The 144179-nt window shown below is 36.6% G+C and overlaps 6 protein-coding genes across 8 annotated transcripts; 3 read left to right on the top strand and 3 right to left on the bottom strand.

Annotated features, from left to right (window-relative positions):
• Positions 1-17728: 17728 nt before the first annotated feature.
• On the top strand, positions 17729-29657 carry CLEC7A (C-type lectin domain containing 7A). 2 transcript variants are annotated; one of them, XM_082635646.1, is made up of 6 exons: positions 17729-17855; positions 19566-19664; positions 20653-20790; positions 21849-22000; positions 23374-23492; positions 28555-29657. In XM_082635646.1, exons 1-6 carry the CDS (start codon positions 17753-17755, stop codon positions 28685-28687), a joined length of 744 nt encoding a protein of 247 aa, XP_082491772.1. In that variant the 5' UTR covers positions 17729-17752; the 3' UTR covers positions 28688-29657. The 2 variants fall into 2 exon arrangements, with proteins under 2 accessions (XP_082491772.1, XP_082491773.1); XM_082635647.1 differs by lacking the exon at positions 20653-20790.
• A 2982-nt stretch (positions 29658-32639) lies between these two features.
• On the top strand, positions 32640-53987 carry CLEC1A (C-type lectin domain family 1 member A). The gene is made up of 6 exons (XM_082637090.1): positions 32640-32840; positions 43489-43587; positions 45721-45897; positions 48607-48758; positions 51622-51740; positions 52647-53987. Exons 1-6 carry the CDS (start codon positions 32726-32728, stop codon positions 52804-52806), a joined length of 822 nt encoding a protein of 273 aa, XP_082493216.1. The 5' UTR covers positions 32640-32725; the 3' UTR covers positions 52807-53987.
• LOC309812843 (selenoprotein K) lies at positions 44395-44837 on the bottom strand. Its single transcript, XM_082637091.1, has one exon. The coding sequence runs from the start codon at positions 44813-44815 to the stop codon at positions 44540-44542; it is 276 nt and encodes a 91-aa protein (XP_082493217.1). The 5' UTR covers positions 44816-44837; the 3' UTR covers positions 44395-44539.
• A 1271-nt stretch (positions 53988-55258) lies between the features above and the next one.
• Positions 55259-67897, bottom strand: CLEC9A (C-type lectin domain containing 9A). 2 transcript variants are annotated; one of them, XR_014295407.1, is made up of 7 exons: positions 67712-67817; positions 66089-66169; positions 61273-61419; positions 59513-59664; positions 58253-58374; positions 57295-57589; positions 55259-57120 (listed from the first exon to the last, which is right to left on the bottom strand). XR_014295407.1 is itself a non-coding variant. In XM_082637089.1 (6 exons), exons 1-6 carry the CDS (start codon positions 67800-67802, stop codon positions 57457-57459), a joined length of 726 nt encoding a protein of 241 aa, XP_082493215.1. In that variant the 5' UTR covers positions 67803-67897; the 3' UTR covers positions 57439-57456. The 2 variants fall into 2 exon arrangements, 1 of the variants encoding a protein (XP_082493215.1); XM_082637089.1 differs by lacking the exon at positions 55259-57120 and having other exon boundaries at positions 57439-57589; positions 67712-67897.
• Positions 67898-69988: 2091 nt separating this feature from the next.
• On the bottom strand, positions 69989-78705 carry CLEC1B (C-type lectin domain family 1 member B). The gene is made up of 6 exons (XM_082636103.1): positions 78564-78705; positions 77846-77944; positions 76544-76657; positions 76230-76381; positions 73880-73986; positions 69989-72015 (listed from the first exon to the last, which is right to left on the bottom strand). The coding sequence occupies exons 1-6, from the start codon at positions 78625-78627 to the stop codon at positions 71871-71873; spliced, it is 681 nt and encodes a 226-aa protein (XP_082492229.1). The 5' UTR covers positions 78628-78705; the 3' UTR covers positions 69989-71870.
• Positions 78706-129231: 50526 nt separating this feature from the next.
• On the top strand, positions 129232-137335 carry CD69 (CD69 molecule). Its single transcript, XM_082635619.1, has 5 exons — positions 129232-129371; positions 133101-133223; positions 134295-134494; positions 134855-134958; positions 135996-137335. Exons 1-5 carry the CDS (start codon positions 129308-129310, stop codon positions 136102-136104), a joined length of 600 nt encoding a protein of 199 aa, XP_082491745.1. The 5' UTR covers positions 129232-129307; the 3' UTR covers positions 136105-137335.
• The last annotated feature ends 6844 nt before the right edge of the window (positions 137336-144179 follow it).

The raw sequence follows: 144179 nt of genomic DNA on the forward strand, positions 1-144179 counted from the left end.
TCTTGGCGTATTTCTCCTTGGATTTATTCTGTATGGGACTCTCTGTGCCTCCTGGACTTGATGAACTATTTCCTTTCCCATATTAGGGAAGTTTTCAACTATAATCTCTTCAAATATTTTCTCAGTCCCTTTCTTTTTCTCTTCTTCTTCTGGAACCCCTATAATTTGAATGTTGGTGCGTTTAATGTTGTCCCAGAGGTCTCTGAGACTGTCCTCTGTTCTTTTCATTCTTTTTTCTTTATTTTGCTCTGCATCAGTTATTTCCACTATTTTATCTTCCACCTCACTTATCCGTTCTTCTGCCTCAGTTATTCTGCTATTGATCCCATCTAGAGTATTTTTCATTTCATTTATTGTGTTTTTAATCGATGCTTGATTCATCTTTAGTTCTTCTAGGTCCTTGTTAACTGTTTCTTGCATTTTGTCTATTCTATTTCCAAGATTTTGGACCTTGGAAATAGAATCTTGGATCAGCTTTACTATCATTATTCTGAATTCTTTTTCAGGTAGACTGCCTATTACCTCTTCATTTGTTAGGTCTGGTAGGTTTTTATCTTGCTCCTTCAACTGCTGTGTGTTTTTCTGCCTTCTCATTTTGCTTATGTTACTGTGTTTGGGGTCTCCTTTTTGCAGGCTGCAGATTCGTAGTTCCCGTTGTTTTTGGTGTCTGTCCCCCATGGCTAAGGTTGTTTCAGTAGGTTGTGTAGGCTTCCTGGTGGGGGGGACTAATGCCTGTGTTCTGGTGGTTGAGGCTCGATCTTGTCTTTCTGGTGGGCAGGTCCATGTCTGGTGGTGTGTTTTGGGGTGCCTGTGGCCTTATTATGTTTTTAGGTAGTCTCTCTGTTAATGGGTGGGGTTGTGTTCCTGCCTTGCTAGTTGCTTGGCATAGGGTGACCAGCACTGTAGCTTGCTGGTCGTTGACTGAAGCTGGGTGCTGGTGTTGAGATGGAGATCTCTGGGAGATTTTCGCTGCTTGATATTATGTGGAGCTGGGAGGTCTCTTGTGGACTCGTGTCCTGAAGTTGGCTCTCCCACTTCAGAGGCACAGCACTGACTCCTGGCTGCAGCACCAAGAGCCTTTCATCCACCCGGCTCAGAATAACAGGGAGAAAAAGTAGAAAGAAAGAATTAGTAGAAGAAAGAGAGAGAGAGGGAAAGAAAGGAAGAAGGGAAGAAAGGAAGGAAGGAAGGAAGGAAGAAAGAAAGGAGGGAGGGAGGGAGGGAGGATGGAAAGAAAGAAAGAAAGGAGGGAGGGAGGGAGGAATGAAAGCAAAAGGAAGAGTGAATGGAAGAAGGGAGGGAGGGAGGAAGGAAAGAAAGAAAGAAAGACAGGAGGGAGGGAGGGAGGAAGGAAAGAGAAAGTGGAAAGAAGAAGGGTGGGATGGAAGGAGGGAGGAAAGAAAAAGAAAGAAGGAAAGGAGGGGCGGAGGGAGGGAGGGAGGAAGGGAAGGTAGGAAAAAAGAAAGAGCAGGTAAAGTAAAATAGAATAAAGTATGAAATATAGTAGCGTTATTAAAATTAAAAAGTAATTATTGAAAAAAAAAACGGACAGATAGAACCCTGGGACATATGGTGGAAGCAAAGCTATACAGAGAGAATCTTACACAGAAGATTACACATACACATTCACAAAAAGAGAGCAGGGGGAAAAATAAAAAATCTTGCTCTCCAAGTCCACCTCCTCAATTTGGGGTAATTCGTTGTAAAAAGAGGAAAAGGGCGAGAAGTCTGAAATCTTGCTCTCTAAGTCCACCTCCTTAATTTGGGATAATTCGTTGTAAAAAGAGGAAAAGGGGGGAAAGTCTTAAATCTTGTCCTCAAAGTCCACTTCCTCAATTTGGGATGATTCGCTGTCCATTCATGCACTCCACAGACGCAGGGCACATCAAATGGGCCGTGGAGCTTTAATCCGCTGCCTCCGAGGCTGCACAGAGAGATTTCCCTGTCTCTTCTCTGCTCTCACAGCTCCCGGGTCTCAGCCTTGGACGTGGCCCCGCCTCTGCGCGTAGGTCGCTGGAGGGCGTCCGTTCTTCGCTCAGACAGGACGGGTTTAAAGGAGCCGCTGATTCGGGGGCTCTGGCTCACTCAGGCAGAGGGGAGGGAGGGGCGCGCAGTGTGCGGCGGGCCTGCGGCGGCAGAGGCCGGCGTGACGTTGCAGCAGCCCGAGGCGCTCCGTGCGCTTTCCTGGGAAAGCCGTCCCTGGGTCCCGGGACCCCGGCAGTGGCGGGGTGCACAGGCCCCCCGGAAGGCGGGGTGGACAGTGACCCGCGCTCGCACACAGACCCCGCGGCGGCGGCGGCAGCAGCAGCCCCAGCGTCCCACGCCCGTCTCCGGGGTCCGCGCCTGTCTCCGGCGCTTCCCCAAGCAGCCCTCTTAATGCCCTCTCCTCGCGCACCAGGAGACAAAAGGGAAAAAAGTCTCTTGCCTCTTCGGCAGCTCCAGACCCTTTCCCCGGACTCCCTCCGGGCTAGCCGTGGTGCACTAACCCCTCAGGCTCTCTTCCTGCCGCCAGCCCCAGTCCTCTCCCTGCGCTCCGACTGAAAGCCGATACCCGAGCCTCAGCTCCCAGCCCCGCCCACCCCGGCCGCCAAGCAGACAAGCCTCTCGGGCTGGTGTGTGCCTGAGGGCACTGATCCTCTGTGCCGGAATCTCTCCGCTTTGCCCTCCACACCCCTGTTGCTGTGCTCTCCTCCGCTACTCCGAAGCTTTCCCCCTCCGCCACCTGCAGTCTCCGCCCGCGAAGGGGCTTGTAGTGTGTGGAAACCTTTCCTCCTTCACGGCTCCCTCCCACTGGTGCAGGTCCCGTCCCTATCCTATTGTCTCTGTTTATTCTTTTTTTCTTTTGCCCTACCCAGGTATGTGGGGAGTTTCTTGCCTTTTGGGGGGTCTGAGGTCTTCTGTCAGCGTTCAGTAGGTATTCTGTAGGAGTTGTTCCACGTGTAGATGAATTTCTGATGTATCTGTGGGGAGGAAGGTGATCTCCGCGTCTTACTCTTCCGCCATCTTCCTCCGGGATCGAATATGGGGTTTTGTATCCAGTAAAGTTGCTATAGCCCATGAAATAAGACAAAGAATTAAAAGATATTAAGATTGAAAATGAAGAAATAAGACTCTCATCACTTGCAGATGGTATCATTAAGTGCTTGAAAAATCCCCCCAGATCTACAAATTATTAGAATTAATAAGTAAAAATAGCAACTTTACTGGAAACCAAACCCCTTTGTTTATTTTTGATGGTTCTTTCTCCAAACCCTCTGGTTACTCCCTCACACTCATGCTCTGAGCTGTAGGAGAGTCTCTGCAGGTCTCTGGGGTTCTCTCTGTGTGCAGCTCTCCTCTCTCGTACTCTCGCCTGAACTCTTGCTGCCTTTGTCTCAATTCAGGGGTTTTCCAGTAATCTCCTCAGTTCCCCTTCCCTGTGTGTGGCCTGCCAACTCCACAAGCATGGTAAACTGGGGCAATCCCGGCACTCACCTTGTTTGTTTCCATCTCTCATAGATCGTTGTCCTGCTTTGTTGCTTGATATCCAGTGTTTTGAAAACTGCTGATTCATGCATTTTGTCTGTTTTTGTTTGTTTGTATCTGTCAGGTTGGAAGGTACATCCAGCTGTTGACTGAAAAAAAAATTGCACAACGTGAGTGTTGTGAGTTAAGTTTTATTTGGGGCCAAATGAGGACTATAGCCCAGGGGACGACATTTCAGATAGCTCTGAGAAAGTGCCCCAAAAAAGTAGGGGGGAAGGTCAGTGTTATATATAATTTTAGTGAAGGGAGGACGTCAAGCACACATTGCGGCAGAGGGTGGCTGCTTGTCACGAGGAGCAGAAGTCACCATTGATGATTTTAGTGCTTTTCTAGGTACGAGGAGATGCAAGAATTGGGCTCATAAAATTTTCTCCTGAAAATATCTAACTATCTAAAAACCTGTTCTGCCCATTTTTCCCAGAGCACAGAGGGCCTCATTCCTGATCTCCACCCTGAACTCCTTTCAGGGGTGTTGAAGGTCGGCAGCTGCAGCGGCTCATGATTTAAACCTTGTAGAGGTAGATGGCAAGAGCCAGTTTGTAGGTGGCACGGTCCTTATTATTCCATTTGGCTTTGTGCAAACGTCTAAGAGAAGGATTTTGTAATTAGGGACTTTAGTTTCTCTTTCTGTTGGAACTACTGATATCTCTGAACAAAAACATGTTAGGCTGAAAAAAAAAATCTAGTCCAGATTGGAAGATGAATTTCTTGCCTCTGGGTCTGGTATAGAAATTTCAAAGTTGATAACAGAGCTATCTTCTTCTTTTTTTTTTTTTTTTGCAGTACACGGGCCTCTCACTGTTGTGGCCTCTCCCGTTGCGGAGCACAGGCTCCGGACGCACAGGCTCAGCGGCCATGGCTCACGGGCCCAGCCGCTCCGCGGCATGTGGGATCTTCCCAGACCGGGGCACAAACCCGTGTCCCCTGCATCAGCAGGCGGACTCTCAACCACTGCGCCACCAGGGAAGCCCCAGAGCTATCTTCTTTAGCCAAGCTGACAGTGCCAATCAGTCATTGTTCAGTCACTTTTACTATTTCTGTCTCCAATTCTTCCGGACGTTGGCAACTTGTCTTCCTAAACCTTAGGTTTGGAGGAAACTGCCTTAATCTGAGCTATCTTGGGGATATACCTCTCAGTTTATAGACTGCTTCTTGATCCCAAAGACATAAATATTCTTATTCTTGCTTGTTACTATTTAAACGAGGGCTACAACTACAGCCTTGGCCTGCGGTCTATTTATGTACGTCCTGAAAGCTAAGACTGGTTTCTACCTTTTAAAAGCGTTATTAAAACAAATATGCAGAAGAGACTGTAAGTGACCCACAGAGTCTGAAATATTTATTCTCTCATCCCTTGCTGAAAGAGTTTGCTGACCCCTGATGTAAATAACTTACTGTTTAGGCCATGTTTATTTCTCATTAAGGGAATGAACTCTGAATTTGGACTGAGTTCAAATCCCAGTTTTTTACATCTCTGTTATCTAAGGAAAGTTACTCAACATCTTTATTAGCTTGATTACCTTAACTGAAAGATAGGAATAACACCTAGTAGCTCATAGATCTTCATTTTATTTCTAGTAGGTCATAGATATATGAGGATTTAATGGGATAATGTTTATATAATAATTCATGTAGTGCCTAGGATTTGGTTAGAGTTCAAGAAATGTTAACTATTCTATTAGTTCATTTTTTCCTTGTATTTATAGTGTCCTACAAGTGTTTCTATTTTTGGTAGTAGGTTCTTAATCTCATACAGCAAATTGACCAAATAACCCCTTAACTTAGGTTTAATGGTGTTTATAAACATTGTTTAGGATTCTTTTTTGTTGTTGTTGTTGTTGAAATAATGTCCTGTGGAATACCTCCTGACTTGCCTCTTGTTTCGTGAACCATAATGAGTATTGTTCAGCATTTCTTCAGTTTCTTCTTTGTGGAGATTTTCTGAGTTTATTAGGGCTTGCAGGGCATTTGGGTCAATGAGAATAGATGGTATTCTATTATAGAATAGATGGTATATAAGTGAATATTATTTAAAATACTGAATTATCTTGGAGTATTTCACAGAGTTAGGCTCTTCTGGTTTGGAAAGATGAGCAGAATAGGTATGTTTTCCTGCATCTATTGTTCAAGTTTTTAAATCTTAGCAAGTAAAATGAGCAAATTTAAAATATCTGATCTTTATACCTTAACGTCTCCAAATGTACCTTCTTTGCACCTATATTTACTTCCAAAATCCCCTCCATGATCAGTCATCCTCATCCCGGTGATGTGCAAGGTATTAACCCATGAAGGATGCCATGAACCAGAAAGTTAATGAACTACTCGTTTCCTGGGAGCAAATTTTAAAAATGAGAGAGAAGTACATGGTCCTGAGCATTTGCACAGTTGCGAAAACACAGAATTTTAAGTAGGAGTATTAGGTATTTGACTTGTACCTGAACCATAAGGAAATCTCAGTGGCTTTGAAAATTATTAAATTGGCCGTTTGTAGAACCCATTAAACTTAGTGGCCCACATTATACTCCAGTGAAGAGCCACACGCCTCAACTCTTTCCTGGTTCTTTACCCCGTGAAGAGCACAGCTGACAGATGATTTATAATTCTACTCTTAGAGAATATACATAATTTAAGCTTAGTAAAGCATCCTATAAGACAGATAGCAGGAACCTGAATATATTCATAAACATATATGTGTTTGCTAAGCTCTTTCCTGGGATAGGCTTTTATAGCACTAAGTCTTTTACTTATTTACAACGGACACCAAACATTAAAAAAAAAATTAAATAGACGACTTTTTCTCAATATTATACCCATCTTATTAAACATGTGGGTTATATATTGGAAATGAAGTAGGATGCCTAATATATAATTTTAAAACACCTGCTTATATACCTCAGTAACCTAAATATCAAAATAACAGTATCAGGATATTTTGCTTTCTCCAAGTTATTCTAATTTGCTGTGACAGAGATGTGGATTCGAAATTTTTCTCACTTTTTTGGGGTTACACATTCACTTATTTAACAACTCTCACTCAGATGCTTTCTTTCTTTAGTCCTAACAGAGTAGGCAGGAATTAACCTACAGAGAGCCTATCCTTAGGTACCTTACAGTCTCGTGCGTAGGAAGAAAACAAACAAATTAAAAATAGCTACATATGTACAATTTTATTCATTCATTTAATATGTGAAGCGCTACTCTAGATGCTGGGAATTTGTAGTGAGCAAGACAAGTTTCCTGCTCTCCGGGAACTTATGACACATTGGCAGACATTGAAAATTAAAAGTACAATAAACATATGTGGTTATTATTGAAGGAATCCAACGGCTGCTCACAATAGAATAACTCCCAACAACTACAGTTTCTTAGGAATACGGTAATACAGATGCCTTTAAGCAGAATGAAAGTCACGTTTTTATTATGAGTCAGGTCCACCCTGCAGAAATGCTTCAGTTTTACTCACAAGTGAACAAAACAGAATAACGTCCTCTAATTTGCCTTGAAATTCATAATATAAAGCAGCAGATGGCGCCATCACCTCATTCACGTCTGCTTGATTTTGCTAGATCTTTTTAATGAATTCGTATTGACTCAGCTCAGATCACACCCCACAGGGATTCTGTTTTCTTTTTTTAGTTACCCTGTATCTTTCTTATTCACCATCCAAGGATACTAGCTGGGCTTAAAGACCCATTATCGTTTTGCTGGTGAGGAAACAAGCAGAGAAAATGAAACAATACACCTAAAGTCACCCAGTTAATCCAGTGACAGAATCAGGAGGGATGTGGTTCATTCGTTAGCTAGAATGTGGACTTTGAATTTAGAAGTTCTGCCAATAACTTGGAGATTTTTTCCCCCTCTGCAATTCAATTGCCTTATCTCAGGTTGTTTCCACTTTTAAAAATAAATGAATAGAATATACCAGGTGAATAGCTTCCAAATATTTTATGGGTTCAATAAAATTATGTACTAAATTCCCAGATATAAAACAAGTAAAATCAGTGATGCTCTGGTTGTATTGATACTGGGACAGTCTAGACTCTTTCCTGTTTGGCTTGTACTGCATCACATTTTGCTATATTTTTCTTCCTATTAAAGATGACACAACGGGCTTTCCTGGTGGCGCAGTGGTTGAGAGTCCGCCTGCCGATGCAGGGAGCACGGGTTCTTGCCCCGGTCCGGGAAGATCCCACATGCCGTGGAGTGGCTGGGCCCGTGAGCCATGGCCGCTGAGCCTGCGCGTCCGGAGCCTGTGCTCCGCAACGGGAGAGGCCACAACAGTGAGAGGCCCGCGTACCGCAAAAAAAAATTAAAAAAAAAAGATGATACAGAGTTTAAAGGTACAGGAAAAAAAGAAAATATAGTCAACGTATTTGACCAAAACATGACTGGCCAATACAGTAACAAAAGCAAATGCAATAGAGAAAGAAGAGCCACAGTGGGTGGAAAAAACAGGGACAATGCCACAGGTAAACTAAAACAAACAAACATACATACGAGAAACACCTCCCACTTGAAAATAACACCCACCATTCTTTGTTTTCCCCTGCTCTCCACAGTCAATTTAAAGACAACTTGGTTGTGATTTGGGACTAGAAATTGGAATTACCAACAGTTTAGTTCTTAGTTCATAAGAAGTATAATTGTTAGTGTTCTTGCCTATTTCCCCCAATAGGCAGGACCATTAAGACACTGGTCTAGACATTGGACATAGAATACCTATAGAGACAGAATGCTTGTCCTTTTGGAGTTTATAAGCTGAACCAGACAATAGCATTAGGTAATTTTAGGCTATAATATAGGTAGGCACTTATATATATTTTGTACGTGTATTATTATTTTTAAAGTATTTTTGCTTACTTCTCATAATCTTTTATATGTATATTTACTGATAACCTACAATCAATCAGAAACTAGTCTAGGTTCTTGGGATATATATGTGAATGAGCAAGGAATGAATAAGCAAGGTTCCTAACTCATGGGGCTTACAAACATGGAGACCTGGCGAGTCTAACTACAAACAGATGAGATGTATTCCAATAGTGTGAAGTACTTCAAAGAAAAAAAGAAAAGCTGTCTAATGTGATTCAGTGCGATGGAGAGGTGCTGTGGTCATATTCTGCGTCAGACTGAATGATCAGGGAAGACCTACCAGAAAGAGTGATATTTGAACTAAGAACTAATTATCAAGAAAAAGCCCACCATGCAAAGTTCTCAAGGCAAAGCGTATTAGCCAAAGTATAAGCGCAAATTCCTGAGACAGGAACAACTTGATGTGTTTGTGTGATCAAAAAGAATATTATATGATATAACTTATATGTGGAATCTAAAAAATAGTACAAATTAACTTATTTACAAAACAGAAATAGACTCACAGACATAGAAAATAAACTTATGGTTACCGAAGGGGAAGGGGTTGGGAGGGACAAATTGGTAGTATGAGATTAACAGATGCACACTACCATATATAAAATAGATAAACAATAATAAACAGCAAGGATTTACTATATAGCAAGGAACTACATTCAATATCTTGTAATAAACTATAATGGAAAAGAATTTAAAAAACGAATATAGACACACACACACACATGTATATACATATATGTATGTATCCAAATCATTTTGCTGTATAAAACTTAGAGGAAAACATAGGCAGAACACACTTTGACATAAATCGCAGCAATATCTTTTTCTATCCATCTCCCAGAGTAATGGAAATAAAAACAAAAGTAAACAAATGGGACCTGATTAAACTTAAAAGCTTTTGCACTGCAAAGGAAACCACAAACAAAACGAAAAGACAACCCACAGAAAATATTCGCAAATGATGCGACCAACAGGGGATTAATTTCCAAAATTATTACAAACAGCACATGCAGCTCAATACCCAAAAAACAAACAACCCAATCAAAAACAGGGGCAGAAGACGTAAATATTTCTCAAAAAAAGACATATGGATGGCCAAGAGGCACATGAAAAATGCTCAACATCACTAATTATTAGAGAAATGCAAATCAAAACTACAATGAGATATCACCTCACACCAGTCAGAATGGCCATCATAAAAAGATCTACAAACAATAAATGCTGCAGAGGGTGTGGAGAAAAGGGAACCCTCTTGCACTGTTGGTGGGAATGTAAATTGGTACAGACACTATAGAGAACTGGATGGAGGTTCCTTAAAAAAAACTAAAAATAGAGCTATTATATGATCCAGAAATCCCACTCCTGGGCATTTATTCAGAGAAAATCATGTTTCGAAAGGATACATGTACCCCAGTGTTCATTGCAGCACACTTTGCAATAGCCAAGACATGGAAACAACCTAAATGTCCATCAACAGATGAATGGATAAAGAAGATGTGGTATATATATATATAAGACAAATATCATATGACATCGCTTATATGTGGAATCTTAAAAAAATGGTGTAAATGAACTTATTTACAAAACAGAAACAGAGAATGAACTTATGGTTACTAGCAGGGAAGAGTAGTGGGGAGGGATAGATTGGGAGTTTGGGATTGACGTGTACACGCTGCAATATTTAAAATAGATAGCCAATAAGGACCTACTATAAAAAATTAATTAATTAAAAAAATTAAAGACAAGCCACTATTGAGAACACAAAAAAATGAATATAGACGTGTAAATATACACATATGTATATGTATATATATATCCATGTCATTTTGCTGTACACTTGAAACTAACACAATATTGTAAATCAACTATACTTAAATTAAAAAAAAATAAAAGAAGGCCAGTGTTTCAAGACCATGAACAGTGAAGGAGAGATGGCTAGGAAATTAAGTCAGAAAGATAGTCAGGCATAACTGCTTCCTTGGTGGTGCAGTGGTTAAGAATCCACCTGCCAATGCAGGGGACATGGGTTCGAGCCCTGGTATGGGAAGTTTCCACGTGCTGCGGAGCAGCTAAGCCCTTGAGCCACAACTACTTGTAGCCTGCATGCCTAGAGCCTGTGCTCTGCAAGAAGAGAAACCACCGCAATGAGAAGCCCGTGCACTGCAACGAAGAGTTCCCCCCATTCACCGCAACTAGAGAAAGCCCGCATGCAGCAACGAAGACCGCAGCCAAAAATAAAATAAATAAATTTATATATATATATAAGAAAAAGAAAGATAGGCATCAGATTATTTAGATCCTTATAGGACAGAGAAGATAAAACCAATGAGTGTTCAGCTGGCAATAAGGGGGTGGTGAATTGTCTGTAGAGAATTAAAATAATAATTTTTACTAGAAGTCAGTTTGCTTTTTATAATCACCATGTACCAGCAATACTAACGTCAGTGATAAAGTATTCCCTGAAAATATCTTTTGCTGCCCAAAGTTTTAAACTATTATGGTGGTGACTGTCGAATTTTAAAAGTCTCTGTTTATCTATTTAAAAGTCTCTGTTTATCTATTTATCTACACAGTCGATTCTTGTTATTCATGGTAGTCACGTTCTATAGAGCCACAGAGAACACTGAACAACCTCTGCTTCTAGGGGAAATGCAAGGTTACTTTCCTCTAAGAGTCTTGTCCCAACATTTTAATCAACAGATTGATATATAACCTTGCTTTATATATGTTTCTCTTTAGAGACACATTTGTTAATATATACTGTTGATTCACGAACAATGATGTCATGGCCAGCAGCACTATAACGCGTGACTGAATAAAGCTTCTCTAACACACATATTTTCTTTATAAGGCACATCACAGCCTTCTTGAGGGTAGGAACACTAGACAGCACTTCAACTCTATGCTTGAGGGTATTTAAAACAGGGAAATAACCAACAAAAAGTGAAAAAATGAGAACAATATAGCACTAAATAGACCATGAAAATGACACTCATTTATGGTAGGAGAGCTGGAACAAGAAGGCAGACTATTGCCTTGTTCAGACTCATCTGGGATCAAGCATGTTGGGCAAGTCAAATTTTTTACTACTCTGCGCATGCCTGTGAATGATCATGAGTATTGATTTAAGGATGACAAATAGATCTTAACAAGTAGGTACATTTGCAATTCTGGAATCCATGAATAATGAAGATAAACTATATCTATATTAATACAAATAAATATACACTTATATTTCACGTAGCAGGTTTGTATCACTTTTCCTTTAGTAAACATTGTATTCTGCATGGAAGTAAATTCACAGAACTTCCAGTTATACTGACATATGTAGTTTGAGAACGTGTTGGAAAGGTTTGGAATTGCTCAAGTCCACTCAGAGCACCACTTGGTTTGCATTATTTGTAGCTACCATTTTGGAACATTTCTGGGTTTAAAGGGTAGATTTGAAATAAACATTCATAGGATTGCACAGTGATTATAAAGTCAAAGAAATAGAACTTGAGTTACTTCAATTGTCATTCTATGTGACCATTTGTAATTATTATTTGTACTTGTACAATTTTGCAACCTGCAGAGACATTTTGAAAGTTTCTAAAATTGATCCTGAAGAAACAAAGAGCAATCTTGCAATTTCTGGAATAATTGTGAAATAGGATTTTTCTAAATCTTTGGCACACATATCCTATGTGTAAACCTTTTTCCCATTTGTGCATCTGTTCCTTCATTGAAAGAAACTTTTCAAAATTAAAATAAGCAAAGAATGGTCTTAAATCAATTATGAGCAAATAAATTGATGTGTCTGGGAAGGCAGTCTACTCAACCCGATCACTTGAAAAAGAGTAATTTTGACAATATCATTGACAAATTTGGAGAAGGACAGAGTCCAAAACAGAAATTGTAATATTGTTATTTATTGCTGTGACATGCCTCTATGTAGGTATAAATTTTTTCTTCCTTTCCAAAAAAAAAGGTGTTGCTATAATTGAAAGATTTTATCCATATAATTAAAAGTAGCTTGCACAATATTTATTTTTATTTTAATATACATATTTATATGCACATTTTAATTTTTACTGGCATGATTTTATACACAAAGTTCAATTAAAAATATTCACTGCCTACATTTGTTTTCCGCCATTATTATCATTCATTCCATTTCATGATTATTACTAAAAATTATTTTCTTGTATAGAGGAGAGGGAAGAAAAAGTAATAACAATAAATGAACTGTTCAAAAAACTGTGGGTACACCACTGATCAAGGAACTCAAGGATTAGTGAGGAAGACAGTTATAAGTATCTAACAATAAGGAAATGATACATGGATAGCATTTCTTCCTTGGGGAGACAGGGAAGTTTCAAATACAAGTGCCATATGAGAGTGATGTTTATATACACTATACACACTTCCCCCCAGTCAAATGGAAGGAAAGGGGCTCAAGGCAGAGAGATAGCAGAGGTTACATGTGGAATGTGAACAGTGTAACTGGAACCATGAAACCATAAACAGATTCAGAAAAGAGAAGGTGGATTGGGAAAAGATGGTGAAGGGCACATTTTCACCAAGAAAGATTTATTGATTATAAAGTGAGCTTTTCACTTAATTAAAAATTTTAGGGACTCTAGGAAAGGATTCTATGTCATTTGTAGTAAGCATAATTTAACCCTGGAAAGAGTGTTGTGAATAAAGCTAAGTGATTTTTGTGGTCTGCCCAAGGCTGGGCATACTGAAATAATTTAAATAATATATTTTGGTCTTTATCCTCCAGATAAAATGCGAAATCAGTTAGGATGGGGATTGGTTCTCATGCTTCTTTGTATCCAGGCTTCTGAGAATATAGTAAATGTTCACTCCATGTTTAATTGCTTAGTAGATGGATGGAGGAACAAAGGGAAGAGAACCAAGTTAGCATTCAAACTAGAGGTGAAATTTGAAGACTTTTTTTTGAAATTTGTGAACATAAATGGGGAAGTTATTTGAAATGTTGCAATCTCCTGAAGACTTACATTTTCTTCTTCTACAATGGTTCTTAAGTGAATGCTTAGTTTGTTTTTAATAATCTTGTTTTCTATTTAATTCATTTATTTCTATATATTCATATATTTATTTCTCTTTATTCATTTATTTATATAAAATTTCCAAAAAGTCACATTGGACTTATGCCTCAGGATCTCCTGTGTTTCCTTTCCTGGTGTAACATTCATTCTGGTAAGCTTACCAAAATAGATACTTATTTGGGAAGGATATTATTTTTGAGATTTAATTGTGGGAGCAAACACTACTGTTAACAACAGTTTAACATATGTAGAAATGAGGGTATGACCAGACTAATTCAGCTGTACTGAATGCAGTTCTTTAAGTTGCTTTATTGGTGCAATATTCAACCTAACTCTTCATTCAATTTATTGTATTTTTAGTTTATAAAATGTGTTTTCACTTCTAAGACCTTTTCTCAGATTTCTCATTTTTCTTTGAAGAAAAAACTTGCTGTATAAATGCAATTTTTCATTAAATCTCACTGAGAATGTAAATTAGTTGTTATTTGCTGAGTTTTGTTTGTTGTTTGGTTGGTTAGATTGGTTTGTTTTTCACCTGCTTCTTACATTGCTGTTTAACCAAGGGTATTTTTCTCAGAATATGCAAACTGTCTTTCCCCACCCACTCCTGCCGTCTTTTTTTTTTTTTTTTTTTTTTAATTTGCTGCACCTCGAGGCTTGCTTGCAGGATCTTAGTTCTCCAGCCAGGGATCGAACCCAGCTCCTGCAGTGAAAGTGTTAAGTCCTAACCACCGGACCGCCAAGGAATTCCCCCTCCTGCCTTGTAAAATGCTGACGGATTATTTTTCCTAGTTTGTCCATGATTTGTGTAATCCCTGCTTAATTGTTTTAGTCCTGGACAAAAGAGAAGGCTAAAGTTTACATTCACTGAAAATTTTCTTTGACAACTTAAAGAGTCAGTTGTTTCTGTAGGATTGTGATTAAATAGAGGATGGCAGTCAAAGAAAATAAAAGTTATTACATAAAGATTCTCCCATTGTGCGTGGGGGGTCTGAATCAATAGTAAAACGCTTTTTATTACCTCCTAGAAGGTGCTCCCCTCATTCCTGTTCTCTAGTTCTACTTAGTTGACTGACGTTTCTTCCTTAAGCCAATTTATTCACTCTGAGAAAAAAATCCCTTTCTTTCCAGCTCTCCTCTGCTTTCCCAAGGGCTGCATTATCGAACTGGATGTCTGATGGAGGTCGAGATTAGATCCACATCACTACTTTGCGCCTGTGAAAAGTTAGTAAAACTTTCGTGGCAGGCTAGGTAAGAGGGTGAATTTTATTTTTTTCCACTGACCTCTCTTCCATTGTGATATGTATTAATGAGAACTGTAGAAATCTTGGAACAGAACAACTCCATCCAAACCTTTGCACTAAGACATTGGACAAACTCTAACATGGCTTCTAGTAGTTTAAGGCTGTGTCCTGGAATGATCCCAGATCCCTTTAAAATGCCTGCCTGAGAAAGTTCATTGCTGCCAGGGGAATTTACTCTTTGTTCGTGAGAGAGTGGCATGGACATATATACACCACCAAATGTAAAACCGATAGCTAGTGGGAAGCAGCTGCATCGTATGGGGAGATCAGCTCAGTGCTTTGGGACCACCTAGAGGGGTGGGATAGGGAGGGTGGGAGGGAGATGCAAGAGGGAGGGGATATGGGGATATATGTGTATAGCTGATTCACTTTGTTATACAGCAGAAACTAACACACCACTGTAAAGCAATTATACTCCAGTAAAGATGTTAAAAAAAACCCCACACATACACAAAAAAATAAAATAAAATAAAATAAACAAATAAAATCCTCTCTCTGCCCTTTGAGGTGTAAAGCTACCACCTAAAACTTTCCTCAGGGTCCTGAGAGCCATCTCTGAAAGCAAACACTCAGGGAATTAGTTAGGGAGATAACCTGCCCTCTTCCAGTCCCCATGGGAGGGTAGGGCCCTAGCTTCGGTGGGGCACAACCTTGCTGCAATATGCAACACTCTCTCCTGTCCAAAGGATGAAGAAGCTTGTTTTTCTTCCGGAGAGGCACCAATGAACAAATCCGCATGGTCTAGTCACATGGATTAACCCTCTTAATACCACTCAGTTCCTTTCCCTCAGCACAGCCCAGCCTTTAAAAAGTCGCTAGTCTTTTGTTTTGGGGAAGTTGAGTTCAGTTTATGCTGGGCCCTCTTCTCTGTTATAATCGTATTACTGAAGGAAATCTGTCCTCACCACTTTTTTTTTTTAACATCTTTATTGGAGTATAGTTGCTTTACAATGCTGTGTTAGTTGCTGCTGTATAACAAAGTGAATCAGCATATGTATACATATATCCCCATATCCTCTCCACCTTGCGTCTCCCTCCCACCCTCCCTATCCCACCCCTCTAGGTGGTCACAAACCACCGAGCGGATCTCCCTGTGCTATGCAGCTGCTTCCCACTAGCCATCTATTTTACATTTGGTAGTATATATAAGTCCGTGCCACTCTCTCACTTCGTTCCAGCTTACCCTTCCCCCTCCCCATGTCCTCAAGTCCATTCTCTATGTCTGCATCTTTATTCCTATCCTGCCCCTAAGTTCTTCAGAACCTTTTTTTTTTTTAGATTCTATATATATGTGTTAGCATATGGTATTTGTTTTTCTCTTTCTGACTTACTTCACTCTGTAGGACAGACTCTAGGTCCATCCACCTCACTACAAATAACTCAATTTCATTTCTTTTTATGGCTGAGTAATATTCCATTCTATATGTGCCACATCTTCTTTATCCATTCATCTGTCGATGGACACTTACATTGCTTCCATGACCTGGCTATTGTAAATAGAGCTGCAGTGAACATTGTGGTACATGACTCTCTTTGAATTATGGTTTTCTCAGGATATATGCCCAGTAATGGCATTGCTGGGTGACGTGGTAGTTCTCTTTTCAGTTTTTTAAGGAACCTCCATATTGTTCTCCATAGAGACTGTATCAAGTTACATTTAATGAGTGTCTGGTTTTATCTTTGACAACAGTCAGTTATCTCTTCCATTCTGCTTGCTTTGAAGTCTTGTGAACAGATGGATACCTCTCAGGTTTCTAGCAATGATAAATGTTTTTCCATATCTTATTAACTTGGAGATTACTGTGGAAATTGGCAAAGAGGAAACATTAAGCATTTAACATAGTATTTCAGTTCCAGAATTCTCCATAAGCTGTTACTTGCAATATACGTGTACAGAATGGTGAAGGGGTCAGGGTAGCATTACAGAAAAGATCATGAGTTTTGCAGTAAGAGTGGACTTTGGTTTGATTCCTTGCTTCATTATTTTTATTAGTTTCTTAAAACTGAGCAAGGGGGTAAAATTTCTATGTCTCAGTTTTGTCATTTGAAAATAGGACTACACAACAAGTTCCTACAGTCTAGCACAGGAAACCATATTCAATACCTTGTAATAAACCATAAGGAAAAGAATATGAAAAATATATATCTGAATCGGTTTGCTGTACACCAGAAACTAACACAACATTGTAAATCAACTATACTTAAAAAAGAAAATAGGACTAATAGTGCCTATCTCATAGACTTGTTGGGAAACTGAGATTGTATGAGAAAACATGTGCAATAGATAGTACTTAGCTCATAATCGTTGTTGAATAAATAATTTTCTACTTTGTATTATAAATCTCTGACAAGCCCCAAAGAGATTTGTTTCCTCTCTCTGTTGTTACAACAATGTACCTCCTTATGGTATCCTTCATGAACCTATCTGTGGGTTTCCTCCTTTACTCAATGAGCTTCTTCACAGGTATCATTTATCCTTTGATCCCCACCTCCTGTCAATTGAAAAGATGGGCATTTGATACATGTTTACTGAAAGAGCAGTACATGAATAAATGAATGAATTAACAGTTGTAACAAAGTATTGGTGAACTCAAGGGACCAAAATTGTTTTAAGTTTACATAGGCCAAGTCAATTAATGATGTCCAGTTCGGTTGTGAGAATAATGAAAGCGGCATAAGCCATTAATAGCTTCATTTTTCTTATGTTTGATCTGAAACAAAGATCTATCTATTGTGCTACTTTATAATTTTCTTAAGAATCATCAGTCTCAGAAACAGGATCTAAAGGTACCAATGGGAAATTACCACAGCATATTTTTCATTTCCTGCTTTTGGGTATCTGGTTGGACTGCTTGTGCTCAACTTGTTAAAGCCTAGTAAATGCCTCCCCCCACGTGACTTGACTCATAGGTCGTCTTTTGCCCACAGGCAGTTGTCTTTGGAGAAGAGAAGAAAGAGCTCTTGTATGCTGAGGCAACTCAGGAACTCAATAGAACAATGGAATACCATTCTTCCATAGAAAATTTGGATGAAGATGGATATACTCAATTAGACTTCAGCTCTTGCAATATCATCAGGAAATCTGTGGTCGCAGAGAAAGGTATATTTTTTTCTTTCTGACTTCAACATTTACATTCTCATCAACTAAAACTGGAAGTGGAAAAAATTGGAGAGACACGATTTATCGGGCTTTTATTAATACATTGTAAAAGGTTTTCAGAATTCACTGAAGATAATTTGAAGGTGCACTAAGACTTTTGGTAACCATTCAGTGACTAGTCGTTAGTACAGCTGACCCTTAAACAACACGGGTTTGAACGGCACAGGTCCACTTATACACGGATGTTTTTCAAAAGTAAATACTACAGTACTACATGATCTGCTGTTGGTTGAATCCATGGATTCCAAACTGTGGATATGGAAGAACTGAGATACAGAGGGCCAACGCTAAGTTATATGGGGATTTTTGACTTTGGGGAGGGGCGGTGCCCCTAATCCCTGTGTCATTCAAGGGTCAACTGTGTTTAAGTTAATTATTATGATTATAGAAAATACAATTTCTCTGTTCTATAGGGACAGACACTTCAAAAATAAGGAGTTGGTAATAAGTGTGATGAAATGCAAAGCTGGAAGAATTTCAATAGGAGCAACTTGTTTATTTGACAGAAAAGAGTAAATTGCAGAATGGAGGTCAAGGAAACAAAGAAGTGTAAATGAACAACATCAGGATATTGGAGATAAGAATGAAAAGATGGAAAAAACAACGTGTGGTTTTATGGAAAAGGCCAAAGGGAAGTCAGAAGTCATAGGGTTTAGAATCCTGAGTCTGTTTTTTTTTGTGTGTGTGTGTGGTAATGAGATTGATTTGGAATTTTTTTTTTTAAACAAAAGGGAGTTCTTTGTATACCAGTGAAGAAATATATATGTATTAGACAAAAAGATCCCATTATCAGGACATGAGTCTTAGACATAAGGTAAAAGAGGTGAAATCTGGAGAAGGGCATTAAAAGATTTCTCTCTTCACTGAATGAGCAATTTATTCTCCTCTATGATCCCCCTATTTGACAATTCTCTGAAATGCTCTTATTTCTTATTCTCAGTTTTTAAGTGGTGATATTAATATAAAGCGAGTTTCCTGTTATCAAGAGATTACTCACAGGTTTTGATGGCAGAATTTACTCTCTTCTGCTTTCTGTTCCTTTCCATTGCACAATTATTTTCCTCTTGTCACTTATGCAATTCCTTTCTTGGGCAACCTGATGAGCAAGAGTGGAAAAACTAGATGATGCAAGAGGTAGGGAGGCATGTGTGTGTTTATAGATGTGTGTGGACAAATTGTGTTACCTATAATGTGTTAGTAGTCCCTAAACTAGGTACTTTTACATATGTTAACTTAATGCCCACAATAATCCTTTGATGTATAATTAACCTAATTTTTCACAAAGAGAAATGGAAAAACAGAGGAAGTAATTTGCCCAAGGACGTGCAAGAAATAAGTGAAAGGAGAAGGTTACCCTTAGTAACCAGAATTATTTCTGCTACATTAAGCTATCTCTTCTAAGAATAGGTAGGATTTCTTGAATCCTGGTAGTGTCAAGAACTATAGACATCAATGTGGAGCTGAAATTAGGAGTGCATAGATATCAAGTTTCAGAACCTGAAGAGGTATGCTAAAGGTGGAGAAAAATTCAGACTAATCCTAGATGAGTCCTTACCTGGATATCAGATTTTGATGAATTGTAGAATTGAAGTGCTCTGTGATCCATCATCCAATTTTTTTATTCAATTTCTGCTCCCTATGCCGCCTCAGGATTTTGTGCTGCATCTCCTCGTTGGCGTCCCATTGCTGTGACTTTTGGAATTTTATGCTTGGTAATGCTGGTGATAACTGTGGTCCTGTGTACCATGGGTGAGTATTGGTGGGAGAGATTAACAGCAGACATTTAATAAGCATTTATACTGTTCCAGGCACTCTTTTAAGAGCGTAACATAATCTAATTGAATCTGTATATTGACCTTATTGAATCGGCGCTATTAGTTCTCATTTTATTCCTACGGTCATAAACTAGTTATTGGTAGGACCATGATTAGAAATTTGGGTGATCTGTCTTAAAAACTCATACTCTTAACTGCATGCTCTCCTTGAATAGCTGGTTTCAAAGCTATGGAATTCCTAGGATAAATTAATGAAAGCAAACCAGCGGAGGTCAAAAGGAAGTACAATTGGTGCTTATCTTCCTAATGACATAAATTCTCTAAAGAGGCTGTAAGCTATTTTTTATGTCTCATGATTTAGGGAAATTGTTTTATACCCGATCTTTAATCTAAACTCCTTTGGATAATATCAGGAAATACCTGAGGCACTTATCAAATACTAACTAGTTATTTTGTGACAGATGAATAAATTTATGTAGATTTTATTGCTCATGCATTCAAAATTGAATAAAGTATTATTGTACCTTCAAAGAGGCTATATGAAAGATTTCTTAAATAGGCAAGTGTTTATTGAATACATTCTGTGTTATAGGCACCAGGCAGGTTCTCAAGGAACTCTCATTTTTAAATAATAGAAGAAAGATAGAAGATTTATTACTCTTTCAAATCTATTATGGTACCAATTGACTGTATTCCATTTGCTTCATTTTTCTCTTTTGTATTAAACCTTCTTCATGGAAGTTATTTCTTTTTTCTGTATATTTAATCTATCATCTGTTCTATCTGTCTATCTATCTATCCATCATCTAACTTTACCTCTCCATCAACAATGTATTATCTATCACTAATCAGGTATGTATCCCTTTATATTTCAACAAAAATATGGTTTGGGGGATTTTAATTCTCAAACATAGCAAAATGACTTTTTCTTCTGTAATTACTATTGTTGTTGGTATATGAAGCTATCTGGAGACCCAGTTCAGGCAACAACGTGTTGAAGAATAACAGCTTTCAATCAAGAAGTAAAGAGAACCACAGTCAACCCACACAATCATCTTTAGCAGAGAATGTGGCTCCTACCAAGGCTCTCATGACCACAGGCAAGGCAGAATTAAAAGATTAATAAAGTCCTTGATTCAGAAGGGTTAATTATTGGTGCTAAGGTTTGGAGCAAGGGGTGAAGAAAGTACTTTTATGTGTGGTGATTGTGCATCCAAGGAAAGCCCACAGCAGTATTGTCTCAGTAAAATATGTCCCCTGTCATATATAAAGTGATATCATAAATACCTTATGAACTTAGTTGAATCTCCAACTTAGTTGGATTTTTTAAAAATCAGTAACTAATTTATCACAGGCTATGTATTTAGGCTTATAGGAGATTGTATAATTTGATGTGAAGGAACAAAAAGTGTTCTCATCCCTTAAGGAATTGACATTTTAAAATGATATAGTTAAAATAGGAAATAGGACATCAGAAAAGAAAAACGGATAGAAAAAGGAAAGAAGGGAAAGTGTTGCTAAGAATTAAACATTTACAAAAGAAATAAACCTAATAGATATGTTTCTGAAAACTCTGGTTAAATTTGTTTTTCTTTAATCATGCAAGTTCACTTATTTAATTACAATTTTACATACATGAAACTTCAATTTCTAATTGCATCATTATTGACTATGACAATATTTTGACTTCAATTTTCCATCTCTGGACACATACCTCCTCACTATTTGTATCACATTACTCCATAATGTGAATGATTGCTCTTATACTTTTCTTATTTGGAAAATTGCATTCTGAAATGGATCTCACACTTGTAAAATAAGTTAACATGAAATTACTGTATATCTCAGTGATTGATTTTGAATTGATTTATTAGTTATCATGGAGAAAAGGAGTTCTGGTCTGACTTTGAAGGAATGGAAGACAAGTCAAGAAGGAAAGGCGTGTTCACTGTCTAAAACACTGTTTATAGCCACTCAATTCATTTTTTAATTGTAAATGAATAAGGGGTTTTAATGTAGCCTCTTCCGAATTGAAAATGAAATCTATTAATGGTAATTCATTGATTATTTATTAAGTGTCCTTAGGATGAATGGTACTTGCACTGAAAGAGGGAATTGGTATAGTATGAATCTCACTGTATTTATCTTTTATTTCCAGGAGTTCTTTCTAGCTCTTGTCCCCCTAACTGGATCACACATCAGAATAGCTGTTATCTATTTAGCACATCATTAGATTCCTGGGATACAAGTAAAAGACGGTGCTTGCAACTGGGCTCGAATCTCCTGAAGATAGACAGCTTAAAAGAGTTGGTAAGTGTAGATTTCAGTTATAATTATCTGTGGTCTATATTGAACAGAAAAATAGAGGTAGGTTCCAGGTAATGATGATTTTCCCTAAAAGAAAGTCATTTTACATATTCTCCATAATTATAATAATAGCATACATTAAGTGAGTAAAGTGCATAATATATGCTTCTCTTTTTAATTAATTAATTAAAATATGAACACATTTTACTTTAAAATAAATCCTTTAAGCACAACTCCAAGTTGACTATAATAGTCAGGGCACTACTCATTTTTGTGGGCTTGGATTTCAGGTTGTAAATGTGGTGGAGTGAAATAGAAAAATCTTCCCCTTGTTATCATAATTATCAAGAAAAACAGCAGCTATGATAATATACATTTATAAATCATTTACTCCTTGCAAGATACTAGGAAAGGCAAAGAGGTTTAAAAAGTAGGCTTGTTTTAGCAATGCTCAAATAATTTGTAAGAAAAGAGAAACAACTCAGGCATTAAAAGTAAAATATCTCGTAAAGGCCACAAATGCCATAGAAATTCAGAGAGAGATCCCCACTGACATAAAAATTTCGCAGAAAATGTGCAACTTACGATGCATCTTGAATGAAGGATAGAACTCAGAGGAGCTATGAGAAGGGGTTAATAGTCAGGAAACATTCTATACTACAAATCTAAACAATCTATAACTTCTATACTTACTTTTACTACTCTCAATTTTTTTGTTTCTATTCTGTCTTACCCAACAGTTATAGTTCACATAAAAATTAATGGAAGTAGATGTATGATTAAAAAAAGAGCATAGGACTGGAAGTCTGTCTGACTTTTAGACCTTCCTGTAATTGCCGCTATGTTGTGCTATATTTTGTCAACAATTCACATATGATCTTTAACCCCCAGATTACTTATGCATAACTCATGCAGTGGGACTAAACTACTTTAAAATTGTCATCTAACTCTGAGAAGCATTTCTTGACAAAGGTCATGTAAATTTGTATTTTCTATTAAAATTGTGGAGAAGATAGTGGCCTGTCATCCATGAACATTGCCTAGGATATTTTGTCACCCTTGGATTTTGTCAGGTAGGTTGAATGCAGGCAGTGCAATGTTGACATTAAGGATGTATTCTTTATTGGATAATTGAACAATAACGACTCTGAAGAAATGAGATATGACTTTTGAGACACTCAGTGGCATTCAAGAATTGGCAATTCTGTCTAGGTTGATGCCAGTATATGTGTGCCTCCTCCACCAAGGTGACTCAATCTCTGTTTCTCACAATCTCCAAGAGTCTGTTTCTGTATCTTCTCTTTATCTCTATCATGTCTGTCTATCACACACTCTCTCTCTCCTTGACTTGTATTTGTATTTATGTTTCCTTACAGGAATTTATATCTAGGCAAGTGTCTTCCCAACCTGACCATGCATTTTGGATAGGGCTTTCTCGCCGTCAGACTGAAGAACCATGGCTCTGGGATGATGGTTCAATGTTGTTGTCTAACTTGTAAGTATCTGGAGAGACAAAGCTTCATACTCTTCCTCAGAGAGGTGAGGGCATGTCAGGCAGTTAAGAATCTGATCTGTTGGCCATAATAAGAAAGAGAGAGAAAAAGACACATAGTGATGGGGAGAGAGAAAGAGTGAGCCAGGAAAAAAAAAAGAAAACAAGAGGGTAGAGGAGGACTTAAGAGTCACAAAGAGCTGAATGGCCATCTCAAGCTGTCAACATAAGTGCTCCCTCAGCTTTCTTACTAGGAGGGCATGTGTTTGAAGCTGCCCAGGAAGGAACAATCACTGTGACTCAGTGTAAAACTGTGCTTAAGAGCAGTGCTTTGAAGTCAGTTCTCAGCTTGAGTCAATGATTGGCCCACTCATTGTGTGAAACTGGATGAGCTCCTTAATGTAACTGCACCCCTCTTTCTGCGTCTGTAAATGAGAATAAAAATAGTACGTACCTCTTAGGATTTTGAGATAAAAGTAAAATCACTTAGCACAGCATCTTGCACATAGTAAATGTGTGATACATGCTATTATTATTAATTTTAAAAGCAACCACATTTCACTTTTTTTTTTTTTTTTTTTTTTTTTTTGCGGTACACGGGCCTCTCACTGTTGTGGCCTCTCTTGTTGCGGAGCATAGGCTCCGGACGCGCAGGCTCAGCGGCCATGGCTCATGGGCCTAGCCGCTCCGCGGCATGTGGGATCTTCCCGGACCGGGGCACGAACCCGTGTCCCCTGCATCAGCAGGCAGACTCTCAACCACTGCGCCACCAGGGAAGCCCACATTTCACATTTTATAAAGCTCTTTTAGACATATGAACATTTGCATGATTATAAATTTTTCCTCATTGTATGTGTATGCACTACTATACACACAATGAAGAATTTACATATGGAGACTTATTATGAGGAATAAGCTCACACATGATTATAAAGACTGAGAAATCCGACAATCTGCTGTCTGCAAGCTGGATACCCAGGAAATCTTGTAGTGTATGAGCTTCAGTCCAAGTATGAAGGGCTTAAAACCAGGGGAGCCAATGGTGTAAAACCCAGTGCCAGAGCAGGAGAGGGTGAGATGAGATGAGATGTCACCACTCACACAGTGAGGCAGGAAAAAAGGAACAAATTTCTGCTTCTGCTTTTTTGTTCTATTTAGGCCCTCAATGGACTGGATGATGCCCACCCACATTGGGGAGTGAAGTCTAGTTTACTGACTCTAGTTCACTGATTCAAATGACACACTCGAAAATAATGTTTGATCTGGCTGTGGCTAGTAAAGTTGACACATGAAATTAACCCTCACAAAGTGTTGAAGTCTTCCTCACTGCAGCTGTCATTCATTTTCTCTTTAATATCTGCAGAATATGAAATTATATTCCCCTTTTCGATTTCTATTATTGGTGTGTGTATGTGTATTTGCATGTGTGTGTGTGTGTGTGTGTGTGTGTGTTTTCTTCTTTCTTTTTTTTTTTTTAATCAATCTCATTGGGTGTCGTTTTCAAAGAAAGAACTTGTGGCTGTGTTGATTCTTTCTCCCTCTGTGTCTTTTTTTCTCTCTTTTTTCCCCATTAATTTTGGTTTTCACCTTTATTATTTCCTTCCATTCAATTTCTTTGTGTTGAATTTGCTACTTTTTCTCTAACTTCTTGTGTGGACTCATGAATTTCATCCTTTTTTTCCCTCAAGTATGTACATTTAAGGCTATAATTTTAGTGTATTTTCATTTTCATTCAGTTCAAAATACTTTCTAATTTTCATTGTGAGTTGTTCTTTGGCCAATGAGTTACTTAGAAATGTATTTCTTAATTTAGAAATATCTGTGTGCTTATAAGTATCCTTCTGTTTTAGGTTTTAGCTTAGTTCCATTGTGGCCAGAGAACATACTCAGTGTGATTGCAGTTCTCTGGTTTTTGGGTTTTGTTTATTTCTTTGGCCACACCATGCAGCGCAGCTTGCAGGATCTTAGTTCCCTGACCAGGCATTGAACACAGGCCCTCAGCAGTGAAAATCCTGAGTCCTAACCACTGGACAGCCAGGGATTTCGCAGTTCTCTGGATTTTATTTGCTACGTCTTCCCATACTGAGAGAATTATAATAAAATCTTCCACTGTAATTCTACTCACAACTCTGTAAACATTTTTGTTGATGTGTTGAAGCCAAATTATTAGGCACATATAGTTTAGAATTGTTATATCTTGCAGGCTCAGGCTCATTCAATGTACTTTTTCTTTTCTTTCTTTCCTCTTTTTTGAAATTTTTTTTATTGTTCCACCTTTTCTTATGTTAATTTAGAATTTACTTTTTAACTAATTTTAGCAGTTACTCTAGAGATTTCAACATACAGTCTTCACTCATCAAAATCTAATATTAATTGGCCTTTTCATGTTTTTCCTGGGCAATATAAAATATTAGAGTATTTCTTTACTCTGTGTACTCCCTCCCCAATTTACATACCATTATTTTTGTGTATTTTAACTCTGGCCCATATTTTCCCACATTTTAGTATCTCTAAAATTGGCATATGTCTCACAACTGCTGGTCTTTTATAATCATTATCATCCTGCACTAAGTTGAGCTCTGTCGAAGCTTAACATTTGTTTCTGCCAGTCAAAGAGGAACACCACAAACCTGAGACTACTTAAACTAAACACTCCACTAGGGGTTTTGTATATATATATGTGTGTGTGTGTGTGTGTGTGTGTGTATACTGTTATCATAGGTTCAGACAGAAAAATTGTATGAGTAGCAGCTTGTGGCTCAACATCATAGGGGGTATAATTTTTTCCTCCTACCTTCCACCTGGTGGCAAGATTGAGAAATGCACTTTTCATTGTTACTCTTTTTGTTTGGCAGCTTTATTTTTCATTTACTCCTGCACAAAAATAGTCCTTTGTTTTCCAGCTTCTGCAGGGTTTTCTGTTAAATTCCCATCCTGAATGCATTTATTTCACAGAATTAAATAAATGGTACACCAGTGGTTGATGGCATCTTGGATTCAATAAAAGTATAACCCAGAAAACAATATAGATTTATGCAGTCAGTTTATTAGATTTTCCCACATATTTATGGTTTTCATTGCTTCTTAATCCTCTCTGCCTCTCCTACCTTCCATTTTGAATCATTTTCTTAAATATGAAGAATACTCTTTAGTATTTCCTTTAGAGTTGAAATTTTAAGGTCAGATTTTCTGTGCTTGTCTAAAACTGTATTTCAACTTTTAAAAAAAATATTTTGAGTATAAAATTAGAAATTTATAGTATTTTTTCTTTCAGGCATTCAGAGATATTACTATAATGTATTCTATTTTTATTGTTGTTTTTGAAAAGTCAGCTATTTGAAAGTAATATATGTTTTAAATCTGATGTCTTTTTTCAGCTTTGAAAAGTTTTCAGCCACATGCTTCAGATGTTGCTCCCTTCCTGACTTTATTCCCTTCTTCTGGAATTCCAGTTAAATGTATTACCAACCCATTCACAATATCCTATATATCTCATTTGCTTTTTCCTATATTTTTATCCTTTTTTTTTCTGTAACCTATGTATTTATTTCTCACCTATCTTGCAGTGCTTATTTTTCCTCATCTGTAGCTAAACTGCCATTGAAAGCCTCAGTTAAGCTTTTAATTTTGTTTGATGAATTTTTCAGTTTTACAATTTCTCTAATCTACCCAGTTGTTATTTATAATTCCTAGCTTTCTTCTAACATTCTCAGTATTGTGTTTTAACTCCTAGAATACACTGTATAGTTGTTTTAACATTTGTGCTTGATAATACCAGTGTCATATACTCATTTGTATCTGTTTCTATTATCTTTTTCTTCTAATTTTTATTCATATCGATATGTCTGATTTTTTTTGATAATGCACTTAACATTATCTCTTAAATGTTTGTAGAGTTAATTTGAAGTTTACAGAGAAGCTTTTCATTTGTTTCTGGCAAGCACCATCGGATATGAATAGTACAAACTGAGTATTATCACATTTTGATTTTAATACCACTTAACTACTTCACTTCCACTAGCCAAAGCACAATGAATTTATTAACAAAGAATCTTGACAGAATATGTCTCCTACTTTTCTATAGCCCTTTGTCTTGTGGTTTCTTTTCTGTTTTAAAAAATGAATAGTGGACTCTAAAGTCATAAGAGTAGGTCCAAATTAACATTTCAATATGTAACTACTCATTGGTGACAGTAATTTAATCTGGCTCTGTACATACTCCAAAATCTCTTAGAGGTCAAGAAAATTTTTTGGAGAAGATCACTGGTCAGAATTCTCCCTGAGCCTGGATCAAATTTGTTTCATGTCCTTAGTCTAGTTATTTCAATAGAAGAATCCTCTCAATCCTCCAACTCCAGGGCCAAGAAGAGATAGATGTACAGGATGAAAAGTACCAGACCGTAGCTTTTACACTGAGGCTCAGTGATGCCCTTTGAGCTTGACTGAATAATTAACACTGCTCCTTTAGGAGACTAAAGAGCAAACAGAACAGAGCCATGCTTCTATTTACCCATGGTAATTCTCATAATCGTCTCTCATTATATTGCAATACAATGCAAACTTCAGGATGCATTAAAAATATAGGGTTGTTTGAACTGCCTGTAAATGGCTTTGATATCAATGATTCTTCACTTAGTTCTAAATAACTTTTAGCAAGAATGCTTCAACTTGGTCTACTCACTAAACATACCCAATAATATTTTTGCTAAACTGTTGCTTCATTTGATAACTATACTTCTAGGTAAAAGGTTAAAAGAGAAGTAAAGAACTGTCTATAGAACGTTAAATAGTTTTTCTTTTTTGTCAGTTTTATTTTATTTTATGCAACTAGTAGTATTTCTTAAAATTTTTTTGAGTCATTTTTATGCCCTAGTAATAAAGGTTATTTTGTTACCACTGGAAACAAATAGAATCTAAATTCAAGTTTCCTTTTTCAATGATACGTACACTTCAGAAACTCTTTTCACCAATATCCTTACCAATTTATTTCAGCATTATGGAGTCAGTGGACAACATTCCTTATGTTTGTTCTATACAATTACCTTATTGTATTTTATTTTAACAGGTTTCAAATCAGAAGAACAGTTACCAAACAAGACTCATCTCACATTTGTGTATGGATTCATGGGTCAGTCATTTATGACCAGCTTTGTAGTGTGCCTTCATACAGTATTTGTGAGAAGAAGCTGTCAATATAACGGTGGGGATGTCGCCGTGGAGGAGCAGAGAGAAATATGTAAGATAGTAAGGAGGGTAGAAAACAACATGTTTATGACCAAAAGCATCATTTAAAAAATCATCCAATTCCATCTCTTTTTTTCTCAAATAGCCAAGAGAATATGTCTGCCATATCTCTAAGAGAATCTTGTATAATGTGAAATTGTAGGGAATCTGCTGTTATAAGCAAGCTTTCTCCTTTTTAAATACTATCAATCAAAAAAAGATCTGATAATGAATATAAGAAAGTAACCTGTCCTATTGACAGAGGTATTAACATTTTGTAATGCAAAACATGTTTTATTACTTTTTATGATTACTGTTTTGCAGTTTTCAGCAATTCCTCAGGAATTAATTACTGTAAAAAGGTATTATTGGAACATAACTAAGTTCCCTCATATGAGGATTTGTCTCTTTCTTATTTTCTTTTAAACTTTCCCATTGGTGCTATTTATATTTCCAATGGAGATTTCCATATTACTGGAGAGGCATTTACAGCCTTCTTTTTTTTTTTTTTTTTTTTTTTTTTTTGCGGTACGCAGGCCTCTCACTGTTGTGGCCTCTCCCGTTGTGGAGCACAGGCTCCAGACGCGCAGGCTCAGTGGCCATGGCTCACAGGCCCAGCCGCTCCACGGCATGTGGGATCTTCCCAGACCGGGGCATGAACCTGTGTCCCCTGCATCGGCAGGTGGACTCTCAACCACTGTGCCACCAGGGAAGCCCAACAGCCTTCTTGTATTCATTAATACGTGAACTGGATTTTTCACTTTAAAATGGTTAATGTTATATGAATTTCATTTTAAATAAAAAATGTTAATTAAAGAAACTTTGACCTTTAAATTATGTGTCATGTGTAATTAACACTATCTCTATTTGCCCTCTCCCCAAAAATGATGATGAATTTGGCCCTGAGGAGGAGTATAACAGGTAGTTTTGTGTTGAAGAATAAATTTTGGATCTTAAATATTTAAAAATCTAAGAGAAGAAGATAGAAATTTTTGGTGAGGTTGACTATTGTCTTTTAAGACACTAACTTGTGTTGTCACTATCTGAAAAGAAATGTAGAAGGGCAAAGATAATTCAGGTTGAGAGTTAAATTAAGACATAAAGTGGGATTTCGAAGGGATGCCATGCATTGTAATTTTGTTTTTGGTTTAATTGGGTCTCCTGTATCCTCCGAATGGAGTGGATGATTTGAAGAAATCTTGATAATCAAGGAAATAATTCTGTATGCTGAATGTCCAGCTGCACTTATCTAGACCAGACAGGTGAGGCAACAATAAACTATAACTTAAAGATAAAAGCACGACTTTAACAAAAGTGGTGGTGTGAAGTCAGAATGCTCTAGGCTGTCCAAGGCATACCATACCTCACTTGTCAATACACGTGTATACCACAGCCAAAGTGGGAACGTGCATGGGAATGAACAGAATACATCCACACTTTTCCAAGGGACAGAAAAGGGAAAATAGCTACTAGCTGACGTTATGTCTAAAGGGCAAATTCAAGACAAGTAAAGATCATGCTAGAGGAAACACTTACCTATTCAAGGGCCACCATCTCCTCGTGCCTGAGTTATTGCAATAATTTTCAAAGAATTCTCCCAGCATCTACACTTGTCTTTCTATAGTCCATTTCAAACGTAGCAGACTGATTCCATTAAATTTAAAACAAACTATGCCAGCTCTCTACTAAAACTCTCCTTGACTTCCCACATATCTGAATAAAAAATAAATAAATAAATCGAAACAAAAACCAAACGGCCTTTACAACTGTCTACTCACCAAGACAATTGCTGGCCATTTACTCCTTCGAGCTAAGCTGCTTTTCTCCTCATGACTCATTCCATTTAGGATGATGGTTTCTCGATTGTTTCTCAGCCACAGCTGGCATGCTTGCATCTCAGGACCTTTGAGCTTCCCTGTCCCTTTACCTGAACTATTCTTACCCTAGATACCTGCAGGACCTACTCTTTTACCTCTTTCAAGTCTTTGCCCAAGTATCACGTGTTAATGAGGCTGACTCTGACTACCTTATTTAAAATTACCAGCCCACCTTTCTGTACATTCTTAACCACCCTCACCCTCTGTATATTTCCATAACTCTTATCACAGTATAATATATTCTACTATTTACTTACTTATTATCTTTCTTGTATATCATCTGCCTTCTTCCATACAATGTAGGCACTAAAAGTACAGAGAGTTTTGTTTTCCACTGATGGATCTCAGAATCTCAGAATAGTACCTGCAATAAAGTAGGTATCCAAAAAATATTTTTGTCATGGTTGAAAAAAATATTTAAGGACAAGTATTAAAAATATTAATGTGGGTTGGTAAAAATTATCAAGAATCTACTTGAATAAAGTTTGAGAAATAACTCTAAGTGCTATTTCATTAGAATCATAATTATCAGCACCTCCTAAATTATGACACCTCAGCTGTGACAATTTCTAATATCCTATCTTCTTACTTCATGTTCACATGTGCTTCACTTACCTCTCTCCCTTGCAATTTTTTACTGCCTTCTCTCCTGTAACATTTTCTAATACATCAATCCAATGCAAAAGACCAAATAACTTTCGATATCCTACTTTTTATAGGGCATTATGCAGGAGGAAGGTCTCTTTAGATTTGTTTAATTTAAAATGATCTGATGGGCTTCCCTGGTGGCACAGTGGTTGAGAGTCCGCCTGCCGATGCAGGGGACACGGGTTCGTGCCCCGGTCTGGGAAGATCCCACATGCCGCGGAGCGGCTGGGCCCATGAGCCATGGCCGCTGAGCCTGTGTGTCCGGAGCCTGTGCTCCGCAATGGGAGAGGCCACAGCAGTGAGAGGCCCATGTACCGCAAAAAATAAAAAAAAATAAAAAATAAAAAATAAAAATAAAATAAAATGATCTGATGAACAATGCACAGTTTGAGACACATAGTGAATTCACAATATATGCTTCTTGATCCATCCCTCCTAGGGCCTGGTTGCTCCAGTCCAAGCATCTTCCACATTCCTTTGTGTTTATTATGTTTGATTTAACCAAGCTATCTCCCAAAATACAGAAAAGCATTGGTAGAATAATGTAATTCTATTGTATTTATTTGGGAAAAATGTTTGGATATCATCTAAAGCAATCTTCTGATTTCCCTCTCAGCTTAGGAAATTTAGGCAAAAAATTGTTACCTGGTTTTCTAAAGTCATAGGTAGTAATAATCCTAAAAGTCCTGACTTCCAGTAAAATATGTGATTGTTCATGATCATTGTGTACCAAATGTGTTGTATACAAAATGTTAAATTGAGTCCACATGCTGTACGAAGAAAGATCATTGAATTGACTACAAGAGAGCATTTTTAAAGCTAATTCTGTCCCTAACCAGCTATGTGCCTTTAGAGCAATCATTTCATCTAGCTGGACTTCAATCTCTCTTTTTGTAAAATGAAAGAGTAGTATCAATTAGATATCCTCCAAAGGACTCTCTTAGGCTGACATTCCGTGTATATGATGCTTTACACTATGCCCTTGGAGAAAGGAAAAGACTTGTCCTATAGTCTTTTCTCTTTTCACAGATGCACAGAGAGGTTAAACTTACTCTGAGTGACACAGTGAGTGTATGATGGGTGAGAACCGGGTGAGGTCCCTCTGACTGGGATTATTGCTCAGCAGAGTCTGAAGGAATCTTCGGCAACTGTAAACTCTTGCCACCTTTTACACTGCATTACACAGGAAGTACTAACAAGTAAGCAAAAGAGAGCTGACAAGGGCAACCCCTTCGGTAATTGTTCAGAGACCGCCCAAATAGAAACCACATGCTACTTCCCCTCCCCCTGACCAATTTGGCAATCAGAGTCCAAGTTCACAGGAGAGGGGCCGGGCCTCTCCAGACAGGAACTGGGGTTGGAGGCTTCCTCTGCTACTTGCTCAGAGAGAAGAACCTTAGGAATGCCATTCAGTGCCTCGGTTTCTGAGCTGTCTCACTTGGGGAAATCCAACCCTCATAGCTCACGGTCACCACTGCAGGAATCCGGATGCAGGCCAAGTACAGCAGCACGAGGGACATGCTGGATGCTGATGGGGACACCACGATGAGCCTGCATTCTCGAGCCTCTACTGCAACCCAGCGGCCAGAGCCTGGCCACACAGGTACCCTCTCTCCCGTAGTCCAAATTGGCCAGACCCTTGAGAAATGCACAAGATGAGCCACCTCTCCTAGGAATGCACAAAGTGGAGGAAAGAGAGAAAATGTTTTCATGATTTACAATAATGTGTAACGGAGCACTTTCTACAACTTGCCTGCCACATATATGAACGTGTGAAAAATTAAACGTATATGCATAGATGTTTTTCTAAGATTCTGTCTCTGGCAGAGTGGTTTGCAGTTGAGGGTGTGTTGCTTTTACCAAGCAGTTTCAGCACAGAGACGTGAGACTATATCCACAATGAGAGCAATGTCCCTTCCCCTTCCTGCGTTCCCATGAAGGCCAGATCCAGTGCTGTTTTATTTACCAGCTGTGATCTGATCTGGAAATTTAGATTTATAAAGCTACCTTTTTGCAAGTTTTGAACTCATGGCTTTAGAGGGGGTTTTCCAAGCAGACACACCAACCCTGATATTTTGTTATAATGGTTCTGCATCTTGAAGTTGTGAGGTCTTGTGAGAGTCATGCCAACATTAAGTATTTGCTTTATCATCTATGAAGTGACAGGGGATTAAATCAAATGCCTTCCAAGGTCCCTTCACCTTTGAAATCCTGACTTATTGATGTAAATAGTGGCCCCAGATGCAATTACATCCCATCCCATTCCCTTTTGTTCTGTTGACTCCTAGAATATTATTGAGATGATTGGATTAAATTATGAAAGTATTTAATTTTAGTTACATCTTATGCTTCTATTTCAAATAATTCACCCTTTGACATAGCAATAATATTTATTATTACTATGTAATAATATATATTATTACTATGTCCATAGAAGAGACAATTCACACACATAAAGAAGGATTTTATTTCCTAGGAAACTCAGCCAATCTAAGGCAGAAATGTGAGTTAAGTTCTAGTAAAAAGACATCAAACTGTAGTAGAGACAAGACTAGGTTCTAATACCAGGGGTGTCACTTACTAACTGTGTGATATTGGACAAGTTACTTAAGTATCCTGTGGCTTCAGCTTCTTCATTTATAAAATGTTGATGATGGTAACCATGTATACAGTGCTTATTATGTGTCTGATATTATTCTAAGCACTTATACATATTAATTCATATTAACTTGAACTAATGTTAAATAGAAGTAACAAAACCTCTCTTATCAGGTGGCTATAAGTACTAAGGTTGATAACTAGGTAAAAAAAGTCCTTGGTACGTTGCAGACACATCAAAAATGTGAGTTCCTTTTCAATATTTCATTCCTTGAGAATTCTTTTTTTTTTTTTTTTTTTTTTTTGCGGTACGCAGGCCTCTCACTGCTGTGGCCTCTCCCGTTGCGGAGCACAGGCTCCGGATGTGCAGGCTCAGTGGCCATGGCTCACGGGCCCAGCCGCTCCGCGGCATGTGGGATCCTCCCGGACCGGGGCACGAACCCGTGTCCCCCGCATCGGCAGGCGGACTCCCAACCACTGCGTCACCAGGAAAGCCCGAGAATTCTTAAAGTGATCTGTTTAAAATTTTTGTGTGGATCTGCATCAGAGAGAGATTCTTGTAGTGCCTGTATTTTCATATGTCCTAACTTTTTGACCATATCCAGATATTCTTAACCTTTTAAAATCTGGACACCCACTTTTTCACTGTTTTCTTCCTTTTCTCCTTTATCAAAAAACTTTTAGGTTTTTTTCCCTTTTCTTACTAAACTTTTCCATTCACTTTCTATTTGTTGAATGACCCTCGACCTGAGACCCACTAATGTGGCTGCTTTTTACATTTTTATTTACTTTTTAATTTTTACTAAACTATCTAGTAAGTTGTGAGGCGGTCCTGGGGATTTCCAGCCTCCTTGATGGGAAGCAAAGTGATAACTTTGGGATGTCAGTTTCTGTAGCCACCGGATACGTGTAATAGGACATGGTATGTTTTCCTCCAACAAATCCTGTGGAGAGTCAGCTGTGGTTTCAAGTGGCTTGTGTACAACTTCATTTTCACCTTTGACTAGAGCTGGGAGCTCTCACAAGGCTTAGCGATCAGATCAGCCTAATCAGGAACAGGGTGTACAAATAAGTTCCGCTGAGGTTGAGGGTGGAGAGGGGGGTGGAGCAGGATAAAGCACCAGCTGAAACATCTGGCAACCTGTTTGTAAGAATGGAAATGCAAACAGCAGGAATAGGGGTTACAAAGAAGGATCTTGGAGGCAAACACCTGAAAATAGTTATCTTACCCTATGTGTCTGAATTTTGTTTCCATATGGTGATAATGCAAGTATTTAGAGGAATGTCACTCTAGAAGTCTAATTATCTGTTAGAAAAACAGATCTGATATCATCTTGCTGTTAAAAATAACAGCAACAACTACTTGGGAATTTTTTGGCAATGCAGAAGATTCAGGTTCAACTTAATATTGGAGCACAGCTATGACTAGAAAATTTTAATGTTTTCTTTAAAATTAATAAAAATAAATGCTACATGTTCACTTATTTTCTAGTTTTCAATTTTTCAATATAAAATGTATGTTTGTGTTAAAAAATGCCAAATAATTCAGAGGATAGAAAGTAAAGACGAGGGCTTCCCTGGTGGCACAGTGGTTGAGAGTCCGCCTGCCGATGCAGGGCACACGTGTTCATGCCCCGGTCCGGGAAGATCCCACATGCCATGGAGCGGCATGAGCTAATACCCAGATTTTGCACTAGTCTAAGGATGAGAGGAGAAGAACCTGAACTGAAGTGGTGTGGAAGTGAGGAGGAGGAATCAGATATAAAAGATATTGAGCAGGGAGAGTTTAAAGAATTGGTGACTGGTTACAAGGGGGGAAGGCAAGGAGAGGGAGAGCATAGGTGGAGTAGGTTCCATCTGATGACATGTAGACGGTGCTACCATGAAGTGAGCTAGAAACTACAAGAGGAATAGGAAAGACGATGGATTCAGTTTAAGTTTGAGATGCTTGTAAGAGAAGGCACATGCAATTGGAGTTGCCCTAAGGCACTTGTATATACAGCATGTGGGTCAGAGGTAAGTATTCTGGACTGCGTATACATGTGAGAATTGTTGGCATTTAGGTAGGAATTAAACTTTCTGAGTGAGATCACTGAGGAATGTAAAATGAAAACAAAACAAAACAAGACAAAACACTGGAGAAGGGTGCCAAAGAGAGAATCTTAGGGGATACAGTTGAGGGGCAGGCTAAGAAAGAGACTCCAGTAGGAGCTGCTGAGGATGAGTGGTAAAGAGTGATGATGTGGAACAGGAGAGAGGAATCCAAGAGACAATAACTTCAAGAGAAATGGACAAGTCAATGGTAATGAACAGTGAATTTAAAAAATAGTAAACAGTCAATACGGCAGAGAGTACAAGTATGAGGAAGGCAAAAAAACAGCTTACTATTTTAGAAATAAGAAGGAAAATGGATTTTATATAGCACAGGGAACTCTACTCAATACTCTGCAATGGCCTATCTGGGAAAAGAATCTAAAAAAAGAGTGGATATATATATATATATATATATATATATATATATATATATATAGCTGATTCACTTTGCTGTACACCTGAAGAGTGGATATATGTGTATGTATAACTGATTCACTTTGCTGTACACCTGAAACTAACACAACATTGTAAATCCACTGGACTCCAATAAAAATTTTTTTTAAAGTCATGGCATAAATCTCATCTAATTGATTCAACAAATCTTTAATTCATGCCTACTAAATAGTAAGCATTACGGTAGCACTGGGGAGACTCTTTTTAGGTGCTTGGAGAAGTGGAAGGAATAATCTGAATCACTAATTAGAAGAATATGTCATGCACTGCTATTGAACATATGTAGGAGGCCACAGAAGCAAAGAAGAATGAATAAGTTACTGACCATGTTTAGCCATGTGGGTATTTTTGGACGAGGTGACATTTGACCTAGTCCGTAAGTCTGAGTCCAGGTTTTCCAGGAAGAGCAACTCGGGCACTGGGTGACCTTTCCAGAGTGAGGAACACACGTGCAAAGATAAGAGCACAGAGATAAGAACTAGCTTGCTGCAGTGTACTCCTGGGTAAAAGAAGGAAGACGAGAGAACAGAGGGAAGAGATGAGGTATTGATTTTGGATTGGAATTTAGATCAGGATAAGATCATTTTGGGAAACATCAGCAGAATCAGACAGGATGGCAAGGTAGACTTGTCGGTCTGAGGAATGGGTAGTCTTCAAAGAAGGGGTGGATCAGGGGATTTGGGGCAGCTGTGGCTAAAAAGTAGGATGAGCGTCTACCATGGAGGACCTTTTACAGCATGCTGAGGAACATTTTCTCCTTAAGGGAGAGAGTAAATTTAGTATGCTCACCTTGGTGGTAGAGTGGAGAATGTATGATTTAAAATGACTGTTACGAACATATTCACAATATAGAAGGGAAAAGTTGCAAGTGGTAAAATGCTAGTGTTTCTGTAATTCCATATGGAACTGCCATATCCAGGCAACTATTAATGTGGGATTTGTTGGGAGGGTTGGAAAATGATTTTAAACAATCGCTCTGGGGACTTCCCTGGTGGCGCAGTGGTTAAGAATCTGCCTGCCAAAGCAAGGGATACGGGTTCGAGCCCTGGTCCGGGAAGATCCCCCATGCCACGGAGCAGCTAAGCCTGTGTGCCACAACTACTGAGCCTGCGCTCTAGAGCCTGCAAGCCACAACTAGTGAAGCCCGTGCTCTGCAAGAAAGAGAAGCCACTGCAATGAGAAGACCATGCACCACATGAGGAGTAGTCCCCGCTCACTGCAATTAGAGAAAGACCGCGCGCAGCAATGAAGACCCAACGCAGCCAAAAATAAAATTAATTAATTAATTAATTTAAAAAAATAAAACAATCAGCTCTGGAATGAGAGTGCTTGGATAGACTGTCTGGCTCCATCATTTACTAGCTGTGCAGCCCAAGCAAATTAAGCAGCTCCTGGGCACTGCAGTTTTCTTATCCAAATAAAGGTTAAAAATTGTGCCTTCTTGGCTGCTTCTGGTTTCCAGACAGCCCACTCTCATCCTTTCTTGGGAGTGTACTTTCCCTTTGCTTAATTTAAACTTAATTAAACTTAATTAAAGTAGCAGTTTACTACTTAAAACTGCTCTATCCCTCTCATTTGAATTCTTTCCCTGGAGAGGACAAGAACCAAGGAACTTGCTGTTCCACAGTGTCTTTCACAGAGCAGAAATTTTAAATTTTAATGAAGTTCAGCTTATCAACTATTTCTTTCATGGATCGTGCCATTGGTGTTGCATCTAGAAAATCATCACCAGTACATACAATGGAATAAAACAGAATGGAAGCTTGCCATTTGTGACAACATGGATAGCCCTTGAGGGCATTATGGAAGAATTGTCAACTGGGGAATGCCCATGAGTCTCAACCCAATGAGTTAAACTAGTTCAAGGGCTTCCTGGTACAACAGCTGCTCTAAACCTTGGCTCTGCAAGAGGGGAGCGGTCACCACAGTGTCCGCTGCAATTCCAAACAAAAGCGGAGCAAAAAGAACATCAGTTACCAACAACAAAAACACCTCAAACTACCTGGCACTTTCATTATCCTGGGCAGCTTTATCCTCGGTAAGTGTACCTTTGCTGGACTTTTCATTTATTAAAATGGCTTCCAAAGCTTCAACAACAAAAAAAATTGTGCCCTCTTGAATAATTATTGGGAGATTCAAATGAAATACTACAACATATATAACACACTCAGTAAGTACTATTATCAGTTGCTGTGTGTCCTTGGGTAAGGCAACTAAGCTCTCTAGGTCTCAGTTGCCTACCTATAACATTGGGATTATAATAGCATCTACCTCATAAGGTATTTGTAAAGATTGGTGACATAATTTATATACAGCATGTATCTCAGTAACTCAAGGAATGTTAGCAATTATCATTAATAGTAATGTTATTTTTGGATTATGTTTCAGAAACAAAACCCCTTGACTGGATATACAATGGACTCATGTAAATTTTGCTCAAAAGGAGAAGGAATAATACAATTGACTTTCTAATTGCTGTGAATTAGAAACTCGATATTCTAGAAATAGCTTATATGTTTTTAGAAGTATAGTCTGTTGAAATTATAGGAGGAGTAACACTCATTTACTTTGAGAATGAAAATAGCAAATATTTGAAATCAATTCATAAGAGAAAGGAAACATGCATTTTCACGAACACTGAAAAATATGCTCAAACCACAGAACCTCCAACCTTTTCCCATGAGGTTTACTGTGCACCACGTGCTAGGATTAAGGAAACAAAGTTGCTAAAAAGACAATATTTAAAATTTAAAAATATATCCAAAAGTCAGATATATAATCAGCAATGTCTCATGATTGAAAAATGTCATCAGTAATCTAAAGGATGAGGCAAGTCACTTCTGAAATATTATATACCTTGTCACCTGTTTAGCCCCATGTCTCTGTGAGGCTGGTTCACAGGAAGAGTACAAACTGAGGTGCTAAGCTTGACAATTTAATCCTGGCTCTGCCACTAGTTTGCAATGTGGCTTTGTGCAAATTATTCAAATTTTTTGTATCTTTTCAAGCTTTTAGGATCCTTTCTATTTCAGAAGCATATTAATAGCCTACATTTGGTAATGTTTGTTTCATTTCTTAAAAGGCCTGGGAGTGGAGGTGTACAAAGTGTTCCCTCTGATGCCTGATGATGGGCAGCTGGTCAAGTACGACAACTCTCTTCATCCACAAAGTTTCGCATAACTACAAAGGGATTTATATTCAAAACTTGACCTTAGCACTGTAGCGTTTTATAGTATAGTTATAGTAAGAGGATACAGCAAAGGGGTGTTTTTTTCTATATATATATCTTATTATTCCCAGGGATCTTTGTATCATTCCTTGGCCTGTCCACACCTTTTTCTAAACATGCCTCGAGACAGCATAGGGGTTCTCTTCCAAAAACTAAAACCACAAGAAAGCCAAGCCAAACTGAAGCACCTCCCAGGCAGCTTATTTTTTCTTATTTTAGGGTGGGAGTGGTCCCTAGAGAGAGACCTCATTATGATCAGGGCACTTGGAATAAAACTCAGGAACAGCAAACCCACAGTCAGAAAAGAAAATACCTAGAGGGAAATACAGCTTCAAAGAAAAGGAAAAAGTAAAACTTTCAACACTATAGCCTTTCCATCATGGAAGCCTGGTTTCCTAGGAGATGTCACACCTGCTGTAGAAACTCCCTAGGGTTGTGTTTCTCTGGGTCTTTAGTTAAAACAGGAGGGATTGTGAATATTGAAGCAGGGAGGGAAGGAGACAGGGGGCAAGGAAGAGGTAGAGAGAGGAGAGTCTGGGTAAAGACATTTCCAAATGATCAGGGAAAGATAACTCCTTAGAAGGGAACTTTGAAAACTTTGTTTCCTTTAGCAGAGATACACTACACTTCTTTCTTATTATGTCCTAGAGGCAGCCTTAGGAAAGATCATGTATTTATTCTTTGCATGGATATAATTTTTATTAAATAATGTTCAAATCCCTAAATTCCATCCCCTCATTTCACAGTAAGGATCTAAGTCCACTCTTGTTGATCCTTTGGGCAGAAAATCAACATCTCCCTTGCCCCAAATATTATACAAGGAAAAGTGGGTTTCTGGAGGTATAAATGATTTGGTTGGTTTGCATAGTTCTTCTTCTCCTTTACTTTCTTCTTATTTCTAATTTTGGCTGGGGAATTATTAATCATAAAAAAGGGACAGGATTTTTTACAATTTCATGCCTTTGAGATGTGTATTAATATGAATAGGTTTCAACAGGAAGAGCCAAGTCTATAACAGAGATATTTATACATACTAAACACATTCATTCATTCCATTTTAATTGAACTTATTTCAACTGATGTTCTAGGTGCCAGAACAGATGTTCTAGTGACTAAACAGACAATGGTCTTTTCCAAGGAGGAACTTATTTTCTCCTGGAGTAAGACAGACATAACCCCCCTTCTCTCAAATAAGTAAGATATAGAGTATATTTGATGGTAATAACAGATGATGGAGAAAATAAAGCTACCATGGTGGTGGGTCTACACATGTGCTTTCCTCTGGAGTCTAGAAACATCCACCTGGCTAATTTTCTTGGGCTATATAGAACTTTAAAGAGACGTAGGGTTTTGGAGAGGATGTTTAGCTTAAGCTATATTCTGCTCTGTGATCTTATTCTTTTATGTTCTGCTGATTTGAGATATTCTTAAGGACAATGCTGTGAGAAGCTAGCAATTTCCAGAAAAATTTAGGCCAAATCAGATAAGCCAGCTAATTGAAGGAAATAGGGGAGAAAGCAAATCTCTATTATATCTGTTTATGATTCAGAATCTCACATAAGTCAGTGTATAGAAACCAGTTTGGCCAGGAGATGAATTTAGCTGAGTCGGCCCTGTGCTGACAGAAATATTGCTGAAAAGTCAATAGATTTTTTAAAAAAATCAACCTGTAGGGCTTCCCTGGTGGCGCAGTGGTTGAGAGTCTGCCTGCTGATGCAGGGGATACGGGTTCGTGCCCCGGTCTGGGAAGATCCCACATGACGCAGAGTGGCTGGGCCCGTGAGCCATGGCTGCTGAGCCTGTGTGTCCGGAGCCTGTGCTCCGCAATGGGAGAGGCCACAACAGTGAGAGGCTCATGTACCGCAAAAAAAAAAAAAAAAAAAAAAATCAACCTGTAAAGTTTAATTTTAGATAACCTCACTAGGTTATTTTAGATGACCTCACTAGGTGATGGCTTACTCTTGACCCAGCAGAGCCTCTGCAATCACCACAAAGCTCTGTGCCTCTGTAAAAATTACATAGTTAGGTAATATTAATTTTTCATAATTTCATTCTTCATTCATTCACTCGTTCAAATATGTATTCAGCCCTTATATGCCAGGCACTATTTTCAGTACTGAAAATACACTGTGAACAAGATAGACAAGATCATTGTTTCAATGGAATGTACATTCAAGGGGAGGTGATAGACAAAAACAAAGAAAAACCATGGAAATATCACTTAATCTTATTTTTAAAAAACATACATAATGCGGTGATGTGCTAGAAATGGACTTCCAACTTCCAATGATGTGCCATTTAAGTGGAAAGCTGGGTAACAGGAAGTAGGCTACAAATAACCCATCTGAGGATTGATTAATGCAAGGGTATAGGAAGAGCTAATGCAAAGGTACCAAGACATGGACACACTTGTTTGGATCAAGGATAAACAGAAGCCCACTGTGACTACAGCATTTGAGTGAGAGAAGAATAGTTCAGAAATCGAAGACAAACCTAAGTAGGGCCCAGATGAAAACGATTCTTGTAGAATTTTATTCTAAGTACAATAAAGCTATAGGCAGTTTTTAAATCACAATGTACCATAATAAAATGTCCACTTTTAAAAAAGAGCCATCTGGGTCTTAGGAAAAGTGATGTAGATTTTATTCTAAAAATAATGCACACTATTGAAAGTTTTTATGAAGGATATGATTATAAAGTGAAAATAAGATTCATATTTTAAAATATATCAATGTCTGTATCCTGATTTTTACTTATTTTCCCTGTTAGATTGTAAGTCTCAGAGGATAGTGATCATATTTTCTATTTCTATACTATCTTTGCTAGTTATCATTCCCCATTTGGAAATAATGTGTGGCACAAATTTCTGTACCTGAAATTTATCACACAGAGGACTTTGCTAAAGAGGAAATGAATTTCTGTGTCTTTAATCTTTCTGTTTTCGAACCAGACTTGAGTCCCAATGAAGTGAAACTCACAGGTCACGAAGAGACCAGGGTTTGTTTGAGAGTTTTACTGTCCCTTTATTTTATTTTAATCACAATGCTAGAGGATACCTGCAGCTGATTGAGGGTCTTCCTGATCAGATATTGCGGGCTATTCAGATTGATAGTTAACCTCACTAGGTGATGGGCTTACTCTTGACCCAGCAGAGCCTCTGCAGTCACCACAAGTCAAACCCGTGGGGTGTGGGCAAAGGAAGGATGCTGGCTACAGCTTTTTTTTCTTTTTTTACTTAACAGGTACAAAGTTGAGATCACACAGATCCATCCTTGAGAAACTGATGATCATGTTGCTTTTATAATCTATTTTTGGAGCTATAAAATCAAATGAACGAGCAAACAAAATCCTTACAAGAGAGAGGCTTTTGACAAAGAAATCCCCCAAAGAAACAGTAAAACAATCATTTCTCATTACTGATAGGCAATTTGCTTTTTCAGAAGAACCATATGGGAGGGGGGCGTTTTGCAAAATGTAACAACAAATTAATTCTGCCTCTTCTCTGATGATGTGAAAAATTGTTCTTTGTTAAGGCATTTTCGTGAGAGTCTTTTACAAATCTAATTTTGACAGAAAGGTTATACAAATAACCGTATGGAGATGATGGTAATGCCTGACTTGATTCAGTGCAAAGTAGGACTGGGTGGATGGGGCGGGTAGGAGTGGGTGGGCCTTGTGAAAGTATCTAACCGTGATAAGTGAGGCTTGGCGTGGAGCCTTGTGACGGTGTTTCCCAGGACACAGGGAATGTTATCTAGCCCCTGAATACCGTTGTCCTGAAATTTTTGCTTCTTCCCGGAACCAACTCCTCTCACTAGCTTGCTGCTGACATAGATCCAAAAGGAAGAAAAAGTGTCTTTTCTTTTGTCCCCTGCAGAGCACCGGCGTTCCTCTTCTGCTTGGCGTCCAGTGGCCCTGGTCCTGCTGACTCTGTGTTTGGTGCTGCTGATTAGCTTGGCAGCTCTGGGGCTTGTGTGTAAGTCTGCTCTCTGACTTGGGGGAAGATCCTGGTTCCAAGTTTTGTCTAGGATGAGAAATACTTGTTACGATATTCTTTTTTTTTTCCTTTTTTCCTTTGATTCTGGAGCCTGTGAATAAGTCCTTATTTAAATGCAACTCTGTAAATGATGTACCTTATTCTAATGCAACTTTAAATGATGAGCATAGTGGAAGAAACGTTAAAATACAACAGTCACTTACCAGCTAGACTTTTACATTCTGAGATAAGAAGTTTTTTGTTGTTTGTTTATATATCAATATTGTTGTTTGTTTATATATCAATATTTAACATCAGCAATTTTTAATGAATGCATACTTCAGCCCTCTTCCATTCCACAAAAGATGACAACAGCAGTGGTTTTTGCTTTTAGCACTCATGGCTCAGTGGGCTAATCAGAGGAAAAGATTTCATTTATATCCCACCCCCTCAATATACGGAGAATAGACCAGGTCTAAATCACTGTAATATTTTTCAAAAAGTTCAGGAACTTATAGAATCATTTTGCAAAGACTCATGAAAATCAAATAAGGAAGAATTCACGTATAGTCTTTTTTTTTTTTCTTCATGCAGCCATTTATTTTTCTTCAAATTTGGAGCTTTCTGTGTTTTAATTATATAAAGATGAGAAGTCAGTCTTGTAACCTAAAAATATTTACTTATTAAAACTATATTAATACTTTCATAAACGATACAAAAAAGATAAGACAAACATGTGCATTTATAGAACTGCCTGTCAGTCATGCCAGATCCCTGTGGGGGGGGAATTCCCAGCACAACCTCATTCATCTGTGAGGACACACAGCAATCCTTGTTTAGAGTACACATTCATCTAACTTGTCCAGTGTGGTCAACACTCCATTTCTTGATGGTTTCCTTCTGCTATGAATGTGCTTGTCCAGTTGTCTGCTTCTTAGAGCATTTACCTTCCTCATCCACCGGCCATTGGAGGAGGATTAGGGCCACGCAGATGATTAATTCGACCCATTCTTCTGGGCGGGTTTCCTGGTGGCCCTCTTCCATCATCATATCTGGAATCAGATGAGCTTCCGTAGCCTCTTCTCTTTTTCACATCTTGCTGAAACAGAGTTCTGAAAAACAAAACCACGAACTCGGCAATTCCCCAGAAGAAATCCGTTATAAAAGACAATCTCCATGGGGACTGACCCCTGCTGTCCAACACTTGTCCATTCGAGATGTAAACCATCTTGCTCCTTCTCTGCCTCCAGAGCAACACACGTATAGTCTTTAAATTTCCAACTAGTAAGGATAGAGTAAAAAACTTAAAAAGGAAGTGAGTAAATGGGTTTCATCAGATGAGACCCTACAACAATATGTCCTGAACAGTTGAAGAAGGTGGTTCAAGGTAAAAGAGCACATAGAGAAGCAGGATCAAATGTCAAAATTGGATTTTTATAGGAAATTTTAGAACTTGTTTGTAATCTTAAATTTTAAAATTAAAAAAAAATGTAACTTAGTGTTTCTACCCTGGCTCCCAAATTTTTACTTCATTTTGATATAACTGTTCGCTTGCATATACCATTCTTTTTAGCGGTATAAAGCAACTCTCATGATTCATGAAGACTTTTTTTTTACTTAGATTTAGAAACCTGGAGTTTAAAGCTAAGTGTTGAAATTTTCTAGCCAAGTGATGTTGAGAAGGTTACCTATTCTCACTGAGCAAAGCTTTAAAAATATAGAAACAATAACATGACTCTTTCAGTGACTGAATGGGATAACAATATATGGTACATTGTCAATGCTCAATATACCGATCAATAGATAAATGGATTTATGATTTTACATTGAGTAATGGTTTGACAGTGTACACAGAAAGATTTATTGAGCAGCAAATATGGTTAAGGAATTTATCCCTGAAGTCAGGAATTGTCATTACGACTCCATATTTTCAGATAGGGAAACAGAAATTAATTTGCCCAAGGCAATACAATTTATTATGTACTGTAGTCCAAACCTGAGTGTAGGCAATGCGCTCAGAGCCTGGGATCTTAAATAACATACGGTTGCTGTCTTCCCCAGATGTAGAAAATAGAAATAGAAATAGAAGTGAAGAACATAAGGTGTCCAGTCTGACTTGGTAACTTGGGTTAGTTTTTCAGTTCTACCAGCTCTCCAACACTCAGCAAGAAAACATTTCTCAAAAGGAAGAAAGGCTGGGGAATCTCTCCCGACAGCTGCAATCTCTCCAAACTCAGAAAAGGAAGCTTGCAGAGACTCTGCATCACGTGGCTGAAAAACTCTGTCGTGAGCTCTATAACAAAACTGGAGGTGAGTCCTGATCATTGAGCTCCCCTCTGCCCTCAGGATATCTGTCCGTATAGGGCTGATTCTCCCATCAATGTACCTGGGAACCATGTATTATCCAACTAGTTGTCTGGCAAACTTAATAAAGAGTTTGGACATCCAGATCATCCCCAGTTATTGGGATCATGTAGTTCAGCTGTGTCTGTATTACAGAATGTGAAGGGATTCAGCAAATTCAGACATTTAGAATAATAAATACAATTAACTTAAATTAATCAAAATAACACTACAAGTAAATAAAATACAGGTTTTTTCTCAACTGACCTTGGCACATAAATACCTAAGAGTAGGATACATTTCATAATATATTAACAAATTCTTCCTCATTAGGAAGTTAATGAACTCATAACTATAGTTCCTGGATTTTAAGAATCATATAGGAATCGAGTTAAAAAGACAGATAAATGGAATCAAGCTCTAGTTATTTTAATGTAGTATGAGTTGTCTGGGTACCAAAAATCTGCATTTTATTAAGGACCACCTATGATGACAATGCCAATGTTGGATGAACTGTGCTTTGGTAAATACTACTGGACAAGCCCAGAAGCATCACCTTAGTTATTTGTCTTCTTTTTCTTCTATCCTTCTGGGTTTCATAACACCCAGCTCTATTCAAGTCTGTCTTCTTTTCTGTTCTTATTATGCGTGCATAGGAAGCCAGATACATTTCCAAGTCCCCGATTTGTCTTGTGGGGACTCTACAGTAAGATGAGTCTTCCCCATACAGACTGGCTTCCACACTAACCAGACAGCCTAATTTCATGGTACCCAGTAAATAACATCAACACGCACACTTCCACTTCTCTAAGTGATTCTTTCCTACACGACTAATGATCTCACTGGTCATAATTTTATTTATTTTCTTTATTCTTCTTTAACTTTATTGAAGAATAATTGACAAATATAGTTATATATATTTAAAGTATACTACATGATGAGTTGATATACACATACATTATGCAGTGATTATCAAGATCAAGATAATTAACACACCTACCAGATTATTCATGACATTAAGAGACATTGTAAGGGGTTTGGCTTCTATTTTGAACAAAAGAAAGATTCATTTCAGGACCCTGAGCAGGAGAAGTACATGTCTGACATGAGTTTTTAAAGGCTCATTCTACAAATATGTTGAAAATAGACTGGGAGAGGGTAGGAAGGATAGAAACAGAGAAATCACATAAGAGATGACTATTGCAATAATCCAGGAAAGAGGGCATGGTTCCTCAAGCTAGGATATTATTGGTGGAGATGAATACATGATGGAATAAAGTGGGGTGTGAGGGGTACGAGGGAGGTAAAGGAGTCAAAGATAACTCCAGAGTTCTGGGGCAAAGCAGAAATGGGGAAGAATTCTGTGGCCCTGAGGGGGGAAGTTAGGAACCAGGGATGCTGTTTTGAGCATGTTGACTTTGAAATATCCCTTAGATGTGTGTGGTTATATGAGTAGGCAGTTTGATATATAAGGAAAAAGGTCTGGGCCAGAGATATAACCCGACTTTCAAAGCAAATCTCCCAAATTATTGATTTATTTAAAACCTCATTTTACCTTATGAAATATTTTAGACAGTCAGAAAAATACGAACAATAATGTAACATCCATCTGTGTATTGACCACTCAGATTTTCACATGTTAACATTTTGACACTGGATTGCTTTTAAAATAAAGACATTTTTGTGGAATCATTGAGTTCCCATCTCACCATACACCGACAAGGGATGTGGATACAGGTGTCCAACTCTCAAAGGCCCAAGACCATGTATCCACATAGGTGATAAGACCATGGTTCTCAGGGCCTAGTTCCTGTATTTACAATCACGATCCACTCAGTCCATCTCACCCTTGACTTGTGCACTTATTTCTCTGACTTTGATGACCATTTCAATTTCTGACACATGGAGATTTACCATTTTAACTCATGTTTGGCTTAGTATTGTATTTATGTGATTTTTTTCTCAAATTTTATTCACTTATGCTTTGAATGAAACAATAACCCAGGGCTTCCCTGGTGGCGCAGTGGTTGAGAGTCCGCCTGCTGATGCAGGGGACACGGGTTCGTGCCCCGGTCCGGGAAGATCCCACGTGCCGCGGAGCGGCTGGGCCCGTGAGCCATGGCCGCTGAGCCTGTGCGTCCGGAGCCTGTGTTCCGCAACGGGAGAGGCCACAACAGTGAGAGGCCCGCGTACCGCAAAAAAAAAAAAAAAAAAGAAAAAAACATCCAGATCTTATGGATATACATTTCATTAAAAAATCCTTTTACTACTATATAAGTGGATTTTGAGGAAGAAAATTATAGAAACTTCAATGGTTTCCCAAATCCAATGCATATTGAGTTTTTGAACAGATGAAAAGTTCTTTATGAAATTGAATATCCTCTCTGTATGCTGAATTACACGGGGCAAGGAACACTGAAGTTCCAATCATTCATTACTAGATTCCATTGTCCATAAAAGCAGGTAGTGTCTATTTTAATTCCCATTGTATACCCAATTATAATTCCTGGCATGTAGTGGGTGTTCAGTAAACATTTGTAATTATCATTGGGCAATTAAATATCTAAGAGCTAGGGAATCAATTCTTTCTTGCGTCATAAAATATTATGTAATTTCAAGAGAACAAAAACAACAGACCTGGGTAGAAAATAACATTAAATTTGGTTTCTTTTCAAGAACACAGATGCAGCCCTTGCCCAGAAAAATGGAAGTGGCATGGGGACAAATGCTACCAGTTCTATAAAGAAAGCAAAAGTTGGCAGGGTTGTGAATATTTCTGCATTGCTGAGAACTCGACCATGCTGAAGATTAATACACAGGAAGTACTGGTAAGGTCCTGAGGCTTGGTCAGTGTTTGAAGTACTCTCAGAAAGAAATCTTTAAAAGATTCTAAGGAGTCAAAGCCCACAGACTCTCCTATTTATTGCAGTCAAGGCCTAAGTCTTATTCCTATTGCTTTGAATGATCCCCTGAGGTCATCATTTGTGGAATGATCTCCACAAGTATCCACCCCCTAGAAACAAGACCTTCAAGTTCCCCATCAGTCAGGAATCAAATGAAGAAGGCCTTAATTTCTTAACCTCTTTTAGTTTGGGTAAGAAGGGAACAATATTGATGCCACGTCAGAGACATGAAAATAGCACTTCCTGTCTTTCCATGTGAAAGTGACAAAACTTTTGATTGAAAAACATTCAGTTAAATCATTGCCATAATCTGCAAATAAATATCTAGCCTTCCAGAAGTTTACACCCTAACATAGACTGGTCAAGGCAAATATGAAAATGAAATTGGCATATATTGAGTAAGTACATGCAATTAAAGTTCACTATTAAAATGGCATAATTGCTCCCTTTTCTCTTACATTTATTATTGCCTTTGGATTGTTTTTTTTAAACATCTTTATTGGAGTATAATTGCTTTACAGTGGTATGTTAGTTTCTGCTTTATAACAAAGTGAATCAGCTATACATATACATATATGCCCATATCTCCTCCCTCTTGGGTCTCCCTCCCACCGTCCCTTTCCCACCCCTCTAGGTGGTCACAAAGCACCAGCTGATCTCCTTGTGCTATGCAGCTGCTTCCCACTAGCTATCCACTTTCCACTTGGTAGTATATAAGTCCATGCCACTCTCTCACTTCGTCCCAATTTACCTTTCCCCTTCCCTGTGTCCTCAAGTCCATTCTCCACATCTGCGTCTTTATTCCTGTCCTGCCCCTAGGTTCTTCAGAACCTTTTTTTTTTTTTTAGATTTCATATATATGTGTTAGCATATGATATTTGTTTTTCTTTCTGACTTACTTCACTCTGTAGGATAGACTCTAGGTCCATCCACCTCACTACAAATAGTTCGATTTCGTTTCCTTTTATGGCTGAGTAATATTCCATTGTATATATGTGCCTCACCTTCTTTATCCATTCATCTGTCGATGGACACTTAGGTTGCTTCCATGTCCTGGCTATTGTAAATAGTGCTGCAATGAATGCTGTGGTACATGACTCTTTTTGAATTATGGTTTTCTCAGGGTATATGTCCAGTAGTGGTATTGCTGGGTCATATGGTAGTTCTAATTTTAGTTTTCTAAGGAACCTCCATACTGTTCTCCATAGAGGCTGCATCTATAGCTTCTGGATTTAATTCCTCAAGCGGTATGACCATTATTTATTTATCATTGTTTTAGCAGAGGTCTTGGCACAGAGTAGTTTATCAACAAAGAGTTATTTAATTGAAATTAATACACTGCTAACTGTGCAAACTCTTAACATCTTTCTAGTTACATCTTAATTCCTATCCACTTCCTGAAATCTGTGATGAATGAAACTCTGCAATCTCTCTCAAATCTCTAAGATAATCTTTTTCATCCTTTCTTTTTTTTTTAACATCTTTATTGGAGTATAATTGCTTTTCTGTGCTGTGTTAGTTCCTACTTTATGACAAAGTGAATCAGCTATACATATACATATATTCCCATATCACCTCCCTCTTGCGTCTCCCTCCCACCCTCCCTATCCCACCCCTCTAGGTGGCTCTTGATGGCTCAATTTTGGCAGAAAAAGAGGCGATTTATTTGACTAAGCCAATGTATTCCGGCATAAAACCTCCTAATTTTTTTTATTCTCTGTTTCCTCCACCTCCAGCACAAACTGAGGATTCAGATATACCACTGAAGTATACTAGATGCAGTGGTTAGAAGTATTATTATGGAAGTTACATAGTAATTTTATCTTATGCACTTCATGTATTTGCATATATTTAAGTCACTTTCATATGATTTATTTATAGAACTTTTAATGTGAAGGGGCCACCATTCAGCTGGAAACAATATTTTCAACTACAGTTTCTTTGATATGCCTATACTGTAACTATCACTTAGTGATAGTTTCATTTATATTTTCAGTAATCTTTTATTGAACCAATATGTGCCATTAATTATCCGAGGGATTGAGGATGTGAAAGTGAATAAAACAAAGTATACGTCCTTAAGGAACTCATAGTATCATGGAAAAGGAAGGTATAACAATAGATAATGATAAAAGATTTAGTTAATTTCTGTGTTAAAGAGTGAGATGATATAGAAGGAAATAAATAACGTTAAACATTTTTCAAAATGGATAGTACAAAAGGAATTACATATATGTAAATACACAAAAATGTATATGCGTATATATGAAACATTTCTCTGTTTTCCCTTGTTAGTCTGAGACATAAATCAGCCTTATAAACTTTTCTTTTACCCCGCTTTGCATTAAAGTATATTCATTATTCTTTTCTCATTCCTGGTCAGGCCTTTTCACATGTATTCATGAAGATTACTTCCCATTCCTGCACTTTTCCTTCCAGATTCTTCCAGTTTCCAGAATCACTCCACATCTCTACATCCCATATTTTTTATATCAATCTTGTTTAATCCTGTGACTTGAAAATAATGGGTCATTTATAAATCTTGGTTGATGTGATTCTTGGTTTCGGAACATCAGCATAGAGTCTATGCTTATTAAGACAAAATAATTCTTTAACTTGGACAAATTAACTGACCTCAGCATGGACACTATTTTTCTTGAATGTACTATCATCTATGTGGGCAAGACTCATGTGTTGTTCTCATATTAAAAGTGAGGGCCAGCCCTACACATCTCTGTATGTATGTAACAATTCTAAAGCTAAAGGTTTTCTTGTGTGCCTTTCACAGGAGTTTGCCATGCCTCAGAGCTACTCTGAGTTTTTCTACTCTTATTGGACAGGGCTATCCCGCAACGGCAATGGCAAGGCCTGGCTGTGGATGGACGGAGCCCCTTACTCCCATGAACTGTAAGCCTTCAGCACATTTCATGGGAAAGGCATTTAATAGAGAGCTTTTGCCTGAGTGACAAATATAAATGAAACTATCACTGTGTTTGTAGGAGGACTTCCAAAGGTGTATAAAACATAGTACTTACTCTCAGAATGGCTCATAAACCAGTGAGAGAGACAGACTGGGATTCTCTGAGAGAGAGGGAGAGAGAGGGAGGGAGAGAGAGGGCTCTGTTATGGGTGAAGAAACTGAAGCCCAGGTTGTAATGGGTGACCTGCCTAAGGTCGCACAACTCTACAACTTGTCAATACCCAGAGACAGTATAACACCTCAGATTTCTTGGCTTTCTGTGCAGTGAAATGGGGAGCACATCTTTCAAAATACAGTCTCTGAGAAGAAATTTACTCACAATATAAACAGTCATAGTATCAAAAATTAGTTTTACTTATATGAGCGTTTAGATAGGAATGTGTATGGTATATTGTTTGAGATCGGTAAACGTAATATCTATATCAAAATATATTACAGTTGAAAGCCTTGTTTGAGCAGACACCTCTCTATACACCTATATAGGATTTATTTTTCCAGGAGATAGTACATATTCAATGTGATTATTTTTTACAGTTAAATAAACTGAGTCACAGAGAAGGTAGATGGCAGTAAAATCGAATGATAAATTGGATTATAACATGTATTTTCATTTTAGTTAGAAATAGTTTTTGTTGTTTTGGGTGACCTGATGCTTCTAAGAATGTGTATGGAACCTGAGGGGCTGAGAGCAAAGAGTCTGGTGACCCCATCTTTCCAGTAAACTCATTATGGGTGTCTATTCTATAATTTTATCAAGCTTAGAACACTCCCTGTGTACTTTTGTATTTTAGAAGTAAACTATGATAAAATGAACTTTTTTTTTCTTTTTTGAGGTTTGAGATTATAATAGATTTCACCAGCCTAAGAAGTAGGGACTGTGTGACCATCCTCAATGGAAAGGCTTTCTCCAAGGACTGCAAGGAGTTGAGGCGATGCGCATGTGAAAGAGCTGCGGCCACGGTAAAGCTGCAGAGGCTCCATAAGCCTCTCTGAGCCGGACATGGAGGCCAATGGTTCTCCAGCTACAACTGCAACTGCAGGCTCCCTTCAGAGAAGTGGAAGATTTCTGCTCTGCAGAGCAAAAGTCAAGCTCTTGATGTGCGCCTGGCCTAGTGTGGTTTCCGTTCCTTTTCCTTCCATTTAATCCCTGTTTATACCTTCCAGGTACTGAAGATTTGATAATAATAAATGTAAATAATGGAAAGTGTTGGTGGTTTTAGAATGGACTTGTGACTTGGGGAAAAATTCCAATGTAAAGATGCTCTTCAAACTGTGAGAACAATCAGCGTTGTGGTTGTGTGTGCCTTATTGAGAGTCTGTGGGGACTCTACAAGAGGACTGATTATTTCATTATTTGAGAAAAATAAGAAGTCTTGGAGAGGCATGCTGTCTTCAAGAGGATGGTTTTAACATTTAAAATTTTAAATCTTTTGAGGCACGTTTATAACATCAGTGTGTGGCTAAAGATGAGTCAACCGGATTGTGATAGGGTGAGTTATCCAATCAGGTCATGGCAGGTGAAAGAGACCGTGTGACATCTGCATACACAGCTGGCTTCTGTGCAGGTGCCCCTAGCTCAGGACAATATGCACGCACATGACAGAAATCATTGCCAATAACACCATCACAACCACTGACTTCATTGACTTAGAGATAAATCAATTTTAGGGGTTTAACACTAGAAAGGATAATCTATTATCATTCTTTGTTTTTCAACAGTGGAAACTGGGATGCTTCAGTTGTATTTTCAGTAAACATCTATCTCATGGTGAGATGACAGTGAATTAGCGAATATATGATAAAGGGGAGATGTTTGTATTTATTCCTGTAAGACTGTGTCACTTATCAATCGTTGCTTGTAGATTTCTTCCTTAAGAATGTTCCCTTCAATTTTCTGTTAATTAATTAGGAAATTTCTTCAGCATTGAACAAATTTTGCATCGATTTATTGTGTCCTGCAAAAAGAACTGCATTTGTGGCCATAAAATGAAGTTTTAGATCCCATATTGTAATTTATTATCTGGCGAATCCCTTTACTTCACAAAACTTATTTCATCAAGTATAAAGTAGACATATTTACAGTTTCCTCAGGGTGTTATTGTTGGCTGAAATGAGGTACATGTGGAATTAGTTTCATAATCTACATTGCAATGTAAAATGTAAGGGATATTAAAAATATGTAGAAAAGCAGAGGAGGGATTTCGTTTTTAAAAGTAGGGAAGCGAAAGCAAGCATAAACAACCTTCCTCAGAGACCTATATTCGTGAACAAATTATAGAGAGGCCCCTACACTGGAGGCTTGTGGATATTACTAAATACTTCCCATGATGGGTGCAGATATTTAATGAACATGGTTGATATAAGCAAATAACGAGAGACATGGATTAGAGCATTAGTTAAGCAATTAAGTGTTATTTAAGCCTTGTTACTGCAGAAAGAAAATATGGTTAATCTGAGAAAGTCAAATGATTTTGTGAACTAAGTAAAATTGAGGTGGCACACATTCAGTTTTGATCCCTGACATCTTACATGACTGCAGACTAGTTCAGGGCTGGATGACGGGTGTCTCTTTACATGTCATTGCTTTAATAAGTCTAGCTGCCTGGTTAGTGGGTGATGATTAGTGTTTTCTCTCCAGATCTGCAGCCTAAGGGAAAGTGTCACTTTAGATGGTGAGGAAGGAAAAATAACAGCATGTATCTGATGTTTGTTATTCTTGAGCTGATTCCTCTCCATCTTTGCCCTCAGCCTCCTCATCTACCTAATAAAATCCACAGTACTGATCACGACATGAGCAAATATTTCAGAAGAACAGAAAGGAGTATGGCACAGCATTCACTCCACACTTTTTTTTTTAATTTTAAGAATAAGCAATAATCATAATATGACTTTCTGAGAACAATTTTCTGTTGAGAATCAGACAGGGTAGCACCCCGTGAATGGATTTTCCAACATGAGAAAACTTTTTTTCTTCTAGGCTCTTGTGTGTTTAGGTAATTCTGAAGAAATTGGGGGGAAATGTTAAATGAGGAACATGGGCCTTTCCTGGTAGATCCGAGTTCCCCAGGGCACACAATGAGCTATTTCTTTTCCTGAGGATATTGAACCAGGTCTTAAAATTTATCAACAGGAAACAGGTCAGGGGCCTTGTAACAGCAGGAAATGTGAGAAGTGTGCTGGGAGCTTTTACTTTAGAGATAGTAGCAGATTGTGAAATAGTAGAAAGGTCTAGAAGGTTGCCTCAGGGTTGCCCTCAATATCTGGGAGTCGAATACTTTCTAATGGAATTCTTGCAGTTTTCAAAGAATACAAAAAGCTGCATAATCTGATTTCAAGTGTACATAACTTCTTTTATTCATTGTATGAATAGATTTTTAGAATCTAATGATACTTATTATCATTCTATCAATATTACCAAAGTTTTTCTTTTCATACATTTAATGTCCTTTGGATAGAGCATGTTAAAAAAGTCTCTTTACATTTATAGGACAGGGTTTTATTTTTCCTATCCTTTCCCTTTTTAAAAACTAATCTGGAACTCAGTGAGATGGATCAGATACCCAGTTCATTATTGGTGGGAATATGAAACTGATTATCCCGGTGTTAAGGTCCAGTCTTTTACCACTGTGTTGAAGAAGGCCTTGCTTTTCTGGGCCAAAAGCAAACTGCAAGGAAAAATCTTCCACCCATACCATCTGTGTGGAAAGCAGTATTACCACTGAGGAAATCTGTAGAGGCTTATGCCAGCTGCTCTGTAGATAAAACTCGGACTTGTAAATACTGCATCACAAGCTGGCAGATGACGTCAGCTGTAGGATGTTTGCCTCTGGCTTCATTGTACTCCTTCTACAAAGAGTTACTAAATGCTTCCTATCCTTTCTCTAAACACAGCTCCATGACAATACTTTGAAGAATCTTGAAGACAAACAGTCTTTGCTACTAAAATTTGCTATTATTTCCCCTTTATTCCAGGTTATTAGATTGAGCTGCCAGCTGTAAAAACCGGAGTGGACAACTTATACTGTGTTTTCTTTGCTATTTTCCTTTTCTAGGTTCAGCAGAAAACTAGAGAATGACCCCTTTGTTGAAATTCCCACCATTTAAACTCCAAGTCAAGGGTAAATAAAGAAACAAACACAAAAACATGCCCTTCCCATCCCTAAAGGAATGTCTCCTTCAGAGGTCATCTTTTACAATAGACTTCCAGGCTCACTTAAATGATTTCTCACTGCCTCAGTGAATTAGGTTTTATTTCACCTTATTTATTTAAGGTGTCTTTTTTATGAGGAGAGAAAGGTGAGGATCTACTGTATCTCAGCTACTCCTTGTGAGAAATGAAAGAGTAAGTAAAATTATATTGAATTTAACATATATTTGATGAGAATCTGCTGAATGGTAAGGTGTTGTTCTAGGGATGGTAGGTAAGTGGTAGAAAAGTAATGTAATAATAATTAGTGAAATTTTCCTTTCTGTAAGTCATAAGACACTTTCACATCCATTGTCTGGGGGGAACAAGCTAGTCCATGCTTCAAGGAGTCCGCAGACCTAGGACAGAGATTGTCTATAGATTTATTGGCTTTAAGACAGATATTCTCTCCAGATACTTGGGGACAATTTACCCATAAACTTTATCTTCTCAATATTCTTAGAACATGAGCAGTAAAGGGATCATTTTTATCTGGAATACAGAAATGAGGTTGATGCCTAGAGATGACTGATGCTCCAGGTAACAAGAGCAAGAACAGATAGAGTTCTCAGCCAGTTTACATATATTAATAATTTAGTTCTCAAACAATATTTTGAAGCAAGTTCTCTTACTGTTTTTCAAGGAGGACATTGAGGCACAGAGAGATGTAGTTAAAAGTGCTGGAGTATTAACCTTAAGGATCCAGATCATGAGTCTTTTGATTTGCGAGTGGTGGGGATGGTCAGTGAGAGGCGGGAAGGAAGCTCGCAGCTCTTTACTGGAGACACGCTGATACTGGCAGCCTGACTATTCCTTCCACTTACGTGTAGCTCTGGCTGTTCCTCTCTCCAGCAGAATTCTGCAGTCCTAAAAATGGTATTGTCTTAAGGCAGCAGATAGCAGCCTGTCTTCCTTCCAATTTGAAAATCCGTATCTCTGTCCTCCCATCTTACTGGTCCAATAACATAATGCCTGGAAACCCAGCAAATGCACAGAAAGATCTGGCAAACAGTGAGTTTAAAAGATCATATTTATTCATTTATTAAAAAGAGTATCCGTCAGCTAAAACTGCATCATCTCCCCGGTGACTTATAGATTTTTCTGTGGAGTTCACAGTCACTCTAAATGAAAAAGAGAAAGAGAGGAAGAGAAAAATGACAAATAGAAATGATTTTTCTTCAGCTTGTTTTCCACTCTTTAGGGTTTTGTCCTCTGTTGCTCTAAACCAATTTTATTCTTGGTAATTAATTTGAACAAGGTCAAAGGAACATCTGGAAAATGTTGAGGAATATTACCAAGTGTAAATGCAAGATAGGTTTTGGGTCTCAGGTAGCTGGTTTCACAACCCTTGCACTGGTTTACTTCTGCGCTGGCTGTTAAACTCATTGTTACAGGTTTTCCAATGATCTGTTGCAGGTATTACCGTAATGGAGCAATCACTTCAAGCAAAATTTCTTTCAGGTAGAAGATCTTAATGCGTATTTCTCACAGATGAAATATTTCCAAACACTGCAGTTAGCGGAAGAAAGGCTGTTGTTTCTGAGGTATCCACAGACCTGGTTAGTTGATTGGGGTCCCTGTATTGGTGACCTGGAGACGCAAGTCAGTGTATCTGAGGTTAGGTGTTGGGCTTACGGGAATGTCCTCTGGGCAATAAAATGAGAGATGCACAGCTTTTCTTTTTGTTTTAATCTGTCACCCTTGCGGTAGTTTTGCCTTTCTTCTTCAATAACAGAACAATTTTCTCTCAATAAAGAATATAAATATTACTTCAACAAGCAGCATTTTTAAAAAAAAAAAAAGCTTGAATACAAAAGGATAGGATCTAATTTGGAATCTTTTTTCTGATTCTTAATTCTCAAAATATGAAGGCACTGCTGACCCGCATCCCCAGTTCTTTCTGAAAGCTCACTATGGAAATTGCCTAACAATTACTATCGTCTCTTGCCCTTAGCACTCTAGCCTTTAAATGATAGAAAGGAAATGTACTTGATAATCACATAATATTGTTCATTCAGACTCAAATATTGATGTGAATGTGCTACAGTGTAATGGCAGTGGGGCTGAGACAGAGAAAATTTGGAAGGCATGTAGCCATTCTTAAATTATCTTGTCTTTGATTCCAATCAGAAGCCTGTGAAATTATCATGCTGGTTATGTCTTCTGGAGGAAATGTAAGGTATAAAATAAAATGAACTTTTGATTTCCCTCCTGTGTCTAATTCTTCTTGGAATGTTTCCCTCAGAGACTTACAGATCAGGGGAAGGAGAGGAGCCCTCTTGCCAAAGCCAAGGTTGGCTGGACCCATCCTGAGACAGTCCTACCCAGTAATCATAGTTTCTTTTGATCTCTCTCAGGCTGCCAGTGATAAAGTCCTATAAGAAACAAGACTTGAACAGTGAACCAAGGAGGGGGGCGTACTACCAGAAAAACCCCAATAAATTACCATGAAATATAAAGTGTGGTATTTTGTTTCCACAGAATTAAGTAGAATTTGAGAGCTGGAAAAAGAGAGAGAGAGAGAGGATTTTTAAAAGAAAGGATACCTTTTTCCCTATTGCTAAATGATCAACGTGGTGTTAAGGACTATGGAAAAATTAGGTATCTGGTATCAAAATAGTTTTAACAGATTCAGAATTTGGCATATAGTATATGACTTTCCCAGGATATTTCAGAGTGAGAAATAGTTTAGAAGATTCCAGAAGCAACTTAACTGTAGGCATATTTCGTGAGAAGAAATATTTCTAACTATTGTCACTAAATTTGCACAGAAAAAATAGTGTGAACCCATAATTGTAATAAGTTAGTCCAAGTTGCCTTGGTTTATTACATAGCCTTAACAAATTGTTATACTATTACTCTTGCAAAAATGAACTTTGACTAGTTACTGAATATAGTAGGCATACATTTTAAATAAATTCAGAAATGTGTAACTATATCTTCTACTTTGCACATAATTTATGGGTAGAATGATTTCAGGGAAACATCTTACTGTTTACTCGTTAAGATGTTAGTAAACTAGATTTAAGGTCAATTAAACTTCTCATTTAGCAAATGCTTATTTTCACAAATCTCTCCATTTCATGACATCACCTCACTTTTTATACTTATACTTTTCTTGATAATTACAAAATTGTTATAGCTTATTATACTTCCCTACAGCATTGAAAATAAGACATTTAAAACATACATACACTTATAATGTATGCATATCTTGGAGTGGGTTACCATGTTACAAAACGGTATTTCTCTTACCCTTTCCCCTTTTTGATTAACAAAGGACATAGATAACATATTCTCCTTGATTTTTGAATAACCATCTCGTTTTTTGTTTCTCCAGTTAAAAGGAAAATAAGCCATGCTAATTCTTACTTTGTGTGTTAAACCTTTTTTTCAACCAATCTACCGTTGTTATAGAGTATCAAGGAATTCTGTCTTATGAGAACCAGTCTTTTCTTTTAATGGGTAATATGGTATTTTCAGAATGATGTGAAACCATAAAACAGTGTTTACCATTTCTTCTTTGCTGTCTATTTGTAGAAGCTTAGATCCCTCCTTCAAACAATACTCTCCACTGGTGCGCCAAATTTTCCAGATTTCAGAGACATGGTAACAACTTTCTCCATTGCGAATCCAGTTGTCTGGACAAGGGCTGCAGTTATGGGCTTCAAATATGAACATTTTATTAAAGTTATTGTAAAAAGATTAGTAGCATATCTTCTCAAGAGAACCCTTGTGTCACTCCCAGTAAAGCTGGACTCTTTAACCCAATGGTTCATATGATGCAGTACTTACCAATTTCAGCTGCTTTGAGGCTGAATGCAGTACGATTTATACAATTATTTCCAAGTGCAGTAGGTCTCTAAGAATTAGTTTAGGATAAAATTAATTTGAGAATATCTATTCCCAAGTTGTTCCTCCTCTATAATAATTGATCTGATTATTCTATTTTTAGAAATCTTTCCTCCTTTTAACTTTACATCATTTATCATCTTCATTTGTTTGCTTATTGTTTCATGTCTTTTAATCTTATTGGCCCAATTTAATTGGGAATGTACCAAGCATAATAATAAGTACATTCCCAATTAATTAGGTGAGTAGCATCATAAGCCTCAAGTTGATGTTTAAATTCTGGGAGTTAAACATGAAAAATTTTCGCACAGAACGGAGAGAACAAACAATGCACCTTGAGGAATGATTTTAAAATTTGTGGGTGAGGAAAAGTGAATAAAAACACAAGTGACCAATATGTTTATTTTAGGACTTTGATATAACTAAGAAGACACAGTGTTTAACCAGTTTTACAGAACCTGTGTTAAGAAAGAATGTATTCACAAAAGAAGGATGCTCAAATGTATAAAAGGGGAACCAAAGAGCAGGAATTTAACCAAGTGTTTCTGGCACAGTTTTTCCCCCGCCCCTTTTCTCCCTTTTTTTTTTTGCGGTACGCGGGCCTCTCACTGTTGTGGCCTCTCCCGTTGCGGAGCACAGGCTCCGGACGCACAGGCTCAGCGGCCATGGCTCACGGGCTCACGTGGGATCTTCCCGGACCGGGGCACGAACCTGTGTCCCCTGCATCGGCAGGCGGACTCTCAACCACTGCGCCACCAGGGAAGCCCAATTCTCTAAATTTTATGTATTAGTATTATTAAACACTAGTTAAGTAACCATAGAGTACTTGACACACTATTAACAAGTAGAAATAGACAGGTTTAAAATGCTTGTAAGGGATGAAATAGATAAAACCAAAGTCACTTAATAGAATTTTTTTAAATGAGCTGAACCCTGCATTGTTAAAATTTTTGTAAGTAGCCTGATTTTCAAAATGAATTTTCTGCTTCAAGAGATATCTAAATTTGAATCTAAAGCAAGATCTAAACTAAATAAATTGAGGCATTTGGAGCTCTAATTAAAGTTACACGTAAATTTGAATGATTGGATAAAACATAATATGTTGCTTTTTTTGTTGTTTAATCTTACCTCCTAATCTCACGCATTCCATTTTGACATTTGACTGTATATTTTCCTTATCTGTATTTCTTGGAACCTCAGTATTTTCCACATACTATTGAGATATATATATATATGTATATATATGAGACTGAACTGAAGAGTAGGTCAAAAGTATGTCTCTCCTATTATGAAATCCTGACTATAATTTTACAAACAATAAAATGTATGTCACTGTTTTTTTTTTTGTTGTTGTTGTTGTTTTGAGGAATTGGTGTATACATGTGTATCCACGCAGTGGAAACTGATTTTGTATCAATTACCTGAACTGAAAGACTTCTGCATCAACATTTGGCAATATTTCATCTGCAGGCCATGGTTTCTCTTCCATTGTGTGAAATTGAGCAGTACTCTGTCCTGTTGGAGGAGTTTTTCTTGCTGCTTCATTGCAGTAGTGGACACCTGGAACACTTCAAACAATAACAACCATTCCTGATAAAATACTGACATATAACAAAGTAAACCTTCCACATAGACTAAAGAGAACTACACATTGCTGATTATATTTGTGATGAAAACCTACAAAGAATGCACAGCAAAAAGGCTCTTTGCCATTCCTGTTTCCTTATTCACCCAATTCCAGTCTCCCAAAGTAGTCAGGTTTGCCCATTTCTTTTTTATTCTTCCAGAGATATTTTGAACTTTGCATGCAAATGAATATAAAACCCCCTCCTTCCCCTTTACACAAATGGTAACAATCTTTTTACATGGTTTTTCACTTTTTATTTTAACACTTAAAATATATTTTGGACATAATACTGTGTTAGTACATAAAGAGCTTTTTCATTCTTTTGTTATATAACATTCTACTGCATGGATATGTCATGATTTATTTTAATAATTCTCTATTTTAGACTATTTGCAATCTTTTGATATTACTGAAGTACTGTAATAAAGAAACTTAGTTATACATAATTTCACACATGTGTAAGTATATTTGTAAGATATGTTGATGGGTCAAAGTTTTGTGCATTTAAATTGTATTAGATATTTCCAAATTACTTTCCATGTGTGCTGATGCAAATTGTATAGGAAAAACTCAGTTTTTCCTTCTATAGGCCTTTCTCCTGTGAATCATCTTGACTTTTCTGACACTTCTGGTCACCAAATGTATGGTTGCCCCACCACCACCACCCTCGCCCTCTCCACAACACCAACTCAGTGTCCTATAATTTAATTCAATCTGACACTATCTTCTTGGAGAAAGTAACAATCCCACAGGTCAAGGGCTCAGTCCCAAAGATTGCTCTCCCCTTCAGATGCCAATGCAAGTAGTAGGTCCCCAGGTTTCCACAACTTCTGTTTGATTTGGCTACAAATTGGAGATTCCCATGACTCCCTCCTGGGTTCAATTAATTTGCTAAGGCAGCTCACTGATAGGGAAATGAGTTACCAGTTTTTTAAAGGGTATGATAAAGGATACAGATGAACAACCAGGTCAAGAGATACATTGGGAGAGGTCTGGGAGGGTCCCGAGCTCAAGAGCTTCTGTCCCCATGGAGTTGGAGTTGGATGTGTCACTCTCCCAGTGTGGATGTGTTTACGAACCTGGAAGTTCTCTGATTCCACACTATTGGGATTTTATGGAGGCTTCCTCACATAGGCATGATCAATTGTTTTTGTTTTTCTTTTTTATAAATTTATTTATTTTATTTATTTATTTTTGGCTGCGTTGGGTCTTCGTTGCGGTGCGCAGGCTTCTCATTGCGGTGGCTTCTCTTGTTGCGGAGCGCGGCCTCTAGGCACGCGGGCTTCAGTAGTTGTGGCTCGCGGGCTCTAGAGTACAGGCTCAGTAGTTTTGGCGCACGGGTTTAGTTGCTCCGTGGCACGTGGGATCTTCCCAGACCAGGGCTCGAACCCATGTGCCCTGCATTGGCAGGCAGATTCTTAACCACTGCGCCACCAGGGGAGTCCCATGCATGATCAATTGTTAATGCTATTTCCAGCCCCTCTCCCCCCTCTGGAGGATGAGGGGTGGGCTGATAATTCCAAGCTTCTAATAACGGCTTGGTGGGGGCTGGTCACCAGCCCTCATCCAGGAGCTCATCCACACTCACCTCATCGGAACAAAAGATGTTCCTAGTGCTCTTATCACTTAGGAATTTACAAGCGTTTCAGGAGCCCTGTGTCAGGGACCTGGTCAAAGACAATTATTAGAACGAGAGATGTTCCCTGTGCTCTTGTCACAGCAGAGTAGAGGGGAGAGACAGTAATGTATATCTTCTATTACCTCATACAAATGTTCTCTCAGTTTCATTTGAATTTGCATGTATCTTTTTATGTTTGATGTTGAAACTCTTTTCACATATGTATAAATAAAGGTCAGTTGTATTTTCTTTTCAATGAAATGTATAATTATATCCTTTGTAATTGTTTTCATTGGGTTTCTGGTCTTATATATGTGGTCCTTATTGTGCCGTGAGAATTAATTCCGGCTGGCCTGGAATCAGCCTGAGCAGGGTTTTTAAAATTCCTACAGGACACTGATCTCCGGACAAGGCATGAAACATACAAATTAATAGTGTAGCTTTGTTATCATGGGTATGAGGATTTGGGGGGCCAGATTATACTATCTTGTCAGCATTGTTCATTGATCACATACGATTGACGATTTGTCCCTGGTTACAAAGAGACCCTGAGAAGGCTCTGCTGTTGAGGCTAGTTACCTCTCAGGAATATGTCAGGTGGTCAGCAAGACATAAATTCCCAAGCAAGACTTCATTTTGGGCTCCCAAGTACCAAGGTGTCTTGTGTACACATCGGTGTTTCCTGATCCAAGAGAGAAATTGTGTCGTGAAAGGACACTTACATGGAGAGGAAGAGGTGCCTGTTGGAACCTGGTCTTTCCAGATACTTTTGTAATACACATCCTTCCTTTTATTTTATTTTATTATTATTTTTTGCGGTACGCGGGTCTCTCACTGTTGTGGCCTCTCCCGTTGCGGAGCACAGACTCCGGACACGCAGGCTCAGTGGCCATGGCTCACGGGCCCAGCTGCTCCGCGGCATGTGGGATCTTCCCGGACCGGGGCACGAACCCGTGTCCCCTGCATCAGCAGGTGGACTCTCAACCACTGCGCCACCAGGGAAGCCCCACATCCTTCCTTTAATGCCTTCCCCTGCCCCTCCTCCACCTTCATCTTCACTTCCTCTTTCTCCTCCTTCCTCTTGCTTCTTGGTATCCCATAGTGTGGAGGTATCATTTTTTAATTAAGTGGTCCCTTACCAATAGGCAACTGCATTTTTTTCCATTTTTTTTTCTTCCTATTGTTACATGTGCAGGTTTATCAATAGGAAAACTTTCCAGAAGTGGGATTTCTAGATCAAAATTAATTCATTCAGTTTAAGATAACCCAGAGTTTGTTAAGAACAAGATTGTCATGGTTGATCTTAACAGATTTCATAAACTAGACAGAGAAGAAAACAAAAGTATGTGCCCATCAGACAGCAAGATTTTTGAGGACATAAAAATGTACAGTATGATTTTATCAACATCCTTAGTATGTACTATGTGCTTTTTGGCTATATAATAACAGATGATTGGAGACTATAGATTTATTTTTATGTATAAAACAAATTCTACATTCCATTCACTTGACAATATTGTTTCAAGATGTTGCACCTTCAGTTATTTTGCTTTAAATTGAAATTGTTCTCTGTAATTCAAGTTTCTTTCATCTTTTTACCCCAAGTAGTTAATATTTATAAAATAACACTGAAATTTGTTATACAGAATGGATACCTGAACCATATCTTTTGATATTTGCAATGTCAGTTAAATATGTCTTCTTGCAGTTAGAATGGAACTTGGCAATATTTCATTAAGAGTCCCCAGTTTTTACAGGAAAAACTGGATTATTATATGTTAATTGACTTATATGGTAGTTCTCTTCCAACTCTGCAAATCTGCTTCCAGTATTTATGTTTGATAAACAGATATTTAATTGTGAATTTCTTTTAAAAATGGACTAGCATTATATATATATATATATATAAATATATATAGTATATTATATATACTATATGTATTTATATTTATGTGTATTTTAATAAAGTACAAAGGGAGGATAAGGTGAGATAAGGGAAGTTCTGACATTTATGATGGGGTGTGAAATTTTATTTGAGGAGATAGACAAGGTAACAATTACTTCTTGAGAGCCTAGAAATTATTAAAACATTCCTCTCTGAACTGCCAGGAAAATAAGATCATAGCTAACATGAACAAGGTCAAGTTTCCTGTACTTTGTGGAAGCAAACCTTGTACCCTTCTCTTCTTCATTTCAGAACTCCTAATTCTCCTTTGCCAGCTAATTCCTCCTAGACAGAAAAATGATTTGCCAAGGTATACAAGAAATAAGAATTATCCAGACAATAACCTTCATCTCTGTCTTGCTAAGCATATTTCTTAGTGCTAGCGTGAGTGATAATAAAAGGTCTTAGTCTTATTTCTGGAATCTGCAGTTCTGTAATTGTTACATTTTATAAAAAATTCATTTGCTAGATATAGAAACATGTCTCCAGTTTGGACTAAAAAGAACAAAGAAATGTGGTTAAATATTGGCTCAAACAAAGTTCTCACATTTACCTTAAACATACTAACTGGTACCTCATCAAATATAAAGTGAAAAACTCATCTTAAAATAATTGTATAAGTCAAATTTAGAACAAATGTATATTAGAAAAGGAAGAGCCTATACTGAAAACTTACAAATTGCAAGCTTTGGCATACTAACATGATTCATAAATTGAATCATGATATAAGCAATTATTTGCATCACTTTCCCCCAACAGACCTATGGTATTAGATTTGAATTAAACAACATGCAATTGAACATTAAAAGTTATCATTAGCATCCGAGTGCTTAGAGAGTTATATCAAATAAATGTCCCATAACTTAAATAAGGAAGCCATTATTTTATATCATTTATGTCATTTAGATGTTTCTAATTGATTTGTCTATCCATTTATAAATTATGAAGTTCCAGTTCCACGACATACATACATATAATTGTATATAACACTACATGAAGTATGTAACCTATCTATAGATTATTTTGAAGATATCCTTTTGTACTTACACTTGACACCCAAGAAAATGGAGGTTGCTAATGAGCCTATGCAGAAGATACATAAAACCACCGTCACAAGACACCATGTTCCTAAACAAGGAATAGAGACAATGAAATTGAATTAGAGAAAGTAGAGGAAAGAGGTGGGTCAAGATAGGACTACACTGAGTAAACTAAGGAGTTAACATTAGACATTCCTTCTAGAGAATCACCGAGGCCTTGTAACTGTGTGTAACAGGAAAAGGTGAACTCAAACTCTTTGAAATGCAAGTCATAACTTGGAATACACTGGATTTGGAAAAATGCCAAATTGAACAGTTTTAATAATACACTTCTCTTATCCTTATATAACACCACAAACTTAGTAACTAGTTAGATGTATTATCTTCCAACAATCTTTTACAAATGATGGCAAGCCAGGCAGCAGGCTTTAGTTTTTGAGAGCAAAGAGACTGTCTCCAATCTCCTCATCTCTTGTCAGTGTCACTTGAGCATGATTGGTTCAAAGGTATTTCCCTTTAAACGTATGATTTTGGATGAGGACAATTTTTTAAGGTAATTCTGCAACTATTCAGGAAGGGAAAGTGAATGTGTGATTTGTTATATTCTTAATGCTAGTTACAGAAAAATGTATAAAATTTATCTTTGGATAATGTCGTAGGCTGGATAACAGCTTTGCCCGAAATGCCTATGTCCTAATCTCTGGAATCAGTAGGTGTTACCTTAGGTGGAAAAGGAGATTTTAAAGGTATAATTAAGTTAAGGATCTTGGGATGGGGAGATTATCCTGTTTTACCTGGGCACTTATAAATGAGATTTAGATTAGAGGGACAGACTGCCATATGATGGAGGAAGCAGAGAAACATTTGGAAATGTGCTACTGTCTTTTGAAGACGGAAAAGGAGCCACAAGCTAAGGAAAGCAAGAAATGCAGCTCTAGAAACTGGAGAAGACAGGGCATGGGTTACCCCCTAGAGCCTCTCTAGGGAAGGTAGCCCCATGACACCTTGGTTTCAGCCCAGCAGAACCCGTTTTGGACTTCTGATCTCTAGAATTGTAAGAAAATAAATTTGTGTTGTATTAAGCCCCTAAATCTGTGGTAATATATTACCTAAACAATAGGAGACTAATACGAATATTAAATTATAAAGACAGAACTGATCCAGGCTGATGAGTGTTTGCCAGTTTTTTCAACCTACGTTTTCTCTTTTACTTCTTAGTATTTATCAGATAATGTGCAGGGTGTTTTTACGTGGGAGCTAAAATTACACAAAATATATGATTTCTTTCACTTATTTTACAAATCCAGGAATTCTTTGTCTTTCCAGCGAGTAAGCGAGAGAGAGAGAGAGAGAGAGAGAGAAAACCAATGTAATACATATTTGTCAAGTCCATTTCTCTTTTCCTTTTTCACTTTTACTTACTCCTCCTCCACTTCATTTCATTTTTAATATTATGCATATTATAATACTATTGCATATTATGCAATATTATGCATCACATTATGCATATTATAATACTCCTAGGTGGGTTATCTCAGATTAGAAAAATCACCTTGGGCTCCTCATAGAACAGGAAAAAAGAAAACCCACAAACCACAAGGTCTTGGTCTAAATAAGTAGAACTGGTTACCTGAATTTTTGGTGGAAGACAGATGTTTCTGGTAAGGGTTTGGTGTTGGATTATCCCACTGAAGAGAGGTGTATGTTTCTTCCTCCTGCATGTCTGAGGTGCTTTGATAGGTAAGGGGGTCCACATGAGAAGCTGAGACAAATAACTCCTTTTGTAGTCAGGAGCAGATTAATGAAAGAACTGAAATTAGCTACCTTTTCACACCAGTGGGGAAATATGTTTGAGTTTAGGGAATAGAATAGATGCATCTTCATCCAGAAAGTAGAAGTTTATGAAGTTTAAGCCAAAGCATAACTTGGTAAAGAAGGAAGTGAGAAAGAAACTGAACTCAAAATGGCCAATAATAGAATAGGTTATTGCTCTGGTTTCTATAATGTAGCAGATGTTGAAGGTGATAGCACTGGATTACTGTTAAAATGAAAAGGCCAGAAGTGCAGAGAGTGAGCTTACATTTGGTTTAGGATGTGAAGTGTGGGAATGACCTTGATAGCAAAGATACGAGGATAGCTCACATTAGGCCAACCAGTGTGGAAGGAGTTGTAGGTCACTGTACATACTTAAACAAGAAAACTGGGAAGGGATTTCATCCCTCAAATAAATTTACACACTGTATTAGTTGGGGTGATGCAGTTGCTGTGACAAGTAAACCTCAAAATATCAGTCATTTAACACAAAGTTTATTTCTCGCTCACGTAACATTTTAGCTCCAGTAATCCTGGTTAATGGGTAGTTTTCCTCCAGATGCAACCCCGCTCCTTCCATTTTGTGGGTGGTTGGAATGTCATACTTCTAGCCAATGGAAAGAAAAGGAGAAGATGACATATCCACATCTGCTTCTTAAAAGCCGTAACCTTGAATTATCATGTATGACATTCACATCCACTAATAATGCCCTGTTTGGATCTACAGTTTGGTCCTGATAAGCCTAATTTTTGCCTGGCTAGCAAACTTTTTACAATAATTTCACTCTAGAAGGGAAGCATGAATTATTTAGTGGATAGAAAGAAGGCTGTTTCTGCCACATCCTGTGACTACAGCACTGGTATTGAGAAATTTGATACTTTAATCATCATTCATATATTGGCCATTTGTCCTTACGGCCAAAAGTAGTGTCTCAGTAATTTACAGTCTGCAAATCCCAACAATCTGCAAAATTCTTTTTGGTCACAGTGTCTCACTGGATCAACCATTAACCTCTGTAACAGAATAAAACAAATGGGGCACTCAAGGGGGCATCTGAGGGCATTTAACAAAGACGGTTTTATAAGGATTGGGGAAGGATTAAGGAAACCAGAAAGGGGTTGTGAAATATGTATTGGGGAACGATGATCAAACCCAGGCCTGAAGGGTTAAGGGGAGGGTAATTATTGAAACTTTGTGACCTATCTGAAAGGGCCATGGCCTGAGATACAGAACATGAAGACTTTGCCAAACCACGGTGTGGTAGGCGACAGCCAGCGGCGTAAACACCTGGACCGTTCTCCCCTTTCACCCCCCTGATCACTGCTAGTACCTCCCAATAGAGGAATTAACTGGAAGCCAGAGGCCAAGTTTGCCCAGATATTGCTGTACTTGGAGTTCTGCCTCTCAGGGCATAGGATGGGGCCAAGAGGATCTCAAGAGGCAAATGGAGAATATCCAGCAAATTCTCCAAATATGTCATATGATTTTTATGTGACCTGAGATCCTGACAGAGAAAATAATGTGACTTAACTCCCTATAGCCTTTACATTGAAATGATTTCTATCTTGAGGTGAAGAAAAGGAAGAAACAATAAGCACAACAAATATGCATTAAGAGCAATGTCAGGAAGAATGCAGGAGTGGAAGTTCAGGGGTTGCCATTAATTTCCAGGGGCTCTCAAATTTTATCAACACTAAATATCATGCTCAGAAAGATATAGTTTTCCCCAATATAGTATGTTCTCTGATAAGTTTCTTTGGGGGAAACATTGGGCTCTCCCAGCCAAAGATTAGTATCTTACTTGTATGACGTTTAATGTTTTTAATCATGCTATCTTATTTATTGTTCATTATATTCCAAGCACTGTTTCAAAGGCCTTTTACATGAATTATCTTGAATCCCAAAATAGCTCTGTGACATAGTAACTATTATTAGTATGTTGTGACAAAATTGCAAATTGAGGCATGGAGAAGTCAAACTATTTTCCCAAGTTCACTTACCTGTGCTACTAAAGTCTATGCTATTCTGATTTTATGTATAAGATGCTTTTGATATGAGTATCAGAAAAAAAGAATCTTTGTAGGTACAGTTTGATTGGTTTACATTTTTTAATTGCACTTTTGCCATCCACTACAATATTATTCTTTAAAATTCAGTCATGAATAGTGATATAAAATGTATGCTTTTCCATTTGGGAGAGATAAAACACTAAATTTCAGAGCTATGGCTGATTTTTGGACAGTTTTCTGAATTATTAGTTCCAATTTGGTTTCTCTAAATAAACAAGTAAAAACAGGAAAATAATGGCATTATACCCCAAAAGCCAAGATCTCAACACATTTGAAGTGGAAGCAGAATCTATAGTATTTCTATTGTTTTTCCTCAGTGCCCCCTCTTGCCGCCCCTCCCCTGCCAAATCTGCTTGTTTATTGATAGTCTAAAACAAAATAGATTCAGGTGTCTTTGGGTGTCAGTGCACAAAGCTATAAAAGTTATACATATTCATTGAGTATTAATTATATGCTTGGTACTCTGCTCAATGTCTTACATAATTATATGAAATAATCCTCACAATAACTTTATGAGTAAGGTAATAATATTAAACTCATTTCATAGATGAAGAAACTGAGTTTTAAAGAGACTAACCAATTTACCAAAAGCCAGATAGGGAGTAAGTTCCAAAGTAACATTTCTCAAAATGTATTAAAGGATACTTTAATCAAGTCAGGATGCTTATTAAAAGCATAGGACTCTGTCTCCTCAGCCTTCCCACTGAGCACCATAAGTATTTGTGTTTGAACATCTGCATGTTTTAACAAGCACCTCAGTTGAGATGTTTGAGAACCATGTTCATAAATTTTATTGCCACGAATTTAAGGAGAAGGAGTACCTTCAGGGAAGTTGTGAAAAGAAATGAAATTTTTGCCTATTATCCTGTTAAAAGGTGCCTCTCCACATATCTATAAATACTGCATGAGTTACTCAGCAAAAGCCAAACATAGAGCTGTCAGGAAAAGAACTATATAAAGCATTTTTGCTTGCTGTTCAACTAGGCTGTGCAACTTGTTAAAAAACATTTACTCATTTTCAAACCCTGTCAGTTTTCTTGCAAACTTTATTTTCCTTCTCTTGGACAGAAAATTACTGCTCTTGAGTCTGACCATAGGGGGACTTGGAATAGAAATTATATCTGTATAGTGTTTTACTGGTTGCTGTGCTTTCTAATGAACTATCTCACACAAAGAGAAGCAAATATTTTTCTGTTTCCTGTGAGCCAGGAGCTGTGCTTGCTGGCATAGAATAGAAAATAAGAAAGTCATGGGGTTTGCTTTCATGGAGTTTCTGATATAATTAATACTTGGAAGTTTTATTTTAGGTTGTGGAACTGTGAGGTATATAAGACAGGTGTTATCCTATTTTAAATATTAGAAAATGGAAGTTAAGAGGTAACATGATTGAGCCATGGTTGTACTTGAGTGATCATGCCATCTAAATTTTTCTACTGACTCCAAGTTTAGTATACCTTCCACTACCTTATGCTGTCTTTCAAACTTAGATATTTTGCATAGTCTCAGACTTAGATATTTTGCACAGCTTAAGTCATTTAAGCTCTAACCTTTCTTGTTTCAATGTAAAATGTATATGTTTATGTCTGAAGATGCAGTGAATCATAGCATGTTGAGATAATTAGGAATGGAAGACAAGAAGAATGAAAATTAATGGAAGCAGAACCATTGGGAAACAATCAGCTCATTGACTGGTTTCTGGATGTATAAAGAAGGCACTAAGTTACTCCTCAGTATAAAGAGTTATATAAAGAAGGAACTAAGTGGTGTTGGTAGGAAAGATAATGTAAAGATGACTCTAAGGGGAATAAAGGGAAAAATAAGCAATTCTATGGCTAGTGATTCCTTCATCCAGATCTCTTATTGTACCATCAAGCACTTGTCTGTGACATGTTGTGCATGTCTTTGCATTAAAGTAGTTGGTCCACCTTTGCCATGCCTGCCTTCCTTTCACACATTAAATAATGTTTGTTCTCACAGAAGGTAGGGTGAATTTTCCCATTATGAAAATAAGCACAATTCATATTTTCTGTTGCAGTTCCAGAAAGCTTGAACCTGTGAATGGAAAAGGTAGCATGAGTTCGTTTGAAAGCTAAATAAACAATCAACAATCAAACTCTGTGTATAGTATTTTGTTGCATAAAGTGGAGATGAGAAGTACGAGGCAAAAAACTAAAAAGCGACATTCAGATCATTGAGAAACTTCCAATCTGCTTGGGGGTATAAAGTATGTACATTTGAATAGCTCAGTAGCAATTTAATATGGCATAAGATTAAGCAGAAGTGAACTGTAGGTACAATAGGAGCTCAGAGGAAAAGATGGATGGGTATCTGAAATAATGAGAAAGGCTTTACCTTTTCATCTTTTCATGGAAGATCATACTTAGTTCTGCCTTGAAGGAAGGGTAGGATTTAGATAAACAGAGAGGAGCCCTGTAGGGCAAGTAGCTGCACAGGTTGGAAATGAGCTCAAGGAAAATAAGTTGATTAAAAATTTTTGAAATGAGGATTTATGTTATAGGGCAGCTGGATACAAGACTGTATTGTAATCGCTTGTTATATTTCCTGCTACAGTGCTATGACAATAGGACAAAGAATGTATATTTATTCATTCATTTGCAAATATCTATGGGATATCTACTACGAGCCAAAGTTGTCTTATGTGCTGATGATAGAGTGGTAAACAAAGACCAGGTCCTTTCTACTGGGGAACTTACATTATAATGAGAGAAGGTTGGTAAGAAGCCAACAAATAAATAGAAAAATTCAGAGTGGTAAGAGTCATGATGAAACAGACAGTGTGATATGATAGACTCAAGTGCATGTGGTGGAGGGAGGCTAGTTTAGTTTGGGTAATTAAAGCTGGTCTCATTGAGGAAGTGATGATTAAACAGACTTGAGTGACAAGGGGGAGTCCTTCATGGAGTTCTGGAGGCAGAGCTTTCTAGAAGGGAAGAGCAAGTGCAAAAAGCCCTAAGACCTCAAAACATGTTTGATTCATTGAAAGAACAGAGGGATCACCAGCGTGCCTGCACTATTGTGAATGAGGCAATAAACGATAAGAATAAAACCCAGGTCTATGAAGAAGCTTGCTTATACTCATAATATTCTTGACTCCTACCCATAGTAAATGCTTAATAAATATCTGTTGAATAAATTAATTAAAACTTTAAGTAATGATCAGATTGTATAAGTTTTTGGTTATAAGTTTAAATTTTAACTGGAGAGACATTGCACAAGATTAACAAAAGGTGATTAGAGATTGGAAAACCATATTAAGTAACCCAATGTAATTGGTCCCTTTGCCTGGATTGTCTGTAGAAGGTTACAGACAAATGGCACGAACTCAAACTGGGGCCGATTCTGGTCTGGTTCTTTCTAGCTGAGGTCTGGGGCTCCCTTTTGACATGAACATTAGAATCACCTTGTGACTGATAATGTGCCTGATTCTTGGATACCCTTAAGGTAAAAGATGAGGTAAAATGATACTGAAAAGTCAAAAGAAGCCTCAAAGTAATAACTTTCAACCATAAAATAATGAGGATGATAATTTTGTTCTGAAAATATGTGAAGAGAATCAGATCAAGCTAAAAAAACAAAACAAAACAAAACCACATACCTAAAATGTTCCAATGGTGAAGTTAAGGGTAGAAATGAATGGGAAAAAAGTATCAGGAATAGAGGTGGATTGCAACTTAGATAAAAAGCAGAGGAATGGCAGAGTAGGAAAGTAGAATCTTATTACAAGTGCTCTCTTGTTAGGATTATGGTGTAAGTGACTCAGCCAATGCTTATGTAACACACAGTAAAACACAGAGCCACCTCCCAACTTTTAAGTAACCTGTACTCAAGAGGGTAGAAGACCTCAGGACTCAAAATTCCTAGTTGTGCCTTGTATTCTGAGCATCTAATAACTTACAAATTTTTGGAGGGAACTGAGCCGTCTTCCCACATCCAGATGTCACTGGATTTCTGGCGGAACAATCCAACCCAACGAATTAATCCAGTCCTGCTACTGATGTATTGCTATTGCAAACACAAGTAAATATAATGGTCAGAGTGTTTCTACAGTTCTTGTAACGGCATAAAGACAAAGCTTCATGATAAGATGCTGGACATAAAAAGTAGATTATATGTCTATATTAATACTAATTAATTATATTTGATATTTAGAATTGTTCCAAGTTCACTTGTTTTTGCATAAAAATACTTGCAGGATACAGGGAAAACTGTAAGCAAGATAGATAATATTCTAATATTCCTATGTGTTTATCTTCCATCAGTTGAAGTTTAGAATCCCAAATAAAGTATCAAATATGGCTCTTAAATGAAATAAGTGGTAAACAACTAGAGAAGGAAAATGAAATGAAATACATTGTTGATGAAACTTTATAATCCCTAGAATTAAGCTCTACTTGCTTTGGTTTCATTGCTTAGCTTGCCTACAAAATCTTGCATACAGGAATATTCATTTATTTTAGTTGACTGGGTAAAAGGGTTATAGAATGTCTTTCTCAAAGGGATTTACAAATGACGTACATCTACTTTTTTCTACTTTGAAATTATCACTATTTACTATACTATATACAATACTTGTTTATTTTGTTCTTTGCCTATTGCTCCAACTGGAATAAAGTTCCATAAATTTAGGAATTTTTGTAGGTTTTATTAACGCATAGGTCCAGGTCCTGGAATAGTTCCAGCACATATTTGTTGAATTAATGGATGAATAAATCAGTCAATCAATCTATCTATGTGTAACAGAATTAAAAAGAGGTCAAATGTTCACGTACTCGCATACCTCCCGGAAAAAACAAGTGAGGACACATTCTTTGCAAATAAAAAATGACTTGAGCATCTTGGCAGACATGTGAGACACAAAATGGCATTCCATAAGAGATATTTTGTGAGAGTCACTTATTTCTTAAAGCTTGAGCTACCTGTCACCTTTCTGTTAATTTATGTTTTATTTTTTTCTTTAAAGTACATCCATATTATATACTTCATTATAGGACCTGACAGATACAGTCTACCTGAAATTTAACTATTTTTTATTTCTCAAAAATTACATTACTTCCTCTTTTAGTTGCTCATCTCCAACCTGATATCAGCCTAGAGTAATAAGATTCAAGACTTGTTTAGTCTCCAATTAATCTCTTTGTAATAGAATTGAGATTTCAAATCAGGTACTCTCTTATTTTGCCTGATTTGAAAGAAGTTAATTTATCTGAATATCTTCTCTATGAGTCTGAGCCACAAAAAAAGTATATGGTACAGCAAGTTAGAATAACAGGACACCCAAATGAGCATGAACATCACTGGGCTGATTTCCTCATGTCTGGTCCACTACTGGTTACTTCAGCTCTCAGTAAGGTACAAGTCAATTTTGCTGATTACCTATAGCAGTTCTGTAGAAAACGGCTTGCCTGAATATTTGAATTCTATTGAATTTCTGTCTGCATAGAGCCCGAATCCTGATCTTCTATTCCAATTTATATTTGCATTTATTTTAATATGCAAAAATGTGAATAATTACTATATTAGAAATTGTAGGATAAGTACATTAAATAATTTCTGCCTTTTTAAAAATATATGTTTTGACAAACTGTTATTCGGTAGAAGGGAGACTCCAAGGCTTGGTTCCTGGCTTGCTCCCAGGATTTATGAAAAAGAAAAGCTACATTCAATAATATAGGGAGAGTGCAGTAGTGGATGTGAATGTACATTGCTTGAAAAGAGAGCTTTTGTTAGAAGCTGTCAAAAAGGGAAATATAGAAGAGGAGACATGTTTAATAAAAAATTTTCAACTGAAATCCTGTCTGTTGTGCAAATAAGATTGTGCCCCAAACTACATCTGGGAGGGCCTATGAAAAGATAGAGTTTGCCTCATGGTTCGTTCAAAGTGTCAACAATTTAGCAAAAACTGAGAAGGCATGTAATGTTGGGATAACACTGATATTTATATTTTACAATCATATTGAGTTTCCTTATACTTTCAGATCCTGTTTTGAATTAATAAACAGAGTTAAGGAAGCCAAGAAATTATCTTAACTCTTGTTGCAGAGATAAGACCGGAACTCAAAGTTTCATTAGTTCTATTTCAGCACTTTCTACTCTCAAATGTAATTTTTACTGAGCTTGATAATGTTCTGAGATTAGCACAAACTGCAAGACATAAAAATGTAAAAAAAAAAAAAAAAAAGGCAAGTGTTTCATTTGAGATTTCTCTCCTTATGACTCCAAAATATTTGACATAGAAATATTCTTACCAGCGTGTCCTCCCTGGTGATCTTCAGAAGAGTAGCATTTACATCAGCACAATACTTCTTACTGTCTTTCCATGTCAAGTTGTGCCTGAAGAATCCATAGCAACTATCTCCATAATATCTCCAGTTTACGTCACATGGGCTGCATTTATGGCCTTAAGGAGAATCCAAACATAGGATCCCTTTCATTCTGAAAGGATGGGCTTACTTTTTCCTCATATTCAATGTTTCCTGAAGATCTCAAGATTCCTGACAGATAGCATCACAAAAATACTCCAGAGTTAGGGGAGATGAAGAGACTACCCAATCATACTTACTTTCCTTTTGTCCTGATTGTTGTAGTAAATCTTGGCAGAACTTCCTTGCTAATTGTTTCAGAGTTCCTGAGAGATGTTCATTCTCAGCTTGTAGGTAGTTCTGCTGCATGACAGCTAGACGTAAAAATTAGATAATAATTTGTAATTAGGATAATAAGGAGTGATGCAAAAAAAAAGTCCTCTCAATGAACTTTATGTTCAGTAGAGTTGTAAATCTATGAAGTGTTTACTAGATACATTATGAGTAAAAGAGTGCTGAAAAGGGATCAGGGTAAAGGGGTTATAAAGAAAACATTAAGTGCCAGGCAGAATGACAACCGAGAGTTCTCCAAAAGAATAGGTGAACTATTTGAAGGAGATGACCACAAGTAAGAACATGCCATAATCAAATTGCATGCCCATAGTAGTTGTTTTGACCTTTCCTTCAACACAGATTTCTAAGCACATTTCACAGAGGTGAATGACCTCTGCTATTATGTCTTCTATGTAATGCCAGAATATCCATTCACTTAAAAAATACATATTGAGGACTTCCCTGGTGGTCCACTGGTTAAGACTCCATGCTCCCACTGCAGGGGGCACGGGTTCGATCCCTGGTCGGGGAACTAAGATCCTACATGCCCTGCGACGTGGCAAACAACAACAACAACAAGTATTGATTTCTTGTTGTGCTCGAAGTACTGTGATATTCAGGTAAATCAAAGTAGTGAATGAAAAGTTCTAAAATATCTTATGAAAAAATAAACAAGTATCTGAACAAGCAACAATTATACAGACGATAATGTGACATTGGAGGGCTTTTAGATGTATAGGAAGAAAAAATATTTATCAATTAGGTGGGATATGAATAGTCTCAGTGGAAGTAAATGTATTCATCTTAAAAAATGGGAAGGAGGACATTTTAGGAAGACGGGACAGAATCAGCAAAATCTCAGGCAGGGGGACATAGGATTTATTTGTGAAACAGAAAACTCCACGTTGGCTGGATCTTAAGATGCACAGAATAGGGAGGAAAAAAAGAAAGTTTCAAAAGATAGTGTGGATCTATACTGAGGAAGATCTTAAAGACCAGCTTAAAATTCTTAAGCAATGATTTTTAATTAATTTTAAAAACCTAAAAGGTAATTTTAATCAAAAGGTAAAGTGCAGAGTTCTCCTTTATTGAGAATATCCTGACAGCTATGTATAGGATAATTGCAGTAGCGACAAATAGATAGTGACAGTTAAGCTTCATGGCATACACCAGGACACTTACGTATTGCCTTCCTCAGATCAAGTCATTGGCAATAAGTCAATACTTACACATAATCCCCAGAGCCACCAGCCCAACAGCTATCCCCATGCACAAGATCAGCAGAATCAAAGCCATCATACGCCACAAAGAGGAGGAAGCAGGGTCACCTGTGGGCATACAATAAAGATGTTAGGGGCAGGCAGTATGGCATAGTTTTGGGGGACAGCTTCACCCCCATCCCCTGCCCTCTCAGGATTGTCCAAGTGATATAAACAGCTTCTCTGGCCCATCTTGCCTTTGCTCCCTTGGTAATCACCAGCAGTAAACACAACCCACTCCATCCTCACTCCCACCGGACTTCTCTCTGAGTCAAAATGTAACTAGCAGCTAAGGTCGTTTGTGTCTGTGTTTGTCTTTGTTTTATTTTGTGCTCACTCCTCTAAATAATAGTGTTTATAAGCCACAACTGTGGAATCACACCCACTTGCTGACATCTTAGAAAGTGGAGTTTTCAAACATTTTCTCCTCTTATCCCTTAGATTTCTATTCCCTCCAGCATTTAAATCTATAAGCCTTAATGTAATGTGCCCTGCTTGTATCATTTGTTGTTTATATTCTAAATAACATATATAGCCCATGTACATACCACTCAAATGATGTAGGGAAAGAAGGTCATTCAGGAAAATTAAACAAAACTATCTATGTTATCACTAGTAGAAAAAAAGAAACTAGGGTGGATCCATTTCAACAGATAATTTCCAAATTGCTGCCTCTGGGCATTCTTACCTGAAGTGAGAGCTGGTTTTTGAGTTTTAATATTTAAGGTGACGTATCCATCTTCATCCTGCATGGCTTCCCTTAGAATGAAAGTGAACTCAGCATTCAATGACTTTGCAAAATGTAGTGTCCACCCTTATGATTTCAATGTCTACCCGCCTGTGACCCTCCTCTCTCTGGTAAGGTGGAGACGTATGAGTTGGGGCACATTTTTTGTTTTTTGTTTCTTTCCAGGAAGCCCTTTAATAGCTGCTCAGATATACATGGACCTTGAACACCAAAACACAAAAATAATAACTTGTGGTAAACGAGTAGATATGGCATTTGTTTCCTGTTTCCTTAACTTCCATTCTGACTATTCCATCGTGTATGTCCTTTCAAAGAACAGAAGTTTATGCTTCATCATAACCTTGGCAGAGTCTAAATCATGTTGTTTAAATGAACTTATTTCTGATGAAAACTCATGGATAAAACATCAACAGATATAGTCTATCTCACTGTGGTGTAAGGGTCTAATATAATTTGATCTAAGATGAGCTATATTAGAAGTTTCGTGGTCTTGTGGTAGAAGGTCTAATTATGACCTACAATTCATCCAAATTCTTGCATGTTTTGCAAATCAAAGGGTTTTTTTAGAGTAATTCATCCATCCATTTATTTGATTGCATTAAAATGAAAAACTGAACAAGCTGACATTTTAAGTAATGAGTCAAGGATATTCAAATCATAGTATACTCTTTAGTCCCTGCAAATCAAAGTTTTAAAAAATTTGAGAACTCCACATGAGGCAGGATTTATATGGCTTAAGTTTAGGCATCAAAGGAAAACAATCTAATAAAGTGAAATAATACAAAGTTAATGTCTTGATGTATTGTCTTTCAGTAATGTTTTCACTTTAAAGTAAATTTCCAGGAATGGCTTTTGGATCTTTGATAACTTTAACCATAAGCTGAGTATCTTATGGCTGGATCTATGCTTCATAAAAATATATTTGCCTTTATTTGTATCCATCAAGCATGACTTTGTGGTGTTAGAAATATCCTGGGTAAGTACAGAGGCTGTCAGGGTCAAAGGAGGCCCTGATAACATTAGTCTTAATTCTGCTTCCTCTCTCCACCTACCCTATAAATACAAGCTGAGTTACTCAGCAAAAATTAAGCAGAGAACTGCAGGAAAAAACGATAGATACAACAAAATTTTCTTTTCTCTTTTCCAAAATCCAGAGGCTTTTCCAGCTATCTCTCAATTACCCTATAAGGCCTATCACTGACATTTTATTTCTACTTGCATATTTTATCGCTCCCTCTTTTCTTGGCTTAGGAAAGTATAGCTGAAGAAGTCATTATTCCAAATATCCTGATGAGTTTGAATTTGGAATAAAAACCTTTATTTAGGGCTTCCCTGCTGGCGCAGTGGTTGAGAGTCCACCTGCCGATGCAGGGGACATGGGTTCGTGCCCCGGTCCGGGAAGATCCCACATGCCACGGAGCGGCTGGGCCCGTGAGCCATGGCCGCTGAGCCTGCACATCCGGAGCCTGTGCTCCGCAACGGGAGAGGCCACAACAGTGAGAGGCCCGCATACCACAAAAAAAAAAAAAAAAAAATCTTTGTTTAATATTGTAGAGGTTGAGTGTTATATAAGTTATATCTTTTATTTTAAAGCAAATATCTCATTAATTTAATTATGTGTCAGACACTGAAATTAATAGCGAGTATTCATGGAGAAAGTCATGGCACTAGTCCTTATGGAGCACAAAGTCTTAGACTTTAGGTACTTAACCTTTGCCTCTTAGAGTTTAGAACAACTTTCCACTCCACCCCACCCCAGGCCACATTTTTGTTCCTCTTTCTTGTTTCACTCTTTTCCATTGCATATGTGTGTGTGTGTGTGTACATATATATATATAACATTTTTGTCATGTATACTCACAGGAGTGTATTCCATGTCTCCAAAACAGTGACTGACATACAGTTACCACTCAGTAGAAATTTGGTGAATGAATGAATGAATGAATGAGTATATGTAAAATGGACATTTATTGGAATATTACACATGCAGAAAGCAATTTAGGGAATCTTGGGAATTTTCTATGATCATGCTTTTTGCAAGAAGCATCACCATCTACCCAGTTTCCAAGTTCCTTCCACTGTACTATGATGTCTTTCAAATTTAGGTATTACCCAGACTCCATTTTCTATATTTATAGCTGAAGAACCAGTAAAAGACACTAGGATCACAATGACAAAGTATAGATATGAAAACAAAGGAAATCAGTGAAATGCATAGCACGGTGGATAAGACTGATCAATATATAAAGATGGCTAGAGGATGTGTAAAAAAGAAAGACAAAAAGAAAATGATGTTGACTAGTATGAGTGTTATAATAATGTCTCTAAACTGAAAAAAATATAAAGGACATCAACATTTTGCAGTCAATGATATCTTTTTATAGACCTTTCACTGTACGTCATCTTTAAGCTGACCCTTAGGTGCATTTATCAGTGATATCCTGTCCCCTCTCTCAGTCCTCTGAATTCAAATTGTTGGTTCACTTCTGACTTTCTAGCCTTCTACACACATATCAAATACTGTTTATCTTTGGGAAAGGCTAGAATTTCCTGTCATGGAAAAAATGCCTAATTAATATTTTCTCTTTCATTTTCAGAAAGTTTAAACCTGTGGACTGAAAAGTGGAATGAGCTTTATTAAAAGTGAATAAACTAAATGTATAACTACCAGACAACAACTGTAGCAGAGCTTTTGGTTACAAAATAGTAGATAAAATGAAGGGGAAAATTGTGTTAGACCACATTCACAACACTGAGACGTTTATCATGCATGTGAATACAAATTCCCTGTAAGTAAGAAAGTCAAATAATATTCAAATGGAATAGATAAGACTTAAGATTTGACAGAAAGGTGAAGATTGCCTAAGAAGAGAGAGGAGAGGGGAATATTTATCAGGGAGGGCACGTATCTGAAACAAAGTTAGGGAAGTTGGAAGGAGTATGGTGTGATCTGTGATCAAGGAACGTGAACTGATCAAGCATATTTGAACTGAGTATTCACATCACAGTATATTGGGATACAAGGTGTCCTATTAAAATCATTGTAAAACTTACATTTCAGGGACAATTAACCAATCAATTATTTGCACATGTATCTATTGATCACTGTGTATGTCCCAAGCACTATCCTATTTTCTGGGGATCAAGTGATGAACGAAACACACAAGAGTTGTGTTCTTATTGAGCTTACGTTCTAGTGGAGAGCGGTGAACACAGATAGCAAAGAAGAAAAGAAAGAAAAGAGCAAGACGATTTCAGATCATCATAAATGCTATGAAAAAAGTCATACAATAGAGCTTTATTGGTGGGGCTTGGAGCAGCCCTGTTTGTGCTCATTTGAACTGGTTTGTTTAACCTTTACGAGAAGGGGGTGGAGAATTGCAGTTTTCTTCCATTTTTTAAAATTGAAGGATAGTTTATTTAAAATATTATATTATTTTTCAAATGTACAAAATTCAATGTTTTTATAGATTACACTCCATTGAAAGTTACTACAAAATAATGGCTATATTTTCCTGTGCTGTACAACATATCCTTGTTGCTTACTAATTTTATACATAGCAGTTTGTATCTCTTAATCCAATATCCCTATCTTGCCCCTCCCCTGCCCACTGGTGACCACTAATTTCTTCTCTATATCTGTGTTTCTGTTTTGTTATACACATTCATTTTAACTTTTAGATTCCACATACAAGTGATATCATATGATATTTGTCTTTGTCTGATTTATTTCACTAAACATAATACTCTCCAGGTCCATCCACATTGTTGCAAATGACAGAATTTCATTCTTTTTTATGGCTGAGTAATATTCTACTGAATATATGTACCACATCTCCTTTATCCATTCGTCTGTTGATGGACACTTAGATTGCTTCTATATTTTGGGTATTGTAAATAGTGCTGCTATGAATATTGGGGTTCTGTATCTTTTCAAATTAGTGTTTTTGTTTTCTTCAGATATATACCCAAGAGTGGAATTGTTGGATCATATGATAGTTCAATTTTTAGTTTTTTGAGGAACATCTGTACTGTTTTCCATAGTGACCACACCAATTTACATTCCCACCAACAGTGTAGGAGGGTTCCCTTTTCTGCACATCCTTGCCAACATTTGTTATTTGTGGTCTCTTCGATGATAGCCATTCTGACAGATATGAGGTGATATCTCATTGTGGTTTTGATTTGCATTTCTCTGATGCTTAGTGATGTTGAGCATCTTTTCATGTGCCTGCTGGCCATCTGTGTATCTTCTTTGGAAAAACGTTTATTCAGGTCTTCTGCCAATTTTTTAATCAGATTGTTTTTTCGATATTGAGTTGTGTGAGCTCTTTATATAGTTTGGACATTAACCCTTATCATCATCAATATTTTGCAAATATTTTCTCCCATTCAGTAGGCTGTCTTTTCATTTTGTCAATGGTTTCTTTTGCTGTGCAAAATCTTCCACTTTTAAGAGCATCCAAAATAATTTATGCTTAATTCTGATATAATAACAATGATACCATTTATTATTGCTTTTATATGCTTGTATTAATTGCCTTTGCCGTAGGTGTTATACTTATGCTAATTTTACTAAAAAGAAAAATAAAGCACAGAGGTTAAGTGACTTGCCAAAAGTCACTGGACAAGTAAATGTTTTTTGGGTTTTTTTTGTGGTACGCGGGCCTCTCACCGCTGTGACCTCTCCCGTTGCAGAGCACAGGCTCCGGACACGCAGGCTCAGCAGCCATGGCTCACGGGCCCAGCCACTCCGCAGCTCGCGGGATCCCCCCAGACCGGGGCACGAACCCGCAGCCCCCACATCGGCAGGTGGACTCTCAACCACTGCACCACCAGGGAAGCCCAACAAGTAAGTGTTGATCCAGGATTTGAATCAATTAGTCTGTCTTCATAGTCCTTTATTTTAAACAGGATATTTTATTACCCTGATTGGATGAGTATGTTGATATAATCAGTCTGTCTTCATAGTTCTTTATTTTAAACAGGATATTTTATTACCCTGATTGGATGAGTCTGTTGATACATTTCAAAAATAAATTCTTTCCTATATTCATCCTCTGGCTCCTCCTTGTGGTCATTTGTTGTTGTTGTTTCTGCTTTTATCTTTTCTTTAGGTCTTTTGGTACCTCCAGGTTTAATTTTCAATTTTCTCCATTCCTTTTTGTAAATAATTTTGAATTCATTCCTATTCTGCTCATTCTCTGGGTACTATCCAATATAGGTCCCTCTTTGAAAGTGTTCTCTGACATAAGCATAATATGTGGGAATGGAATGATTATTGAAGAACAAAGTGAGAATACAACTTCCCATTTTGTAAACTCATTATTTCTTTTAATGTATCCCAGGTGAACAATACTTCTCTATTTAAAGCCTGTGTTCCCTTATTTTCTGCAATGAACAGTATTTTCTGATGGATTTAATTCATGTGAGAGCAGCAAGGGAAGTCAAAGGTGATTTTAAGTTTTTTGCTGAGGAACTGTAAATGTGAAGTTCTCATTTACTGAAATGGAGAAATGTAGAGTGAAATGATTGGAAAAGGGTTGTTCATTTTTTTAATGTGTTAAGTCTGAAAATTCTATCACATATTAAGTGAATATGCCAAGTCTCCATTCAGATACCTGAACTGGCCATCAAACTCTGGCATGAAGATATACATTTGGAGGTCATCTAGGTATGGCTGTTACTTGAAGCCCTGAATCTGGAAGAGCTCATCCGGCGATGAGAATACACAGAAGATAGAGGGTCAAGGACTGAACTCTGAGGCTCAAAAGTATTTTGAAGTCAGCTAAGGAGGAATCAGCAAATCTGATGGAAGATTAGGTGATGAAGTAAAAGAAAATCAAGATAATGGTGTCCTGGAGAGCAAAGTATTTTGGAGAAGAATTTTAAATTAAAGGGAATAATCAGTTATGTCAAATGCTGTTTATAGGTTGAGTAAAATGAATCCCGAGAAATAGCCATTGATGTGTTGATATAGAGGTTAACAGTGACTTACTAGCATCTTACTAGAAATAGTGAGGGGAAAAGCCTGATTAAAGTGGGTTCGGGAAAACAGGAAGATCCAGCAGGCATAGACAGCTTTTGAACCCTTTTGTTGTTAAGAGAATTAGAGAAATGGGGTGATTGTGTGTGTGTGTGGCAGGGGTGTAAGCAAACATTTTTTGGCTTATTTTTAATGGAGATATTATATCATGTTTACAAGTTAAGGTGAGTAAACCACTAGAGATTAAAAAAAAAATGATGATTCCAGAGAGAGAGAGATATTTACAAGTTAAAAATATTTGACTAAGCCGATGGAATGGACTTCAATTTGTAGATGGAGATTGACCGTAGATCAATCCAGAGTGTGTAGAATTTAACCACAGAAAACGGTTGAAGATGATATTTCTTTACATATACAGATGTAAAATATTTTTTGTATATTTGCTCATGGGGCAGAGGAAATGCTCTTCTGATATTTTGATTTTCTCAAGATAAGAGGCCAGGTTTTTAATTGAGTTTGAGAAAGGAGAACAGAAATTTGAGAATTGAAAAAGAAAGAGAAATTGGGAGTAATCTTCTAGCAGATTCACAGAATAGACTGATTAGTAAGACTGCTGGCAAATTATCATTCAAAAATGTAAAATAAGACCAGAGAATGCGGTCACATTTAGCTGCTCATACGCAAGTACAGAGTAGGTAGAGTTGGATTCACTGGGATGCGTTTTCCGGATAGGTACAGTGAAGGAAGGGACAAGCATTGAACTTGTAGCTGTACGTAAGGAAGTGATCATTATAATTGACCCTGATAAACGGTCTAAGCCAGGTAAAACAGGAAATGAGACGTGAAGGATTTAGGACAATGAAAAGGTGGCATGGTCACTGAATTTGATATCCCAGGGGGCATCAAAGTACCATAGGCCATAAACTCACTATAGGGAATGAGCTGGAAAGAAAAGACTTGGAAGCTAGAGAGTAGAAATCTAAAACTGAAGTAATAGAGGGGGTGCTCACATTGGCAATGAAATTATCTGGATCTAGTGCAGCACTGTCCAATAGAATTTTCTGTGATAATGGAAATATTATACATTGTGCTGTCCAGGTGCACAGCCAAGAGCCCCACCTGTGGCTATTGAGCACTTGAAGTATGACTAGTATGACTGAGGAAAGGAATTTTTAATTTTAATTCATTGAAGTTTAAATAGTCACATGTGGCTAGTAACTACACTAATGGAAAGCATAGCTTTAATGAATGATCACCATAATGAGTGGTCGATTTGTGGTGTGGTCAAAGGTGACTGGAGGTAAATCCAGGACCTGAGAGCACAGCGTATTGGAATTTTCACCTGCAAGAATACTGAAATTACTGATAATCATGACAGGAATAGAAGTGAACAAGGAGATTTAAGACATTAGAAAAAATGGTAAAGAAATGAGAAATGCCCTGGAATTTGTAGACGCTTGCAATGCGTTGTGTTATTTGATAGTATAATCTGATATAATGTGCTACAGAGGAGCTGGATATTTTTAAGGGGGAATGTATAGACAGTAATTTCTAAAATCAACTAATAACAGATAATATAGCATTTTAGGATCATAATAGTAGAAAGTGTGTAGGAAGTATGATCAATCTTCTTTGCTATAGAAATAATTAGGAAACAGATGAGATTCCTCATCATGGTTTTACCGAAGCATTATTTCATATAAGATAGTAAGAAATTAAATAATTTTTAAGGGAACTTTAAGGCATATGAAAGAATTAGGGAAATGAACATGAAAACACAGTCTTTGCAAAATTAAGTGAAAGACCAGGACAAAGAAAAACACCCTTGAGTTCTCATTTTTTTTTAATGGTCAGCTAATTTTTTTTATTTATATATTTATTTTTTGTCCGCATGGCTTGTGGGATTTTAATTCCCCAACCAGGGATCAAACCCGGGCCCATGGCAGTGAAAGCGCCAAGTCCTGACCACTGAACTGCCAGGGAATTCCCAAGTTCTCATTTTTGTAATCACCTATTTGATTTAACTTTTGCTTATATCAATGGTCTGTGCCTTTACCTAGAATAGAAACATAAACATAGATTTATTATTCATTTTCACATTTTTGGTGGTGGGGTTTAGCTGATTATGACCCAGAGCCTCCACACATTTTTTTCTTTTCTTCTTTTTTTTGTACTGAGCTCCCCATCAGTTTGAAAAAAAATAAACAAGAAATATATGTACATTTCTGTATTTAGAGATCATGCAAAAGTGTTACTGAATAATTATTATTGCTACATTGCGTTTCTACAGCCCACTGGATAATCGTTCACACCCCTAAAGCAGCTCCAATTCTTTCTGGAGACCTGTGACTAAGATCATCTTTGCACAGAGGTGAACCTTGGGAGGTTCTGGATCACTCCCCCAGCCATCTGAAAACAAAAAACCCAACCCATGGGCTTCCCTGGTGGCTCGGTGGTTGAGAGTCCGCCTGCCGATGCAGGGGACGCGGGTTCGTGCCCCAGTCCGGGAAGATCCCACATGCCGCAGAGCGGCTGGGCCCGTGAGCCATGGCCGCTGAGCCTGCGCGTCCAGAGCCTGTGCTCCACAACGGGAGAGGCCACAACAGTGAGAGGCCCGCGTACCGCAAAAACAAAACAAAACAAAACAAACAAAAAAACCCAACCCACATTCTCTTCCTGAGAACAGTTACCTAATCTTCTCCTCCTTACCCCAAAGGAAACCTTTAGAAATGATTCCTCAGTTTCCTTCCTCATGTATTGCCCACAAATATTTTTTGAGTTCTGTATTTGCTGCTTTACCAAAATCACACAAAAATAGCTTAAACAACAAAAATTTATCGTCTCACAGCTCTGTAAGGTAGAAGTCTGACCCGGATGTCACTGGGGTAAAATTAAGGCTGAGCTGTGCTCCTTTCTGAATGCTCTGTGGGAGAATCCATTTCCTCAACTTTTCATCCTTTAGCTTGTTTATATTCATTGCCTTCTGGCCCCCTTTCTCTATCTTCACCCAGCAACACTGTATCTCTCTGACCCTTCTTTGTTGTCACATCTGTCTCTGACCACATCTAGAAATGGTTCTCCACTTTCCTGTGATTAAAATGTGCCCACCCAGATAATGCAGGATAATTTCCTCACCTCAAAATCTGTAATCTTAATCACATTTGCAGTGTTCCTTTTGCCATGTAAACTACCATATTCATAGGTTCTGGGGATTAGGACACAGATATCTTTGGGGGGCTATTATTCTGCCCAACAGGGGTTCTTAACAACAATTTACTTTCTTGAACAAATGAGTATGCTTTAAGAGCTCTGTAAATCCGATGCTTGTTGAGACTAAATGATCAGCCACATGTGCAGTGTGCTGTCTTTTCTCATGTTCTTCCAAAAAACAGCCAAAACACTTTCTATATAAATTGTCACCTCTTTATTGCTTACGTGATGTTGTTGAAACCTACAGTATCACAGGGTAAATCCCTTGTGCAGTGAGTTTACTTCAGTTTTATTGGAAACATCTTTTCAGGGCATTTTTAGGCCTAAGAGGAGATAGAGGTTGGTTAGTTCATCAGGTTATTTTTTTAATGAAATGTAAATAAATTGTAGCTGAAAGAGACTTCGGGCATAAAGACCCTCTGGAGATTTCCCCATATCCAGTGTTCAATATGGGTACCTAGCACTATCCGTGCCTGTGGTTACCCCAAACTCTATCTTCTGATCTGGGGGACCTGGAAGACGGTAAGTTTTCTATAGGAATTTCAGCTGTGCCCCAACCGTGACTGTGGGCTTCCCTCAGGCTAAAAGCCAAGCAAGCAAACAAATTAAAAACAGAAACAAGGGGCCTCCCTGGTGGCGCAGTGGTTGGGAGTCCGCCTGCCGATGCAGGGGATGCGGGTTCGTGCCCCGGTCTGGGAGGATCCCATGTGCCGCGGAGCGGCTGGGCCCGTGGGCCATGGCCGCTGGGCCTGCGCATCCGGAGCCTGTGCTCCGCAGCGGGAGAGGCCACAGCAGTGAGAGGCCCGCGTACCGCAAAAAAAAAAAAAAAAAAACCCAGAAACAAAAGCACCTTCCCATGTGCCAGCCCCATTCTCTCCAGAATCTGCCTGCTTTTTTCACTCTTCTAAAACAGCAGGAGATCGTTTTTAAAACCTTGCCCTGAGTATTACTTGTTACCTAAAGGAGCATTATTCTTGTTAGGAAGGTAGCCATGTAAGAAGGAAACTCCCACTCATGCCCAGTTTCAATAGCTATTAACTTCTTCTCGGAGCACATTGCCAACACCATCTGTCTGTCTCTCACACACATTTGTTTTTTTAAATCTGCAGCCAGGTGTGGGTGGTTTTTAACTATACAGCTGTTCCTGTCTCAGTATGTATAACTACAGGGCTCTTGCTGTTTTAGTATGTGTATCTCCTTGATATCTGATATGGCTGAGTGTAAACCAGACCTAAAGCCTCCATACAGGATTAGCTGACCTTTGACACATGTGAAGAGGACAACCTGAGCCTTTAGTAAAACAGAGCAGCCCCTGCACTGAGGATTATGGGAATTTCCCCACGAAACCATCATCCCTGCTCTGCTTGCAAGTACCCCTTCTTTGCTTCACAGCAAGAAACAATGCCGAAGGAGCAAACAGTTTACGTAAATTTCCTCACTGTACGTGAAACCATGAATCCAGGGACACTGTTTTCTTAATCTGTTCTGTTGTAAACCCATAGCTTAGCCCAGTGAATTGAATTTTTTTTAATAAATTCATGAAATGCTACAGAGGATGGTATATTAAAATGCCAAGGTTATCAGTGTAACTGTTATCAGGTAGAAATGGACCATAGTGTTGTGATCTGTCATAATTCCCTTATATTTATATAAAGCTGAAACATGGAGTGATGCAATGTCAAACTTACGGTTTCCCAGCTATTTAGTAGCAGGGTAGACTCAATGACTTTCTGTGTATAACATAATTCTATGGCAACAAAGGCTCTAAGGTAGGAAAAAATTTCAACATTGAATGAATACAGAGAAATATCAGGAAAATTAAATTTTTCCCTGAATGGTGTCTTTAGAAATCTAAATATTTTGCAAAAAAATGAAATTTGAGAATTAGATTCTAAAAGAACTGGATGCATGAGGGGAGTGTGTGTATGTGAGTGCATGTGCACAAGTGTGTGTGAGCATGTGCCCTCATGTGTGTATACATGTGTGTGCACATATGATAGTTTGGGAGAAAAGTTGAAGTAAGATATTACATTATTTACTGAGAAGTGAAAAAAACATTATAATAAATATATGATGATTATGAAGGTTGTGTAAGAACTCAGTTGAAAGCCCAGCTTTCCAGGAGTTTACGGTTTAAAAATCCTGGAGGAATAGATTTTCATATTGAATATTTAACAATTTGGAATCAAAAGAGCCTTAAAGAAACTTTCTCTCACATCTTTGTTTCAGGAATGAGAAAACTGAGTGTCAGAGGGTAAAAAACTTCTTCACAATCGCATAGCTATTTTCTGGTGAAACCAAGAGTTGAAACTTTGTCACCTTACTCTTCACAACCTGCAAAGCAAGAGGGACACAGCTGGTTGTATTGAAAACTGACAAGTAAAATTCTGAATTTTGCTTTGTCTCTAAAGGATTTTCTTAGGTGATACAAGTGTGTTTCTGATCACTGGATTTGGCGAGACATGACCAAAGATCAAACAGGACAATGGGTGAACAGAAGCATAGTTAACAACTGGTGAGTTTCTTTCTTTCTGGGATTATTTAAATTTAGGTAGTGCAGACTGCTCTAGAACCTGTACATTAGCTATATTGCTCTAGAGTCCACGATTTGTTTGCATGTTGGAAAAATGGAGCAGGGAAGATTGTGGCATGTACTGAGAGTAGTTTCAAGAGTCAGCCAGAGAGGTTGGAAACCAAGATGTAAGGGGAAATACCTCTTAGTTGCTTTCTTTGAAAATAAAGACCTGAGATTCACATACACAGTAAAAATAAACTTTTGCTTGATTTTAACCTGTTTTCTCTGATTGTATATTTATTCTGCGAGCTTCATGCTACCTGTTTGCTGACAGCTTTTACAGTGTAAGTTAAACTTGTTTATTTTAACCTGCTTTTATTTGCACAGATATTGCAATTTTTCCTGGACTTCATACCTTCCATTTTACAATATGGAAAACTGGACCTAAAAGACTGAGTTCACTGCACTCATGACCCCAGTATAACCACCCTAAATGGTGACTGCCAGCCACTTTGCCGCTTAATTTATGTTAGAATTTCCCAATAGCAATACCACTGACAGTTTGGACTGAATCATTCCTTGCTGTGTGGAGGGAGCACTTTCTTGTGCATCGGAGGATGTTGGCAGCATCTCTGGCCTCTACCCACGAGACAGTAGGAATTCCCCCTACCCTCCTCCACTTGTTACAACCAAAAGTGCCTTCAGATATTTCCAAGTTCCCTTGCAGGGGCGTGGAAGGCAAACTCACCCCAGGGTAAAGAACCATTGGTTTCTACAAACTGGTGGCTCTACTCTTGACATGGAACTGCATGTCAATTTAACAAATATAAATTCTTGGAAGGGAGATTCTTATGGTCCAGTTTGGTACAGGTATCTTAACCCTAGCAAGAAAGGACTGTGTAACAGCATACTTTTTCAGAACTCTAGACAGATAATATTTTTTAAAAGGTGTCATTGAGCAAGGGAGAAATTACAGGACTCCCTAATACACAGTGTTTAATTCCTTTATTGTAGGTTTAATATGACAGGGAATGAAATATGTTTTTATCTTAATGAAGATGGGTTGCAAAAGCTAGATGCTACACAGGAAGAAAATGGATTTGCAGGAAAAGAATGCACTGAGTAGATGTTTCCGGTAATGGACTTACAGCCATGGGTAAGATGGTTTTAATATTTATCAACTTTTCTCTCCTTCTGTTGAACTTTCAATATTTCACTGCTTTAATATTATAGCCTGATGATACATCTTGATGATTATTAAAGTAATTTCCTTATTATTTTTCTATTTTTCAAATGGCCTGGATCTTTGCTTTTCTATATCAACTTTAGAAGAATCTTGTAATTTCACAGAATCTATAGGTTAATTTTGGGAGGGTTGTATTTATATATTATTTTCTTCTTCATTTACAATGTATATCTTTTACTGATTTTTGCCTTATATAACTTACAATTTTTCTAAACAGTTACTGCATATTATTTATTACATGTGTCCCTATTATATGTATCTAATGCTTTTGCTGGTGCAATTATGTAATTTTATTATCTTTTAAAATAGTTGTTTTTTAGAAACGTAATGGTTTTGGATATTCTTGTCCTCTTCAACATACATCCTGAAAATTCATAATTTTCTAATAATTTGTGGATTCATTTAAATACTGTAAAACATAACATCTAGTAATAACAGTTTTATTTTTCCTGTATTAAAAAATTACTTATCTCTTGTCTAATTAAAATGGGTAGGACTGCCAGGACAATACTGATGGTAAACATTGTTCCACATTTTAAAGAAAATGCTTCTGACATTTAAACATTAGTCATGTTTTATCTAGTTTTTTATACCCTTTTTTAGAAAAGTTAAGGCAGTTCTTTTCTATTTCTGTTTGCCAAGAGATTTTTTTTTTGTAGGAAGAGATTTTTAATTTTCTTGTATGCTTTTGTTTTCTGCATCTATTTTGATGGTCTCATGGTTTCTATTCCTTAATCTTTTAATGTAGTGAATGACATTTATAATTTTTTAATGTTACAGAATTACTTTGCATTCCTAGATAAAATTCAATTTAGTCATGATGTGATATCATATTTGTTCTACATAGATTCACTTGATATTTATTTTTTCATATTCTGACATCTAAATTCATGAGTGTGGTTGCTGTAAAATTTTCCTTAGGAAAGCAGGGCTTATGGTTTAAATAATTCATTGAAGACATGGTTGGAAAATGTGTTGCTTTACAATTATGCTATAAGATTGTGCATGATAAATTTCCTATTTCTAAAAAATTAATTATTGGTCACATTTTCTGCATATTTTTATTAGATTTGCACTTGTGATCTTCAGTGAAGAAAAGTAGCAACATTGGAGAGAGCCACTAGAAAAGTGTATTCATGGACATGTTGATGTAATTACACCAGCATTAAAGAATGGTGCTGAAGAGCTGCAACCTCTAGAAGATTCATATTGTTCCAATGAAAACAAACTTGTAATTTTCTCATGGCATGAGAAATTAAATTAGGAAAGACACATTAGAAAATAAGGAAGGCATATATTGTCTCTGGCTCTGAACAGGAAGAAATACCACTTGAACACTGTAAACAATCTGCATGCACGTTCACTGGACAATAAGCCAATATATAACCAATATTTATTGATAAATAATAATACTCCTCATGGGCTTATGAATTCTGTAATGCACTTTAACCAAAGTGTTTGTTTAAACAGAGATGTTGTCATAAATGTTTGCCCGGGTTCTCAGACCCAGGGGCAACTCTTTACAAGACCAAATATCTAGCAATCAGTAATTATGCAGGGTCTTTGCAGTTGAGGGTAAATTATAATTTTATTCAGTTTGTTTAATATTTATGAATATCTAATATGAAAAACTACATGATCTATCCCAGGTGATAGAAGTAATTTTTGTGAACTTCTAGTTATGTATAGGTTCAATAAAATTCCTCTTCTTCTCTCTTATGTGTTGAATTATAAGCCTAAAAGATTGTGTTGAAATTCTAACCCCCAGGACCTCCAACTGTGGCCTTATTTGGAAATTATAACTGTGGCAAAGGTAATAGTTGATATAAAATCATTCCTACGGGCCCCAATCTCTTTAGCTGTAGTGGTGTTATAAAAAGAGGAAATTTGGGTTCAGTGACAGACTCTTACAAAGGGAAGACTATGTGAAGACAAAGGGAAAAGACAGTCATGTGACTGAAATGATTACCTATAAGCCAAGGAATGCTAAGGATTGCCAACAATTACCAGAAGAAGAGGCAAGAAAGCACCGTCTCCTAGATCAGTTTGAGAGAGTACGACCCAGAGGACATACTGATGTTGGACCTTCCCGTCTGCAATGCTTTGAGATAATAAATGTTTTAAATTGCATGAAGTGCATGGCATTTTGTTATGGCAGTGTTAGTGCTAGAATAGATTGTATTATTGACATCAGTTTATTTTCATTTCTGTTTCATCTTTCTCAGATACAAGCCTGATCTAGAATGTTCATTTCTCCTTTCAGGGCCCATCTTTAAATTAAGGAAAATACATTCTCCCAGCATGTCCATCCAGTCAAATCTAGTTTTATCTATCACTCAAAAAAAGTGCATGAAAGCTGTTCTCACCGTATCATCCCCCATGTTTATTGCTACATCCAGTGATATCCAATATATCCTTGTAGCTTATTTATAACATAGTGGTTTGTACTCTTAATCCCCTTACCTCTATCTATCCCCTTCCACTTTCCCTCTCCCCACTGGTAACCACTAGTTTGATCTCTATATCTGTGAGTCTGTTTCTGTTTTGTTATATACATTCCTTTTATTTTTTAGATTCTACATGTAAGGGATAACATACAGTATTTGTCTTTCTCTGTCTGACTTATGTCACTAAGCATAATACACTCCAGGTTCATCCATGTTGTTGCAAATGGCAAAATTTCATTCTTCCTTGTTGTGCTGAGTCATAGTCATATTCCACTTAGTATATGTGTGTGTGTACATATATATATATATATATATATATATATATATATATATACACAATGGAATGTGGTCCCATCATCCCTTGATGGACCATTAGGTTGCTTCCATATCTCGGCTATTGTAAGTTATGCTACTATGAGCATTAGGGTGCATTTATCTTTATGAATGAGTATTTTCATTTTCTTTGGCTATATACCAAGAGTGGACTTGCCAGATCATATTGTAGTTTTATTTTTAGTTTTTTGAGGAACCTCCATACTGTTTTCCACAGTGGCTGCACCAATTTATGTTCCCACCAACAATGTAGATAGATTTCCTTTTCTCTACATCCTTACCAATATTTGTTTTTTGTACACATTTTGATGGTAGCCATTCTGACAGGTGTGAGGTGATGACTAATTGTGGTTTTGACTTGCATTTCCTTGATGGTTAGTGATGTTGAGCATCTTTTCATGTGTTCGTTGGCCATCTGTATGTCTTCTTTAGAAAACATCTATTTAGGTCTTCTGTCCATTTTTTGAGTGGGGTGTTTGTTTTTCTCATATGGAGCTGCATGAGCTGTTTGTATATTTTGGAGATTAATCTCTTGGCAGTTGCTTCATTGTCAAATATTTTCTACCATTCTGAGGGTGGTCTTTTTTCTCTTTTACGGTTTCTTTTAATGTTCAAAAGCTTTTGAGTTTAATTAGGTCCCATTTGTTAATTTTTGTTTTTATTTTCATTACTCTAGGAGGTGGGTCAAAAAAGATCTTGCTGTGATTTATGTCAAAGGGTGTTTTGCCTATGTTTTCCTCTAAGAATTTTTTGGGTCTGGCCTTACATTTAGGTCTTTAATCCATTCAGGCACCCACTGAAGTTTGGCTCCTACCCTCTCAAAGAAACTGAGAAACAAAGGTGCAATCTTTCTTGATGATTGTATTTCAAAAGGATGGCCCCCAGGTCCTGGCGAAAGACATTTCTAGGCTGTAAAATATTTAAGAGGCTTCTTAAAAGATTTACATCTCTTAGGGGTAGAGAAAGAACTTCCAGTAGCAAGTTTCCTAGAGAAAATGTCCTAAAAAGGGGGAAGTCAAGAGTGCATCATCAGGAAGAATGAAACTTGTCTAAAGTTTAGTCAAGCCCAGGGGAATGTTAAGGCCATCTTGGTCATTCCCAACAAAATATTAATTGATTACAAAGGGAAAAGAGAGACTTTCCAGTGAAGTCTGGTAGGCACCACATTAACCATGTGAATAAAGTGAGCATCATCAATAATGGAACAAATAAAACTGCATCTTCTGAAAGGTTGCAGTGAGAAAAACAAAGCTTCATTGCACTATTGCTCTGCTATTCAATGATCAGACAAATTTAAACTGAAGAACATTTTACAGAACATCCAGCTTGTAGTATTTAAAAGTATCAGGTCATGAATGTCAAGGAAGGCTAAAGAACTCTTCTAGATGTTGAGAGACTAAAGGGACAAAATAACTAAATGCAGGAAATGATTCTGATATGGATGTTTTACTCCAAAGAACATTATTTGACAACTAGCAAACCTGGTAGAGAGTTAGAGATGGTAGCACTGTGTCAATGTTAATCGGTTGATCGATAATTGTATTGTGATTAAGTAGGGGATTTTTTTGGTAGGAAATATACACAAAAGTATCCAATGATACGTGAAATTTTATAATGAAATTCATCAAATTGGCAACTAATTCTCAAGAGGTTTGGGGAAAAGGTAGGTTTTTTTCCCCTGTACATATAATCTTCTTATAAGTTTGTGATAGCTTCTAAATTAAGACAAAAATTGTATAAAGCCAACCAACAACATTTTTAACACTTTTTACCCAGAAAGTCCAATTTTAAAGTTTACATCATAGAAATAAAAGTGCTACTATTTAGAAAGAGATTCAGAATATTTATTGCAGCATAGTTCATGTAGCAAAAATCTGAAAAAAGTTAATGCTCATCAGTAAAGGAGCGAAAAATGTATAAATCCACACTATAATGCAACTCAGAACTATATGAAATTTCCATAGGATATTGTTAAGAATAAAAGAAAAGCAAAATAACAGAAAAGCAGGCACAATTTGTTCACATTTGTTGTAAAAGAAAAGGTGAATTAAATCATGAATATAAATGCGTGGGTTCACTCTGGATTACATTATCACATAAAGAATCAGAGGGGTATATTTTAGCTTGCTAACATGGGTTACTCTGTGGCTAGGACCCATGAAGATGATCGAGGGAAAATAGAAAAGCGAGGCTGGTGTTTAACTGCAATTTTAAATTCTTACTCCTGAAGATTAATGTTAGGCAAAGGAACTTTGATCCTTGATTATTCCACTATCACTTTTAAAATTTTAATATTGGCAAATCCAATTGAAAACACTGTTGCAAGTTTCAGAGTAAATTCTGTTTTCCTTGATGGCAGCACAGATATTTTCTTTAGCTGGTCCTTTTATGAAGAATCTGCAGAAGAGTAGATGAATACTTAGTTAATCGCTGTTGCTGAAGACATCCATTTGTGTTTTCAGTTAATACCCTCCCTTTATTAAAAGGTAATTCAAATATTCGAGGAATTTTCAAATACCTTGACTCATTAAACATTCCAATATCTCTGTAACTTAGTATTACTGTCTGTGATTGGCAGACAGTTCCCCAAGAGTCTGTTTGCAAATGACAGAGCTAAGAAGAAATTTGTGCCCATAACTCTATGCTAGTATTCTTTCCATTGTTCCATGTCATCCATTAGATTAAAAACAGATTGAGACACATGAACTGCTCACTTAATGTTCCTTGGCTTTTCATATCTTATTGTACAATAGTTATAATAATATTTATCTCATGATATTGTTATAGAGGTTAAATGAATTGATGTTTGTAAAGAACTCAATACACAAACTGGCCCATGTAAGCCCTAAATAAATTGTACATTTGTTGTATTACTTATCTATAAAGCAACATGTTAAATACAATAGTAAAGTTATCTCTAAAATACTGTAGTCTTAGTGATTTATTCTGTTAGGAATTTATTTAAAGTTTGAAAAAAAGTTCAAGAAGTTATCATGGAAAAGAGACCCATGATCATCAAAGCTCCCAGAATAATAATAGACAAGTATTGGATTTTCATATTGGAAAATACACTGTTATATTTGAACTTATACACCTTTATATTTGAATTTTGTGTAGGTGGTGTTGAGTGAATTTGGCATGAGGAGAAAACCCAGGTTAGCATCTTCATAAGTAGCCAATCAGGTCATGTCCAGTGATACAACTCTACCCTTAGGTGACACACATCCATAATTTAATTCTCCATTCCAAAGATGTCTTCAGATGACTTCCTTAGTTTGATTAATTTAGAGCAGTTAGATAGAAAATAAGTAATATTTAATGATGAGATAGGAGTGAAGGGAAAATAACACATACTATTCATTAAGTTGGTTACCATAGTGAATGTTTCTTATCACTGCTGTAATAAATTGCCACAATTTTTGTGACTTAAAACAACACAAATTTCTTATCTTACAGTTTTAGATATCAGAGGTCCAAAACTGTTCTTAAAGGATTAGAATCAAGTGTCTGCAGAGCTGCCTTTTGCAGGCACTAGGGGAAAATTTGTTCATTGGCTTTTTTTTTTTGAAGTACGCGGGCCTCTCACTGTTGTGGCCTCTCCCGTTGCGGAGCACAGGCTCCGGACGTGCAGGCTCAGCGGCCATGGCTCACGGACCCAGCCGCTCCGCGGCATGTGGGATCTTCCCGGACCGGGGCACGAACCCGTATCCCTTGCATTGGCAGGCAGACTCTCAACCACTGCGCCACCAGGGAAGCCCCATCCGTTTGTTTTTTATTTTGTTGTTCACAGTGAAAGAGTCTGCAAAATCTATTATAAAATTGTTTGGAAGAACAAACAAGTGAGAATAGTTAAGTAAACACTGAAAAAGATGGAAACATGAAATTGTCAATTAGATTCAAATGTAATATGTTTTACTTACTCCAAACTTTACTAAATATTAGAACGCTTTACTAAATACCAGCAAAATACATCAGTAAAGAATGGTTATTAGCATATGCCGCTTGAATAATTAAGAGTTGCAAATTTATTATTTGCAGTTCCCCGAGCTCCTTTTCTGCACTAAGCCACATTTTGGTTTCCAAGTGACATCTACAAACTGAATGTGAGAAAAGTTTTCACAGAAGAGCCACTACATTTTGTGGTCTTTCATGTTAATATCTCTATTGTCCAAAACAGACTTTTTCAACTTGTGAAAAACATATTTTAAAATTTTTGACAAGCTGAGTTAAAAATTGGTATTTTAAAATGTCATATTTTATACATGGTAAGGAGGTGGATGACTGGCACCAAATATTCACTTTCTAACAATTAATTTTAATTGAATGTGTATATTTCCTAAGTATATCCTTAATAATATGAGACAGAATATTACTTTAAAAGCCAATATCTGTTAGTCCCACATTGATAAATGAGGTAGAGACAAAGAGAGACAGAGAGAAAAGACAGAAGCAGAGACAGAGAGAGGGAAACATCACAAAAATGTAACAGCCCAAGAACAGGAAAAAAAAAAAACAGAATAGTGGAAACTACTATCCACATTAATATTCATATTAATATTAACTCATTAAATCCACGCCCATATTAATCCACAGCAATTAAAAAAAGAAAAACCCCAAATTCCCTGAATTTGGATAGAACTCCTTTTTTTCAACTGTACGTTCAATGTCATGTATCTTTCTTCATCTTACATCTTCAAATGTGAGTGAATGTGTGTGTATAAGTGTATGGGTTTTTTTTTTAATATGTAATAAGAGAAGAATAATAAGCCTGCTGCTCTTCAGATATTGTCCTCAAATGGTCAACTCAGGGTACGTAAAAGGGTTCACAGTTTCATCTACTGGTGAAAACCTCACAGGAAATGTTACTTTTTAAAGTTTATTTCCCATGACAAACATAACACATAATTTCTCAACTGTCCACCACATATTGAACTTAATATTATGTTTTGTTCTTTTTTTTTTTTTTTTTGCAGTACGTGGGCCTCTCACTGTTGTGGCCTCTCCTGTTGCGGAGCACAGGCTCCGGACGCGCAGGCTCAGCGGCCATGGCTCACGGGCCCAGCCGCTCCGCGGCATGTGGGATCTTCCCGGACCGGGACACGAACCTGTGTCCCCTGCATCGGCAGGTGGACTCTCAACCACTGCGCCACCAGGGAAGCCCATGTTTTGTTCTTTTAAAAATGCCCCCTGATAAACCTGTAAAGTCGGAAGAATGAAAATTATACCCTTTTCAAGTTGAATTAAATAATATATAGCTAGCTGCCTTTTTTTTTTTTTTTTTTTTTTTTTTTTTTTGCTGTACGTGGGCCTCTCACTGTTGTGGCCTCTCCCGTTGCGGAGCACAGGCTCCGGACGCACAGGCTTAGCGGCCATGGCTCACGGGCCCAGCCGCTCCGCGGCATATGGGATCCTCCCAGACCGGGGCACGAACCCGTATCCCCTGCATCGGCAGGCGGACTCTCAACCACTGCGCCACCAGGGAGGCCCGCTAGCTGCCTTTTGCATTAGCTTAAATATGTGAATTTTCAATTACATTTCCTAATATATTAATATTTATTTTAATAGCTTGCAATTACCTAACAATTAAATTATTTCTTGATCCTAAAACAACACTGATTACAAATTATATTAATAATTTAATAGTATAATTTAAAGAAAAAATACTGGCAGTATTTTTTTGGCATTCTAAAGACTCATCCTATGTAGAAAAAAATTTCAGGGAGAATTTAGGAAACAAATCATATTTTCCAATGACTTTTTCTGATATTTGAAGAGGTTGCCCAATATTCATGAGATGGGCAGATATTTGAGATTTTTTTTTCTCTTAGCTTTAGTGAGGTCTAATTTACATACAATGAAATTCACCCATTGTAGGTATATGATTGTATGATTCTAAATAAATATATAGATGTGTGCAACCATCACCAAATCCAATTTTGGAAATTTTTTATCACTCTAAAACATTCCTCAAGCCCAAACTAAAAAGAGTAACACAGTTCTGGAAATACTAATTTTAGAAGTTGAGATAAAGGAGTTTAAAATTGGGGCAACTAAATCCCAAATCTCTGGAATTATAGCAAATCTAGAACGGAAACCCAAAGGTTTTATCCATGAGACTTCACTGATGAGGCAGAAGACTGAGTGAAGATACTTTGAATGCCAGTCATCCTCTCCCCATCCATCCTGGAACTTATTAAATGGACCCCTGTAAAACTGTCCAAGACAGCAAGGATGGAAGCTATCTAAATGCTCAATAATATGGTCTTCCCTAATCAAGGTTGATTTTGGTAAAATCTCTGCTAAATGCCCAATCTGTCAAGGGCAGAGACAAAAGCAGAGTACATTCTCTTAGGGAGACCAGCCAGCCACTTGATGGCAGATCTATTACTTAAGCCCCTGCCATCACAGACTTGATAGTGCTTTATCTTCATAGAAATAATCACATATTTTCATAACAGATTTGACTTCTCTGCCTGCAGTGCCTGCAGGAAGGATGTCCTGTGTTCATGGACTGGAAGACCCAATATTATTAAAACATCCAACTACCCAGAGCAATCTACAGACTCTATACAATCCTTGTTAAAATCCCAGTGGCATGGGACTTCTCTGGTCACGTAGTGGTTAAGAATCCACCTGCTAATGCAGGGGACATGGTTTCTATCCCTGGTCCAGGAAGATCTCACATGCCGTGGAGGAACTAAGCCTGTGCACCGCAACTACTGAGCCTGCGCTCTAGAGCCTGTGAAGCACAACTACTGAGCCTATGCGCCACAACTACTGAAGCCCGCGTGTCCTAGAGCCCATGCCCCACAACAAGAGAAGCCACTGCAATGAGAAGCCCGTGCACCGCAACGAAGAGTAGCCCCTCCTCACCGCAACTAGAGAAAGCCCAGCACAGCAACAATAACACAACACAGCCAAAAAAACCCAGTGGCATTTTTTACAAAATTAGAAAAAAACAATCCTATAATTTATAAGGAACTACAAAAGACCTTGAATAGGCAATGCAATCTTAAGCAAGGAGAACAAAGATAGAGGCATCATGCTTCATGATTTCAAAATATATTTCAAATACACAGTAATCAAAGCAGAATGGTACTAGCATAAAGACAGACATATAGACCAATGGGTCAGAATAGAGAGCCCAGAAATAAATCCACACATACATAGTCAACTGATCTTTGACAACAGTGGTGAGAATACTCAATGGCTAAAGATAGTCTCTTCAACAAATGGTGTTGGAAAAATTGGATATCCACTTGCAAATGAAGGAAATTAGAGCCTTATCTTACACCATACACAAAAATCAACTCAAAATGGATTAAAATTTTAAGCAGAGACCTGAACACTCATAAATTCTTAATGTACTCTGGAAGCAGATGATGGATTAAAATTTGAAAAATCAGTTTTGCGAGTTTGTTAGCATGCCTGGTACAAGCAGTCTAGTATCCACAGACTTGTTCTTGGCATATATACTCTCAGTTAAAATTAAACAGGAATGATCATATTTTAGCATTCTACTAGTCATTCAAATTTACCTAATGTCTACTGAGAGATTATTACATGCCTGACACTATCCTGGGTATTTATTTCAAGCAAACTGTTTTTTTGTTTGTTTGTTTTGCGGTACGCGGGCCTCTCAATGCTGTGGCCTCTCCCGTTGCGGAGCACAGGCTCCGGACGGGCAGGCTCAGCGGCCATGACTCACGGGCCCAGCCACTCCGCGGCATGTGGGATCTTCCCGGACCGGGGCACGAACCTGTGTCCCCTGCATCAGCGGGCAGACTCTCAACCACTGCGCCACCAGGGAAGCCCCAAGCAAACTGTTTTAAAGGTAAAACTTTCATGAAAATATTGTTGAAAATTTTAACATATAGTCATTAAGTTTGTGATTCAGATTCATTGTTGTGGGGAATTTAATCTGTTTAATTAAATGATATATAAAAGATATGCCACATAGTTATTCTAACTGCTCATTAACACAGCTCCCTGAAATTTCTGGAAACTTGACTTTCAGGCTTAGGAACCCTGAGTTGGAGAAAATACTTGGACCAAGTTGTTAGCTTGGGAAAGCTCAGGTTAAGCATTAAAATTGTGTTCATATCTGAGCATACTACCTGAGTCATATGGTATAACTCCAAGAATAATGAAGCCCAAAAAGAGGTCCCTGGAATATATCATGACTGGCCTGAAAGCAGAATTTTTCTTAGGGAAGAACCTGCATGGTTGTAGAAAGTCTATCTTAATACTCATTCATTCAGATGGTATCATTTACAACTGTGGATTCAGTGATACTTAGGGGAAAAAAATCTATTCCTTGTTCTGGCCTGGAAAAATGTTACTAATTGATCTTTACTTTATTCTCCTTTGGCACACTTTAAATAAATATATCCTGCTTGATTTTCTCATGGGGTATTTATGCCTGGTTTTGCACAAATCCATATCTACAACTGATATTTTTCAATATAGTAGTCTTACAACAGACGAAAGTAAATAGTTTTGTTGTACTAAAAAATATTAGATTAACATAATACTGAGCTTTGAAAGAAGAACTTAATTTTTAGGAAAAAATCTAATTTAAAAGAATAGAACTCATCCAATGTCTGCTCTCAGGTTGCAATGGAATTAACTGGATATCATTAAGAAAGATAACTAGAAAATCCCAACTACATGGAGATTAAACAACACACTTCATTTTTTTTATTTTATTGGAGTATAGTTGATTTACAATGTTGTGTTAGTTTCAAGTGTACAGCAAAGTGGTTCAGTTATACATATACATATATTCATTCTTTTTTAGATTCTTTTCTCATATAGGTTATCCCAGAATATTGAGTAGAATTCCCTGTGCTATACAGCAGGTCCTTGTTGGTTAACTATCTTATGTACAATGGTATGTGTATGTTCATCCCAAGCTCCTAATTTATTCCTCCACACCATGTTTCCCCTTTGGTAACCATAAATTTGTTTTCAATATCTGTAAGTCTGATTATGTTTTGTAAATAAGTTCATTTGTTTCATTTTTTAAAAAAATTAGCTTCCACATATGAGTGATATCTTTGTCTTTCTCTGTCTGACTTACTTCACTTAGTATGATAATCTCTAAGTCCATCCATGTTGCTGCAAATGGCATTATTTTCTTCTTTTTTCATGGCTGAGTAATATATATACACTACATCTTCTTTATCCATTCCCCTGTCAGTGGACATTTAGATTGCTTTCATGTCTTGGCTATAGTAAATAATGCTGCAATGAACATTGCGGTGCATGTACCCTTTCGGATTATGGTTTTCTCCAGATATATCCCTTGGAGTGGGATTGCTGGATCATATGGTAGCTCTGTTTTTAGTTTTTTAAGGAACCTCTGTACTCTTCTCCATAGTGGCTGTACTCATTTACATTCCCATCAACAGTGTAGGAGGGTTCCCTTTTCTCTAAACAACACACTTCTAAATAACACATGGATCAATGAAGAAATCTCAGGAGAAATTAAAAATATTTGAACTAAATGAAAATAAAACAGAACTTATCAAAATTGGTGGGATGCAGCAAAAGCAGTCCTTAGAGGGAAATTTATACAATTGAGTGCATATATTAGAAAAGAAGAGAAATTTAAAATAAATAATCTAAGTTTCCGCCCTAGCAAACTAGGGGATAAAAGAGAAAATTAAACTCAAGGTAAGCAGAAGAAAAGAAATAATAAGAATTATAGCAAAAAAATCAATGAAATTGAAAACAGAATGTGAATATAGAAAGACAATGAAGCCAAGAGTGGGTTCTTTGGAAATATCAATAAAATTGATAAGCCTCTGGTCCGGCTCACTAAGAAAAAAAGAGAGAAGACACAAATTACTAATATCAGAAATGGAGCAGGGGATATCACTACAAATTCCATGGACATCAAAAGGATGATACAGGAATATTATGAACAACTCTATGCTAACAAATTTGATTACCTAAGTGAGATGGGCCAAGTCCTTGAAAGATACAATCTTCCAAAACTCACAAATGAAGAATGACTGGATGGGAAGGTAGGATTTGGCAAAAAGTATTCTGTTGGGCGAAGGAAGGTGTTTTCAGGGAGAGCAGCATGAGAATCTTCGCTTCATTCTCCACCCAGATGTGTTTATCTCACAATCACATGGTAGCAGACTCTTTCTTTAAGCCCTCACATTACCACTAGAGTGCACCAGTTCACAAGTGGAACCGAGGTCAGCCAGGGAGAGTCCTTGCTGGAACAGAGAAAAAGAAGGCTGAAGGCAGAATTGTCAGAAAATCAGCCTGCCGATTTCATTTCCTCCTAGGTAGTAATTTGAAACACAAAATCATCAAGAAGTGTGCCTTAACTCACTGACTCCCTCACATCTATTAATTAATCTAATTCTTTTCTTGAGGCATGCAAAAACAATCTAGTTATGTTTGTTTAATATTGAATAATCATCTATACTGATCTGGTCATTGAGCTCAGTACTGTTACATACTATCTATTAATATCTGCCTTCATTCTCCAAGTCTATTAGGCAGGGACAGTGGATCATTCTTTTAAAATTTAGTTTTTAGGACTACCTTCCCTACCAAAAAATTAAAATTATTAAAATAAATGAACTAAAGTAACTTAGACTTAGAATTTTTCTGTATTATTTAATACAACTTGAGTTAACTGAATATGCATTTCAAGTTTATGGCTGAAAATAATCAATATCTATGCTATTGATTTAGTAATTTCATTGTACTAAAGTCAGCTTCCCTGAAATCAAATCAATTTCTTTTTTTCAGTTTTATTGTTTGAAAAAATATATAGGCCACAAATAAACAAACTTATTACTTTATAAACATGTTTCCTCTTCAGAATGCTACTTACAAAAATAAACTTACCAAAAAACTTTAAAAAAATAACTTACAAAAGCTTAAAATGAAATATTCTCAGTGCCAATTTGTTTTGGAGACCCTATGTCAAATACCCTTCAACAGGCCTGAAGACTCTAACATTATTGTAAAATTAATAAATTTTCTTTCTCTCTTTAAGGAGTAAAAAATGGAATTAATGAATTGTGTGTTAGGTATTGAGTCAAAGTAGGTCACAGTAAGATCTATGTAAACCTTTGCTAAAAAGTTACATTTCAAAAATTGCGACAAATGAAAATATGTGATGTTTTCTTTTTTCTGAGAAGTCATTGTCCTAAATGATGCTGACTCCCTGTTTCATGTTCTACTGAGAAAACAAAGTGGAACATGTCCCAGCCCAAATAATATCTGAATGTTTAATATCCTTTTGAATTGAAATCAAAACAGTGAAAAAATAAAACAAATCTATGTCTAGTTCTAATTTATTCAGAATCTTAGAATTTGACATTTTTATCTCATTTTTCATTTAAAAAGAAATAAAAATTAGGACTATCTCGAGAAATAGAGACATAATTCTGGCAATGGAGATACACACACACACACACACACACACACACACACACACATATATATATATATATGGACACACATACATATATATATATATACTTATGGGAGAAAATTAACAAAAATCTCACCAGTGAGTATGAAATTTCGATGCAGACTCATGAAAATAACATTCTACATAAATCCTCCACTGTCATTTCAGATCACATAGCAGGCTTCGTATTACAGTTACAAATATGACTAATTTAAATATAATAATAAATAAATAAGTCATCCAAGAAATTTCATATGGGACAAAGAATAACCTTTATGCATATTTCACATGAGAAAAATGATCGTGGTGGAGTCAGAGGGAGTGCTAGAGGTAGTGAAGATGGGAATCTTGATATTAATGATATTATTAGTCCTACTTCTCTAGCAAACAAAGAAAGTTTATAAAGGAAAGGATAAGATCATTATATGAAATTCTTCTGAGAAGTCCATTAAGAAGAAAATTGAGTACTGAATACAGAATATAGCAATGGGTCAATAATGACCATGACAATATTGGAAAAATGATTTTAAGATTTATCCAGAAGAAGACAGCAGAAAAGCCAAGATTACTTTCCCCCTGAAAAAATAACATTGTAGTATCTTCAGCTATCAGATATTAATGATAATAATAACAACAGCAATAATGTTAATATCTTCCCAAACTAAAACACGATCACCATATAGGTCTCAGCTCAATTTTTAATTTTTGAATAGTCAGACTGGTTGTGAAGACTAGATGTCAATCAAGTAGATCTGCCAAAAACTCATGTAAAGGCCAACCTGTTCATCACACAGTATGTCAGCAGTCTACATACCACTGCTCCTTGAATTTCTATCATTCTCCTATGAAAAAGATTTGAAAAGTTTTGAGGATAGAAACTTAAATTACAATAAATGTTTGGTGGTTAACTGACACAAGAAGAGAAATCAGTGCAATACAAACCATATGAAAAACTTTGATTACTCAGACTAGATCCCCTGCAAATCCACAGTATCATCTGCCCAGAAAAAAAAAAAGAGTAGGAGATTTTTCCACAGGCTCAAGCTGGGTATATAATGAAGCATTGGTAATGAGGTTGTTTGGGAGCTACAGAGTCATGGCATCTTTCAAAGCAGGGTAGAAGGGAAAAAGTACATGGCACCCCAAAGTTAAAAGGCTTCTGTGGCTTATTCTTGGACTTGGTATCGCACATTGTTTCTCCAGTGTCTGATTCTTTCTTGGGCACTACTGTAGCCACAAATCTGTAGCCTAGAAGAAATCTGAATGATTCAGAGAAGTCAGCTTTTCTAGTATGACCACCCTCAGTCTACTCACTTTGTTGCTATCATATGCACACATTGATTATTAATTAATTCAAAAAATAATTAGTGAACATCTATTCCCTGGCAATGTTCTAGGTACCAGGGATAGAGCATTGAATACAACAAAACTGATGATCTCCTGCTGCTTACATGCATATGGAGGGAAATAAGCAATCAACCAACAAACCAACCAACCAAACAAAAAACTATGTAATTCAGTTGATGAGGAAATGCCTTGAAGGAAAATAAAGCAAGGTCCCAGCATAAAAAAGGGCAGTCGGTTTGCAATTTCTGCAAGGGCAGAAGTTGAAAGATCACAATTAAAAACCTGTTACAATGACAGGCAAGAGTTGGTTGAAATACAGTGGTAGCACTGGAGGTGGAGACTCCGTGTGTATAAAGGATGAACTCACAGATGGGTTAGATGTAATACTGAAGACAAAGAGAGGAGACGTTGATGCTTCAGGATTTTTTGGCCTGAGTTACTGGGATGAAAATACCATTAACTGAGACGTCAATAACTGGAAAATAACCCTATATGAAAGGCAAAATGTGAAGATTAGTTTTGAACATTTTTAAGTACAAGATGCCTATTTGACTTTGAAGTAGAGAGGTTGGGCGAGCAGTTGACGGAGAGGTATGGAATGAGAATGTAGGTAGCATTTAGGCTGAATGGGTTCATCTAAGAAGCTGATGAGTAGTAAAAGAAAACAAAAGAGGAAAGAAAGGATTCTGCAGACAGAAAAAGTACCCAGTAACTTAGAAGGAGAGAGAGTTTCATGCAAGTCAAATAGAGAGAGGGAGTGAGACAGAGCAAGGGAGAGAGAAGGAGGGATGGAGAGAGAGAGAAAGGAATCTAGAGTTGTATATGCTTCTAAAAAGAGACATTCCAATGTGGTTTTGTGTTATTCCCCAGCTAGATAGATCTATTCAGGCACAGGTAAAATGTAGGCACAAAAGTGGATTAAATTACAGAGGAATAACCAAATTATATTGGTTAAGTCACCTAGCTGTGACAAGAGACATGCAAAGGTGATTCTGTTGTTACTAAAAGAAATTTACAATCCCAGTTTGTGCTCATACAGATACAAACATTTAAGAAAAAGGTTTTTTTTTTTTTTTTTTTGCTTCACTGGATTTTAAGGTGCATTGGGTTCTGTATTTACACTCCTTATCATCATCCTCATTTTATTATCCTTTCAATTAATTCAGTTATTTGTTATTTTGACCTATGTTTTGCATTAGGGTTTTATTATAATAGTGTTACAAACTGTAACTTATTATAATAAGTTATAATTAGAGTTACAAACTATGACCTTAGTTACTTCTTTATCTTGAGATTTGAATGAAATTGTAACCTTACAGTACCCCTAAAAAAATACCCTTTAAATGTGTAACTTCCTGTTTCTAAGAAAAGAAGTTCAATTAACTTCCTGTAAATTATGTAGCTTTTGTGGTGAAATCAAGAGAAACATGTAAAGGAAACGGAAGTGTAGGAGTTACATCCTTATTTGGGTGCAAATAAATTCTGAGACTTTAATGAAAACTGAAAGGTGAGTTTTCCTCAACCCTGGCAACTTGAAAAGTTGTTCCAGCATTGAAAGCAAGATTGTTACCTATATTGTCTACAACTGGTTTATTATACAGCCCCTTAGCAAGGCTTATTATTAAACCTCTCCTTTTTACCAACTTGGGTAATTATGTCATTTCAGAATTATACTTTTGCAGGTAAAATGATTTATTTATAAGGTTTATATCTTAAATTGGACTATAGATGTCCAGGGCAGGGGCCATGGCATTCATCTACTTCTCATGGTTCTTATTTTTCTGATATTTTTTGAGAAGCATGGGACACTAGTGCTTTACAGTTGAAAATCTGGATAAATAAAGATATTTCCTATTTTATTCATCAATTTAATATTGGATATGTTCTGTTGTATTTTTGGATATTAGATGCTTATTGACTTTACCTTTCAATCATATTCAATTCAGTACACCTATCATTCAAACCAATTAGTCACTTGGTCAATGAAAAAAATGTATATAGATGTGTAGCCTCAGTTATGATAATTATAAATATAAATTTGGTTTTCCCAGCATTTTTCTTCCTATTTCTTTGGGAAAATCATCTGCACACATAATATGGCCTTGGGAGGTTGTCAGCCAGACTATACCATACTCCTGGTTAAAGTGACTTCTTAAAAAAGGGCAGATGACCAGTGGGTACATGAAAAGATGCTCAACACCACTAATCATCAGGGAAATGTAAATCAAAACCACAGTGAGATATCACCTCACACCTGTCAGAATAGTTATCAAAAAGACGACAAATAACAAGGGAAGTGAGGATATGGAAAAAAGAGAACCCTGGTGCACTGTTGATGGGAATGTAAATTGGTGCAGCCATTGTGGAAAACAGTATGGAGAGTCCTCCAAAAATTAAAAATAGAGCCATATGATCCAGCAATTCCATTTTATCTGAAGCAAATGAAAAACTTAATTTGAAAAGATGTATGCACCACTATGTTCACAACAGCATTATTTACAATAGCCAAGATATGGAAGCAACCTAAATGCCCATAGATAGATGGATGGATAAAGAAGATGGAATAGAATATTAGCCACAAAAAGAATGAAACCTTGCCATCTGCAACAAGATGGATGGACCTGGAGGGTATTATGCTAAGTAAAATAAATCACACAAAGACAAATACTGTATCATTTCACTTATACATGGAATCTAAAAGAATAATGAACAAACATAACTAAACAGAAATAGAGTAATAGACACAGAGAACAAACCATTACCAGAGGGGAGAGGAGTGGGCGGAGGAGTGAAATTGGTAAGGAAGATTAAAAGATACAAACTTTCCTCACTTTTGTGTACAGCAGAAAGTAACACAACATTGTAAATAAACTGTACTCCAATAAAAAATTAATTTAAAAAAGACACAAACTATCAGTTGCAAAATAAATGAGTCACAGTTATGAAATGCACAGTGTGGAGAAATAGTCAATAATTATGTAATATCTTTGTACGTTGACAGACGAAAACTAGATTTATCATGGGGATCATTTTGAAATTTATAAGAGTATTGAATCACCATGTTGTGTACCAGAAATTACCGTAGGGTTTTAGGTCAACCATACTTCAAAAACAAACAAACTCATAGAAAAAAAGATCAGAATAGTGGCTACCAGAGTTGGGGGGCGGGGGGAAAGGAAATTGTATGAAGGCAATCAAAAGTTACAAACCTCCAGTTATAAGATAAATAAGTACTAGGAATGTAGTGTACTACATGATAAAGATAATTAACACTGCTGTACATTACATGTGAAAGTTGTTAAGGGGCTTCCCTTGTGGAGCAGTGGTTGAGAGTCCGCCTGCAGATGCAGGGGACACGGGTTCGTGCCCTGGTCCGGGAGGATCCCACATGCCGCGGAGCGGCTGGGCCCATGAGCCATGGCCGCTGGGTCTGCGCGTCCGGAGCCTGTGCTCCGCAGTGGGAGAGGCCACAACAGTGAGAGACCCGCGTACCGCAAAAAAAAAAAAAAAAACAGTTGTTGAGAAAGTAAATCCTAAGAGATCTCATCACAATAAAAAATATTCTTTTTCTATTTCTTTAATGTTGTATCTATATGAGATGATTAATGTTCAGTCAACCCATTGTTGGAATCATTTCATGATGTATATAGGTCAAATCATTGTATTGTATACCTTAAACTTATACAGTGTTTTATGTCAATTATATCTCAACAAAAAAGGATGGATGAAGCTGCTGATAAGAAAAAATATGGATCTATATATTCTGACCTCAGTAAATAGAACCATGTTTGCTTTTCTTCTGTATGAGTCATTTTTATGTTTTCTACAAACGTGGGGTGTTTCATGCAAAAATATGCATTTCCATGTGTTTATTGGAGAGTCAAAACATTCATTGTAAGTGTCCTCCAGAATGTCAGATGCAAGAGAGCTGGAGAAGCAGCTATTGTCAAGATACAGGCTACAGAAAAATTCTACATTTTCTCATTCCTTTATAGTATTGCTCCCAAGAAGAAAAGATTACATGAATCATCCAAAAAATAAATAGACCAAGGATGAAACTCCACTTTTTTTGCTAAGCTTTGCCCCCAGTATTTCTTCAGTCTGTGTTGCAGGTCAGTTCCTCAGGAAACAGACTCTCAGAAGGAGGTTTGCATACAGGATGTTAATTCGGGAGGTACCTCAAAATCAACACCTGTGTGTGAGAAAGAGAAACTTCTGTTTGCTTAGAGGGAAACTTTGAACTGTGATTCAGTTCCAACAAAAGCTTTAGTTGCCACTATAGGGAGTTCTGAAACAGAGTGGTCCTTTTAATTTGTCCTGATATAAGGCGAGAGGTCTAGGTGTTTATAGTCTCACATGAAATAGTCATTTGATGCAGTTGTTCCTGAAGGGGGGAGTGTGACTTTGAGAAGGTGGTATCTTTTGGCAAAAAGCCATACCATAGAGATTCAAATGAAGACTGTGACATGCCAACACCTGTCAACTGAGGGAGTGAATTCTTTAGTCGAGAATGGGGCCATGACACTGCATCCACTGCAGATAGAAAATTACTTTCTAAATCAAAAAATAGAAAAGTCAGAACATATATACATATATATGTATATATATATACATACATATATATGTGTATACATATACACACACACACACACACACACACATATATATATTATATATATATATAATTTTCTTGATTAGGGCTTAGGGCTAGAACCATATATCTAAATGTCTATTAAAAATACCCAGGTGGATCCCCCAGAGTCCAGAAACTGACCTCATCATTTTGATTCTCCCCTGAGTCCAATCTTTTTTCTCTATATTATTTAAGGAATACTGCCCACATTGTCTGTATCAAAACACAAGGACCATATCTGACCTTCTGTTTCTGCATCTCCTCTCCTTGAATCCCCTTATCCAGACTGTTTTACTAATCGTGTCTTTAATTCGACAACTTTCCTTCATCTCTACTGCCACACACTTGTCTTGAATACAATCACCTTTTAATAGCAACAGTTTATTCCAGTACATCCTATATTACTCAGCCTGAGTGATTCCTCTAAAAATGAATATCTGATCCCAGTTAGTACCCGATTTAGAACACTTTAGAGACTTACGACTGTACTTAGAATAATTCTAAACCATTTAACAGCAGTTATTTTGGTTCTCTGTAATTTAACTCTGTCCTCTGCTTCACTCTCTAGTCTCACTTCATTCCACCTTGTTGGATTTCTGTCAGTCCCTCTAATTGGCTATTCCTCCTCCCGTATTTGAGATTTGTACTATTTGTCCCTGTCTAAAAGTTCTTCTTCTGTCTTATTTACCTGGAAAATTTATGTTCAAATTTACTCCTCATATTAAATACTACTTTTTACATAAAACTATTCTCATACTTGAGAAATTCCCCAATATGTTTCTATAGCTCTCTTTATTTTTATTATCAAAATAATAAACATACTTCATCATAATTACACGTAAAATTTTCTAGCCAAACATCAGCGGGAACGGAATTATGACCTACGAAAAGCTATCCCTTTATAAAGTCAATAAGAACATTGACAAAAAATGTCAAAATCAACTTTCTCAGAATGCTGGAAATTCACCAAAGACTTGCAAAAATATACTATAAGTTATTCAAGAAAACAGCTGCATCTCATTAAGAACAGTAACTGTTGTGGGGTTTTCACTTTTTCTGTTCCCATCCCCTTCTTCTCAGCTTCATAGGAGCCTTGAAAACCAACAGTCTTGCAACTACAGTAGCTGTGAAAACCAGCAGCAGAACAGGAAGTGGAGGGGACAGAAAGAATTTGGAAGTCCTCAAAAAATGATTCTCAGAGTAGTCATTATTTGAACTAGCTGGCATTCCCTGGAAATTCCCATCTGTAAGGCATGTTTTTTCTTGACCTGAGAGAGTCAAACAGAACTTGCTCAGTGCAAACAGCCTTTTCCCCAGGGGCATTTGTCAAAAACAATCTGTACCAATTGCTGAACATTATAGCTTCCTGAGGTAGCAATAAGTGTTGGGGCAAAGAAAAGGTTGATAAAAAAACTTAAGAGAGAAACTTGGGGATAAGATGTTCATAGTGGGCTTTGAAAAATTTAACATACTGCTAGAAATATGGAATGCTACGTGCATGTGTAGGGCTGTGAACATGCTCAAGGAAGACCCGAGAAGGCCCTAAATTCTCACTTCTGACTGACCTTAAGGCTCTGTACAAGCAAAGGTTAAGACAGAGCTTCTCAATCAGCTATTTTAAATATTTTCAAAGGACTAAAGCAACCATGTTCTCAACCATGTATGAGAATAATGTCTCAGCAAGTAGAAAATCTCAATAAAGATATAGAAATCACGAAAAAGAAACAAATAGAATTTCTGGAGTTGAAAATTACAAGAAGTGAAACTAAAAATTGACTAGAAGGGCTCAACAGCAGTTTTGGCTAAAGAAAGAATCAGTGAACTTGAAGGTGAATTGATCGAGATTATCAAGTCTGGGAAACAGAAGAAAAAAAAAAGAATGAAAAAAAATGAACTGAGCCTCAGAGAGCTGTGGAACACTAACAAGCATATCAATCTAGGTATATAGGAGTCCCAGAGGAGAGGAGGGGTGGAAAGGAGTAGAAAATTTGTTTAATTATAAGTATATAAGTTTCAGGTGTACAGCATTATAATTCAATGCCTGTATACACTACAAAGTGATCGCTAAATACCAACCATCATTTTACAGTTGAACTTCTTCAACCATTTCACCCAGCCCACCAACCCCCTTCCCCTCTGGTAACCAATAATCTGACCTCTTTACCTCTGAGTTTGTTTTTGTTTATTTTTTTTGTTCGTTTTGTTTTTTTGATTCCACATATAAGTGAAATCATATGGTATTTGTCTTTCTTCCTCTGATTTATTTCACTTAGCATAATACCTTCAAGTTCCATCCATATTATTGCAAATGGCAGGATTTCATTATTTTTTATGGCTGAATAATATTCCATTGTGTATATATATCACAGCTTCCTTACCTTTTCATTCATTGATGCATACTGTGTTGTTTCCATATCTTTGCTATTGTAAATAATGATACAATGAACATAGGGATGCATATATCTTTTCAAATTAGTCTTCCAATAAATACCCAGAAGTGGAATAGCTGGCTCATATGGTAGTTGTATTCATAATTTTTTGAGGAATCTCCATACTGTTTTCCATAGTAGCTGTACCAATCTACAGTTCCACCAACAGTGTACAAAGGTTCCCTTTTCTCCACATCCTCTCTAACATTTGTTATTCTTTGTCTTCTTGATGATAGCCTATTCTAACAGATGTGAGGTGATATCCCATGGTGGTTTTCATTTGATTTTGCATTTGATTTGCATCATGAATAATTAGTGATGCTGAACATCTTTTCATGTTCCTGTGGCCATCTATATGTCTTCCTTGAAAAACTGTCTATTCAGATCTTCTGCTCATTTTTAAGTTGGGTTGTTTGGGTTTTGTTGTTGTTGTTTTTTTTTTTTTGAGTTGTATGAGTTGATAATATATTTTAGATATTAACCTCTTGTTGGATATGTGATTTGCAAATATCTTCTACTATTCAATAGGTTACCTTTTTTTGTTTTGACAATGGTTTCCTTTGCTTTGCATAAGCTTTTTAGCTTAATATACTCCCATTTGTTTATTTTTGCTTTTGTTTCCCTTGCTTTTGGAGTCAGAGCCACAAAAACACCATTAAGACTTATGTCAAGGGGTGTACTGCCTATGTTATCTTCTGGGAATTTTGTGGTTTCATGTCTTACATTTAAATCTTTAATCCACTTTGAGTTTTTTTGTGGGTATGATATAAGATAGTAGTCTAGTTTCATTCTTTTGCATATAGCTGTCCAGTGTTCCCAGTATCATTTTACTAAAGAGTCTATCTTTTCTCCATTGTATGTTCTTGTTTCCTTTGTCATAAATCTATTGTCCATAATAATGCAGATTTATTTCTGGGCTCTTAATTCTATTCCATTGACCTCTGTGTCTGTTTTCGTGTTAGTACCATAGTATATATAGTTGTTTCCTATAGCTTTGTAGTATGGTTCAACATCAGGGAGAGTAATACTTCCAGCGCTGTTTTTCTTTCTCAAGATTGCTTTGGCTATTTGTGGTCTCTTGTAGTTCCATACAAACTTTAGGATTATTTGTTCTAGTTCTGTGAAAAATGTAATGGGTATTTTGACAGGCATTGCATTGAATCTGTAGACTGTTTGGGGTAGTACAGACATTTTAACAATATTAGTTCCCAATACATGAGCACAGGTTATCTTTCTATTTATTTGTGTCTTCTTCAATTTCTTTCATCAGTATCTTATAGTTTTCAGAGTGCAGATCTTTTACCTACTTTGTTAAATTTATTCCTAGGTATTTTATTCTTTCTGGGCAATTGAAAATGGGACTTATATTCTCTGATAGTTTGTTATTAGTGTGTAGAAATGCCACAGATTTCTGTATATTGATTTTGAATCCTGTGACTTTGCCGAATTCATTTACTAATTCTAGTAAGTTTTTTGGGTGGAGTTGTTAGGGTTTTCTATAATAGTATCATGTCATCTGTAAATAGTGACAGTTTTACTTCTTCCCTTCAAGTCTGGATGCTTCTTATTTCTTTTCCTTGTCTAATTTCTTGTAAGTAGAACTTCCAATAATATGTTGAGTAAAAGTAGTGATAGTGGACATCCTTGCCTTGTTCCTGACCTTAGAGGAAAAGCTTTCAGCATTCACCATTGAGTATAATGTTAGCTGTGGGTTTGTCATATATGGCCTTTATCATGTTAAGGTACGTATTTCCATGCCCACATTGTTGAGGGTTTTTGTCATAAATGGATGTTGAACTCCATCAAATGCTTTCTCTGCATCTATTGAAATGATATGATTTTTACCTTACAGTTTGTTAATATGGAGTACCATGTTGATCCATTTGTGGATATTGTATCATTCTTGCATCCATGAACTAAATCCCATTTGATCATGGTGTACAATCCTTTTAATGTACTGTTGAATTCTATTTTCCATTATTTTGTTAAGAATTATTGCATTTATGTTCATCAGTAGTATTGGCCTGTAATTTTGTTTTTTTCTGGTGTCCTTGTCTGGTTTTGGCATCAGGATAGTGCTGGCTTTGTAAAATATGTTTGGAAATAGAAAACTGAATCCAACATTAGAATTTTAAAAATGTGTTAAAAATGGGCAGAAGACCTGAATAGACATTTTTTTTAAAGAAGACATATAGATGGCCATAGGCACATGAAAAGATGTTCAGCATCACTAATTATTCATGATGCAAATCAAATGAAAACCACCATGGGATATCACCTCACACCCATTAGAATAGGCTATTATCAAAAAGACAAAAAATAACAAATGTTAGAGAGGATGTGGAGAAAAGGGAACCTTTGTACACTGTTGGCAGAACTGTAAATTTGGGCAGCCACCATAGGAAACAGTATGGAAAATCCTTTAAAAAGTAAGAATAGAACTACAATCAATACAACCAACTAGACTTATCAGACATCCATAGAACACTTAACAACAGAAGAATTATTTTCAAGTGGACATGAAACATTCTCCATATCGACCATATGTTAAGTCAAAATAAGTTAAAACAAGTCTTAATCAATTTAAAATAACTGACGTCATATAAGTTATGTCCTCTGATTACCAAGGAATGAAATTAGAAATTAATAGCAGAAGGAAATTTGGGGAATTCATAAATACATAGAAATGAAACAACACACTCCTAAATAACAGTGGGTCAAAGAAGAAATCACATGAGAAATTAGAAAATACTTTGAGATGTATGAAAATAAACATACAACATACCCTCCCAAAAACAAAACCTTTATGGTATGCAACAAAAGCCATGCGTAGAGGAAAATGTATTGCCATAAACACCTACAGTAAAAAAGAAGAGAGATCCAAATCAATAAGCTAGACTTCTCCCAGAGAAAACTAGAAATAGAAGAGTCAACTCAACCTAAAGCATGAAAATGGAAGGAAATAATGAAATGTGAGAGAAAATGGAGAATAGAAAAGCAATACAGAAAAATCAGTGATACCAGAAGGTTTTTTTTTAAAATCAACAACATATTAAAACTTTGTCTATAATGACCAAGAGAAAAAGAGAAAAGACTAAATTACTAATTGTTTGGCTTACTTGATAGACTGAACACTCGTTAAAACATAGATATCATTACTGTTTTGCCAGTTCTGTATCTCCAGTACCCGTTTCAATGTTTTCCACAAAGTAGGTACCCATTAAATATTTGTAAAATGAATGAGCACAATTCAGTTAAATAGAAGAGCTTCTCTAAGTTCATCCACTAATGGCAGCTAATCTTCAAATTGCATCCATTTATGATATCCTACCTAAGGCTCTACCATTTGTATCACAAGGCATGTTAAACCTCTCCATTTCTGGCTTTGACTACTGATATAAACTAGCTTTATTTTTTTCCTTTTTATCTGATTTTGCTACTTCCCACCCATTTCTTTAACTTCTCTACCACAGAAAACCGCTATGGTGTTTGGACAATAGCGCTCAAAAGTTTTTTTTAGTTACCTGATGTGGATTTAACCTTTCCTGTTAGGAGACTAAGATAAATGTAAACTAGGAATATAAATTTCCAGAGCTTGAATATGAAGATCAGCAAAAAAGATTTCTTTTTGGTAAATCTTTTGCAATAATTGTTGCAGGTTGTTATGGTTTCCTACCCAGTAGACAATTCTTCTTTTCATCCTTCCTAATAGAAATTAGAATCTATTCAGGCTCTTCCATGTAGCCCTGGTATTTCAGGAGGCAGTAGATAAGATACCATTCTTTAACTCAGAAAATAAATCCTAACTGGTCTCCATAATTATGGTGATATCAATTCTTTGCCAGCAGTCAGATTATAAAAGACCAGTGAGGTATAACAGCTAACACTTGTTGAGCACCAACTTTAAGCCATGCACTGTTTTAAGGGTTTTACATGTATTAACTCATTTTTTGTAACTACCTTATATGATAAGTACAAATATTATTTTCACTGTAAAGTTAATAAAATTTAGGGACAATTAAAATAACTAGAATTTAATTACTCTAGACTTGATATCCCCGGATAAAGAGGAATTGCATAGATTATCAGCAATAGACTTTCTCAGAGATATGCAGCATATGGGCTAGAACACTGAAATTACTAAGATTCTGGTCCATGTGTGAAGAATCTGAGAAAAAATACTCTAATAACTCGAATGTGAGTTATCTCCAGGCAGGAAGAAGCATAGGAAGTAGGAAGACAGAGAAAAGAAGCTTATTTCAAAGGATATGGCAGTAACAATGGCCTGAACGTTGTGAGAATTTGATCAGGCTGGAGAACACAGAAATGCTTACAAGGTCCTAGCAAATTCCCACTGACAGATCACTTACACTTCATCTCAGCAGAAGTGAAAGATTAGAAATTAGAGAGTATAATATATATATTTGTATGTATATATATATATTCCTCTTTTTCACTGGTTGTTCTTGTGTCTGCAATATCAGGAACAGAAGAGTAACTATTACTGCCTATCCTGTAGACATGAAAAGGATAATAAAAGCATATAATGAACCAACAAATTCAGTGACTTAAATGAAATGACCAAAATCCTTGAAATTACAACTTAAAATGATGCAAGAAGAAACAGAAAATGGCCTTGTATCTATTAAAGAAATTGAAATAGTCATCAAAAATCTTCCCTTAAAAAACAAAACAAACAACAAAAAACCTCCAGGCCCAGATGATTTCATAGGTCAACTCTTTTAAACACTCAAAGAAATAATAAGTGCAAACATAAGCAAACTTTTTCAGAAAAATAGTGGATTTGAAAACACTACCAAACTCGTATTATAAGACCAGCCAAATCCTTGAGTAAGTAGAAGATTTTTGAGGAATATTGGTCAGAGAGAAGACTATGAGGAAGCACGTACTAGGCTCCTTTTAATCGAAAAAATAGGAAAATTTAAACTGGCATATTTGCAGCAGGTGAGAAGAATTTTGACAGATGATCAGAAGGGAATCAATAGTATTGGCATGGAGAAAAGAATAATAGGTATATGAAATGTATTTAGTTAAAAGATGATTAAGATGTGGTTACAATTTATGCTTGTAGATGTTTTATATCTTACGTTTGGAATAACCAGGAAGTGTAAACTTAATTGGGCTAATATAATCTATGAGATTATTAGCTTGATAAAGGGTACTACTAAACTGAGTAGTTTAGTCATCTTTATTTCTTCTCTATGACAGTTTACATTTTCTAAGTTATCAGCTCTTCTTACTAGCTCTTTTCACATACATATTCTTCATGTCCTATTAATCATCTCACATATAGGATATTGTAAAGATATAATTAACTTATTTCTACCTTCAGTTTCCATCCACTTCCTCCTACTCCTCTGAGAAATGTCTACCACTGCTGTAGCCTGAAATGATTTATTTTTTCCGATAGGAGTTTTAAACTAAACCATTCATTTAGCAAATGATCTAGTATGACATTATCACATATTTATATTTTTGTCTTACATGCTTTTCAATCTTTATTGCATTTAGATTTGTGGGCTTATTTATCCTGTCTATGTTGTCAGGTCTTCGAAGACTATAACTAGGTTACAGATTTCTCTGTGTCCTCTATAGTACATCACTACAAAGCTTGGAACTGGTAAACAATAAAAAGTATTTGTTCAAGGATTAGTTTATTAATTACTGGCATATTAGCATTTAATATGATTGAAGCATTATTCTCTATAGATAGGGGAAAATTCAATATAGTTCTGTTTCCCATAATAAATTTCCTACTGCCATAGGTTTACACAGACAAAAAAAATACTTATAAACGCCAATTTTATAAAGTGCTGCTTCTGCTGTATTTGTTCTATTACTATTGGACAATTACTTCACCTACGGAAGCTAATGTACCTTTTTCTTAAGCTTGCCCAAGCACCCTACATATTTGTCATAGAGTTTCTGTTCCAGAAGAGTTTTAATCTTGGAAATATAGTCCAAGAAAAAGAGATTTCACTTGCATTGATGCAAGTCACATTTGTATTGCCTCTCTAACAGTCTTTGTTGTATTTGTCTTAACAAAGTAACAAATTATTAGCTATTTGGAGCTTGTCATTAAAATCTCCTCTCTCACTGCTGTTTTAACTAGTTCATGGCTCTAATGATCCATCTTTTGGCCATCATTCGTATTTTATAGATCACCAGCTTAAAATATTAGACTTTTTAAAATAATTCTTGATCTTAAACAAATTCTTGGTTTAAAAATCTACTATAAAGTTTGTATTTATAGTCCTTGAATTTGATTACATAATAAATTTCTAGTTGCCTATCTTGAGGGCAATAATCTTGCAGTATGGAAATGCAGCAACAATGTCAGCCTCACAGACAAGAGCAGTATGTGAAACAACAGTTGAAAACATGGGTTCAAAAGTCAGGTTGTTTAGTAAAATGTACTTCTAATGAGCAAGTTATTTATTTACTTGAGGTAAAAATAAAAAACCTGTTGCGTTTGTTTCTGTGCAGTTTTTACAATATAAATAGAGCTGGCTGAATGAATTCTGAAATATTGAATTAAATGTGATTATTTAAAAGTAGCTTGTGTTTTTTTAATATTTCTCATATTTTCCCTTTCACTGTTCTTTGTCCCCTTACAGTTACTTCTTTATTACAGAAACTATTCTTAGATATAGATTTATGTCATATAACTGAAATATTTCTCTAGCAATAGATACTGTAAGATGTTTAGAAGAAAAGATATTATGGAAAAGAATTAGGAAGATTAAACCATTCATAGGAGTGGGGAAGATGGATTTGTTATGAAAAACCATAGGAAATAGAAGAAGAAAATAAAATCAGCAGTTAAGCAGTAGCATCAGTAGACAAGAAATAAAAATTATGGGCTTGGCAATAAAGGATAATTAGTTCTGAGGTGGCTTTTAGAAAGCAGTCAAATAAAGTTCAAACTGAACATAATGAGAAACGCTATATCCATGAATTATAGTTGCCAGATATATTCACTTTCAAAATGATTTTATATGTATGTAATTGTGTGTTTTGTATAGAAAAATATTGTAGGAGAAACGGGAGAGGTTGATTATTCTCACAGCAGGGACTTTTAGCTTATGCTTCTGTAAATATATCATATTGAACTATAACATCCTTCTTTTATCATAAACACAAAGTTAGGTTGGATAAATATTACAATAATACTAAATATTTGTCAGTTTGCTTTTCATATTTAGGTTTACAAGCCATGAGGAATTAATTTGTGTGTGTGTCATAGGGATCAAGTTATTTTTTTCTCACATGGACATCCAATGTCCCAGCACATTTATTGGAAAGGGCATCACATAGTCAATACCTTGCCATATCACTTGTATCATAAAATAGTCTTTGCGTATGAATGGGTATCTCTACTCTGCTCTGTATATCAACTTCTCTATCCGTACCATGACACACACTCTCTAAATTACTGTAGGTTTATAACTATGGATGACTGGTAAAGCAAGTCTTGCAATCTTGTTCTTTGTTAGGAGTGACTGGATCACTTACAGACCTTTGAAAAATTAACTAAAATTAGTACCAGTTTGTCAACTTTCATTTTAAAATTTGTTAAGATTCTTGAGTGGGATTACAATGAATTTAAAAATCAATTTGAGAAGAATGGTCAAGCTTACAATATTAAGTTCTCTAATCCTTAAACAGGATATGTCTAATATTTCGTAGTTTTGTTAAATGTCTTTTGCTAGACTTATTCTTTAATATTTGATTTTTTGATACAGTTGAGAATGTCTCTTTTAAAAAATTTATCTTATATTTCTTATTCATTTATATAAATTCAATTATATATACATTTATTCCTCTACTATCAAGAAAATTAGGTAAACTGTCTTAAATATTCTAATAGTTTATTTAACAGTTTATAGATTCATTGGGGTTTCTTATGTACTCAATAATAACAACTGTGAAAACTAAAATTTATGAATCTACTTCTGAGAAGATATGAAGTATTTTCCCTATTCTCCCCACTAAGTACAACAAAATCCCTGGATATTACATATGAAATAACCATAAGAAGAGTGAAAGATGGTGAGGATAAGGCAGACTGGAGAATTCAGGACTAGAAAAATGGCGCGGTGGTGAGTGCCATGGATTTTCTTTTTGTCTCATTCATCCCTGACACGGAGCTGAAGAAGCCAGCAAGCCAGAAATGCCAACCAGTGAAAACAGAAAAACATCCATGCCACAAAACCCTGCTCTCCACCAAAAATCCAGGAAAAGGGCAGCCTAGCAAAACAGAAAACTTTTAGCTAATAACTACTCTACTCCAGCCAAGCACCACAGAAAAAAACATGGTCCCACTGTCATGCACAGCAGCAAACTCCAAGGTGCAAACCTGAATTTCCACACTTGCCTATCTGTAACAAGACACTCCAACTGCCCCCACTCCTAATGGGATGGTGTTAGAGATAGCCACCTAAGGACCCAAGACATTCATTCTCACTGGGCAGTAATGAATGCTCTCCTTCCCCAGGGAGTCACTGGCAACTCTGTGCAAAAACTAGACTTCTTCCCCTACCCAGCAGTTGGTATCAGAGGAAGACTTTTACCAATGCCCAGTGGTGTTACGTTGCACAAATATTTGCAAATGAAACAACACATTTCTAAATCATCCATGGATCAAATGGAAATCTGAAGAAAAATGAAAAGGGCATTGAACTGAATGCAGTGTTTTTCTGACTTGATCTTTTTATATTCTCTAGAAGAATCTGAAATTTCTTATTTCTTCCTTAAATATTTGGTAGGTGGGAACATAAAACTCTCCGGGCATGGTGTTTTTTGTTTGTTTGTTTTTGTTTTGGGGTTTGTTTTTTTTTTTTTTTTTGCAGTATGTGGGCCTCTCACTGTTGTGGCCTCTCCCGTTGAGGAGCACAGGCTCCGGACGTGCAGGCTCAGCGGCCATGGCTCACGGGCCCAGCCGCTCCGTGGCACGTGGGATCTTCGCAGACCGGGGCACGAACCCATGTTCCCTGCATCGGCAGGCGGACTCTCAACCACTGCGCCACCAGGGAAGCCCGGGGCATGGTGTTTTTTACTTATGTTTTCATGCTTTATTTATTTCCCAAGGAGGATGTATTTAATTATGGGTTCAATTTATTTAAAAATTTATAAAACAATTAAGATTTTAAAAAATTCTTCTTGTTTCAGTTTTGTAAGAGGTGTTTATCTAGGGTGTGTCCATTTTACTTAAATTGTTGAGTATGTTAGCTTAAAATTATACATAATACACTATTATGACCTTTCGTGTCTGCCTCGACTTCTCCCACTTTCTGGCAAATTCCCTTCCATGGGTTTCATTTTCCTTTCCTAACATCTTGCCTCAGTAAAGGCCAATTCAATCCATCAAGAAATATTTTAATACATACATTCAAACTTCAAATTTATTGGGCAAAAGTGTGGTAATAATCCCTGAATGTCTTCTACCTGGAGATTTTTCTCTATGTAAGTAGGTACAAACATATCTACGGGAGGTGGGAGAAGCAGCTCAATTCATTGTGCATCTATCAAGATTCAGATACAAATGGATATATATTTTTCATCACTTAGTGACACAGGCCCTTACCTACCTAAAATTTCTACGTGTTATATTTGCCATTTCAACACTATTGTCTTTGAGAATATTCCCCCAAAATATTTCCTACATGTAAGAAGCCTGGAATTAAGTTACATAAAGATATATCTCATCTTTGGTATAGTTCTTTTATGCCTTTTACTTTGAAAAATAGTCAGATTTTTCAGAGTCCAAGTTTATGTCTTCACGAACATTGACTTACTATGTCAAGTTAGGAAGAAGAAACATACCAGCTCATACTTTCCAAACGAACTCATTTCTATGTTTTAGATGTTCCACCAAAGAGGAAAATTAGAAAGTTCAAAGGATGAATTCAGAGAGGAGGGAAGGTTAGAAAGTGGTTAGAAGTGGAAATTCCCCACTTACTTACTCATGGTTCCCTCTTCTGACCCTTTACGATAACCAGTGGGAGAGCACACACACATCTGTGATTTTAAAATAAATTTTACCAATTTACGTAATTTGTATAATTCAATAGGTGAGACATTAGAATTGGCAGCTTTGATTCCCAAGGAGATTAAAAGCCATTCAGAAACCTAATTCACCCATTGAAAGAAAAAAAGAAATTTAAAAAAAGATGAAAAGGTTGCCTCTGGAAACTCTATCAGGTCTGAAGTTTGCGGTCTCTGTGAACGTGGGCCACCAGAGCATCCTGCTGAGCTGCTGCCTGATAAGAACTGTATATCCTGTCTTCTTTGTACCACTTTGCATGCAGCTCACATTACTTCATTTCCCTTCTGGAACCTTCCCCCGGATTCTTCATATAAGGTCAAATACGAAAGAGACCTGCGTTGAGTTCTGGTGTCCTGAGTGACTTCTTCCAAATTTGTCCAGGCACTAATTTCTCTCTCAATCTCTGCTTTCTCAACTGAACTATGAGATCTTAATGATCATCTTTACCCTGTGGATATCCCTTAATGTTTTGATGTATTCTTTATGAAATAAAACATAGAAAATATCTCTGAAAAAATTGAAAGTTATGTATTATGACCACACGTGCTTTGTAAGGAGATTTTAAAGAGTTTATCTGCACAAGTTTTCTTTCTTTAGGTTTCTTGATGTGTTTCTTTGCTTTAGAGAATTGAAGCCATCAGGTCTGACCACACAGGAAGTTGGCTTCCACATTTAGATAAATAAGGAACAACCGAAAAACCTTCTGACCCCCAAATCTCTACCACACTGCATCCTGACCCTCTACACTTTGCTTTGTCCTATTTAGTGTAATTTCACAGGTGAGATACCTTCCTTTGATTTAACAAATACTGATTAGTAATATAAACATGTAATTCATTATATATATAATAAGAAGACACTCTTGCAAGTGAAATAACATGCTTTTAATAATCAGGACAACAGGTATCAACCAGGACTGTGCTGGGCAACCGCTATTCATTGCTCATGCCTCTGCATGGATTTAAGTTGACTGTTTTCTCAGATCTCAGGCAGATTTCTTACACATAAAAAATTGATTGTGAAAGGGGATGGAGGAGTAATAAGAAAATAATTAATTTTGCAATAAAGTTTAAGTTATTGTGGAGGACTTGAATAGCATGAGGGCCAGTGGATAGCTACAAAGCCCACTGATAGCATATGTTCTTGGTAATTTGGCTGGTTTTTATGTTTTCAATGTCTGCTTACTGCCACCTGTGTAAGTGCTGATTTCAACAAAATACTTCGGCTGCTCTCCTAAAAACAAATAGAGAAAAATGATTTCAGAATAAAAATAATAGATTTTGATCAATGTTATAATGTTTAAAAATATTTATTTTCATAAAGATCTCTAGACATCACTTTCCTGTGTCCAATGGCATATAAAACAAATATTACATATATTATACATATATATGTTATATATAACATCAATTACATATATTACACAATGGCATATATAACATATATTGCATATATTATACATTTATTATTACATATATTATACATTAATATATAAATATATATGCATGTGTTTGTATATATAGACATATGTAAATATATATATATAATATCCATTCACCTGATTATGGCTGTGGAAGCAAGAAAACTTAAACACATAAAAAAGTGTTTTAGTGTCACGAAAGCTGTTAAAGTTGGTTGTAGGAGACTGCAGCTTCCTCTGTCTGTCTGTACCCTAGACAGACAAGAGTCACATTACATCATATCAGCAATTATGCTGAGACTGCTCAGCTATTATCTTACATGAAATGAGGAACTTTTCTTTCTCATGACCTGAATCAAACTGTTATTCCTTTACTTATCGTTAAATACCTTATCTACACAAACACTGTGGTAGAAAATTAATTTTCTCATTTATGATGTTTTCTTCACGAAAACTTTATAAGTTGGATGCTGATACTTTCATTGTACACATAACGGAACCAAAATCCAGTGGAATTGTATAACTTTCCCAAATCCGCATAGCTAACAAATGCTTGAGTTGATATTCACATACATTATTTCATGTGTATAGCCAACAAATATTCATTGAACTCCTTCTATGTTCTAAGCCTTATTATAGGTACAAGTTATTCATTGTTGTATAAGACAGCCATGTCCCTGCTCTTAAAGACCTTACTTTCCAATAATAGAAGTAAATATTAATAATTATTATCTTAAAAACTATATATATATATATTTATATACCAATGAACTACAAAGTCTCAGATGATATTATGTTCTATAAAATAAAAGAGTGAGGTAATAAGTCATGACTAATGGGAGGCAATTTGTGCAGGTGGTCACAGAAGGTCTTATTGAGTAGGTAACATGTAAGGTAAATATAAATGAGAAGAAAGACTTAGCCATGAAAAATCTGAGATCAGAGGGAATAAGAGCAAGAGCACAGCCTATAAAATGAAAATAAGTTCAGCTTTTTCGAGGAACAGAGTGAAAGTCAACATAGCTGGCCTATAAGGAGTAAGAGGGAACATTGTGGGAGATAACTATCTGTAAAAAACTACACTATTTTGCGTTCCTGTTAGCCTGCTGATTGTTCTGAAACATTCAAACTTCGCAGGTAGTCGGTGTCCAGCTAAGAAAATTAGAGTTTCACACTTATATGGGAATCATCAGAGGGGAAAACGTACATTGGAAAATGGTATAACTGGACCATGGCTTTTGTGTCAGCCCAATAAGCTGTTGAAACACCTTGCTTTGCACTGGAAGAGACACAGCAAAGGTTATCAGTGTGTGTAAGTATGTATTCTTTCCTTCTCTTTATACCCCATGGACTTGGAAGATTGCAGATTTATATATATATATATATATTATCTCACGCATTCTTCACAACGTACTGTGTGTAATTAGTGTCAAAGTGTGGACATTAACCCAGATTCCCAACTCTAGGAGATGAAATAAACATTTAAAAGATCGAAGTTTCTTTAACCCAAAGAAATTAGTAAAAACATCAGCTATTCCCTTAAGTACCAAACTTCACTTCCCCTTTGTCATTCATCAGCAGTACTCAAGTATGCCCTTGCTACCCATTGGCAATGTAAAGACATTCATTTCTCAACCCTACTATCCCACTAACCTCTCTGAGCAGCACTCTATATTTTGGAATTTTTATGTTTTTTATACATACTCTTTCATTAACTCATATTTATTTATTCACTCATTCAACAAGTATGTACTGAGTACATACTAGGTTCCAGTTACTATGTCATATATTAGAGTCACAGAAGGAACAAGTCAGAAAAAGTTTTTACCCCCAAGCAGCTTACAGTCTGGTAAAGGATGTAGGTGATAAACAATAATGTAATGTCAGATCTTGACAAGTGACATAGAGGAAGATAAAGTCATGTGGAGTCATAGGGTAGGAGGTTCTATTTTACATAGAGAAGGCAAGTGAAGACCTCTCTGGGTAAATGATAGTTGAACAGTGAGTGAACTGAATTAAAGGGAGGGCAAAACATGCAACTAGATGGAGGAAGAAACTTTTAGAGAAAATTCATGACCCTGTAGTAGGAGGAAGCTTGACATTTTTGTGGAACAACAAAGCCGTGACTATTGGAGAGGGCAGTGGCTATGGTAGGAGAGGTAGCCAGGGGCCAGGTCATGGATAAGGCAAAGTCTTCTCAAATATACAAGAAGGTCTTTGGATTGTACGGTAATTTTGATAAGAAGCCGTGTCGAGTGGGAGAAGTGAAGAAGTGAACTTCTCACCAAAATGATATTACTTAATTATAAAACAACCCCTCTAGCTGCTATGTAGAAAACATACTAGGAACTGAGTGAAAAATAAAGAAGAACAAAGGGAGTTTTAGGACCAATGTGTATCTCTTCATGTCTTAGGTAAACAAATAAATATGATGGTCTAACTAGCCTACAGTAGATGGTAATTTTCTACCCACTTAACCATAACATTTTCACAAAGGCTTTATTCTGAAAACAGAATATCTGTACTCTGAAGTCATATTAATGATAAAATTTGAGGACACTAAGATTATTAACCAGAGTGCTATTTTTATCCCTTCCTTAAATCACTAGACACAGATATTCTACATTCATTTTGTGTTGACCTTAATAACTTATCTGGATGATACTGATACTATGGCAATATATTTTTATAATGATCATTTTCAGATGTCCAAAGTGTCAGAGATATATGAAAATAATAATCTAGCAGATTGGAGAAAAATAGAATAAGATATTACTGAGGGGAAATAGGGCAGTCTAAATGACAGTAAAATATGACATGAAAATTAACAGGAGATAAATGAAACAGATCATTTAAGATAAACAGTTTTAGAACATAGAAAGGAAGTTCCAGCCACAAGGTTTCTATTTCCTCCATTAAACCAGCTACTTACTAAATGATACCTTGAAAAACTAGTCCCCAGGGAAGAATCGAATGACACATTTCTGAAAGCCAGTTTATAGCTTGCTAAGTTAAACTCTTCCAGACTGGAGAAAGGTCCATGAGAATAGAGATGGTAACTTTCTTATTCAACAATAAATCCTCTAACAGTGTCAGGTTCATAGTAGATGTTCAATAAAATAATAGTTGTTAAGTATATGATTATATGAATGAATGGGATTCCAGGGAAATATTACTCCCCACATTATTTCCATCTCAAAGATAGGAATCCCCAACTTTTAATTCTTTGCTTAGATATTCTGTTTCCTAAATTATTTGTTTTCTACAAATTTAAGAAAGGATATCTCAGATTCTGGGAAAATCTCACTTGTCTCTTCATGCTGCACCTACAGTTGTGAGAAAGCACATTTCAGACAGCAGGGAAAACCCATAGCTCACCACAACACCACATTGTAAACTGTTTGGGCCACTAGAGCATGAATTAAAGAGGACAGGAGTAGCTGAACGATCTGGAGGTGAGAGGAAGTGGGTGGAGACAACGTAACTGAATATAAATGCTGAGATATCTCAGAGACTCAGAGACTGAACAAGAGCTCCAGCAAAGACTTTCACTGCAGACTGGTTTGACCTGGGATTAACCAAGGGATCGGGACGAGGATAAAGATGAATTCTGAAGATTGTTCTGCAACAGAGACCAGCTCCTTGCATCTGAAAAGAGGACAACAAAGTAAGTCAGGTCTTACTCCTCATATACTGGTAGCATCTATCAATATATCTATATTTATATCTATCTACCTACCTATCTATCTATCTATGATATATAATGGTAGTTAGGGGGAAAATGAAGCTTGTCTTTTGAAGAACTTGGTTATGTTCTATTTCAGTTGGGATAAAGGAGAAAATGGGGAAGAGGTAAATATTTCTTTTTCTATGAGAAGACAAATAGAAACTTGATAGGAAATCACAAGGGTGAATTTCAGAAGCTCTCTAAATGTTTGTTTCTTTGTTTCAGTTTATATCATCTCAATTTTTCATATTTAATTAGAAATCTCACTGCCCTAGCCCAGTGAACTGTCCATCATTTTCCCATATCCATCCTATAGGAAGCACTGCCTCTCTTTATGGAAAACTCTGTTTTCCACTAAACAATTACCTTCTTGATTGCCTTTACCTTGTACCATTTTGTGCTTTCTGTGTGTGCCGTATCTTGTGTTCTCAAGACAACATCCTCCAGTTGCTGGGAACAAAGGTTTCTAATTTTTGAGAGAATATCCTTATAAACATCTGAACATTTACAGTGTCCAGTGGTAACTTATTAGGAGAAAGTCATGAAAGAATTCTTGAAAATGAAATCTTCTATATTCTTTATGGGACTCTTTTCCTCCATTTCGCTTTTCTATTTCACCCTTCTAATCGTGGGCTTCAAATTCTACGTGAATCAGATGTTTTTCTTCCTTTCTTTTATTTTTCATCAAAATATGATCATCTTTGCTATATACTTTTTCTTCTTTTCTATTTATCTATTCTGTCCTCAGACCTTTCTATTTTCTATTACCAGGATTTTCCTATTGTTTTACAATAATTTGTTTTTGTGAGGCTTTCTTGATTTGTTTCATTTATCTCTCTTCCTCTCTAATTAATGAGGTGCCCCAAGCACTAGCATGTAGGAACTAGAGTTTACTTGTAAGCACACCTAACCAGTAACAAAGAATGTGTTATGAAGAGCAGAGCTAAAAAAATCTAGAGGAAGGGATTGTTTTCTGAGTATGGGTCTAATAGAGTGGTTTGCTTTAGAAAAGCATTCATTACCTCTGATAAACCCATCCTTCACTTAAGAACACAAAATCAAGTGTGGATAACAAGTACAAGCCACACAAATTTTTTGGTAACCAGATGGCCATAACTTGATGGCTCAGCTGAGCTGCCCAAAAGAAAAAATATATTTAAGAATAAAACCACTCGATAAACAGCATAGTTGAAAGAAGAAGGAACTATTGTAGTAATTCTTAACTTTTCCTGAGATCATTCCAATTTTCTGTTGAATATTTAATTTATGAATATTTAGTCTACGTTGCTATTTGTACTTGCTTCATTAGTATAAACAATTATTGAACACCACCCTTGGTGATTCAATATGTACTAATGAATTTGTTTTTGATTTCCCCATTAATGGACAGGGCTTGTAATCAGAGCAGAAGTATGCTCTTAGGGGAGTGTTTTGTTATCTAGGTGATAAGTCAAGCTGTGAGTAACAATAGCCCTCACTAATGGATATAAAGTACAGTCTGAGAATCATCTCCATAGTTTACCCACTGGATAAGCCAATAGAGTGAGTCCAGTGGATAAGCCAATGGGCTCTGGCATCCATGAGTTACTTGGATGTGTTGGTACTTGCTGAGGAGCCAGAGCTGTCCCTGCATTGAGTTTGAACCCCGTGATCTCACATGGTAAGAAGTGAAACTAGACAGAGAGTTCTGAACTTGCTACCCTAGCTACGAAAGGCTGCTTCCGGTGACAGTTGTATGCTGGTGAAAAAAGGAAGGTTTGCTTTAAGAAGCTGAGAGAAATAGAACCAGATAGGAGTGAAGTAAAGTCTTCTCTTGCAAAGCCTGAATGCAGATCTATGTTGGGAAAAACAATCCTCAGACGAAGCAACAGTTGATGCTGACATCCATTACATAGCAAAATTACAGTGAAAGAAAGCAGCATCTCTTTGCCTAGTTTAACCTTAAAGAAATGCTTTAAGGAAAAAAAATACATGAATTTCAAGTTGTGTCTGTATAGACATCCTTTTAATTATGAAAGCCACCCATACTGAAAAATAGGATATTTTTGCATATTGAGACTATTTTTCATGGTAAGTTTTAATATCATTCAAGTAGTTATTTTACATTTCAGTTTTTGAGAGCATAATAGGGATCTATATATTTCCTGTGAGGCCGAATTTTAAATATCCTGATAGCTCATCCTAGCAAAAATCAAATTCAAACTCGGAGTCACAAAATTCCCCTCTCTCCTTTCTCAATTATTTATTTCTAATCTAGAACAGATATCCTTCTAGCTTTGTTGTTGATGGTGGTGGGGATTTTTTTGGTAACTAAGAATCATCATTCACATCATATTCATATTCTAAATCCTTCCACAAAAATATTCCTCATTGATGAAATAAAACTTTTACTTGGTTTTAGCATTATACAAAGGATAAATGAAAAAAACTGATTTCCACCCAATATTTAGTCTATAGTACTGTTAAATTTCCTCTATTATTTTAACTTCTCTTGGAAAATTCAAACATCTTATTTTTCACTCACCTGTTATTTTTAAATGAGGTAAAATTGACATACTATGTATTCACAGATCATACATATACAGTTTAATGAGTTATAACTACAACTCCAATCAACATTTGACATTTTCCATCACCCTGGAAAGTTTCCCTGTGTTCCTTTCCAGTCAAATTAATTTTCTAACACATAAAAGCAATCACTTTTCTCATTTCTATCATCAAGTTTAGTTCAGCTATTCCTGAATGTCATATAAATGAATATATACAATATATAATTGTGACTGGATTTTTTTCGCTCAACATTTTTTTTTTGCGATTCATCTATTTTGTGGCATGCATCAGTTGTTCCAGTTTTTAAATTTCTGAGTAGAATTTCTTGTATGGGTATACCATAATTTGCTTATCCATTTTCCTGTTGATGGATACTTGGTTTATTTCTAGGATTTGGCTGTTAAGAATAAAGTTGCTCTGAACATTCTTATATAAAACATTTTGAAGACGTATTTTCATTTCTCTTGAGAAAATAATAGGAGTAGAGTTTCTGCATCATAGGATAAGTGTATATTTAATTATGTAAGAAATAGTTTTCCAAAGTATTTTTTTCCATTCTACTCTCCCATTCAGTAATATGGACATTTCAATGCTTCACATCTACCAAATTCACAAAAAAGTACCATCCATCTTTTTTTAAATTTTTAGTCATTCCAGTTGTATATATTTTTATATCAATTAAACATTTTTTATTATATCACCCACATTTATACCCATTTATACCATCTCCCTTAAACAGTAACTACAGAGAAGTTAAGGGATTGTACATAGGATGTTCTTTTTATATGTCTCCTAGGGTAATCAGGTATTTACTAAGTGTTCTCATTGTGATTAAAACAATACAATTATGATATATTTAGAATTTTCATAGCTACTGAGTACATATTTGGGGGAGATATTTTATGATATCATTATTGTGACTGGATTGTTTTATTTCTAGCCAGAAATAAACTATCCAAATTCACTCAACACTTGAGGGAAATTAACTTATAAATTTCATATAAGAAGATAGGGAGACACATAGCTATTTTTTTATTTTAAATGCCTCAAGAGAAAATCAAATGTCTCTTTCTTACTTCTATAGCCTGCTTGAATTCATCATCTACTTTCTCTCTTCAGATAATGCCACCGGGCTTCACTTCGCAGCATATCATGAAGGGTCCATTCAAGTTCCCATCCCATGTGCTGTAGTGAATGTGGTCTTCATCACCACTCTAATCATAGCTCTCGTTGCTTTATCAGGTGGGTCTGCACTTCATGAATTCATCAAAAGTTCTGATGAATTTAGGGCAATCTCATTTTTCATACATGGCCAATTTCATAGGAAATGCTAAATATGATTCCACATTCCTTGAATAATTGATGCAATACTTTTTTTTAGTTTTCTAGTGCTTTAGAAATATTAAAAGTGTTCATGAGTTATACAATACTATAGGAGAAATTTACATGTGAGCAGATGTTTAAATCTGGAATAAAAGGGGCCAATTTAGAGTCTAAATATAGAGACGTTTAACTGGAAAAATGTGGGCTGCACATTCATTGTTGATGAAAAAAATAATATCTAAGCCATAGATTAATCAGGAATTGGTCAGTCTCTTATCTCAAAAGCCACAGAATATATATATAGATATAGAATATATCTAGAAGCTCCCAGAGAATCATTTGTGTTATGGTATTCGAAACATACAGCTATACCAAGATACATTTGTGTCTTATACAAACATGAAATTTTACAGTTTTATGATACATCCCCAGCCATAAATTTTTCTGTATTCTGAATTGCTCCTCTGCAAAGCATTCTCTCCTCTACCTTCCAATATAGGTCTGTATATACTACCTCTTCAAATTCTTCCCCATCTGCATTCCGATGCAAAACCTTACTTGGAATTTTAATGTATTTTAGCCTTTCTAGTCCAAAGACTATTTTCAAGATTTTAAAATTTACCCTCCACTTTCTGACCAAAGTGACTCCCTCTTATTTCTTATACCTAGTACAATGATTAGGCACAATGAGAGATCAGATAAAGCGAGAAACTGCCTTCTTCTTACTCTTCCCAGAACTCACCTTCCTTTCTTATCATTTTAAATGGAGTATAACCTATAAAAATTTTGAATCACCATGTTGTACAGCTGAAACTAATATAACATCATACGTCAACTATACTTCAACAAAATTAAAAAAAAAAAAGAATTCACCTTCTTTCCTCTCTTCGTTTATCACCTAGCACAGCACAGCATCCCCTGAACTACTTTTGCGCACTGTGGGTATTTGGTGTCTTGTGTTACTAAAACACACACGTTTCCTGTTCACAGTGGGTCACTACAACTGTCCAGGCCAATATATGTCCTTGGTGCCACCAAACACCCATGTTTCTTCATGCTCAGAAGATTGGATAGTATACCAGGGGAAATGCTATCTTATTTCCAAGAAAACAAGGAACTGGACTTTGGCCCAAAACTTTTGCTCCAAACACGGTGCCACTCTGGCTGTCATTGATTCTGAAGAGGACATGGTAAGATAGTATTCAGAAACAATTCCATAAGATATTGCTATTCTGTTTTATATAGCTAATCTGTGGTTTCCTTTTGTTTCCTTCTGAGGGAAGACATTGTATCTGTCCCCCACCCAGGAAAATTTAGTCACAGAAAGCCACATGATCAGTCTGAGGTCAAAATGAGAGTTCAATTTAGTCTTTAAATATGATTTGTTTAGCCTCAAAGGCCAAAAATCCACATGAGCTGAACCTACGTAGAACTAGTAAATAATCAGCTTAGCTATCATGCCTACGAGTTGCAGATTTAAGAAACAAGATTTGTTACATACTTATCGGGAGAGGTGGTTTAACATACAGTTCCTTTGTGCTTTCTTCAAGATCTTTTTAAAACAACATGTGGGTAGAAGTGAACACTGGATTGGGCTGAAAAATGAAGCTGACCAGATGTGGAAATGGTCAAATGGCAAAAAATTTAATAACTGGTGAGTTTCAAGATATCTCTTTATCCTCCCCAGGATGGCAGCTCAGGGAAACCACTTTCCTTTTTTCCTTTAGAAGTACTGTTCTACATGAACGTTGAGCTCTTTATAAGCAGAACTTTAACAATCTCTTTTGTATGTTATACTCTACGGACTTCTTTAAAGAAGGGCTTTAATATTATCATTTTTTTCTTTTTATCTGCTTGGAATTCATACGATAAATGCTTCTAGTAATTTGACCTCAGCAAATTCGAGTGGAATAAGACTCAGAAATATTCCAGGTATAAATATGATAATGGGAAAAAAAATCCAACATTTCCAATCTCATATTTATATTTTATTGACAAGCGAGTAGTTCCCTTTTTGCTTTCCCAGTTCTCATCTCCACAGGGATAAAGAATAATATTTTCAATACCTAATTAGAAGCTTCTATGGATCTGACAGAAAACCTGCCCCAGAATTAAAGATGCTGACTTTATTTCCATTACCTGTACATTTTAAAGTTTGAAGGACGTTGTATAAGTTTAGCGTTAATCTTTGTCATCTGAAAACTCAGACATGAAAGAATTTCTAGCTCCCTAAATAGTTTTATGAAAATTAAAGATACAGAAAATTAGTTTAAATCTCTAGAAAAGGAATCCTTGGTATGTATCACACCCACAAATGGGCACCAGGGACTGTTACCCTCTCAAACTCTATGCGCTAGTATACATGATTGTTGAATATTTATACTTTCTGGGAATGGTTTGGGAACTCAAAAATGAACGAGTCACTCCTGTGGTGATCCACCAACCAAACAAATGGAGCCCTCTACTCTTAATTTTGTATCTTCTCACCACATACTATTCTTTTGGATCTTTGTCTACTGTCTCTGCAGATTGCTCTGTGATCATTTGATTGGCGCACTTGCCTCATGCATTCTTACTAAGAAAAACCAAAAAAAGCAGAAACCACCAACTCCACCACCACAAAGTTGATTCTCATGTAACTGAACGGAAATGATAAACTGAAAATAATTCTGGTTTCTTTATTGTTGACAGGTTCAACCTTACAGGATCCGAGAACTGTGCATTTCTGAACAGCACAGAGGTCAGCAGCACAGAATGTGAAAAGAATTTACACTGGATATGTAGCAAACCCTCCAAATAAAGAAGAATCATATTTGCTTATATACTATTCTATCATGAAACTCAAGGAAATGTGTGTTGACGAATGGCGCTCTATGGTCAGAAGTTTCCCATAAAGACTTTGTGAAAAAAAACTTTTTACTATTTTGGAAACTTTCTTCCAAACAAGACTGTGGCAAAAAGGGAGAAAAATTCCAGGAATATCTGCACTGTGGAATACTTCTGCCATGAGCTGAAAATGTTACAGGTTGACTGATAATTTTCTCCAAGAATGAGAAAAATGACTTCAAAGCTTTTGAATGCACTTTATATTTTTTTAATTCAGAAATAATAAGGTAACTAAGTTTAGAGTTATTATTTATTGTTGAATGACTGTGAACAACGTGTATCCTTCATGCATTTGCACTGTATGAAGGAATTAAATAGTAGTATTAAAAACTGAATGTAAACAAAGGAAATTTTAACTGGCAACAGAGATATTTCATCTAAATGCATTTTTTTAACTCAGAGGACATTTATAAATGGGCAAATGCTTATGAAATGAAGCTTTGTAATGTTTCTCTCTTTTTAAAGAAGTTTGTCAAGTTACTTTGTCATTTGCCCCCCAAAGAATGGGGTGATCATATATTTACGCTGGTCTTTTTTTTTTCACTTCTTCAGCATAGACTTGTCTTTTTCAATGGTACATAATTTATTGCCTTATACACACTGTTTTACAGAGATAAGGACAAAAACAAAGAATATGAGGAATATTTGTAAAACAGATAAAAGTGTTGGAAAATGTGCAATATGTGATGTGGCAAATCTTTATCAGGAAAAAGTCTGTATTGTTCAAATCTGGAATAATACTAGTCCTGTCTGATTATAACCTTGTGCCTTTCCTGACCTATTCTCCTTTCCTGATCTATTCTATCATGTGCAATACTTCCTGTGAAGTATTTTCTAAGTGCAATAATGTGTGTTTATTTGTTTGTCTTTTGTATCCAATGCAATTATAACCTGCTTTTATGTATGCTAAAATGAAAGTAGAATAAACAAAATGGTTTCAAAAAAGTGGCCATTCCTTCAAAATATATTAAAACATATCTCATGCCAGAAAGGAAGAAACAGAATACTGTAACTTTTTTTCAAAGACATTTCTATTGTAAAACCTTAGATTTATAATATGGTTTGTACTTTGTAAGTTATTTTCATGTCTGCTTTCAAAGGGCTGTATCTACCTTTCTGTAAACAGCAAAAGTTCAGTAAACATTCTAATTGACTTTAGAGGAATTTATGTCATTTAAAAATTTTTGACTCTATCACTTTCTTTCTTTCTTTTATTGTTTATCACCCTGAAGAGGCACAGAGAAATTTGGAGATGGCTAAAGTCACTTCGCAAGGATTTATTTATAAGCTTGTCCTCTTTCCAAAAGAGGATAATTCGTCTTCGTAACTGATGTTCTGAAAGCATCTTATTCATTTCTGAAATGCTATACTCGTACTTATTTACATAAAATAATTCATTCAATAGAAATAAGGCACTACATAATCTTCATGAGATATTTCAATAAGGAAAAATAATACTACCTTCAAAATTGTTTTATGAATGTATTTCACAATATTCTCCTTCTCTGAGAGTTGGGAATGTATGCTATAAGTAGTATCTTTAAACCGTTGTCACTAGTATGGCATATTGAAAAGAAATCTGGATTCCAGACACTGCTTAGCAATAAATAATATAGAGTTTCTTAATCTCAGTGTCCTTCAGCTCCTACAGGATGCAAACTCTGATATCCTATCATTAATAACAACAATCTACTCCTGGGTCATGTTAGAAAGCAACATCTTGGATCCACGCACTATGAAATGTGTAAGGGAAAGTGTAGGTGTTGAGAGCTGGAGTGAAAGAGAAGTACCGTCCAAGTTTCATTTCTGCCTCTCTCTAGTTGACCAGCTGTTTTAGTTAGAATTCGGTAGAAATTTCGTTAAAATTAGCTAGAAATTCAGCTAGTTAATACATGAAAATGGACTTAGAAGAGCATCTGGCTCACAGTGACCCCCAAGGATGTATTAAATTTTAGTGGTGATCGTTATAAATGGGAACACCATGCCCTCAAAGTAAGTTTAGCAAAAAGCAGCATTTCTACATGATGTGTCTATTTCTACATAGCATTTTTTGAGGGTTTTTTAAAAAAAATTTATTCAATGAATGATTATTAAGCAACACTGTGGTGGACAGTAAAGTTAAAACACTAAGCAAATTTGGCATGAAAACTAGTCTTGGGGAATTTATGGTTTATTTGTAAAACAAACAGTAAAGTAAAGGGTTATATTATGGTGGTGATGGAGCGTTATAGCAGGGAATACGTAGGATGCTGTGGAAATATATCACAGATATCCTACTTTATTTGCTCCTGTATTCAAACTTTTAACTATCACTTTTCTGTGTTTTATTTGGTTTTTCCAACATAATTTCAATTTCTTCCTCTGGAAAGAGGAATAATAGTTTACCTGCTTATCTCAGATGATTAGAGGGATTCAATAAGTTTAAAAGTATTTTTAAAAGGATAAAAGCCATTGAAATGTCAGATCCTACAGTCAGTATTCAATTGATTCAAAGTTTTTGTAATACTAATAGAGACATGATCTTTCTAAGCTTGTTTTCAATTTTCAAAATTTCGACTAGATTTTCACACATGAAAATCTATCATAAATGAGATTAAAATGCTAATAAAATTTCTAGAGAAAATATTGGGAAATAGATGACCAAAAAGACTGTTAGTGATCATACAAATTGGTTTCGTTCAACCTTTGGAAAACAGTTGAAAATACTTATAAAAAGCCTTAAAAATATTTATGTCTTTCCTTTGATGTGAACATTTTTTTTGGGGGGTGGAACTTTAAAGAAATACTCTTGGCTGTTCAAGACATAACCACAAATATGTTTATCAAAGGGCTATTTTTAGTAATGGTAAATCAGAAACCACTTAATGGTCCAAAACTGAGAAGTAAATTAAATTAATTTACTGCACTATGAAATAATATGCTACCTTTGAAAAATAATAACTAAGAAGAATGTTTATGGATATGAGAAAATATACAAAGTATTATTGCTAAGTCAGTTAAAATACTTAATATATCCAATAAGATTTCATCCTGTTAAATATTGAATATTTATGTTTCATGTTTCTCTATGCTGAAAGAGAGAAAAACTACAAAGGTAAGCACAATGGTTTTCCCCTGTGTAGTAGGAGTATGGATAATATTTATTTTCTTCTCCATGTTTCTCTATAGTTTCAAAATATTTGATAATGAATAGCTATTTTACTCCTAAGTTAAAAAAAAACTTTTATTTTAAATAAGCCTAAATATTGTAACATTAAGGAAATAATTTCATTATTTAAACTACAACTCTACTTTCTGGTGACCAATTAAAACAGAGTTCGCCTGCTGAGTTTATGATTAAACTCTCCATCCAAAACTTTGTTCCTGTCCTTGTCATTGCCCCTACTCCCCTCAGGATTGAGGAGTACCAGAGAAAAGGGGGCACTGAAAGCAAGCAGGATCCTGTGGGGTCCTCCCAGGTCCAAAATTCCCTCCATGTCCCCCGTTTGTTGTTTGTAGAAAAAATGGCTTTAGCCTCCAAGGCCTTCCCCAAGTTCCAAAGAGCAGATTCAAGCAGTTAACGATTAGGACAATAGAGTCACAGGACCCCTAGTTCTTCCTGAAGGGATCTAGATAATCTGATGCATGTCTCTGAGGTGTTCTGCAGAAGCTAAGACCTCCACCCAGGTGGAGGATGGTGACCATATGCTGACCACAAGCACCTAGACCCCAGACTGGTTGGAACCAGAAGGCTGAGATTCCAGAAACATTACCCTGTTACCTCACCACCAACCAATCAGAAGAAAGTCCATGAGCTGGTCACACATCCCAAACCCTCTCCCCTAACACTGTTTTCAAAAACCCTTGCCTGAAAGCATAAGAAACTTCGGGTCTTCTGAGTATGAGCTGCCTGTTCTCTTTACTTGGTGCCCTGCAAATAAACCTTTACTTTGATACAAACACCCTCTGTCAGAGTTTGGCTTTCTTTGTCTGCCATTGGCACACAAGCTCTTGCTCTGGAACACAATTACAAACATTAAAGGTAAATTTGCTTCCAGAATCTCCCTTATGCTAAACTGTCTTGATCCCCAAACACGCTGTGGGCATGTAAAAGCTGCAGTGTCATCTAGTGGCTGGATAAAATCATTGCAGTTTTGGTTTGGTTTTGTCTGTTTTGTTGTTTCTTGGTCTAGAAGATATATTTAACCTGGGGAAAACTGTAGCTTTTTTTTTTTTTCTTTTAAAACACAGTTTAAAGTTTATGAGTAATATAATCAGGTTTCTGTGTTTCATTATAGAGACATTGCATCTAGTTTTTGCCCAACACACAGACTGAGGAAATGATTTGCACCACAGATAGTAATTCCTAACATGTATTTTTGTTCTACTTTGGTTTGTTTTCCAGCTTTACTAAGGTGTAATTTTTATACAAAAAAAACCTGCATCTAATTAATGTATAGAATTTGGTGGGTTTGGTCACACGTATACACTTGTGTTACCATCACCACAATCCGGATAATAAGCATACCTGTCACCTCCAAAATTTCCTTGGGTTTTGGGAGGTTTTTTTTGTTTGTTTGTGTTGTGTTTCAAGAACACAACATGTAAAAAAAGAACACACATGAAATCTAACCTCAATGAATTCAGTAAAGTTTCAGGATACAGAATCAACATACAAAAATCAGTTATATTTCTATACACCAACAACAAATTATCCAAAAAGGAAATTAAGGAAACAATCCCATTTACAACAGCACCAAAAAGAATAAAATACTTCATATACATATATATGTGTTATATATATATATATATATATATATATATATTATAATTGCCACCAACATACACAGAAATGCACAAAATATAAATGTAGGGTCATTTTTACAAAGCAAACATCTATGAAACCTCTACCCAAAGAAGAAGCAGAAAGTTGCTAGCACCAAAGAAGATACCCTCCTGTCCTTTCTCAATCTCTATCTTTTTCATCTCCCCCAGAAATACAGAGATTCTTATTTTCCTGATTTCTAAAATTGACGTTTGAGGTTTGCTCTTGAGCCCTCTGTGAGTGGAATCATGTTGTATGCATTCCTCTGTGTCTAGTTTCCTTCAACAAAATATCTTAAATTCAAACTCCAGGTCAACATTATGTGGGTGACTTTCATATGTGTAGCTGTAGTTAGTTACTTTTCATGACTATATAGTATTTTCTTGTGTGAATAGGACATATTGATAGATATTTGGGTTGTTCCTGTTTGACTATTTCAAATAACACTACTATTGATATTCTTGTACTTTTTCTTTAGATATATGTAAGTACTAATTTCTGTTGACTATATATCTGCATCATGTAGTGTGGGCATGTTCAATTATAATAGATAATTCTAAATAGATTTCCAAAGGAGTTTTATCAATTTGCATTCCCGTTGATGGTATATCATTTCCGGTAGCTCCATACACCTTGCCAAAATGTGGTAGTACAGTCTTTTACTTTGTAGCTATTTTAGTGTGTGGATAAAGGTATCTAATTGTATTAAATAGTTTAAACCATTTGCATTTCCTTTACCTTTGCATTTCCTTTGAACATTTTTCACAGGTGTATTATTCATATTATATTTTGTGTTGTGCCTTTTCAAATCTCTTGAATATTTTTCTTTCAGGCTTATTATTACTGACTTTATTATTATTGACATTATTATTGAGGAGATTTTCAGATAGAGATATAGATGATAGATAGATGGATAGTTAGATAGATAGATAGACAGATAGAGACAAATAGATCACTTTACCAATTACATGTGTTACAATGTCTTCCACTCTATGACTTGCCTTGTCATTCTGTTAACAGTTTCCTTTGAGGAACACAAGTCTCTGATTGTAAGGAAATGCAGTTTATGCATTTTTGTTTATTTTTGTACTTTTATCTTTTTAAAGAAATCTTTTCCTACCCTGAAGCTATGAGTTTTCCTGTTATCTTCTAGAAGCCTTATTGTTTCAGGACTAATTCATATTTGCATGTATAATCCATCTGGAATTACTTTTGTGCATGTGTGGTGTGAGGTATGAGTCAAGTTCTACTTTTTCTCAAATGACTATCTAGTTATGCCACTATAATTTGACACATTATCCTTTCTCCAGTGCTCTAGAGCCACTCTAGTCAAAAATCAAGCTTTTCTGTGTGCGTGGTTGTTTTCTATTCTGTTTCATTGATGTATTTGTCTATTCTGCCAAACCACATTGTCTTAATTACCATCACTTTATAACGAACCTTGATAGTTAGCGGAGCCACTTTTCCCACGTTGTTGTCCTTTATGGGTGTCTTGATTATTCTTGATTCTTTGTTTTTCCATATAAATTTTAAACTTGTTTTCACAACAAACCTATTGAGATTTTAAGTGAGATTCAATGAATTGATAAACAAAGTTGGCAAAAATTGACATCTTTATTAAGTCTTTTACTCCATGCCATGATTTAATTCTCCATTAAATTCTTTAATTTTAGTCTTCTTTAATTTCTATCTTTAATTTCTTTCTATACGCTATAGATTTTTGTATAGAACTCCTATATATCTCTTTAAATTTATTCCTAGGAATATTACATATGTATATATACATGTATATATTACATGTGTATGTTACCACTGCAAATGGTATCTGGTAGGTGAAGGGGAGCAGGATTTGTCACCTCAAAATATGTCTCTTTGGCTTAAGGATCATGTCACGCTGATTATTTAAAAAAAATAAAAAACAGCATTCACAGGTGAAGCTCTGAAAACTGAATAGAAGTTACCCTTTTGTAAGAGACATTTACATTTATAAGGGAAATCTCCATTTGTTAGGGTGTCTCCCTTTCTGTACAGGAAGAGAAGGGACTCTAAATGTCTAGAAAATCTTAGTGGAGAAGGCAACAACTTAAATCTGTGTAACAAACTTACCCTTGTTTACTGTGCTTTTCCTGGTGGCCTCCATACCTGGCCGCCCTCTCCCTCCCCAACATCTTCTTTTGTCTTTACCTGGAAATATTATTTAAGGTTATGGTTTGGATCACTTGGTTTTGCTGGTTCTCTCCCACATACACAGGAGGTATGCATGTTATTAAACTTCTGCTTGCTTTTCTTCCATTAATCTGCCTTTTATTACAGGAGGTGTCTCAACCAAGAACCTAGAAGGGTAGAGGGAAAATTATTTTCCCTCCCCCACATAGACAAGATAGTCGCCCCAAAAGATTCACGACTTGGCAAATGTAAATATGTAACATTACATGGAAAGAAATTCAGATGGAATTAATGTTACCGACTTTCAGATAGAGTCTCCTGAATTGGCCAGGTAGTCCCAAACATACCTTGGAGTTTTACTGTGCTTTGCTTTATGGCATTTTTCACAAATTGAGGGTTTGTGGCAACCCTGCAACAAGCAAACCTATTGGTGCCATTTTTCCAACATCATTTTCTTGCTTCACATCTTTGTTATCACTTTTTGGTAATTCTTGAAATATTTCGTTATATTATGGTGACCTGGGATCAGTGATCTCTGATGTTACTACTGCAAAAAGATTATGGCTCATTGATGGCTCAGATCGTTCCCGGTGAATTTAAGATTCTTGCCTTGTCATGAAAGAATTCGGAAACAAAGCGGGGAGGTTAAGAAAGTAAAGTGATTATTTACTTTCGCAAGAATACGTTCTCAGAGGGAGAGAGAGTAGACTGGTGATGCTACCCAGGGTTCCTTTGGCAAGCCAGGTATGAAGGGCTTACAAATGACGGAGCGGAATATTCACTGCGGAAGGAGGAGTTTGGGGGTCGTATTCCCTGATTTTCATCCCAGCTCCTTCTTCCTAAGGGGGGGAGGGATTCTTGTCCTTATTTAGCTTAGACCAGAAGTGTCATGGCGTCAGTGCATGATGAGTACTTCTTATCTGCAAGGCTAATTCTATTGCAAAGAAAGCAAAATGAGCAACAGGTTACATTCAGATGCAAGAGATTCCCACTTTCCTCACCTTTCTTTGTCTGCTTCC

The sequence above is a fragment of the Mesoplodon mirus genome (genome assembly GCF_964341445.2).
Source record: "Mesoplodon mirus genome assembly, chromosome: 11".
In the NCBI taxonomy this organism is placed as follows: Eukaryota; Metazoa; Chordata; class Mammalia; order Artiodactyla; family Ziphiidae; genus Mesoplodon; species Mesoplodon mirus.

Coding starts and splice junctions, on each gene's coding strand:
- CLEC7A (XM_082635646.1), top strand. CDS start 17,753: ATGGAATACCATTCTTCCATAGAAAATTTGGATGAAGATGGATATACT. Junction 20,791..21,848: donor CAAGGCTCTCATGACCACAG/GCAAGGCAGAAT, acceptor TTTTATTTCCAG/GAGTTCTTTCTAGCTCTTGT. Junction 23,493..28,554: donor TCAATGTTGTTGTCTAACTT/GTAAGTATCTGG, acceptor TTATTTTAACAG/GTTTCAAATCAGAAGAACAG.
- CLEC1A (XM_082637090.1), top strand. CDS start 32,726: ATGCAGGCCAAGTACAGCAGCACGAGGGACATGCTGGATGCTGATGGG. Junction 32,841..43,488: donor GCCAGAGCCTGGCCACACAG/GTACCCTCTCTC, acceptor TGTCCCCTGCAG/AGCACCGGCGTTCCTCTTCT. Junction 43,588..45,720: donor GGCAGCTCTGGGGCTTGTGT/GTAAGTCTGCTC, acceptor AACTTGGGTTAG/TTTTTCAGTTCTACCAGCTC.
- LOC309812843 (XM_082637091.1), bottom strand. CDS start 44,815: ATGGTTTACATCTCGAATGGACAAGTGTTGGACAGCAGGGGTCAGTCC.
- CLEC9A (XM_082637089.1), bottom strand. CDS start 67,802: ATGCAGGAGGAAGAAACATACACCTCTCTTCAGTGGGATAATCCAACA. Junction 66,170..67,711: donor GTCTTCCACCAAAAATTCAG/GTAACCAGTTCT, acceptor TTCCTTGTTTAG/GAACATGGTGTCTTGTGACG. Junction 58,375..59,512: donor TAGACAGCAAAGAAGAAATG/GTAAACACTGTT, acceptor TGTTTCTTATAG/GACTTTATCACTGGCAGCCT.
- CLEC1B (XM_082636103.1), bottom strand. CDS start 78,627: ATGCAGGATGAAGATGGATACGTCACCTTAAATATTAAAACTCAAAAA. Junction 76,658..77,845: donor GGTGGCTCTGGGGATTATGT/GTAAGTATTGAC, acceptor TTTTACGTCTAG/CTGTCATGCAGCAGAACTAC. Junction 76,382..76,543: donor ACAATCAGGACAAAAGGAAA/GTAAGTATGATT, acceptor ATTCTCCTTAAG/GCCATAAATGCAGCCCATGT.
- CD69 (XM_082635619.1), top strand. CDS start 129,308: ATGAATTCTGAAGATTGTTCTGCAACAGAGACCAGCTCCTTGCATCTG. Junction 133,224..134,294: donor AGCTCTCGTTGCTTTATCAG/GTGGGTCTGCAC, acceptor TCCTGTTCACAG/TGGGTCACTACAACTGTCCA. Junction 134,959..135,995: donor GGCAAAAAATTTAATAACTG/GTGAGTTTCAAG, acceptor TATTGTTGACAG/GTTCAACCTTACAGGATCCG.